Below are 144,179 nucleotides of genomic sequence, written 5' to 3' on the forward strand. Positions count from 1 at the left end.
TCAGTACATCCCAGTAGGTTTCAAGTGATAAAGACAAAGTTAATGCTTTTCACGTTTGTCTAATCTATGTCGATATGTCGAAGATGCAAGGCCCTGTTGTGCAGTACGCTTCGATATAGTTACATCTAGGAGGCACTAGGCGAGCTCGCCTATTGTACCTCCTTGGTTATATTTGGGGGATTAGACGTTATACAAATCAAGCAAGTACATTGTACTACCAAGCTCGCAGAGATCAGACACAAAAAGACGCCAACTTGAACGACAAAGGCTCCTAAATCCATAATGCAGCCGCGGAATGCTGTAGGTATTGATGTCCTTCGGGACATTTAGCATGCAGCATTCTTTGCCGAACTCAATATTATCACAGTAACGTTCCTTTCTGTATTGTTATTTCTTCCTCTTTAAAAAATGTGACTGTTACCCGGGGCAATTTCTCTTAATGACACATATTATGTATAGTGCATTTATTTTGGTATTTTTTTTTTATCAACAAGGAAAAAGAGCGAAGACTGACCCGTATGGCTGGATGCTATTTGCATCATTGGGGAGCTTGAGGTCAAAGGTCATAGGTCATAAAGGACATCTAAGCTTAATCTCCCAATAACTCAAGAAATGATGATTGGATTTTCACCAAACTTGCATTGTGTGTTTATAATGAAGTAAGAAACAATTTGATTTGGATGTCATGAAGTCAAATGTCAAAGATCAAAGGGGGTCATAAAGGACATGAAATAAGTCTTATCTTCCAATAACTCAACAATTGAGGATCAGATTTTCACAAAATATATTATGTAGGTGTCGCGATACCTCTATGTTTGTGTTGAAGGCACTGCCTACGAGATGGCGATATCTTAATCACGGCTGCTTTGGCGGAGATGTGCTCTCTTAGAGTGCTGTTGTTGCTTTTAGTTTTCATGTTTTTGTGCATTGGATCTATTTTCCCCACTCTTCATACTTCTTAACCGACATGCCCACTTTTCTCCACCTTGCCTTGTAGCATCCCATTTTTTTTCCTGTTGTGCAATGCTCACCGGTCTACTCCATCATTGAAACTCAGGTCTGATGTGCACTTTATATAATATTACGCTGTATTTCTTTCTCATGCACATTATAATCAGCGTTACTGTAATTAATGAATTTATTTTGGATTTCTGTGAGCCCGATGTACAGTAACCGTATAAGTCTTTGAGCTGCTACATTGTTTTGTAGTGAAAAATAAATAATAATAATAATAATATTATTATTATTATTATTATTATTATTATTATTATTATTATTATTATCATTATTATTATCATTACCTCTCAGACCATTCTTTAACTAGGGATATGGACGTCGGTCAAGAATGAAACAAATATCTACGCAAAGATGTAATCACATTCAGCATGATCATAATTATGATACTAGGTTCCACACTTCATTTACTGCGTATAATGAATCAGTACTTTGCTCCAAACCATATATACATATATATGTATATGTATATATATATATATGTATGTATATATATATATATATATGGTTATATATATATATATATATATACAAGACAGTATATATAGTTATAGTATATATATATATATTACAAGAATACATGAAATGTGTTTCTATTTCTCCTTTCTTCTGTTTTTCTTCAGGTTGCGATCATCATCCCGTTTCGAGATAGAAATTTTCACCTACCAATAGTGCTCAAGTACCTCATTCCTATGTTACAGCGACAGCTCCTCGAATTCAGCTTCTTTATCATTGAACAGGTAAGTTCCTTGCTGAAGAAGTCTCATCAACACAAAGGTCTAATATCCCGCTTTTACTGCCCTCATACTCTTTTCCATCATTATCCGTACTTGATACTAGTAACAAAATTACGCAATAATTGATACAGTGCACTTCTGTTACAACGAACACGGTTAAAACGAAATTTCGTTATAACGAAGTAAATCTTCTGGTCCCAAAATTATCACCATTAAAGGTCTATGGTACAAATATTCGCTTATAACGAACACGGTTATAGCGAAATTTCCGTTATAACGAAGTCTTTTTCCGAGCGCCACAGACAAAGAAAAAACAAGAAATGTGCTCCGTTATAACGAAATGCGAATTGCTTTCGAAAATACGTAGCGGAACAAGCATTTACAGCGTCTCTGCATGGAAGTGAAACGCTTCACATCACTGTGTGTGTTTGCTCCTTGTGTCACGCACTGTTTCTGAGGGGAACTGCGTTTATTATTGTAATACAGTTATCCCATCACATTTCACATAGCTTTCCAGTGTATGATGAGTATTCAGCAAACAGAATATGATATGATACGTGGTTTCCTTGTTTTCGTTATATATTGTATTTGTTCGGTTATAACGAAATTTCGTTATAACGAAAGAAAACTGCCGGTCTCGAGCATTTCGTTATAACGGGAGTGCACTGTATTGTCATTCTGAATGACACCAAAACGTTAAAGTATGACGTAATACATGATTAGAGAAAACTTTTCTTACTTTATGACTTCATTTGTTATGATTATAATTGCTATTTTCGTTATCTTAATATATTTAGATTTTGAAGTATGTCATTGAAAATTTAGAAAATACTATGTATAGGTTATAACTTGCGTCCAAAGGAGCATATCTAATCCATCCGACCCGATTTGAAATCGGTTAAGGTCGTAAATACACTTAGCAGCCCCATGGTCTTGTCGAACACATTACTCACATTTCATTTCATTTTCATTTCATGTATTGTTTCTGCATGGTACATTTATCAATCAACAAAGCACTTTAGAAAACATACACGTTGATTCATCATTAATCATGGCTAACTTTACAAAATGAGAGATAAGGATTCATTATGAGAGAAAACAGAGATATAACGCATACGTAATTCACCTAGTGAGACAAGTATTTGTAGAGCCTATCTAAAACATGTTCTTAAGTAATATTTATTTGCACTTCCTACAGTTTTAGTTTGTTTGTTCGTTCGTTTATTGTTTTTTTTTTAATGTTTATTTCTGTATCTGACACGAACAGGGCCCACTAGGAGAACAGCGCTTAGATCAATGAATTTGAATTGAATTGAATCGAATGAAGTGACTATCTACCCTGTATAAATAAAACCAAAATAATAATACTTAGTATGATTATGAGACGACTGAATAATGGTAATTGTAGTGATAAACATGATGATGATGATAATAACATTGAAATGATAATAATAATAATGATAATAATGATAATAATAATAATAATAATAATAATAATAATGATAATAATAATAATAATAATACATCTACACACACACACAACGCATTTATACAACACATTAAAGTTGACCTCACATTTCTGTTCCGTATCTCAAATCACAAGGCCAACCAAGACCTGTTCAATCGAGCCATGCTGATGAATGTCGGGTTCCTGGAAGCGCTGAACTTCACTAACTACGACTGCTTTATATTCCACGATGTCGACCACGTGCCGCTAGATGATCACAACTACTACGGCTGCTCGGGTATGCCGCGGCACTTTTTGTCTGGCGCTGACAGGTGGAAGTACAAGTAAGCATGGAGTGTAACTTGGAAAACCCACTTGTAACTCAATTTAACAATATTTCCCTCGTCTATTTTTGTTAAAAGAGCATCCGAGGAGAGTGCATTGACCGTATTTATATACAATAATCATGTCGGACACACAAGGTGAACAGAGTGTGACCTAGACTAAAAGCAATTTTTTTAATGCCGGTCTGACCAGATAATTCGTGATCTGTGAAAACCGTCGGCGTGATACGTGATAGCCAAGCGCAAAGCAATAATGCGATCTTAGTATGACGAAAAAGTTCGTGTCTCAAATTACGGTTGTGTGAAGCTCTCATTGATTGGTCGATAACGTAGATTTCAAAGCATTCTGTACGGTGAGAACCAATAGTACCTCCTCTTATAAACACACTTGCCAACACAAAGAACTGCTGACACATTACTGTGCAACATATTATGTAATGACGTACAGGATAGATACATTTTTTAGATATTTCACAAATAAACTGTATTGCCCTGCCTTCTACTCCTAAAGCTCGATCATAAGATCTTGAGATGATTAAGTAGTGTGTATGGTCTATTCACTTGAATCTTATTTCAGAAAAAACAACAACAATCATTTATTCTCCATTCAACAAAGCTTTAAATAGCACGAGAAGATATCATTTTCAAACCCTGCATAATTCTCATTCTCGGGATCCTTTTTCACTCTACGGGCTAGTATATAGGCGGGATGTTCTCAAATTCATCTCTCTCTTCTTTTTTGCGGCAAATCAGGTATTTCGTTTGAAAAAGTTTACGTATCAATTGCTTATCACAGTATAATTGTTACCAATTTACAAATGCAGAAATATCCTAATAAACTATGTAGGCCACGTTTATCATCATCATTATCAAGGTCCCATAATGAAATCATCATAATCTTGTATATTGGAATGACTATCTTGCGAAATATTGATAGCTTGCGGGCGACACGACAAACGGTCTGCACTAACGATCTAACATTTTGTATAATAATCACAGATTGCCGTACGACGCGTTCTTCGGGGCTGTTTCGGGTCTGACCAAGGGCCAGATTCGGCAGATTAACGGCTTCCCGAACGTCTACTGGGGCTGGGGAGGCGAGGATGACGAAATCTGGAACCGGATGAAGGACAGTGGTCTGGCGGTCAGTCGGCCAAAGGGACCAGTCGGCCACTTTGACGTCATCAAGCATCATCACAAGAGCGCGCCTTTCTCCAAAGAAAGGTTTGTAGTATTTCCTCCCTCATGTCCAGTCTTTTGTCGTTCGGGGTCGATCACATCATAATAGTATGCAAGTTGAACGTTGTGAAAACTAGATGAAATGCATTTACAGACTTAAGCATCAACGACTTAACTTCATCGGTATGTATGATAACCACTTTATTTCATTTTCCCTGTAATTTAATGGATAAAAGTCATTGCGTCGTATGCATTTATTTCAAATTATTGAGGAATTTGGGTTTTAAAAGAATCGATTCTTCACTTTTATTTGGCACTCCCTCTCAATTCGTTATTTGGAATTGGTGTCAATGTTCCCATTTCTCCAACTCTTAGGCATGGCTTGCTCAGCTCGTTCAAAGGGCGCTACAAGAATGACGGCCTCAACGATATCGTGTATCGGACGCCGAACTACACCTTTAACGAGCTCTACACCAACGTGAGCGTTGACATCAAGCGCATCAAGCCGCACTATCCCATGCCGGCGCCAAAGGGTGTAAAGAAGAGCTCGCAGAAGGAGCTGATGCAGAAAATGGCGGACCTGACTTTGAAGGCTAAACCTGGCAAGGAGAATCCAGCGAAGAAGGGCCGGAGTGGTCCGGCCGTCCGAAAACCGGACTCGCTCGGCAAGTCCGAGGAGTCACCGCAAGGGAACAAGACGCAACCAGAAGCCAAGCAACTGGAAACGAAGGAACAAGAAAAGACAGAAGGGGAGAAGGAGGACAAAACTTGATGATGAACGTGGATGGAGGAGCTTAAACAGCAAGCTGATTCGCAAACAAAGTTGATCGACAACCAATCATTATGTCGTGCATTCGGATTAGAAGGACTTGGAAAGGGACCCGAAAAAAGAGGAAAACGTTGACATCGGAGAAAAATATAACCAATCACTTGAAAGAGCGGCGCTCAACTTGCAGCATACGTTAAAGTTTGCAATCTATAATGGCTTCTGACGTTGAAGGCTGAATCCAAAAACAACAACAGCCAAAAAAACCCAAACGCAGGTATGATTCGGAGAAAAGCAAAAATTTCGAAGTTTGCTTGCGTCGGCTAGTGACACTTCAACTATGACTTCGTTCTCCCAGTTGATCACTTTTTCGTCTTAATATTCCCACGATTATGTCAAAACCTTTTGCTTCTCTTCATGCGTTACATTTTCTATTTAATGTTATGATAAATTTGTTCTTCAATACTCATCGAGACAAATAAAAGAAAAATAAAATGTAATAAAATGAAATGAAATGAAATGAAAATGATATGTTAGGTGCATAATATGGCAAAAATAACAATAAAATTGACACATCAAAGTCACAGTATGTGATTGCATTATATTCCTCTGACAATATTTCCATTATTCTATGAAATGAGCTGCATTGATTTCGTAGCTATGTATAAAAATAATTGTATACTCTAATTGTATTTTATTGAAAATGACGTAAATGAAATGGAATTCAATCAAATTATTTTACAGAAACCAAAAACTTTCGATTTCCACCTGGTTTCCTTTTCTGTGTTAGTACATTTCTATTCAGATAATTCATGTCCACCTAACAGCTATATTGGCATATCGAATACCGCAGATTGCTCTCTGGAGGTCTTTCCAATGCAACTATGATTAACGTTTCCTGATAATCACACCACCAAATCTTTCTTCATGTCGTTCAATGTTGCTCTAAGAAAAAATGAAAAAAGAAACCCTTTTGGCTGATGCATTGCTGTGGATTCGCATCTATTTTCTAAATAATCTTCTTGCGGGGAATTATCCATCAGTCAATCACGTTGGATGAACACCATGATATTGTTATTGTGGTTCAAATCAAACGACCGCCCATGAAGCCATGTTTGGCACAAAAAAGAAGAAGAAAAGAAACCGTGGGCAATACTTAATGGGCGTGAATAAATATCAAATCCAGGGACACAAACACAGTATCCTTGTGCTATAGCCTTATTCACAAAAACACGGTTCTTGACCGTGCAAGCATTTTCGCACTTCCACATTTTGGGTGTCTAGTAGGGCCTATTATAGCTGTAATCGGTCATTCACTTTTAACAACCGTTTTGTGCTTCTGTTTTCCATGTATTTAAGTAACCGTGGGAGTGGGTAGTGTGAGGAGTGTGGCATTCATGACGGATTGCAGATGATGATGATGGTGGTGATGACGATGATGATAAAAAGCATTTATAGCGCCATTTATCTGTAAAGAACATTCAAAGGCGCCTATTATTGCAGTGATATCCCTTCTATTTAGCTCATCGGAGCTAAGCTTATTAACATTTTTCTCTGCATCTATACGCCCACAGATTACCGTATAAGTTTAAAGAGCTTACGGTCTGGGCTGATTCCTCTTGCAGGTGAGAACAACTGTAGAGCTCACCACGCTACCTGCATTTTAGCAAGTTTGGAGCAAATTATCTTGCGTCTTGTTACCCATAGCAATCCAACTGTTAGACCAGCGGCTGTAATTCGTTGTTCCAAGGGGAAGGTACCGTTGTATTCTAGATGTGATTCTTGTATATTACTTTGCTTTAAATAAGGAAGAAATTGGTTCGATGTAAAAATGTCAGAGGTGAAAATGTCAGGGGTAAAAATGTCAGAGATAAAAATTTCAGGGGTGAAAATGTCAGAGGTAAAAATGTCAGAGGTAATAATGTCGAAGGTAAAAATGTAAAGGGTTAAAATGTCAGAGGTCAAAATGTCAGAGGTAAGAATGTCGGAGGTCAAAATGTCGGGGGTTAAAATGTCAGAGGTAAAAATGCCAGAGGTAAGAATGTCAGAGGTAAAAATGTCAGGGGTTGAAATGTCACAGGCAAAAATGCCAGAGGTAAGAATGGTCATTGTTCAGGAAAATTGTCAGGGTGTTAACCACATACTGCCATACACACCGACTGACCCCTGTGCAAAATTACAATTTTGCACGAGGGTTGAAAACAGAGCAAAATCTGAAACCTAACTTTAATAACTTTAATAACCTAACCTAAATCTAATGAAACGGATTTATGCTATCATTTCCTAAAATAACCTCCAACAAAATTGTACACTATTCAGCTATTGCTCATATCAATGTCAGTGTTATCCGATATATAATTTAGTTTTGAACTACTAAGGATCAACAGTGGGAAATGCTTTTTGTAACACCTAGTACATGTTTATATCAGCTGGGCGTGTGGTTTGGAAAATTGATTCCTGGTTTTTTGTTTTTTGTTTTTGTTTTTGTTTTTGTTTTTTTTTTGGGGGGAGGGAGGGTGACACAATGTTGCATGCCCCACTTACAGTAGATAATCCTCCGTTGCTTCGCCCATCATGTCACACACCCACACCCACACACGTACACGTACACTCACATTTTTTAACCTTTGCGCAGGTATACATAAAACGAATTAGTATAACTCAGACTCACGTAAACACGCACAGACACACACATACACACACACATTACATTACATGTATTTTTCAGTATACATCTTTTAAAAATCAATTACTATAAGTATTCATGCTGAACTCCCAATGATGACTGTGCACAGTCAGTGAGCCGCAGAAAGGCTTTTAGGATATTAAATTTCTCTAAATGTCATGAAAATGAGGGTGAAAACCTCCCGCTCACGTCCATGTTTTCTTGTCAATTCGAGGGTGACGATTCCAAATCCGATTGATGCCACTCGCGTAACCTTGAGCATTTTCGGTAAAATGCAGAAATCCAAAATGGCCGCCAGATATCCTAATTCGGCCATGATAAACACAAAAAATGTGCATTATATGACCAATTATTCCGCCAAACTTTGTACATTTCTGTTCCTAGAGTTACTCAATCTGCATTTGCAAGAGAAAGTTCATTTCATATAGGTTCATTTAGTATTTAAAGATCATTTTTTATAGGTTCATTTAGTATTTAAAGATCATTTTTTATTCAAAATGGCCGCCATTCCTATGCTTATGTACTATATGAATGGCAAAACATATACATGGACAGTCATATAGAACAAAATTACTGTATTTGCAGTCCCGTACGTACGCTATCATAAAGTGTTGCATGTACAATACAAATATGTTGGGTGTCACTTACAATATAGAGGGCCTACATGTATATTTGAGCATTTAATATTCATAAACCTTACGATGTTTAACACAATTTCTTATATATTTCACGAGTCATACAGCCCATGAGTTCGACACTAAGCTAACAAGGCCCACGAGACCGACACATTAAGCCCCGTGTTGAGTCTGTCGAACTCGTGGGTTGTTTTTGCCGATTGTCGAACTCATGGGCTTTATTTGCCTAATGTCGAACATATGGGCTGTATGACTCGTGAGCTGTATGACTCATGGACCTGTTTTCAATGTCGAACTCGTAGGCTGTATGACTCGTGGGTGTCGGTCTTGTGGGATGACCCCGTGTGAAGTTGTTATAGCACTGCTTTCAGAATGAGGCAGCACTGTACATATCTCAGAGTCTCCATTGACATCATATTATACGCAAACACATTCACTCCGAAAAAAAAAAAAAAAACTGGTGGTAAAATTCATCTACCGTGTATAATTCATCTGGGTTAACATGAAAAGCTTTCGGCCACTGTTTTCATTTCAGAGATTTGACGACAGGAAGTGAGGTGGTCCCTTTTTTCCAATTTCCCCTGCCTCATGTTCTTTCTCGGATGAGGGGACTGAAAAGTTTGTATAATATCGCTTTTAGAAGAACAGGACAGATAATTAGGAATTTCATTTGTGTCATCATCTAGGATTCAGCCTTTTCATTCAGTAAAGTAGAGTGAATATTACGATGTTGAACATCTCAAGGCAAGTAAGTGTCAAAATGTTCATATCTAATAATTCCTGATCAACGATCTTGACGTTAGCATCAATTCAAGTTTTGGTGGATTTTTCCAAATTCCTAGGGGAAAATTCAGATTGAGGGAGTAAATTTGGATGTTTGCATCAAAAAACAAAACAGCTTTTGTTAGGGACAACCTTCTGATTTATAATCATCACACAAATTGATAAACAGTGTACCTGAGTGACAGAAAAAAAAAGAAGAACATTTGTTTATTTCCATGCACACTTTGCCGTCCATAATTGTGATGGGGTATATGAGTGGCATCCATTTTGAAGTTTTGTATTAAGAAGGATATAATAAGCCTAAAAACAATACATTTTCTGTTTGTTTGCTTGTTTGTTTGCTTGTTTTGCTAGTGGCACTCATCAGATTTGCATTGCACACGCAAAACTTGATAAAAGCGTAGGTATGTGACTGAAAATTCGTCTTCTATTTTTGTGCATGTGTTTTGCCATTCATAAACATGAGTATAGGAGTGGCGGCCATTTTGAATTGAAAATAAGCATAAAATACTAAATGCACCTCTTCAAAAGAAAACAATTCTTGCATGTGTATGTAGAATTACTCAAGGAACAAAAATTTAAACAACTTTGATGGAATAATTGGTCATAAAATGGACATAACTGGGATTATGATGGCCAAATTAGCATATCTGGCGGCCATTTTGGATTTTTGCATTTTGCCGAAAATGCTCAAGGTTACGCGAGTGGCATCAATCGGATTTGGAATCAGCACCCTCGAATTGACAAGAAACCATCAAAAAACATTGTTGTATATATATAAAAAAACAAGGTTAGGTGCACTTTCTATGGAGCCTAGCCTGGAATATTTTAACTGTAAAAAATCTCAATCTGGCAAAGTCTAAAAAGGACACTTCTTAGATTTCCACCTGTTCAACTATATTTTCTCAAATTCAGTTTTCGTATTCACCATTGGCATGCAAGGTCATTTTCGAGAATAATATCAAAATACAATGCAATCATGACAATGTACACAGACATGGTACACTCTTGCAAAACATTTCATTACAAGGTTCAAGTATCACATGGCGCAAACAATGTTCAAGTAGCACTCAATCACGGCCAGCAGACCTTCGCATTATTGAAACTGGAGACAAAGAACAACAAAACTTGTTCTTGCATAACGACAATTTGAAAACAACAATAGAGTCTGGTCCCGGTACTCTGGTACAATGTAGTTCAAACACGAGCTTTTGTGTTGTAACGCAATTGATGTTGAACGGCAAAAGATGTAGGGCCTTCTTTTTGATAAGCTGTATACCTCGTTGTAATTTTCCTAATGAATATACAAGCATGCGCTCCACAAAAAAAAAAAAAAAAAAAAAATTAAAAAAATTAAAAAAAATCACGATTTCACTTTAAAAAGTGATATCAACCTTTAACATGCCTATTGTTGATTTCCTAGTGTATTTGACCTGTTATATTTCACTAACATTCTTAGCTCTGACAGTTTTTGCTTGTAACATTTCACCTCCGACAGTTTTACCTGGCTCCAGAAATCATACTCCTCCATACCCTCGGGCCTCGACAGAAAAAAAGAAGATTCCTATTATGTTCTTGGTGACTGTTGTTGAAACTGTCTTCTTTTTATCTACATGCCACTCACAACAGACTTACCAGACAGGAATAGAGAAGTATAACGAAAAACAAAGATAAACTAAAATCGTAATACGAAAACCAAGCCACAGTGTCCCCCTCAAAAAAAAAAAAAAATGACTCTAACATGTTTGTGGGAAAAAAATATTCTCAATGTCAAATCTTTGAGGTTGAATGCATTATTTATCCGTTTTGTGGTAATTGCGCATCTGAAATATCCTGTTTTAGACTATTGCCGGACCCTAATCATCCCTTTTATGATAATCATACTTCTATTAGATCCGGTTCTGCACTACTTCCCCACGTGGCTTTGCACATTATTGCAGTGACAGATGTGTTTTTTTAGGTCAATAATGCCCTATATTAAAAATCCATCCGACTAGTCAATTTGATAAACCACGCTATTGACGAGTCATCACCTTCTTCCGCCGTTTAAGTACACTATCAGGCATGATAGTATGATATAGTACATCGTACCTCCAAATTCACCATCAAAGAGGTTTACTGGAAGTGGTTGAAAAATGTTCCCGTATAATCCTCCTCAATTGTAAGTGCGACTATCACAATTTTTCTTGTCGGGGATGGACTTTTTCTACCCAGTCATGCAACGATAATAAGTAGGTCCCTGTATCTGACGAATCATTATTTTGAACAATATTCTGCCAGGAATAATGTAATAACGTCTTGTTTTGACATTTTTATTATATGACAATTTTGCTTTTACACGAACAATGGAAAATATTGGGAGGTGATGACATCATCATCAGCTCATTCAATTGCATATTTATGATTACAGATATTTTGAGAAATATTTTGCAGAACCTAGTGAAACTTCATGCCTTCCCTGATTTTTGTCCGATTTTTGATAAAAGTCTCACTGTCGTGCTGATATATATTGTAATCTTTCTTTCAGACTAATTTTCAACTGGTCCGGAAAACCCCTTATGATATGTATAGGGCTCACACCCATAAATATTTCCCCATAGGGATGTGTGTTAAAAATCAAATTTCAAAAAAAAAAAAATCTGTAAAATAGCTGGGAGAAAATAATGAGGTATTTCAGCTTCACTTACCTGGATTAGTTAGATATACCCTTTCATCCATCAAATTCTCAGGGTGGATAATTCAGTTCAAATTCTGTCCAGGGGTCCGCAAAGCCAGACTACGAGTTCTTGTCACTCAAAAAATCACCCATTTTCCGTACACGTACCCAATGAAATATAGTCAACTCAAATTCCACCAGAAAAGCTTTCATCTTCCAACCAAAATGCAATTTGTAGAGGAATTCATACTCAATATCTACAGCTATTCAGTTTTTTGCCAAACTACATCATTGATTTTTAATCAATTTTTTCTTAATTTATTTTGGTATCTTTGGTACGAATTTATGAAGGGACATTCCATTGTATTTACGGGTGTGAGCCCTATACCATGAAAAAAAAAGTTGCGGTAAGAGCGCCATCTCTCGATGCTCATTCGACTTGAAACATGATTTTTTTTTTCTTTTTAAATTTTTATAAGCGGCGCCTCTTTATGATTAACCCTAAACCTACGGGTAGCCAGTGGGCAATAGACAGTCTATAGATAGTCTATTTTAGAAGTCCCGTTGGAACCAAATGATTTGAGTAACATTATTAATCATATCAGATATCTGAGCAATGTAATTTTTACATTCTTTTGATTGCCTCACTTTGACAAGTAAATAAAGTTGGGAGCAGAAGAATCGTTTATTACCTGATGGCGAAAGTTAATGGAATTTTGCAGCTGAAATAGTGGCAATAAACTGGAGAAAATGTGTATCGCAAATTTCTCACGCATAACGCGAGCACGTTTTTTACGTTCACCAACTCTTACTACAAGTGAAAGTCGTATTGCCGTATCTTCCTATCAAAAATCGCATTGTACTGTTCTTAAAGGCCGTGTCACACCTTTCCGGGCAAGCTTTGCGTGCGACTTGCAAAGAACAATTTTGACTACCCGGAGGTCCCCGTAGATGAGCCGCACATGACAGTACCTAGCACGTTTCTCACCCGTAGTCGCCCGGAGTTGCGCACGCAAATCTTTTTACCCGCAACCATTTTTAGGCCCTGTCACACCTTTCCGGCAATAAACTGGAGAAAATGTGTATCGCAAATTTCTCACGCATAACGCGAGCACGTTTTTTACGTTCACCAACTCTTACTACAAGTGAAAGTCGTATTGCCGTATCTTCCTATTAAAAATCGCATTGTACTGTTCTTAAAGGCCGTGTCACACCTTTCCGGACAAGCTTTGCGTGCGACTTGCAAAGAACAATTTTGACTACCCGGAGGTCCCCGTAGATGAGCCGCACATGACAGTACCTAGCACGTATCTCACCCGTAGTCGCCCGGAGTTGCGCACGCAAATCTTTTTACCCGCAACCATTTTTAGGCCCTGTCACACCTTTCCGGCAATAAACTGGAGAAAATGTGTATCGCAAATTTCTCACGCATAACGCGAGCACGTTGTTTACGTTCACCAACTCTTACTACAAGTGAAAGTCGTATTGCCGTATCTTCCTATTAAAAATCGCATTGTACTGTTCTTAAAGGCCGTGTCACACCTTTCCGGGCAAGCTTTGCGTGCGACTTGCAAAGAACAATTTTGACTACCCGGAGGTCCCCGTAGATGAGCCGCACATGACAGTACCTAGCACGTATCTCACCCGTAGTCGCCCGGAGTTGCGCACGCAAATCTTTTTACCCGCAACCATTTTTAGGCCCTGTCACACCTTTCCGGCAATAAACTGGAGAAAATGTGTATCGCAAATTTTACGTTCACCAACTCTTACTACAAGTGAAAGTCGTATTGCCGTATCTTCCTATTAAAAATCGCATTGTACTGTTCTTAAAGGCCGTGTCACACCTTTCCGGGCAAGCTTTGCGTGCGACTTGCAAAGAACAATTTTGACTACCCGGAGGTCCCCGTAGATGAGCCGCACATGACAGTACCTAGCACGTTTCTCACCCGTAGTCGCCCGGAGTTGCGCACGCAAATCTTTTTACCCGCAACCATTTTTAGGCCCTGTCACACCTTTCCGGGCATACTACGCGGGCTTGTTGTGTGTGGGGATTTTCGAGGATACCGGAAATTTCTGAGGACGCACAAGGATTTGGGCGAGTCAGTGCATGTGTCTTACTTGTTGGACGCGTTCTACTTAAATTCTACTCGCGGGTATACTGTATGACCTGTGTACCAGTCGCGTGGGTCCTGACAACTCAGTGAAGGAATTCCTCTGAAGGAATGGCAGAAATCCCACAGAATGTCATTATCTTGGCTGCATACGGGGACTGCGAGGTACCTGCGTGGGAGTTGCCTGGGAGGTGCTGCCGCTACGGACGTCCTACTGGCGTTGTGCGTGGACCTCTCCGGGCATCCCCGCCACTCACCCGGAAAAAGTTTTGGTCATGCTAAAAATTTGGCTGCGGTTCAATGGGACTTGCGTGGGCACCTCCGGGCAACTACAGGAGAGATACGCGCTAGGTACTGTCACGTGCGGACCAACTGCGGAGAGCTCCGGGTAGCAAAGTTGTTTCCCCGCAAGTCAAGCTGCAAAACTTCCCCAGATACAGTATGACAATGCCTTGAGCATACTCAAAACTTGTTCCGAGTGAGTCGTGGGGGTTCGCTCGCAGAGGTACACGCATAACACCAGTAAGAGACCCTTCCCGGCAGCACCTCGCAGGCAACTTCAACGTAGGTACTTCTCAGTACCCGTACGTCGCTCGTAACAGAAAACGGATCGGTTTCAAGGCTCTCACGCAGGTCACACGGAATACACGCAAGTAAAATGTAAGTAGCACGAGTCTAGCAGGTAAGACACAAGTGCGAAACTCACAAACATTCTTGCACGCACGCGGAAAATTCTCCTCCGTGCTGGAAAACCCTCCTCGTAACAAGCCCGTGTAGCTTGCCCGGAAAGGTGTGACACTTGTTTCGCGGCTTGACTTGCGGGGAAACAAATTTGCTACCCGGAGCAGCTATCCGCAGTTGGTCCGCATCTGACAGTACCTAGCGCGCATCTCGCCTGTAGTTGCCCGGAGGTGCGCACGCAAGTCCGATTTAACCGCAGCCAAGTTTTGAGCATGACCAAAACTTTTTCCGGGTGAGTCGCGGGGATACCCGGAGAGGTCCACGCAGAACGCCATTAGGAGGCCCTTTAGCGGCAGCTCTTCGTAGGCAACTTCCACGCAGGTACTTCGCAGTCCCCGTATACTTGCAGCCAAGATAATGACATTCCGTGGGACTTTTGCCATTCCTTCAAGTAATTCCTTCACTGAGTTGTCAGCCCCCACGTGACTGGTACACAGGTCACACAGTATACCCGCAATTAGAATTTAAGTAGAACGCGTCCAGCAAGTAAGATGCATGCACTGACTGGCCAAAATCCTTGTCTGCCCTCAGAAATTGTCTGGTATGCTGGAAAATCCCTACACGCAACAAGCCCGAGTAGCTTGCCCGGAAAGGTGTGACAGGGCCTAAAGATAGTTACGGGTAAAAAGATTTGCGTGTGCACCTCCGGGCGACTATGGGTGAGATACGTGCTAGGTACTGTCATATATGGCTCATCTACGGGGACCTCCGTGTAGTAAAAATGTTCTTTGCAAGTCGCACGCAAGGCTTGCCCGGAAAGGTGTGACACGGCCTTTAGGCAATAGAATTATTGTAGCATATCCCCTCAAGGCCAGTCAATATTGTATTAACGTTCTTTTGCGTTTTTGATTTGACAATCGATATGTCCTGTATTTTACAAGCCGACTTGTCCATGGTAGCTAGAAACCTGATTTCAATGTACAAAGTGATTTAATGGTATTACAGTTTAACCACTTTATCCCCCTATAAAACTAGCACACGAGACAAGTGAATACAAGAGAGAATAAAAAATGGAGTATTGATGACTAACGAAGTGTTCTATACATAAGGTGTAATGAAGGAAGAACAGAAGTTCTGTTGTTCATCATTAGCTGAAGGCTATGTTTGTTATGTATTGTAGGTCCATAGTTTTACAAAAAAAAATCTAATCCAGCACATTGTCTTCCTCTGTCCTTTTAACCCTCCCCCCCCCCCCCCCCCACCACCACCATGCGTGCCCTTAAGTTTAATGAACTCTTCCTGGGTAAAATATTTGAAAGATACGCTTACATTCTTACCCGTCATAACACACACACACATAAATTTCCAGGACATTTTTTTAAACATTACAAATATGATAATCTCATCCGCTCTTGTGAAATAACTTTGTTGCTGCACAGAGTCTCTCTCGGTCGGTGCCGGTACACCTTAAAGAGCGGATGGTATATATAATGTGAACATTGTGCAGACCTCCACGGTATCGTGTGTTCGAATTTTTCTTTTCTTTTCTTTTCTTTTCTTTTTCTCCTTGTTTCTGCGCACGTAGAAAGGTCATCGATTACGAAGTTCCCACTCATCACGCTGTTACCGCGCGATTTCAACTTTGCCATCAGCTCATTTCCCTATTCAGCTTTAAGTCATAAACTGTCCGTGTCTCTCCGTCTAAACATTGCTGCGCGTGAGAGAAAAAAAAAACAAGGTATTCACAATCATTTTATTGCCATATTTTTCTTTGTGCAGCGTTATTTATGCCATCCTGTATGTTCGTCGGAATGCCGCGTTCATCACCACAGAGATATCGGAGAGAATATATCCGTAGGACAAAGATGACTGAAGACGTGAAAAGCAAGGTGCGGTTTGTCTCCCTAGACAAGATTGGAAGTACGAAAAAGACTGTAAGTGAGATAATGAAAAGCCTCTTATGAAATATGAAAGAGCATGTAATTTTAAGAAGGATTCAACGTTTATTTGATGAAAATTGGTTTTCAAATGGCTGAGATATCCAAAAAAGTGCTAATAATAAAAGGCGACATGCCCCAACTTTATTAGTACTCTTTAAATTCTTCCTTTCTTATTTTTGCATCGTCTCAGGGAATATCTACGGGAACTGTACACACCCTTTAAATTCTTCCTTTCTTATTTTTAGTTGAATCCCCCGGTACGAACATACTTGCAAGTAAATAAACGGAGCAACAAATTGGGTACATTATTCGAACCTAATGCCCTACAAAAACAAGAGATATTTTCATTCATGTATCCATATTTGAACAGACTTTCCAGAAGGCCTATTTCCTCCAATGCCATTTTGGGTTGCCTTCCCCTCTTGTGGCGGCCTCCATTGTTCAATAACAAGTTTGGCCTCAAATTGGACAAACAAATTCCACATGTAGGCCGTCCTCATATCGCACGAATGACGGAAGTTGTTATTGACGAGTTTGTGCACGATCGCGCCTTAAAGAAGTGCATGGTTTGATTTTTCGCGAAATCTGGTTTGAAGAACATTATTTTTCTTTTGAAAAATAGAATGAATCATCTGGGAAGTAGAGTAAAGAAACTTGCAGGGATGAGGAGAGGGAGTCTTGTCTTATAAGAAACAAGATTAACCTTGTTTTCGGTGGAGGGAGGGAGGGAGTGATTAATGTTTGTAACTTGTTTGCAAATGTTTTCCTCATCGAATGTGACCACTATTTCTTCTGTTTCCTTCGGTTTCTCTTTGATCGAGGATAGTTATAGACAAGAAGTCATGATCGAGGCTGCTCGAAGCAATGAAAAATTCAAGCATCGCTCCGAGTCACGTAGCGCCTCATAAGCAAATTGATCATTGCAGTGACATGTCGCAATGATATCAAAATAAATACAAGGCTTCATATATGTCATCATAATACTAAAAACTATAGAGGTTCTCGTTCTCCAAATCTCCTCCTCTCTCTCTCTCTCTCTCTCTCTCTCTCTCTCTCTCTCTCTCTCTCTCTCAATATCCTTGTCTCTTCTCCTTCTTTATTATGTTGCATCATTATTGCGCCTGTCTCTTATTTTCTGTTTTTTCTTTTCGTCGTCGATTCTCTGGAGGGATTTTATGTTTGTACCATTTATCTCTTTCTCTCTCCAGCATTCTGCTTGCATCGCCCTTCTCCTCTCATATGCTTTCACAGTTTCTGAATAGTATACCATGCATCAAAACTGAATTGTCTAAACCTACCCCCTTTGCATACCCCCTTTTCATCTGCAGGGCTAAGTAAGGAATTGATAGCTGGTAGAGACGCGGTTTACCAGTATCAGTATAGGCAAATATTTCTGCTCTTCATAAAGAATGTTTCAATGACATGGAAATAGAACAGAGAGACTTCTTCGAACTGTACAAAATGAATGCTTTTTCCTTAAATGCTTCAGTGCCAGGTATGCACTACCGTCAAAACACGTTAATGATGGTTGAGAATGAATATAACTATACTCGAGAGCCAACTGCCTATTGTGTTATTTTTTTCCCCTTGTTTGGAGCACCTCGAATCGAAGACAGTGGTATTTGGGTCCCACAGAAAGAGTAAATGAAGACACCCTCGACCCACGAGACAGAAGAAGACACGGATTATTGGTCGCAAAGAAACGGTTGTTTTCGATGGGTGCAGCGAAACGTGAGCTGCACCCAAGTCGAGGAATCGAACATCAAAGGATTATCAAAAGCGCTTCAACCTCATAAAATTTCGCAGGTTATAATCGTGTCTGGGAAAGGTCATGTGACCGTCAGTATATATATATATATATATATATATATATATATATATATATATATATATATATATATATGTGTGTGTGTGTGTGTGTGTGTGTATACATATCACTAATCATATGTTATTCCTTGCCAAAAAGACAGTTTACTATTTTGTTTTCTCCCAAACTCTGCTCGCTTTCCCAGTACGTTGTGCTCTCTTTTTCACATAGACATCAGAAGTCACATCTTTCCGCTTATTAAATTCTGACAAGAAATGTCATCATTTTACGAAGCCAGACATGGGCCTATAAAATGTCACCTAGTCATTTTCGTGTCTGGAACGGCACACCACCTTCGTCTCGCAACTAAGGCAGAAACCATGAGGGTATACATGTATAGCCTACTAGACGCCATGGAATATGCCGGCTAAAGCCATAACGTCCTTATAACCAGTACAGTCAAAGTGCCCTGTTTTGCACAAGGTCTCAAAACCTGTATGGAACCAGCCCAACGTAACATTTTTTTTTTTCTAACCAAAGCAACATAATTATAAATCTGGGGGGGGGGGGGGTAATGAATAAATATAATCACTCTCATTTGGAGGATACACACCGACATCAGAAGGCATCAACAAACATTCTACTCTTCGAAAACAGCAGTGGGCAAACATGTCGGTTACATTTCGTTATTCCGAAGGTTCGTTATTCCGAAAATGAAGCAGGATTCGTTATTTTGAATGTTCGTCAATCCGAAGTAATAAAAGGCTTGTAATTCTGAAGATTTGTAAGTATAGGTTTTACGCACTTTTCCTCTGCATTTTCGGATTAACAATATCAATGATTTTGCAAACATTAGCATTTTAATGCAAATTAGTTATACTTCCGTCGAGATATTTTCTTATTGCAAATGATTGGCAAGTTGTCCTTCATAGGCATATATACATATATTATTCAGTATATTAAGTAGTGTTGGTTCCAGTCATATATTCGAGTATATAGGGCCTATAATCATGCCCATGATCATGACAATTAATCAGACACTATGAGTGGTGTTTATTTACGCCGACGAAGGGTAATCTGTCAATCAGTTGCTTTGTAGTGAAGGACCTGGTTACACTTCAGATAAAATGCCCCATAAGAACCATGCTTCTATTATCAATCATTCCGGGTGAATTTGAAGCCAGAGGTGATTTCTGTTTTCAAATACACGGGTAAAATCATAATTATGATAAATCTGTACCGTTTCTTGCCATCAGCTCGTACACTTTTAGTTGGTCGTCACAACGTTCATTAATCCCGTCGGTGCAATTTGCGTGATTTTTGTTTTCCAATCATGAGTACAAGTATGATACATCATTCATATATATGTATATATATATATATATATATATATATATATATATATATATATATATATATATATATAATGTATGTATGTATACAACGACTTGCAGGCATCAATTCTCCGTGACATGTTACTTCGATAACAAAAATTGAATTCACTCAAAACAGCTTTCCAAATAAGGTAATTTTCCATTGGACAAAACAAGCATTGCATGGTCATATGTGGTATTCTTGTCAAACAAACAATATGCACTTTCTCAAGGACAAGCGTACACAATTCTTCAAACAATGTCAGAAGTCGGGGTCATTTTGCGTGTTTAAACACGTCAACGCTTTTTTTTTTATCTTTCAAGTATCACCATCTAACAACGTGCGGAACATCTATAAAGCTCTTCCTTTTTGGCTCGTAGATTACTGCGAATTCATCTCGACCATCGACTGCTACGCCAGGCCTTAGCACATGTGATGGGGAACTTTAATGATATAACATAACAAGTTAACAACCTGTATATAACTGAGACTAAAACACTTGGAGAAATGTTGTGGTAATTTCATTTATTCCCATTTACTTCTGATATAATATGATATTGGAAATGGCAATACTGATACTCATATTTGTTAAAACAATTTTTCATAATTTTGCCATCAAAAGAGCAGTAACTTCACTTGCAATGATAACAATTTTTCATATTCAACATTAAAAAGACTCATACTTGTATACATTGCATGGTAACGCCAGAATAAAAGCAAATTCTACAATTTGTCAATGAAAGCCGAAGTTTGTAAACATAATTGAAATGTACTATTTACACTGGGACATTTACAGGTATATCATAATAAGTTAGGCCCATAATGTATAAAGTTCGTTCTTTTACAAACACTCATTTACTTCACCTCAAATAACGTAAATACATAAAAAATATGGATATCATTATACACTGCCACTGTTTACTACACGCGTATGTGTATATAATATATCAATCATTCACGTATAGTAGTTTTACACTTTTTTCTGTTAGTGTGCGCAGGTTTACAAGCACACGTATAATATCTTTCAGGAGACAATTTTAATAATCATGAAATTGGCAATAGTCTGATACGATTGTATAAAAACACGCAAACTGACAAGTGTTTTAGCGGTATAAAATAAGAATGTATTATCCTGCCATTAGACCAGTGTGCGGTATATCTACAGAAGCCCCTGCTATAAGAGGCAAGATGAGCATAACAGCTTAAACTGATACCTCATTCTATCATTCCCGTTTTGGAATGCATTAAGAAAGAGATAGAGAGGTGGAGAGAATATGAGAGAAACAACATTAAAGTGTAATTACAAGTAAGATAATATCAAGACGGACTTAAGCTAACGCACGGTGTGTATGTCGTTGGTCTGTCGACATAGCATAAGTAACTTCTTCCCTGTGCAGCAACCGTAGCCAATCACAATCACGAACACACGACTAAAAAGTTGTCGGTGTGTACATTACAGTACATTAATCGTCGTAGTAAAAGATACGAACAGAGACCGATTTATTAAAACCAGCAACAACGACAATCATTTAAGCTGCACAAACAAAAACCAAAGAACAACAAATTTGTACATACTTGAAGCTCACATTTATATACATGTATGCTTGGCAGCACACAATTAAACTACATGTATAATATTATTTCAGAAAATATGAAATCGCCTTGGGATAACGTCATTACTTGGGATGATTACACATCCACAATAATACAATTTTGCTCTGCAACACCATTTTATACATTACAAAAGGTTATAGAATGCAGCTTTGAATCGAAAACTACTCCGTAAGCTAACTCCAGTGAAAAGAGTGGATTCCAATGATTAGAATTCTGGAAGACAAAATCAAAAAGGAAATATAGACAATAATTATACGATGTATAACGAAATATCGCAACCGTCACCATCAAATTCTTTGAAGTTCAGTAATTTTCGTATCTACCATTGATTTGAACAAATTTTTCAAAGTTGAGTTTATTTGATTTTACTCAACTTGGCAAAGTAAAATTGAAGACAAGAGTCCTATACAGCGATTAATGGATTAATACACTATAAACAATCTTTCAATTCAATTAATGCATGTTCCCACATGGACGCCGATATCAAACACAGTTCGTGAAACTGAGTGCACATCCAAGAACAGTCAAAAGGGACTGTTTGACGATATCACTACGATTCAATCTGTCATCACTTTAATGTCGCATGGACTGGTCCATGTCGTCCGCAATTCCGAACGTGCATAACTGACCAAGAAATATACAATATCCCACGGTTTGAATAAGACAATATGTACGTGGAACTTTATTAACTGCGTTAGATTCCAACATTTTGTCAATACGGTTGAGAATGAAAAAAAAAATGTATTGTGATTTCAGAAATATATTTTTTTTTCTTATTTTTCAAAAAGGTGGCAGACAGTGCATAAATATAAATTTGATTGAATAATTGTTTGTCGTACGGAAGGCAAAACTGTCTTTTTGTACCTACAGTCAGCCTTTCGTGATAATTTCTTGTTTCTTCCCAAAGATTCAAGAGATTGGAGTCACAACTGTCTTTATTTCCTTTGAACCCATGTTCGATGCCGCCACTCTAAGATATTTGAAGCATGTACCAAACTGGATCTGCCTGCAGATAGGAAGACAATTGACTCGTGTCTCATTGCATAATCACCAGCCACTTTCTGAGGAAGATATGTTTTTGTGATGGGAACTACATTTCGCCATCCCTACTTATCAAAGATAGTTGATATACATGACACAGGGATTACTGGAGTGGGCATGCCAGGCCCCTAATCTGATACATGTATTAATAAATAATTATACTTGAAGGTCATTCCATATCAGTTTTATTTGACGGAATTATAGGGAAAAGTTATACAATCAGCTTTCCGGGAGGGTACAGTTTCAAACACTTTCACGTGATAAAGCTCTGATTTACACTTTTGCACATATTCCTGGACGGGATTGGCTTTTGTTTTGTATGCCTTATCATTACGTGAGATTTCATTTCATTTAATAAAAAAACAAGCAAAGTATAGCCACATTATGTCAACATTAAAAACGAATCTTCATACTGCTAAGCAAGTCGGCGGCATCGAACATCAAAGGCACAAATGCACCTGTGGAATTCTTTTGTACATCACTTATTATTATCATTATTATTATTACTTATTTGCTTATCATTTGGCATTTCTACATAAACAAAAAAAAAAGGAAAATGACAACTGTTTGAAGATAACAGCCAATTGGAACTCCATATCATAAACATCCTTGGTTCTTCCTACTGCCAATACTAGTATAAGGTTGTGGGGCGTTATTGAAAGGCATGCACGCTATTCATGTGTGTTTGTGGGCTGTTTGTGTGTGTGGATGTTGTCGTTGTTGAAACGTCCATGTTGAGGGTGTTGCTTGCATCACACTTGTTGTTTGCAACCACATAAATGTGACATCAATACAGGCGCCCGTTGAGTATCGATCACCATACCATCACATAAGAAAACAGCCTCGCCACATGCGTATTGCCTGATTTGTCGAATCAAAATAATGTGATGCTCTCGTTTTATGTGAGCATACCAAACGTATTTATGCATTACAAAGCAACATACGTTTACGTGTTTCCGTTCCCGTTTTGGCAAAACGGTAGCAAACTGGCTTATGCTAATTATACGAGATTGTCAATCTAGGCCAAGATGTGACCAGACGGAAATCAGTTCTGACTGCTTCTCACGGCTGTCAGTCCGTCAAGTGTTCAGGGTAATCAACCTCACTATATACGGTCAGAAAAAGTGCCAACATAAACTTCTTCGCTTGAAAAGCTGCGCTGAGAGGGAAAAGAGCTTGGGATTGGGATTACAAATCCGAAGGTTTACTCATCAGTAGGGTACAAACCACTTCCGCTTCAAAGAGCTGGAGGGGTGTGGAGGCGTGAGGGGAAAGAAAAAAGGTGGGTCACGTTGATATAAGGGCGCCACCAACCATGCGATTGTTATCCGAAATGCCCCACGGAGCAGCCGTTGTTACGGCTAGATGTATGCACCGCCTCCGACACGACCTAACTTCGTCACGGTATCTTAGCATTCTAATTTAACCCTGGAAGTCTGCCTAACGATTGCATGAAGAAGCTATCATTGTGACTACCATAAACTATGGATTTTTTCTCTATCTTTCACCATCATAAGTAACAATGCTGACTTAAAGTAATTGACAACTGTGTGGAAGAATCCGTGTGTTTAAGAAGCCGAGTCTGTGCTTTCTGTCTTTTTTTTAAAATTATCATTAACAATGTTGGCTTTTAAATGGACGTGAGACTCAAACATATAATGGTGTATGTACTGAGAGAATGCAGACATAATACTATTAGCAGAACTCATCAGTGAAATCTGAGGAAAATCGGAAAATGCGTTCAAAAGTTAGGAGCTTTCATAGTTCGGTAAAGCCATCGCTGGATAACACTGACAATTCTAATGATCGATGTCACACGTGGGCAACGATACAAAGAAAATATAAAGGAAATGCTACAGTTTCCTTATTTTAGCATAAAGAAAAAAACACTTGCTTAGCTCTTTTAAAAGGCAGGGAGGATGATATCACTCACAATTATGTTTCATAAAATATTAGTTTGGGGAATTTTATTTTTATTTTCTTTATATTTTTGTCTATGTGCGACATCACAAAATGTAGTCTTCTATCCAGCGATTACGGTACCCAAACTTTAAAATGTCATAAGTAATGTCGATCCACGATGAACTGAGCTTGTTTTACGTGACTTCTTATAAGGAAACATTGAACGCTTATAAGCAGGCACGGGACCCTGTCACGGGACACAACCGAAGCAGTCAGGGCACTCAAAACCAGGGACATCGTGAATATAATCCGACGAGTTTTATCGCAAAACGAACTAACTCCATTCTTGTTACGTTGAGATATTTGTGATTAAAGCTGCTAAAAACATAGAAAATGACAAGAAATACAGGACATTCTTAATCAAAACTTCTGGAATACAATCTTGTTATGTCACAACTGAAGTATTACTGGAAAGGTTTAATTTTGCTCTATCTGATGATGGACTAACATTGAAATGTTTAAAAATTGAGCTTAGTTCATTTTGCAATAAAACTCGTCATCCGTTGATCTTATCCACTTAACTACATCTCCTAACTTTTGAACAGATCATCTGATTTTTTTTTCCCCAAACGCTTACTGATGTGTTCTACTAATAGTTTTGCATTCACGCAATCCATGAATATAATATTTGGATTTCATCCTCCATTAAGTGTTGGCTGTGGAAGAACACGACGGAAGTGTCTCCTTAATGTGATACACACCAATTTACATCTACAGATGCACAACGTTTTTTCAAGAAAAAAAACCCCCAACAACAACCCACTAGAAACTGCTTGAAATAAGTGAGCACGAAACGAACAAAGCGTAAATTCCTGTAGAACGACTGTTAGCACCAAAGGCAATGTTTACATAGTAAATGAGACCAAACGGAACAGGAGAAAAATTCGAGATTACTCATCATTCTATAATGACAGCTGATGAGTATCATCAATGTACATAAGAACCAGAATGGACCCCGTCGGGTTATTTCTGCGTCACAATAGACGGTGTCTGCATTCTTCGCGGTGTATACGCGCCATGTTTGCCAGAAAAAAAAATATATATATACCGTGTGAACATCATCATACATCTGCGCCCATACCAACATATAGTGGAAGACATGCATTAGCGAGTACGGTATGTTGTCACGTTTGAGTAAATGGCTGATATACACGTAATACACAATAAGACTTAAAACTCCTCTTTATCGAAGTACTGTTATTTGGCGTTCATAAGATACTTGCATTCGGCATGTGATAGCTACGGTGTGAGTTCTCTCAACTGTCCATTAAGTACTTTCGACGTCTTCGCCAAATCTATTCATCGTTACGACATCATCTCCAACAAGTCTCAGGCGTCCAGTCTGCTCTCATATAACTGTCGACATCTTAACCGCAGTAGACGTCCATGATATTCTAGGTGGCAGACCTGAGCGGGCCCAGGAACGTAGTAAACAAACGGCGTCTGACACATTGCGTCACTTTCACGACAACGGCACCAGGACACGTCAAATCCTGTGTGTCGGTCCACATAATACACACCATCCCAGTCATACGCAATAATTACATGAAAGATAAAAACACCTACGATAACATCACGCACCCTTTCAAGTAAAAATAGATACACTTTAGGTTTGCGTTCTGCGCATGCTCCCTCATTTCGCGCTGGCGAGAATGGTATGAATGTCTTTTTTTAACTCAAGAACAATCCCTCTCATATTGCGCTCTGTGTGTCACACGGGTTCGTAGGTGGACATTATCAAGCATTCTCTGTGTTCAGCCATAGTCCAGGCATGGAGATACTTAGCTCCATGGTCCTAAAAGCGCTCCATCGTCGTTACCGGATTCGGATCATCTCTCCGAGTCGTCACTTAGGTCGATTATTCGCGGGTCCGTCGTGACGGTAACCCCATTCGACGCCAGGGACAATTCTTCGGCGGCCGTGCCGTAGTGCCCCGGACCATCCGGATCTGCGGCCGGTACCGGCTCCTTCCCACCGACTCCCTTGGCCCTCATCTTGCAATAGCGAACGACCAGTATGACAAGTACCTGATGGGAGTATTTAGAAGGGAGAAAAAGAATATTGACCATTAGCATAACATTGAAAGTGATAATAAAAACAGCGATATACGCGCAGGGGGAAAAGCGTGAAGCTTAAACAAATACAAACTTGTTATTTGAGTAAAGAATAAATCTATACTATGACTAGTTTTACAGCAAAACATTGGAGGCTGTTATCAAGAAAAAGACTTGTGAAAAAAAAGAGCGCACTGCAAAGAAATAGTACATTGACGTATGCCAATCGTTTTCACATTCACAGGCGATATCCAAACCAGAGATAGATTCAGAAGATTTTTAGTCGCAGCAGTGATGCCAGTTGGAGCGAATATGATGAAAGTAGTAACAGCAGCAGAATTTCAGCAGCTGTAATAGTTGTTATATATGTATACACAATGCTGGTAGAAATATTATAAGGGGTTAGAAATGCTGATAGGACAGTGTTGGCATCGTGGATGTAAAAGTTGGGACATTCTTTGAATCTGCAAAAATAACACGTGCAAGCTTTTTTCAGTGGACCATTCTTTTCCATACTTTCTTTTTTGTCAACCTTGCAAATTATTTTTTCATTTTCATATTATTGTTTTTTTCTCGTGATATGTTTGTACATCGTCACTCTTTGTTGAAAATGAAAGAAATTGTAACAAAATGAAGTATGTAGTGATGTTAATTCTTGGTTATTTTACTTAATTGTACATATTTTAGTATAATTATACTTAACACTTCTTCACATACAGGTACTTCTACACACTGCATTATGTATTTCTTACAATATTGATGAAACAATATGTTTGTGTAATTCATGTATGCTTTGTAGCTTACTTTATTTCACTTCTTTTTGTTGGAAATAAATGATGATTGAATTGAATTTGGAAAAAACCCAAATATTTCCGTCTAGACTCTGCCAAAGACCCTCTCACTGTATACAGCATAACTACAAGCAAAACGAGCAGAGCATTGTCACGCAAGTTGGAGTCTAGCCACCGGCGAGAACCAAGTTCCCGCGAGCTGAGGCGACCGGCTCGCTTCGCTCGAGATTGTCGGCGCATACGTCGCAGCATATGATAATCAATTGGGAATTGATCTGACGAGTGCCAAAATTTACGGACAATGTATAAGCACACTATGGCAAAACAAAGACAAAGACACAGTTAACTAATATAAAGATTTGAAAAAAAAGATAACTTATGACAGAGGCGAAGCCGAACATAAGAGCGTAAAGGGAACCTTAAAGTTTTTTTTTCCTCCAAACACATACTGAAGGAGCAGTTTGGATGTCATATGATGCGTTATGCCAAAGTTTTGAACCATTTTTTGTATCGTTTTTTAAAGGGGAGGGTTTTTTTTTTTTTTGGTTTTTTTGGTTGTTGTTTTTTTTCTGTAAAATACCGCGCTCGTTGTAGCCTACTGTCAGGCCTAGTGGCTTAGGTCTATATTCCACACCGCCAGACGTACTCAGACTATAGTGGCTCGTATGTACGGTGGAGAAAGAGGACGTGCAATGGCTAAAGTGGGTGGCATCACCCAGTCGCCACTGTCTTTATCTCACAGTTGTGTGAAACAAAGTGAACCAGCCCAACACCCATCATGTTGACGTACCAAAGATATATTAAATAAATGGGGAGGGGAAGGATTTATCGGAAAAAAAAATTAAACCAGTCAGCTCAGAATCATTAATGGCGGCGAATCCCTCTATAAAATATACCTCGTGGGTTTTGAAACTGGGTACCTGATATCTAGGGGACCACATTTGCTTTGGCGTATATAGTTTCAGAATACACGTAGCCTTTTGGCAAGGCCCTGTCGGTGTAAAGTGGTGAGCGGATAGGGGCGAACGAAGCTAGCTCAGCTGAGTTGGAGAGCGTGCGCTCGGCTGGGTTCGCTTCACTTGCTCGTAATAGCCATCATATAGCAAGAGGGACTCGACAAAAGGCTAGAATACACGCAATATTTTTGAGTGTGAAACAGTAGTTTTTTGGGTTTTTTTTTCTTTTGGGGGAAATTAAATGTAGGACATCTAACGGGAATTGAAGCAAACCCCCATCCTTTGCAAATTTTTGGACCGAATTGATATCAGTTGGTTTAAGTAACGGTCTATAGATGTAAAACACAAATTAAATCTTTCGTGCATTTTATTAAAAAAAAAAACAAATTCAAGTTGTAGTATCCTATGGCGTGCGTGTGGGACCTCTTTCATTCCTAGCCTCTTTGCTAGTCTAGCTTCGAATACGACGCACGGCGTGGAATACAAACTTACGCTACCATGGCCACAGGGCCTTTATTACTAAAACTCTGCATTCGTTCGTTCAGAGTCCCGTATTTTGAGGACGATGTGTCAAGGAGAGTATTTCTTCTTCTGTTGTTGTTGTTTTTTCTCTTTCTCTGACATCCTGGTGGAAATGCGTTGCTATTGGCTACATGAATGGTCAACTACAGAATCCGAAGATCATACAAGGTTGCTTCGTAGGGTACAATCACAGCGATCTAATCTGCGAGAGTTGAAAGTTTGTTCCTTTATTCCGACAACACACACATGCATACACACACATTATACCCACACGCACACAACTTCATACGTCCGCGTTACTTTCTGCAGGAGCTTCGTATACCTTAGTCTGGTTTCCAGACCCTTTGCTAACTGGACTCCGTGGCAACGAAGTCGACGCCTTAAACAATACCAGTTTTCGACGTTGAGGGCGTTAATATCCTGAATAGCGAAATAGTACGAGCAGAGGGTCTGGAAACCAGACTACGTATACCTATGAACTGCACCTCCAATAGCACTTTTCTCGCAGCCGGCGTCTTTTCTTTGTATAAACTATCCTGCTACGCTCTACCCAGGGAGGTGGAACCGTTCTACTTTATATAAGTGTACACTGAAGCGAGTTCATTTGGCCACACTTTATTACATTCATCACATGTTTGTTGTTTTTTTTTTTTCGTTTTTTTTTTTTTTGGGGGGGGGAGGTTTCCTTGCAGCTTACACAAACATATTGTTTCGCAAGCCCTCTGACATGCATTAACGACATTGTGCGTGTTAAATCTAGAAAACTTCATAACACAACAATGATATCATTTGCACATTACATTCTTTGTTCAACTTGTACACCTAGCACCTTATGTTGTGGTCATTGAACTTATCTGCTTTCAACAAGATCGCTTCAAGCGTGTGGAATTACTGATGAATAGAATAAACTCGAATTGAATTGAATGATAAGGAAAAATAAATGTTCGCATATTTTTTTTCTTTTCATTAATACTCTGCATGATTTTACAATGAATATAGGAAATATAAACCAAGAAAACAAATAGATATCTTGACAATTTTCAGGGCGTAAATGATCTCTTAGGTGGTGGTGCTTGTCAACGCTCTTACAATTGTTTGTATCGCATTGCCTGAGGCAGGAATTCGTATAATACCAGAGCACACGGGCAATTTTAGCCTGTATAGGCTACCAGCCGTAATTTAAGCAATTCAATGACAAAATGAATGCATCACGAGAAGTTCATGGCTGTGTTACTTTCTCTAGTTAGCTTCAAGCTGTAGGGGTCCACTCTAATCATCATGGAAATAAACATTTTTTTTTTTCGGTCATACCATGCTCGGAAGAATCTCTCACATGGGGGTTTAGCACTCTGGACTACGATTAAAGGGATGTAACTTACAGTTTCAGTTGAGATGGGACTTCAGATTTTCGAAGGTTTCAGTTGAAATTTTTTTGAGATAATGCACAAACATCTTATGAAATATGAAAGAGCATATAATTCTAAGAGGAATTCAAAATTTATTTGGTAAAAATTGGTTTTGAAATGGCTGAGATATCCAAAATAAAGTGATCCTAATAAAAGGTGGGACCCACCTTTTACTAAGATCACTTTGACTGATTTGATTTGTGTGTGTGTGTGTGTGATATCTCAGCCATTTCAAAACCTATTTTCATGAAATAAACGTTGAATTCCTCTTAAAATGTTGTATGCTCTGTAACATTTCATATAGCGGTTTCTAAATATCTCACAAAAAGTTAATAGCTGAATCCCCACCTCAACCAATACTATACCCTCCCTTTAACTTAATCCTCCCTAAAATGCCTCCTTTCCAAATTGGGCTTTGAAAGAAAGAGATCTAAAGACCCTAGAGGTGAAATCTCAGGGAGAGAAAGAGAAATAAAGAGTTCGCCTCGGGGAAAATGATTTGACATCTGATAACATTCATGCTGCGAGTAAACTCATTTGGGAATTGTGGCGCTTAGGACGTATCTATCTCGTGTAATGAACAATCTATTTATGAATATTATTTTGTTGTAATATCCAATATGCCAAAATATTTCCATTGCGTACAATGAAGCCCATCAATCAAACATTCACTCACTCAGTCAATCAATAATTCTAGATATTCCCTTTGTTGCACTGTTTACAACAACCAATTGTAGTAATACAAACTATTTTTTCCCCGGCCTTTCAAAGACGCATCTCTTCAATACAACTTAATTGCGTCTACTATCAAAAAGAATAAACCACTCGTGCATGGTTCTTATATCGCTGATTTCATTTCTTACGTATTCAGAGAACGAAAACATGAGGTATTTTGAAGGCTCGCTCTTATCTCCCTTTCACACGTTTTGTGTGTGTGTGTGTGTGTGTGTGTGTGTGTGTGTGTGTGTGTGTGTGTGTGTGTGTGTGTGTGTGTGTGTGTGTGTGTGTGTGTGTGTGTGTATGTATGTGTGATTAAATGCGGGTGGCAGTGATAACATTGCGATAACACAAACAGCGTTATTTGGTACCTGGGAGTCGACACGTGTCTAAACAGATCGTCATTTGACACGCGTTATTACATTATTGATTATCGATACGAAAATGTCCCGGCTGATTGTCCTGCAATAGAAAACGCCCTTGGAATTTGTCTTACCTTTATTATTATTATTTTTTTTTTTGTAGACCAACTGGCGTTTTTGCTTCTCTCTCTCTCTCTCTCTCCTTTTCTTGTCAATTTGTCTGTCTTTCAGTCTGTTTTGTCTACCTCTGTCTGTCTGTCTGTCTGTCTGTCTATCTGCTGAAGTCTGACTTTCTCTCATCCCCCTCCCGAACGTCCGCCGCGGGACTTGCTGTACAGCGACAGGACTGTGTATAGTTATTATGGTTCTATGAATATGATTCTACAGTTATGGGAAGGTGGGAAGGGTTGGGAGGGTGTGGGTTAACCATAAGAATTTAGTGACCAATGGTAACAGTGAGAGAAAATGACAAAGTTTCTGCGGCTCCGTGTTCGTTCCCATCGCAGCATTAATATCCTCACAGCATGAGCACTATTCTTCGCGAGTACCCTACTAGAGGTATAAGACGAGCCCATAGTACTTCCTTGGTGCATCTAGAGTAGGCCCTACTAGTCCGCTGATGCCCTTTAATCGAACACGTGGGCCAGCGGGTTCTGCACGTAAGAGGTTAACCCCGGCGCCAGCAGATGCCCATGGAGGTGCAGCTCCATGAGATAATATACCCAACTGAACGCATCGCATGGTGCAAAGGGACAAATTACGTAAGTGTATGCGAACGACTGCATTCAACGAGGCAGCTAATAGGGCTCGAACCCATGACCTGATGAGTCCAGTCCAAAGCAGTCTCTACTACATCACACTGTTTCCACCCACGTAATCAGTCAGACCAACGTGGCCGACCGGCAGAGGGCAGACGGAAGGGCTCAAAGAGGGAGGCATTTCTCGCGGAAAGGTCTGCTGCAGACAAGGGCATTGACAGGAAATTCCACCGGGAAGGAAAAGTTGCAAAGGACAGTGGGTAGGTCATTCAGTGGGAGAAATTGCTATTGCCCTCCTCTTTCCCTGTATGTCTCTATGTATGTAATATGTAGGAACCTATGTATTTATGTATGTATGTATGTATGTATGTGCGTGAATTTTGTGCACCAATGTGTACCAATTTATGTAGGTCTATGTGCGTGTGTGTGTGTGTGTGTGTGTGTGTGTGTGTGTGTGTGTGTGTGTGTTGTGTGTGTGTGTGCATGTAGGCCTTTGTATGTATGTATGTATATATCATATACAAACAGTGAAAAAATATGAAACAAAAACTTACAAAATTATCATCTAGACCCCTATCAGAAAGTCATCGCAGGGTATGAACAGAGGCAGACAGAGATTTAACTTGCAAAAGCAAAGTGTTGCTTTTGCAGAAAAGAGAACATTACTACTTCTTCATTTGTATCACTGCTACTAGTACTACTACAGGGTATTTTCCATTATGGGAAAATACGGAATCCTACTTTTGAGTTGTAATTAACAGCTTTCTGCAAACCAAGTGCGCTGGAAACAGACTGGTGTGGCATGCTTGACGGGCTCTTCCCTTCTAGATGGTAAAAAATCCTTGATGTTCGGTAATCCGGCCTGTCAAAATAAGCACGCTGTAGTCTAATGTGTGGTTTTCCCCGTAAGTACCGTAATAAGCCAGGTCGTACTTAGCTCATGTGCACATGTACTCAGTATACGATTGTTCAAATTAGGACATTCTTCCGTCGAGATGTTTTCATTGCAACTGATTGACAAATTGCCCAACATCGACTCGATGTTGGGCAATTTGTCAATCATTTGCAATGTATACGATGGACCTTCCCTTTTTAGGCACCTCACTCGTCAACGCATGACACCTAATGTCCTTGCCCGACGTAACGATATGGAACTCGTGTTCAAACAAAGAATGAACCTGCGTAGACCACGTGACAAGAATGGCCCGTCAGTTTCTACTTGGGGAAGCACCCATTGTTTTGCATTGAGTGTATTTTACAGTCTTCTTCTATAGATTAGGCCTATCACTAAATAGGGCAACCAGGTAGATCCTGGTGCTGGCAAGCACCATAAATACAGATTATATATATATAATCATAACACCACGGATGGGTATCTCAGTGAATTTAAAAACCCACTGGCATACGCTTGTTATCTCGACTGAACCTTTTTTTTTCTGCTCATTCGCAAAGTGGAATTGCGAACTGGCTTATTATAGGCAGCACCTTACGATTCCTGTAGTGACGTAAAGTTGGAGAAAGGCTCTCCATCACCGAGGATGCTGGCTTCCAACTGACCTCACGAATCATGACTTTAAGTCCCTTATCAGTGATTACATTCCAACGGTAATGACGTAAAAATTTGAAACATCATTTCATTATCGCAACTCACTCTACAAAAAGTAAAACGTTACATGAACCCCAAATGTACCTATGTTATATTTGTACCTACTTGTACTTCTATACTCCTCATTCCTCATCTATACTTGTAGTCAAAAACAGACCAAGTGCATTACTCCTACGTGATTGATTGACCAATTACATTCATTGCATTTGAATGAACAAGATAGAAATGATCTCGCACCAGTCATCCAACGTGAGTCAAATTCCTCGGAATTCACCGTTTGCCGTTAGATCGTCAGGGGGTATGATAGAGGTTGAACCCCTATCCTCAAACTTACACAAAATCATCGCAAACAAACGCACACATTCCCACAGACAAAGAAAGCAAACCACAATGAGAGAAACATACCATTTTATTGTGAATCAACATTCTTCCCCCCCCCCCCCGTTCTCTCTCCCATCGGAGGATGAAATGACACGTGACGCTGTCGATGTCAATGGTGAGCATACAATGTATTTTTTTTTTCTCTCTCTCTCCCGGACGAGTGTTAACAAGTGTCCTCCGCACTATTGTGATTCTGATACGGCTATTACTTGACTGACCCGCTTTTCCTTAGAAAAATATTTTACAAGCTTTATAGCCTTCTGGTTACCGCACATTCTCTATTATCTGGATAATATGACAGCGTGGTGGATGACGACCAATCAGACCACTTATCAGAAAGGCACTTCCGAGTACACTCGTGGTCGGGCTAGAACTATTAGAATATTACTATCCATGGCAGCTTCATGTCTTTTGACAATCAACCGTGTTGATCATTAAACAGGAATTCCAGTCCATTTATAAGTCAGTCCGATACGTAATAGTCAAGTCTAACGAGTATAACAGTGAACATTTGATCAAAATCGGATAAAAATCAAGGAAGTTATGACATTGTGAAGTTTTGCTAATTTGTGCAGAACAGTTCTCGGAAAGTCAATATGAATATGCAAATGAATGAGCTGATGATGTCATCACCTCACTATTTTCCACTGATTGTGTACAAGAAAATGGTGAAAATTCAATGTTTCTGTTAACATGATGTAATTCCTAGTTGAATAAATTCAGAATAATGATCAGTTATGGACAAATCAGGACTTGAGACTGGGGTAACATTGCATTTGAATGAAAACCTAGAAATTCAAAAATTTTTAGGCGCAAACTATATGGCAAGCTGTGAGGAGATGACATCATCACTTCACTATTTGCTTATAAAAGAATATTCATATTGACTGTCCAAGAACTATTTCACGAAAAATCAGCGAAATTTCAAAATGTCACATAGACTTTTTAAACCCAATTTCGATCAATTTTTTATTGCTGTGCTAAGAAAATTTTACTCCTTCTTTTCAAACTAATTCTTATCTGCACTAGGATTCCCCTTTACGCTAGCTGGTGAAACACTCCTCAGCCCACGGCATCTTTGGACCACAACTTCTGAAATGTCATTGGCACTGTAAGCAGACAGATCACCAGTGGCATAGTATAATAACAGAGCTAAAACTAGGGTTGCCCAATGGATATGTCCCCCCCCCCTCCCCACACACACACACCTACACTTACAAAGGAATTCATCGAAATATTTTTTTTTCAAAAGTAGGCCTAGTGAAATATTCCAAAGTTCAGTCTATATAGTATAACAATGACAAGATTAGACACTGTTGCTTTTCATTCCACATTTTGACTCCAGCGTGCTTCACTCAGAGATTCTTCTCACTACCGCTCATTGTAAGCTCTTTAGCTCATTAATTTGTGTGGTAATAAATAACGAAGGTGAAATACTATGTGAAACATGAACAGAGCGAAGTCGTACGATGATCCATCCATACATACCAACATGACAAGGGATCATTAGCAAGATTGAACGTAATAACAATCATTTGTGCTTTTTTTCTATAGGGTTGTCACCCGCAAAGAACAGAATCACTGTGAGCGTAAGAAATCAATGTCGCGCCATTCAATGGTCGCCATGGCTACGCGCCACAAAACTCCCCCGGCAGAAAAGGACAGACGACCAGTGTGCATATTCTGCTGGAAGAGGAATATGCCTGATGAATTGGAAGAGACCGGGAATCTATAGAATTTCGGAACATTAATGGGCCTGCATTCAAAATTGAGTCTTCCCTAATTTCAAAGAGGGTCCAAAGTAACCTCCTCAGATTCTCATCGGAGTAGTTAGGAAGCCATCCTGTACAATTGGCCTCAATGAGAGTCGGAACGATAACCCAAAATAACTGTATTTCAAACCTAACCCTTTGACCCACAGCTCGTCGCAGTGCTCAATAGCGTTTTGGCAACATCATTGACTTATTCTAGTCTTGGGAATCTGGACGCACCCATAGTTCACTTCTACTCCACTCGTAAGTAGGCCTATTCAAGCCATGCAGGCCGGCATTTTCCGGCCTAAGCAAGCTAAATCAAACCACACAATAACATTGAACTTCCTTTTGACGGATGTCCATTCTTTCTACGCCCGTGGAAAGAGAAGACCACGTGGATATAGGGCCTTGCACCCGGTACATGCAGTGCCGTATACGGCACTGGGTACATGCAGGTGTCTTGGCAGGGCTTGAAGCCTGAACCTTGTTACTGAAGGAGTAATGCCCAATCTAGCACAGCGCAAGTTACGCCATAACCTTTCGTCAAGGCCCTCTTGCTGTATACTGGCGAACGAAGCGAACCCGGCCGAGCGCGACTCTACTCGGCGCTCTTTAGAGCACATATTATGCAAACCTCAAATACGCCTATAGCTTGAACTACAAAGTTCATTAACCCTATCTGCCAAAAGATTTTTAAAAAATCCTTCAAATATCCACAAAAAATTCCCGGATCACTACCAAAATTTAATCGTCTATTCCTTGTGTCACTATCAACTTTTCCTGCAAGTTTCATTCAAATCCGTTCACAATTTGTTGAGTTATTTTGTAAACAGACAAACCAACGCCGACTTCCTTGACGGAGGCAATACGCGTGAAATCGGCGTACCTTGGACATGTGCGTATTGAATGCGCGTTTTTTTATTGGACGTCCAATGGCGTACGCAATCTGGCAATTGTATTTACGCAGAAGAAATTTGCATAAACCGTGGCTTAAATTTCAACCACCTTTGTGAATTCGGGCCAATAAATTTTGAAACTTTTACAGTGAGAATGCTGAATTAAAAAGACGCAAACCTGATTGCGACCAAAATTTCGATTTTCTTTTTTTTTTTCCGATGAGAACGGGCACTATAAAGGTTCCTATCCTCCCTCATCAGCCGCATCAAGGTGAATCTAATTCAAGTCAGTAAGGTCATTTTTCTCCTACTCCAGTGAAGAATCAGAAGTCTCTCATAAAAGGGTCACACCGCTTAGCATTACAGCCGTTAAAGGTCACGTTTACCCAAGTATATGTGTGGACAGTGAGTGGAGTGAACGCAGCTTTTGTCAGGAGAACGCAGTTAAGGGAAATCGGACAATCCGTTCAAAAGTTATGAAATGTTAATATTTCAGTGCCACCATCGATGGATGAGAGGACAACAACAGTTTAGAGTGACATCACTAGAGGACACGTTAATTACATAAGGTAGCAGAAATAATATAAAAATAAAAAGAATTCCGCAAATTTCATTCTTCTATGAAAGTAGGTCCTACATATTGCATTCCCTCGACTTGATACGGACACATTTTAAGGATAATATTGCTCCCTCTGCTTTCTGAAAGAAGTAAGTCACCTGCTCTTTCATTTTTGCTAGAAATATGAAAATATGTTGAATTCTGTGAAGATTTTCTTTATAACGTTGTACTCGATGATATCACACACAGTGATGTTGGAATCTTTTCGCCTAGCGATGGCTGGACTGAATCTTAAAAGCTTTTGAACGGATTGTCAGATATCGTCAAATTTTTACTGACGTGTTCTACGAGTATTGCTGCATTCACTCAATCCACTGAAATATCTGGGTGACTTTGCCCTTTAACAACGATCGTAAGATGGATGTCGAGTGGAGCTAGTTGACTTTGACCTCTACCCAGCTTGACTGTTTAGATCGTTGTTGTTCTTTGGTCTTTATTTTCTCAGACATGACCTCTCTCAAAATCGAGCTGAAGACCCGACTGTCTCGTTGCTATGTTTTTTCTCTGTCTGATCTTCCATAATCCGTTGTCTAGGCAACTGTGTCACAATGTTTCTGGTAAACTGGGGCCCCACTTGAAACGCAGTCCTTCGAGACAGTATAAAAACTATACAAAACCTACTATACATCAAAAGTATTTGAAAAATCACCAACGCGGCTACTGAACTATCAATAGGAAACAGCATTTCATCACAGCAAACATGACGTAATTCTCCTAAATACAATTTCATTTTTTTTATCCACATGGTTTTGATATTGATTCTATAATCAACGATTTCAAAGTGTTATTTCCAAAATATGATAAAATCTCTCCTCTCGGGTAGGTTTGTTGGAAAACAACAGCAACAGCCCCAGGGAGGGAAACAAAGTACATATTCATCAAAGCAAACACATAACGTTTTCAAAACGTTTTTACAACGTTTTATTTTTTGTTTGTTTTTTACTTTCCGTACGTCTTTGTCTAAAACGGATGTTTTCATACGTTACATATAACGTTAAAGTTTGGACTTAGCATTTACCGCAAACCACAGGTTGTTGTTTTTCTTTCTTTTCTTTTTTTGAAAACGATTCTATAGCGGCAATGGACGTTACAAATGAAATGTCTTTTACAAAACGTTTGTAACCGTTATCGGACGTTGCAAAACTAAACGTCCGATGCCTAACGGTTCTGTTGAATATTCGTGCATATTTATGAATATTCAAGTAAGAAAATCTAAAATTTTGAAAACTAGTAGATATACAATCAGCAAAAAAAGAAAGCAAACACTTATTCCAGTGCATATTTTTCATAGAAAATTTTGATAAAAAGTTTTGTGTCATTATCATATTAAAGGTTATCCATTTGGCTGTCGACCTGGTAGGTGAATACAAAGAGAAATTTTACGTAGGAGTGAACACATTCGTTTTGGTCTTCCAAGGCACAAAAATGAAAATTGCAAAATTTTACATGTAGTGATTCATTTCGCAAATGCCCTTCAAGATAGCAATGGTAACAAAAGACAAATTCAACACAATGAGAAAGATGAATGAATAGCAAAAAGCAAGTTTTTGTTTCTTTGTATCTCTTTATATCCTCAAACAAGAACTTGATAGTGGGAAACTAAAGAAGGAAAATAAGAATTTTTTGTCAGGTTAAAATCAAATGTAAAAGAGAGTAAGATGCAACAGTGGTAAAATGGACCTTTTTATTTCATTCTTTTAATTAAGGGATTTAAGAATTAATGAGACAAATTCAAGAACCAGTTATCTTTTCCATGTTGTAAATTCGAAATAACATTTCAAATTTCTACCATTTTTGTGAACATTGTCTCTTTTCTAATGTCATCTGAATTTGGATTTGACAGAAGGTTCCTATTTTCTCCATTTTTTTTTTTGGCCTTTTTCATCTTTGGGGGCTGCAAAGATATTATAGAGATCAATGGGTAAATTTCCATAATTTGTGTTTCCTATCGTGTTGGATTTGTCTTTTGTTCTGATTGTTGTATGGAAGAGCACATACGCAAGAATGAGAAATGGTCCATTTGTGCAATTTTTACTTTTGTGCCTTGAAAGAGAAAAAACGAATGTGTTCACTCATGCATAAAGCTTCCATTTTTACTGACCTACCAAGTTGATAGCCAATGAAATTGCCTTAACATTGCATATGAAAATTAACATTTAGCCTAATATGAGAAGTATGAGCTTGAAAAAGTGTTCACTTTCTTTCTTTCTTTTTGCTGAGTGTAGATAAAAGACATTGAAATCTTAAGTATTCATGGTGGGTTCAAGCTATTTGACTGCGTTAAATTTGTATTTATTATATATATCAGTTATTAACAATTTCAAATTGTGTTATGATGAGGTATTTTCATATTTTAATGGGCCTAACTAAGGTATGTAAGATTTAATTTTAGTAACCATGTCTTCACACATGAAAGAATGTGATACAGATACATCAACTAGTATAGGATGTAGTAGGTATATAGGTAGTACAGTAGTAGGACATCAGGAACAGGGAATTTCAGGATAGGATTTATAGGATTATCTGATTATAGGCTCAGAAAACATTAATCCCAGATTGTGCCCGTATAATCTCATAACTAAATAGTATGCCGAATACAATCCTTATTTTCACCCATTACGTTATAAGGGTCGTAAAGGTTTTTCAAAGGGTTCTTTGAACGTTCTTTAAACGTTCATAGGAAATTGTAGACATTCCTGAAAAGTTCTAAGACGTTTTTTGGAAGTTTTCGAAAAGTTCTTTAAACGTTTGTTGTACACATTAGACGTTCTTAATTTTTTTCTGGACGTTCTAGACGGATATTAAAGGTTCTCTTTACGTTCTGTAATGAGTCATAAGACTTTTTAGACATTTTTAAACACTTTTTGAACGCTCTAGACGGTTTTCAGAGGTTTCCTTGACGTCTGCGGAACGTCCACAGAACGTATATTCTAGTAATATGTCTTGTAACGTGTCATGTTCTTAAAAGGTTTTCTGACGTCTATTTCAAAAGGTTATTAGCAGGTCCTAATAAACTTTGGAAAGTCTTCTTTAATTTTTTTCAACGTCCATTTGAAACGTTTTAAATACGTTAAAAACTTCACAAAAATGGCATTCTGAAAAAGTTTTGACAAAACGTTCAAATAACAAACTTTTATATATTTGCTTAAAGCAATATCGTAACATGTATTTGTGACAACTTTTGGCTCCCTTAATGTTTAAGTCTCGGTGTTTGCTCCGGATGTGTGGAGAAAGGCAAACCAAATAACATCCATTTTTTTTTTCGACGACGAACTGCGCGCTTTTCGGGCTTTTTTTGTTGTTGTTGTTCTTTGTTTGTTTGTCTGTATGTTTGGTGATTCCAAAATCCAAATAACATAAGCTATAAAAAAAATGTCAACATTTTCGCATGATCAAAAGGTAGAGTATTCTCGCTAATGCTGAATTATTCGAATCATATTTTATACATCTATTTTTTTTTAGACCAAAATCATCATCTGGTAACTCTGACGTAACATCACACAAAGCTATCAACAGCTACAGATGACGATCGATATCAATCCGCTAATGCTATTGATTGGTGAGACTGCAAAATATATATTTAAAAAAAGATTGTCTTGACGAGAATCTAATGAACAAAGGCCGTTCCCTGTGGTAACAGCACTGCCGAATGCACGTTCCATATAACTGAATCAATTTCGTACGAATTACTGCATATCTCGTAACCACAAAAACTTATCTGTTTCTAACAGACTGTATAGTTGATTACATTATATCATGTGATATGATATGATATGATATGATTTGATATTACTTTCATCATTACAAGTTAGAAAGTATGCAGGCGAGCATCTTTAACTTGTTTCGGCTATAATCGATCTTCAAAAGTTTCCCTTCACTGCTCCCTTTGCCTTCTGTTAACAAAACGTTACAGTCGTATTCTTTCCCATCATATTACCTGGCGTACAAATGCGACATGTATTTGGCAACACATTGCATACAATACGGGGTAGGGAGGGGAGAGACTCGTATCCATGTACACGCACATGGAGATGGTAACACGCAATTGCGCACACACATATATCGATACATATTTGATCATAATATGCACTTGGAAACACTGACAGACATTAAAAAAAGGACAATGTACCTTCGTCACATATTTCAATACAAGATACTCAGTAGTGGCAAGCACAAACACGCTTACAGCAACATTAGCTCATCGGGAAAATAGCATCTGCTGTTAAACTTTGGCCCGACCCTTGCAACAAAAAATGAACAATGCTTAGCATTTTGTGATGGTTTGTCATGTTACACGCAATGTTCAGCGATTCGCGACAACACTCCAACAGCTGCCACGCAGGCGTGCATTCATTTGTTCAAAATCATATGCCGAGGACACTCGCAGAAGCCGAGACAGACATAACATAAAAAAGTACAACACCTCTTCTAGCACAAAACATACACTCACAAACACATGCGCAGGCACACACACATACACTCTGACACACACATTTCTTCTTATTATTATTCTCATTATCATTATTATCACTACTATTATCAAAATTATTATTATTATTGTTATTAGTATTGTCATAATTATCATTGTTATTATTATTATCATTATCATCATCATTATTATTGTCATAATAATCATTATTATTATTATCGTTATTATCATTATTATTATAGTTTTTACAGAAATCTTGCAATATTCGGGGTTTTTTTCTGTTCAAAAGTAACTGTGCTCCGGTCTTGAATCCTTATAATATTATCATTATATCTGACTGATCATTAGTCTGAAGTTTTTCAGCCAGGATTAACAATATTGTTTAACACTTCTACATGCAGCAGAAGAATAATAGATTGATAAATAGTGGGTAAAAACTTATATAGCGTTTAATACTGACGTTTCCAGGCGCACTTACTGATTGGATATTATGTTTTGCATATGTGAAAATTGGTACATTTGGGTACATGAACACTCAAGTAGAAAGATTTAAATGCACTTGACGGGAGATATTATGTTGTCAGTACATATACACGTATATATATATATATATATATATATATATATGAATATATATATATATATATATATATATTTGTTGTTGTTGTTTTTTGTTGTTGCGTATATGTGAATATTCTGTATACGTGTTTATTTGAACATTCAAGTGGAATGTTTCATGTGCACTCGTCAGGAGATATTCTTTTTCGTTACATTTCGTTACATTTTCGTTACATTCATTTTGTTCATGCACACATTCGAGCGGAATGTACAGCAGCGAATGAAATTAAAATAAAACAAAACTTTGGGATAAAATCCGCTCTGTCACGTTTCACTACATCCATTATACGAGAATTTAGGGTGAAAAGGATTCCTTTGAGTGGTTAGGTGCTTACAGTCGGCAAGCACGGCCCACAAACTCCTTCAAGGCACTCCATCGTGCCACACGACCCCACACCATCGTGGCAAAGACACAATCGCTGCAAGAGGGTTAGAGGAGATCAGAAACCCCCCAAGCCCCAACATCATCCCATGTCAATAAGGAGATGTCATCGGTATTTTCATACAAGGGATCTGAGATGATCTTCTTAAGCATGCTGTCAGAGGCTTTCCTAGATTACAGGCCTACTCGTTAACACCATGGTTTTTTTTATCAGTCTTGGCTGATTTTTGACAAAGGGGGCGAAGACACTTTCAGCGGATTCATTCAATGCACCCCCGCAATACCACTCGTTGAGGGTGGCGTCACAACACTGCCTCGACATCCCAAAGGAGGGTATAAGCACCCAAGAAGGCCTATAGATCTGCTTGACTGAATGTTACACAATGAATCATGAATTCAGCTGGATTGGGCTTTTTTTTCCCTCTCTTAATTCGGTATTTTCTCCTTTCTTTCGGACAAGATCACTCCCGTATTGTCTGCGTGGCGTCAACTACCCCTCAGGAATGTCGGAGGATGGGGCGGGTCCTCCATCCTTATAGCCTACAAGTGTAGGCATATCTCGTATGGAAGTTCAGAGTAACACAGTCCCATATCATGGATTACACGGGGTAATCATGGCTCGCCTTGAACAGTTCAAAAAAAATCGATCGTCTGATCATAGTTCATCTCCCATAATCACACTCCTCCTATTCATGGAACAATGGACGTTTTAACATACCACATTTAGGCTTAGAGGGCATCACATACAGCTTGAAACCATTTTATGGAGCGTTAAAGAGCGTACTATTCTAAGTGGAATTCTAAGTTTATTTGACGAAAATTGGTTTTAAAATAGCTGAGATATCCAAAAACAGAGTAAAACGAAGCAATCCTAGTAAAATGTGGATCCCATCTTTTATCAGGATTGCTTTGTTTTGGATATCTCAGCCACTTCAAAACTAATTTTCATCAAACAAACCTTGAATTGCTCTGAGAAATCATATGCTCTTTCACTTCTTATTATCTAAAAAAAAGAGAAGATAATAATCATCGAAAAACGTTGGAAATCCGAAGCTCCATCTCAACTGAAACTGTACCCATCCCTTTGATAGAATGCACTGACCACCGGGAATGTGTGTGAGGGCGAATGGCTGTGTGTGCGTGTGTGGAGGGGGGGGGGGGATAGGAAATTCGAACTTGCTTCACAGCACTCCCATAGAGATGGTCGAAGGATTAAAGGTGTAACAGGAAATAGGGCATGCATCCAATCGATACAACACTGGGATATTTAAGCGTTTGTCACCTTCTATTAAACGTGGTGAAATATCTCGATACCGGTAGTATTCAATGCCTTGCAGCAAACTATTTGCCGTGTACCCTTTTCGTCACTTTATAAGCAGAACCCTGAATGATGTGAATAACAAATACCTTCTGTTAAACGTGGTGAAATATCTCGATACCGGTAGTATTCAATGCCTTGCTGCAAACTATTTGCCGTGTACTCTTTTCGTCACTTTATAAGCAGAATCCTTGAAGTGAATAACAAACAAACATCAAAATGGCCGTTCTTGGTATCCAATTAATGACTGTCAGTAGACCATGGAAAGAGGAAGAATTTTAAATCCATCCTTTCAATATATACGTCACCTACGTTTCGCAATGTACATTTGTAGCTAGATCCAGTACACCAAAGTTACAATAATATATTGTAAGTATGTAAAATGGTGAAAATGCAAACCCTCCACTAATGGCTATACGTACTAATCCAAACTAATGCACTAATGGCCATTACGTACATTACAAATATTGATAATGTCCATACATTGAAGGAAAAAATCAAATTAATCGAATTTAACTAACTTCACTGGAAGACAGCAGTGACGTTGAGATTATATTTGTCTCATTTACTTTTACTGCATATTCATTTTATTAATGGAGATCCAATGAACATACAGTGAACCGCAACAAAGAATTGACAGCTTATAATTATAAGCGGAAGACTCCGGGAAGCTATGTCAACACAAACGCACATCTATTTCATTCATTTCAAGCTGAGGTGGCATATATTGATGTCGATACCTCATACAATCAGCATTCGTTATGGTCAGTCACGTGGTATTTAGCTGGCCCGGGCTAGTCGTTTGGTTGATCACAATTCGCTTACGCTGCGGACTACCTGTTTGCGTGCACAATGCAATCCCATAACGGAAATGGAACACCAGCCATACTGACGACATTTATATCGAAATGACAGCGCCGTCAAAGGAAATATCTGTTGCACTTAACGCTGGACTCCACACATCATCTTCCGGAATGTACTCATAACCGATTTGGCACCAAGGGGTGAGGGGTTTGTTCACCTTACCCATCTCTACTCCACTAGAGTGCTCTTCCTCACGGATGCCGCGGGCGCCAGCCGGGGTTTAAATTCCTACCCATCCATTTTAACCCATTGGTGACGGGAAGCGAGTGTACTTTGTAAGAAGGCTTAAAGGACCACCGTTTAAATGGGACAACTGGTTAAAGAGAAGCCACACACTACCCTCAGGTTGACTCTGGTATATAAGCAAACCTCAGTCAGATCTAAGTTATTGAGAAAGTTGCAGAATTATTCATTTCCACATGTTTTCGTAAAATAGTAAATGATGGGGCAAAGTATACACCAGGTGAAGACATAACCACCTAACAAGTTTCATACTTACTCCCACGCATAATAGCTACACTTTTATCTTGGACTGACTATTCAAGGCCAGAAAACTTCCGCAAAAAACAAATCTTCACAAACAATGTGCATTTCTATTGTCTGTTTGTTTGTTTGTTTCTTTGTTTCTTTTTTTGCATTTTCCACTCCAAAAATCATCAACACAATGAAACACCACTGAAATGACAAACAGCTTTACCGTGCGACTGAAAATGTGGTAATAACGTGCCGATGGCGACGATTAAAGGGTAGGTTTGGGAATAATTCTTGACAAAAAATAGACCTATATATATTTTTTAATGTTCAAAGCTATGGGAGAACTGTCAGTTGCTGATGAACGCTCTCACCTCGGTTTTTATTTTGAACATGCGTTTGTGTCCGATATCACAGTTTATTGATGAATCATTTGAGAATTGGAAAAAATATCCTTATATAGCCTTTAAAAATGCCCGTCATCTTCTGGCGTGTAGCGTCGCATTTTCACAAGCATCCTGCTCATCAATTGTCTCCAGAGAAGTATCGGGTCAGATAAGAATACAGCTTGCATGGGTCACTTTCGTAGCAAAGCAACATACCGATAAATTTTGTGTTGTTGGGTTTTGTAATCATATATGTATATATATATATATATATATATATATATATATATATATATATATATATATATATATATATATATATATATATATATATATATATAAACACAGTGCTTATATAGCGCATATCACTACCGTGGTGTCTCTATGCGCTTTAAGGAGAGGGATGAAGTAGAAAGAAGAAATGCAGTGTACAATATGTGTACCATAAATGCAGAACCAAACTCATTCATAATACTTTTTGAACAGAAATGTCTTGAGAGCAGTTTTAAACTTTAACACTGTGGGAGCTTCTTTTATATAACACGGAACAGCGTTCCACAGTGTGGGAGCAGCATGGGCAAAAGATCGATCACCATAAAACTTTGTTGTGATAATAGGACATTGGAGAAAATTTTTCTGAGTTGATCTTAAATCTTACATATATATATATATATATATATTCCAATTTCAATTGAATATCTTGGTATCGATATAAAGAATAACAAGGAACTTTTTCAAACCCGGTGTCAAATTACACACGTGAAAGAAAGAAAGAAAATAAACAAACAAAAAATGTGATACAATGAGCTGAACGAAGGAGACGTTTATAAAACTCTAAAGTTCTGTGAAACTTCAACACACAGCCTAAGGAATCTTGAAGGGAAAGTCCGGACCAGTGAAACGTAAGCTTTGTCAGCTGTTTGTTAAGTAAGAGTAAAATGCCATAATCACAAAAGATTGCTTTTTTTCTCAAGAGCGGATACAATTTGAGAAATCACGAAAAATTATGAAGTTTCGCTGATTTTTTTTTTACAAAACACTTCTTGAACGGTCAGTAAGCGAATAGAGAAATGAGCGAGTTGATAATGCTATGCCCTATACAACTTAGCTTTACACGAAATCTTGAATTTCCTTTTTTTTTCACAATTATGACCCGTTTAATATAATGATAATTATATATGACTGATAATTATTTTGAAGTTATTCATCGAGGAATAATATCATGTTATACACTCTTACAGCAGAAAAAATGAATTTACGTCAGCTTTTTGTACACTGTTAATAGAGAATTGCGAAGATGTAGCCTATATCATCAGCTCACTCCTTTGCATGCTCATATCAACTGTTCGAGAACTGTTTCGCAAAAATAAAATGGCGAAAGTAAAAGGTTCATCACGATTTTGATGAAATCTTCACTGCCGTGCAGACTAACTTTTAACTGCATGCTTTGGAATTTCCCTTCGACGGGGTCACATTGCCGATGCTGCTGTTACTTCATAAAATAATTAACATCATTCAGTCTGTATCAAATTTCTCATAGTCGTGCAAGATAGCATGCCCATCAAATGAGATGTCTTCTTTTTGCATGTATCATAACATAGAGGAGATTTTTTGTTACATTTTTGAACCAAAAGCATTTGTTTGTTGTTTTGTTTTGATATCATGTATAGGGTTGATAAGTAAATGAATGAACGAACGAATTCATTCAACCACTCAAAACGTATAAATAACGTATAAATAAGGTATAAATACGAAGGATTTGATCCTCAGTTGTAAGGTCAAAATAGAAAATTCACATATCTTTTGCTTGAACAACTGTTGGGATAAGACGTGAATGTGATTTGTATCACTTTTTCGAACACAATGAAAAAAAAAAAGAGTCACGAAACGCCCCCCCCCCAAAAAAAAAGAGAATGTTTCTTATTTGTCTAATTTCTAAAGTATTTCTACTCCTGCTTGAAAATTTTGTCTGGAAAATAGAATGTGGGTCATCTTTCTCCTTTTAATACGGATCAAGAGACTAACAAAATGAAATTGTAAATTCAGTGCCCTTGGCCCTCGCATCTGTTTACCGCCAAATCTTCCACAGCTCCTTTTCTCTCTCCTGTACACATTTCTTTCCTTTTTTTTTATATTTCACAGTGCAAAGGACTTTAAAGAATCAAAACATCTGTTTCTGTTCATTTTTCCACAAATTTCGCAGCCCAAAGGACCTTACGAATAACGGAGGATCACGGAAGCTAGTCTCAGAAAAATTCTTTTACTTCACCGCCACGTCATGTGGGGGCGGGTGTGACGACACGGCATGTTACAGTCCCACAATCGAATGCTTTTCACGAGAGATACATTGTTTTCTACTTCCTCGTTCGCTCATGGTGTCGAGTGCAAAATGGCTTGCAGTTTGTCTGCAACGTAATGCACGTGTATCGCTGAATGTGTTTGAGAAAGCACATTCGTTTGCATCATGGTTTACCGTTCTCTGCAGAAGTGTTCTCGAGAATGTGAAATGCGTTCTCTTTCTCTTCACACACACACACACACACACACACACACACACACACACACACACACACACACACACACACACACACACACACACACACACACACACACATCTGTTTGCTAGAGAGGTAAAAGATACGTCAAGTTCAAGTACTGAGTACAGTATCGGAGAACCAAAATGCAGTATAGCAACAGCGAGAACGCGACAAGTGATGTCATTTACAAAAGCACAGATCTGTTTCTTTTAATTTCCTTTTCCTTCAGAGTCATCACAAATGTATAAATTTATGCACACACACACACACACACACATAAAGACGAGTATGTATGAAGAGTTTGCTTCCAAAAGGCGCTAAATCCATTGAAAATGATGGATTTAGCGCCTTTTGGAAGCAAGCTCTTCATATATATATATATAGATAGATACATAGATATATAATATCAAAGACGAGTAGGCCTAAGTGTCAGAACAGCCAATGATTGTCCATCAACTAGAAGTCGTCCCAACTGAAAATTGCAAAATGGCGCCTCGCTCAATGTTACTCCGAAGTTCTTTGTGGTGGAATCGTCAACCCTGTATTTCCGCGTTAACTTGGCTCCGCATATTGTTACGTGACCGCTACTCGTATGCATTACCTCTTTTATAATAAAAAAACCCCACTGCATTCCTAGTAATTTTCTACTCCAGTCTATTGTCAAATAGAAATGATCATGTCAAGACGTTGAGTGGGTCTGTTTGTTTGTTTGTTTGTTTCTTTTGCTGGCACGCCATTCTTTTAATTTTCCAACAAGTGACTTTTAACCGCAACCAGCGGTCTGATCTTCCATTCTTCTTGTCGCTGGTAGAATGGTTGTTGGTCTTTATGTCTGTTTCGCCCACGTTATGCTGCTTTTATTGCACCTGTTTCTATCCAAAAACAACTTGGTCTCCGTTGTTTTTTTTTAAGCCGTCAAGGCACTTTCATTCTAATTGCTACTTACCACGACCACGGCAATAGTCAGAAGAAGTGGCCAGACTGTCCGGTGTATTGGGGTCTGGCGCTGGGCCTCGTTTTTAATATCTGTTGGTACAAGAGAAGACAATGGAGAAAGGAATAAGAAGGGTATGAGAAGTGGAGAATTAGTTATCTGGAACAGACAAACATTGTTTGTGCAATATTACCGTTTGACTACACTCGTAAAGTCAACAAAGAAGCTGATGTGGTGGTCCTAACACCCATGTGACCGGAAATAGATACTATAAAAGCCAGCAGTAAATTCAGGCCGTCTATATGGATTACCTTACAAAGCAACAATGTATAAATCACAAGGAAGAATAAAGTTCGTCTTACTTCAGTTAAAATGCACTCATACATGCATCCTTTCGACCTGCTAATGCCCTAAATTATTTTTTTCATACAGCGTTGAAAAAATTACGCGTAGCTTCAAAAATGAATTTGGCAAGTATAGTCTTCTCTACTCTTCCCTTTAGAAAATGTTGATTTGCAATGTCAAAATTCGCATGCACGCATGACGACAATGTATGTTTGGTGTGCTAGGTAATAGGAGGTTTATATACCCTTACCCTCTCACCAAGGTTATTGCATTCACGAAAACGAACTTTGAAAATAGTTGCGTTCCATATTCATTGTCACACAGCGTAAACAGATGGGGAAAAAACAACAATGCCAATCAACGAAATAACGAAAAAATAGACCGCAATCCTGCTTTTGACGTAAACATCTCCAGTCGTGCGTTTCATTAATCGGGTGTATTGTTTTTATTATACACTTTCTCAGCAATTATTAAGCAGCTTGAAGAAAGAGCTTGCATGGTCCCAGGTGGTGTACGAGCTCAAGACGATCGTGAATAGAAAGACTAACGGTTCAGAAAAGCTCCAATAATCAGAAAAGTCAGTATTTATTGTATGTACACTGTACTTCAGTTCGAGTACATTGCCATTCCTTTGTAACGATATTGTACAAAGTTTGTGTTTATCTACATATATAAATGCTTTGTGTTATTGGAATTGAAATGAATGAAATGACATGCAATTCGAAAATATAGCGTAATCGTTCAAATCAGATCATGAAGAGAAGCAAAAGAAAAATATCAAAAGAAACTGGAGACTTTGGCATATATTTATGACGAGCTTTCAACTAAAAGGTGCTAAATCCATTGAAAAACGATGGATTTTAATAGCGCCTATATATAATTCATTATTATTATCATTTCGTACCAGCTGACAAAGATTGAATCGTTCACACATGTTTGCAGCAGTGTTATGTTAACTGAGGTCCACACATGGCTTGAGGTTTGGGATATGTGACATTGAATTGAACAAGTGGCATTCGCTTCTGATACCCATGAACTCTGGGCCACTAGCCTTGAACATGCGATTATGCTGAGGAGGCTACTTTGGACAGGTGACCAGCAGACCTTGTGGGCGATTCATGGCTGTATCGACAGTTATGACAATAGTATCGACACAAATATAACAACAATAGTAAAACGTTCAAAAACGTTTATTATAAAGTTGTAGGTGAATTTGGCGTCAACAAGAATGTTTTGTAGGATGTGTATCGTCATAAATGTTACTAAGATTTAAAAAAAAAATCTTCCCAATAACATCACTTAATCTTTTCTCGTAATCTTAGTTTCTGATTGAGCAGACATCTGCACTTCACGGACAATGCGACTACGATGGCAAAATATCGTGTACGTCAACAGACATCGGATAGCGAACGCGCGCTGACATTCGCATGTGCAGTGTAAGTTTATGTTGCGCTTGTTTCAGTCCTTAGACTAGATTTAAACCGAATGGATCTGATTTCAAAGTCTTGACGAGCAATTTCAAAGCAGGTGCAGGAGACCGCCACCATTACCCTACTGGAAAGAGAACAGTGCCCACAGTGTGTTCACAGTGTGTTCACATAGTCGTCTACATGAAACCGCTCGAATGTAACAGTGTGAAGATGATTTCACACTGTGGTACGGTTTTCACAGTGTTCACATAGTACTGCTTTGTGTCACACTGTGAAATGATGACTCACATTGTGTTCACAATGTTAAAACGCTCGAATTTTAAAGTGTGGAGAGATTTCACACTGTGTTCACACTGTGTTTATCACACTGTGGGACACTGTGTTCTTTCCACCAGGGTAACATGAGGAGGAAAAAAAGTAACTGAGGAGCTCGAGGAACGTGTGAAGCTTTTTGTTGATAAAACAAGAATTGGAAGGTGTACAACTCTAGGATTATATAAGGTTCTTGAATGGAAGTTCCTCCCTTTTGCCCATAACGTAATCTGTCGAGAATTTTTCCTATATGCATCCCACCAAAGTTGCCTGGGAAAGTTTCTCATGTGGATTGTAAAATAAGTTTAATGCGATTTTCTTGCTTCTCCACTCAGCAAAGAAGGAGTTGTTAAAACAGCAGAGGTCAAACGCTATTCGAAACCACTGAAGTGCATCAATCGGGTGTAATGCAATACATAACATTGTGCATCACCATTTATTTTACAAACTCAAGCAGGCTCACTATGCTCACAGCTGCGTCGCGATTCCTCCCTCTTTTCAACAGTGCACAAATCGCCCCAAACAACTTCAGTCGACAATGCATCGGCTCACCGTACGAAAGCGTATTAAAGGAGACCTCCGGATGATTTTCAGATTTTTACATTTGAACAACAATAAATTAGTGATTAGGATAAGGAATAATAGTGTTTTCAAAATTTATAACAAATTGCAATGAACAAGGATGATGACATGCAGCCTCACCATAAGAATGCATGACTTGGGGCTCAAGGAAGCAGAACAAAAGAAGAAGGCATGCATACAGACTCTACACAGGCGAACTTAGAAAGCGGTATTAGAATTACACTGCTACATTTCTGAAATATGTGATTCGTCTATGTCATCAACACTGTTCAGTGTAATTTGTTTTAGATCTTTTAGAGTATTGGTTTCTCTGCTCAAGGACGACAATAAATTCCACAAATCTATACATGGAGCTGTCGATTTATGTACTACATGATGTGAAATTATGAAAATCGTGTCGAATGCCCCATTAAGACGTTCTTCCCATTTGCATGCAAAGACAGCGTAGCAGCACAGAAAAAAAAAAGGCAAAAAGAAAAAAGGTGGGTCAAAAAGACGCCACGAGCACACTAACGAAGAAGCGCGTGGGTCGAGAGAACAAAAACATAAAAACTAAATACAAAGAAAGAGAGAAAACAACAGCGGCAAAGATATAAATCTCGCGTACCATCAACTTCATTTATGTGACGAGGGATAAAACGCGATGCATTCACCAATGCAGAACTCTTGTGGCAACTGCGTATCGTTCTCATTATAGTCGCCACATATCTTACATTCTATTGAAGGGGTTTTTTCCCATCGACTATTATTATGATACAATGACTACAGTAGAAATGTTTCTATAACATTAACTGGTCTGTTAAAGTGTGTGTGTGTGTGGGGGGGGGGGGGTAGGGTTCAGAAAAACGCTCAGACAGTATTGTCCCCTATGCCGGTCAGTATTACAAAATATATTACAAAATTATTCAGGTTGGCTTTATGGTCTTGTAGATAAGACCAAACTTAAGAAGAACAATTCAAGAAAGTTTTCCTGTGCTGCAGTAGGCAAAAGGGATTTGCATTCATCACCGAGACATCGGGTTTCATGGAGGTTTATTGTTTATTGTTCCGCGAAAGATCATTGCAGTATTTTGGGGGTAAGCACTTCAATTGTTACACGTACACGGAGGAGTCTTGGACGAGAACTCTTTTACTCGTCCCTACTACCCCGGCTGCCTGACAAATTCTTAATTTGATTGCTAAGAATGACTAGAAGGGCGGTCCCTGCATGGTGGTGATATCTATACGATCGTCTAAAGATGGTTGTAAGGTGGCTAAAGAACAGCAAATGGCCTGATAATGCATGTAATGAGACCAGATCACAAGCCGTTCGACACCAACACATGCAGGGGACAATGGAAGTAGCCATCCCTACGGTAATTATGCCATTCAATCTTATACTTTGTCAGTTTATCTTTGGATATCTCAGCCATATCAAAACCGATTTTCTTCAAATAATCTATGAATTCCTCTTAGAATTGTATGCTCCTTCATATTTCATAAGAAGTTTCTTTTTGTTATCTCGCAAAATGTTAAAATCTGAATTCCCCCATCTCAACCAAAACTATACCGTTCCCTTTATATTCCACAGAGAGATGTTCTTTAATTGTGCGAGGGATATCAAAGGGAGTCATCCTACGAGCCCAATACCCACGAGTCATACAGCCCATGAGCTCGACACTAGGCAAATGAGGCCAATGAGTTCGACAGTAGGCAAATACGGCTAATGATAGGGAAGCAAGGCCCACGAGTCCGACACGAGGTAAAAAAAAAGACCCGTAAGTCCGACACCAGTCAAACAAGGCCCATGAGTTTGATGCTATGCAAAAAAAAGCCCACGGGACCGACACTTGGAGCATTAAGCCTCGTGATGTAATGAGTGTCGAACTCGTGGGCCGCGTTTGCCCAGTGTCGGACTCAGAATCTTTTCGGCCTGGTGTCGGACTAGTGGGCCTTGTTTGCATAGTGTCAGACTCGTGGGCCTTCTATGCCTATAGTGTCAAGCTCGTGGGCCGATCGAAGGGTCAACTGTGAGCTGGACGTTGGTCATTGCGGGAATAAAAGCTAAAGCAGCAGATTCAAGTGAGTGAGTGAGTGATTTTTAACTGGAACATCCAGCTCATTTTTGCGATATCGTTATCTACCTGATCTAACACTCTTTGTGGCCTTCAGCGTCTGGAAGCTGCCTAAAAAGGGGCGCTGATCGGTTTTCAAACAAAGGAGGTGTGCAACGTGTGCAACAACAGTATGAGATCTGAGCTAAGATTTGGCATGCTTTTCTTGTCCCGATTCTGAATGTTGTCTTGGGAGGACAATAGTGAAGGCCTTGAGATGAAGTCGAATGCCAATGCGTGCCCAACACACCTTTATCGTCACAATCATGTGTTTTGTGATATAGCCCATATACGAGTTGTTCTCGATTACCGACTACGCAGAATTTCATCCATAGACGATTGTTTGAAGAGAAAAGGACTGGCATATATCCCCTCCCCCCCCCCCCCCTCCATCTCAATTGAAGAGTCCCGGGGGCTTGACTGACATTCATTTGAGTGCTAACATAACTTTGACCTTCATGAAGCCTGCCTCTAGGGTATGTCATTAACTCCATTGTCACTTCCTATTCAGGGGCAGCCACCAGCACAAACAATGTATCCACGAACTTTGCTCTTTCGCCTGATTCTCTTCTGAAAATCATGCGAATAATGATAATAATAAGATCGTAAAACGCGTGATACCATAGGATAGTCTCCATGCGCGCACACATGGAAACAAAATCATCCATACATTTCTACATTCACAAAACATAATTAGCAATTATCAAAAAAGTGGGTTTTCAACCGATCTAATGTGTATATGAAAATAAACTGCACGGATGTGGATTAATTTGAATCAATGATTGCTCTTCAGTCACTGGCGTTTATCTACAATCCTGGAAGAAGAAAATATGATGCTCGACAGTTTCAGTGTTTTTGGCCTTTAGGGCTCCTCCGTGAAACCGGCATGACGACCTCTTGAGTTCCCTGTACCCCTACAGCGATTACTGTCAGGATTTAAGAGCTGGTAATGACAGGGTATGAAGGTCCATATTTTGACTGACGAAAACGTTTGTTGCCTTCCTTTGTATTCATGTCCCATCAGGTTTACCCGTATATAGGGAGGCATATTATTTAATCAATCATCGTAGCTATATCATCGATGACATGGCAGAGACAGAGGCTAATGTTTAAAAAAAGCATTCTACTGAGCTCTAAAACCAGTTAGCGAGAAAGGAGGTTTGTTTTTTACCCTCTGATAGAGCGATTCTTTACCAAAGGACGCTCTGCAAGTCAAGTATATACTTTATCTTTTTCGGCATGTCAAGACTAAGCAATATAATGGAGCACAGGTTATGTCAAAGGATGAGGATCTAAAGAAAGGAAAACGATTGCGGGCTACATTTAACTCATTTATCTTTGCCTGGAAAAAAAGTTAACATGGGTTTGCTGCCACACTGCGCATTCCATGCTCAAAGGGATGTGGTATAAAACATGGTAAATAACCAACCCCTCCGTTAATTGACTTAGTGCGCTAGTCCGGAGCGTTGCCTCTGCCAGTTATAATGAACGAAATGAATTGTCCCTTTGTGCTGGCCTTTCCATGAACTATCATTACTGGGAACACCTATTGCGTGCACTTGTGAATCATAGGCCTAGGGGGTAAATTGGACCAGGAATCATTCTTGAGCTCCAGACATCACAGTCAATAGCCTAGTCTGCCAAAAGAGCGTGAAACCAGAAAGCATTGCCTCCCATGTTTGTGAAGCCAGGCATGTTAAAGCGGCCGCTCGAAGATGGTCCGCTACTAACAATGAAGGCAGTGAATCACGTCACGTCACGTCAAAGAACAGTCCAGTGACAGATTAAAGGTACTGTTTACCATTGGGAGCAGTGATTTAATTTTTTTTTTGGAGATATCACTTTTGATGCATATGTGTAGGTGAGTTGTATCACAAAATATCCTAAAATATAACAATTTCGCAATAAGGCCTAAGATATAAGGAGATATCACTATTTTTCTCAATGAACCATAACTGTAGACGGTTCAGTCTAAGAGCATTTTTATTATAACTATTGTTCACATCTTTTATATTCAACAATACTTGACAGGGACTTTCCTGATTCAAATCTTTACATTGGTTGTTTCTATCCCGAACTCACATTTTTCAAGTATTTTAAAGGCACATAAGCAAGGTTTTTATTTCATTTGCAAATGGTAAATAAAGGAAACCAAAACCCAAAGAGCAATGTGGATTGAGTGAAAGCAGCAACATTAGTAGAACACATCAGTGAAAGTTTGAAGAAAACGGACAATAGATGCAAATGATTTTCCTCAAACTTTCACTGATGTGTTCTAACAATATTGCTGCTTTCATTCAATCCACATTGCTCTTTGGGGTTTTGGTTTCCTTTAAGCATGTTAAGCAAAGTTCGGCGACGATATTTTAAGTCCTTAATGTCAGCCAAATGTTCTTGCGTAAAACAATGATTTATCAAGGTCAATGGTCGAGTCTGCCTGTCTCTGCTCAGTAATATCATGTGTGTCGAACACAGTTTTCTCGGCTTTGCACGGTACCCTTGACTTTTAGTTGGGATCGTGATGTTAGAACTCATTTTAAGTGCGGCATAATTGTAATTTCAAGGAAGTTTTTTTTTGTGTGTGTTAATTTTATCAACGAACAAAGTAGGTACCTACAAGTATTAATCCAACGCCACGTGACGAAGACGGTTACTTCAAGATGTCCCTTACGTCTCGTTTAGGCCATTCACTGTTATTCAAAAGTGTGAAAATATTGGGTTTATCATTTTTCAGATATCTCCAAATTTGCACCAAGTCCCGTTTTTGTCCCTCAAAGATAGGAACATCCCAGCAGAAAATCATGATGATAGATGTGGTATGATGAAGTACTTTAGATTGTGTATGGTTCGTGTTTTTTCCACAATGCTTGTCTGTGCGATCCTCATCCCTTTCTCTCTCTCCTCCTCCTCCTCTATCACACACACACACACGCACACACACACACACACACACACTCTCTCTCTCTCTCTCTTCCTGGCAGTCTTCACATAGGGTCAACATGAGATCGGACATCCGGTATTCAAGCCGTGAAGCCATTTTTTTATAAAGAGCTAATTCGACGTGAAACCCATGTACTGAGTATTACAACCTGCTCGACTGGCCGGATAATAATGGCATTACCCCATCCGATTTCCTCTCCTTTATCCTGTATGGTCCATTCCACTGCGTTCTCACGGAACCATTGAAGTCAAGGGCGTTGAAGACGTGCCATTGGCTTTGAGCCTTTTTTTTTTTTTTTGTTCATCGCATAACGCGAGGGTCCTGGATCGATTGAGCTATTTCCTCTCCGTCCATTTAATCCACCATTTTCTCCTCCCCCTAGGGGCGACTTCCTGCAGTTAAACCACGGATATTTCTTGTATCTTTTCCTTCTTTCTTTTTGTTTAATCACAAATAGCCATGTTGAATGGCACCACGCGGTTTGCTGAAGTTGAAGAATTTATTGAGGCCGCCTGTATGACAGGCGAATAAAACGTAAAAGAAAAATGATATCATATATCATACGTCAAACTTTTAACATTTTTTGCCAAATGGCACCAAGTGTATCTTTTATATACACGTGCTCAAAGGATTTGAAAGGCAGTCAGGGAGTTCGGGTTCCACCTGAATGCTAATCCCTTCTGAATGAAAGAGTGATTTAGATATTAAAAAAACACAACACAGGAGTATAGACTAACCTCTGAATCGGTTGTGCTGACTGCCTTATTTTCCCCTTGGAGTGTGACTGACATCAATCTAAACTCCGTCGTCGTGTATATGAATTAGTGCATTATACTTGTCTCCTTATTTCTATCTGCAAACCGAGATTGGCAAACACGCATTTGTTCTCATTTTGATCGAATCGAGTAAGGATTTGACATAACGACCTCCAGTTGTGTATGAAATCAAGCCATGCGAGAAATAAATTCTCATTGCAAAACAAAACTTTTAGGTTTTTGGCCAAAATGTTGGCCAGATATTCATCAAGTGATGTGTTTCCAATGGCTTGTGACCACAGACCAAGCACAGACCAGTAAGTCTCACAAGTTTGAGTCAAATGAACAAAAAAAAAAAAAAAACTGACACAATCAAAGTCATCTTCAATGCTATCTACGATAGACACAGCGATGTCTCGAAAGCCCAACGACTTAACAAAAATGCGCTCTTTTATTTGTTCCTGAATGACGGCCTATCATTACAAAAAAAAATCTACCGCTTTTCGTGTGTGAAAGGTAAATATTTGACTTTAACATGCTTAAAGGTTACAGGGGATCGACTACACGAAATAACAAGAGACCCGGGGGTCTCTTGGAAGTTCACTTTCCATGCATTCTTGCAGACTCTTACATGAGAACATTGGAAACTTGTGGTGGGGGTAGCTTTGAGTTCTGGAGGCATGGTCTCCATTTGCATATTCCATCACACTGGTAAAAACACCTGCCAAGCATGGTACCCTGTTGAACAAATTGAGATCTTAACCCTGGCATGCTACCTGTAAAGTTTGGCGAATTTTCATCGAGGGGGTTTCAATGAGTATGAACATGCACAATTTACATCACCATTTGGATCCATCCCACAAAATGAGGGCAGGGGGCACCCCTGATTCTCCCATGAACAAACTTGAAACAACAGTCATCAATATACTGACTCATCGTACTAACTCAGCTCAATCACTTCTGGCTTACGCCCCACACCCCCCCCCCCCCCAGGGGGGCATAGTGCTCATTTGATGGAATTGAGATTCTATCCCCCTAAGGATGCTACCTGCCAAGTTTGGTAAAAATTTGTGATGGGGTTTTGAAGAGAAAGATGAAAATTTACAATTTAGGTCCAAATTTAGGCCCCCCTGGGCCTCCCCAGGTGAGGCATGGTGCCCATTTGATAGGAATGAGATTCTTTTCCCCTAGGGATGCTACCTGCAATGTTTGATGAAAATTCATACTGACATTTTGAAGAAAAAGATGAAAATGTACAAATTGGGCCCAATCGACCCCTCCCCTGGGTCCCAAGGGGGGGGGGGGGGTGGGCACCCCTGATTCCGCCATGAACAAACTTGAATGTACAGTCATCAGTGTACCAACTCATAGTATTAACTTAGCTCTATCACATCTGGTTCTAGAGAAGAAGGTTTTTTAAGATTCCTTAATTTTGGGGGGTTTGGGCCCCTCTGGGGGCCCCCAGGTGGGGTATGATGCCCACTTGAACAAATTCAGATCCTTTTCCCCTAAGGATGCTACCTGTCAAGTTTGGTGAAAATCGGTCATAGGGTTCTCAAGAAGAAGATGAAAATGTAAAAAGTTTACGCACGACGCACGACGGACGACGCAGGACGGACGACGGACGACGGACGCCAGACGAAGAACGATCGCAATAGCTCACTTGAGCCTTTGGCTCAGGTGAGAAAAAAAAAAACCACACCTACACTGCGACCAAGAGTACATGCGTTAAAATCAGACGACACCCATACCAGGGAGGTGGAAAGATTCTTCCACCTCCCTGCCCATACAGTCTAAATTTGCGACTTGCGTTGATTTCCAGATAAACAATGGAGCTACGACTTTTGTGACTTCACGCTTTTACGATCAAAACAGACGGAAAACAAACAATCAAACGAACAAGCACAAAAATGAATAAACAAACAAACCCATATAGCCTCAACAAATTCGTCTTTGCTAAGAAATTTGGCCCCTCTAAAAGATGACAAGTTAGCCCTGACAGACGTGCAGTGGTCTCAGAGGAGATATTGCCCCCGTTTAGCGAGAGCCTTAGGGAAGAAAGAGATGGACGTAAATAACTAAGAGACAAATGTGTAACTGCATGTGCGAGTACCGACAGCACTTGCAGTCGATGATTTGAAAAAGAAAAACATCAACTAAAAACGTCATTAATCCGCTTTCAATCACTCTGGTTTCATCGGACTCCTGTCATCGTCGCAAAGTAACAATCACATTACACCATGACCCGACGTCCATGGAAGAATCGACAAGTTTGCGCCAGTCAAACAAGACGAATCTGACATTTAATGGCGCCGACAAAGACTATTCTCCTCACAGCCTATTATGTCTATATCGATGCTTTAAAAACAACAACAACAACAACAACAATAAATCTGTCTGATGCGACACTGATTTTATGGCAATGTCCTTTGAAAATTGGGGCAGTCTTATAATCACCTACTCCGAGCCGCCGATGTCGATTATAAGTGACAATTGTTACACGAAAAGAAAATCTGAAATAGAATATTCACAAAAATAAACAAGATTGATATGTATGGAAATCGTAATTTTGTGATTATTCAAAGTTGTATCTTTTTTTTTCAATATCAATTTCAGAATTGCCAACAGCAGTGGGTCAGAAAAAAACAAGTCTATACGTCTCAATGATGCAAATAGAAAAGTACAATGCTCAACCAGAAAGAACAAAGGGAGGAGATTAAATTTGTGAATATGTGAAGGTAGCGAACGATGAGCTCCCCCCACCCCCCTGTGAAGAATGTTTTATCCACGCTGTAATCATTCCACGGATCGCTTTCTGCACCGAAACAACTCTTTTCCATTGGATCCCACTTCTGCTCAATGCCATTTAATTTCATGCTCTGTTTTCTACATTTATAGCTTACTGGTTTCTCATCCCCTGGTATCCATATTTGGTCAGATCTACCCCGTCTGCCCTGTTTTTAGCATCAGTCGAAATTGTCCCATCATTAACATGTTCTGTTTTCCGCATTTAGTCAATGGCAGCGCATCCTTCGATTTCTGCATGCGGTTTATATGGTATCCCACCCTCCTATACCAAGCGTTTATTACATTTTCATGCACTTCTCTGCTTTACGGTAAATTTTCGTATCCACCTTTTTCGCCCCGGCTCATTTTCTGATTTCCACAATTTAGAGAATGCTATTTCATTCTCTGTTTTTATAACATTATGTAAGGTAGATATGTTTACATCCTCCATGCTTTCAACATCAGTTGAAACTACTCCCACCCCTTTTCACACAATCTTTATGGACCTACTACACTTTGAGTTCTGTCGAATGAAGACTCACTTGTGTCGACATCAAAGAATAGAACGATGCCATATAATAATGATGATAATGATAATAATGATAATAATAATAATGATAATAATAGTAATGATAATAATAATAATGATAATAACAATAATAATAGTAATAGTAATAATAATAATAATACTTACTATTATTATTACTATTATTATTTTACTATTATCATTATTATTATTATTATTATCAGCATTATTATTATTATTATTATTATTTTTACTATTATCATTATTATTATTATTATTATTATTATTATCATTATTATTATTATTATTATTATTATTATTATTATTATTATTATTATCATTATTATTATTACTATTGTTATTATTATCATTATTATTATACTGTCTCATTTACCCAGGGTAGCCTCTTCAGGGTTGCCACTGCTGTTTTAAACAGAGGGCTCTGCCATCATTATTACCCCAGCGTTGCCAGGTGCCCATTTATACACCTGGGTTGAGAGTGACAAGATGGGTAAAAACGTCTTGTCCAAGGACGTACATAATGTAAATGTAAGCACTGGGCGGGATTCGAACTCGGGTCCTCGATCGGGAGTCGAGAGTCTTATCCACTATGCCAGAGCGCCCCCACTATTTTCATAAAATATGAAAAAGGGACACCATAGCATGAGGCCATGGCATACGATGAAACTAGTTTATCCCTGAGACCCTCAATCGCTTTTCAGAGCCGGATAATGAACTGTCATGATCGCGTCTCACACCCCAACTCCACCGCCCTGGCCGTGCATATGGCGCTGTCACTCGAAGTCTTGGGGATGCGCAGCCTACTTCTCCACAGGACCCCCTTTGAGAGACGTAATTACGCGACTGTATTATCTCGTGCCACTGAACAGCTTCGTACTGAAGAGAAAACTCGTCCCTAATCACGTTTTTGTAAAGCGTTCTTGCAATGTGCTAAGAGTTGCTGTGTATTGTAAAAGGAGTGTCATGCCATGCCGATAGCTACATACGAACAAGCGTCATCCCGACATGACAAAGCTGTATCACAAATTCAGCGGCCTTTATTAAAAATCAAACAGGCCTAACCTACGCAACTCTCGATACGCTGACATCTAAAGAGTAGGCCAGCGGACAGCTGGTAACAAGGGCATTAGGCTTATAGCTCCATGCATCTCGGTAACGTACTTTAGAAACTCACAGCGTTTTGACATGCGAGAGTGCAGAATCGAGCAAAACTTTACTGGAAAAGATTTAAACACCGCCACTGGCCAAGATTGAGCTTTTAACTTTTTGCGGAATACTAAGAAACCACTTAGACTAACGAAATCCAAAGTTTATTCGATGAAAATCACTTCTGAAATGGCTGAGATATCCAGAAACAAAGTAAAACAAAGCGATCCTAATGAAAGGTGGGTCCTACCTTTTATTATTATCGCTTTGTTTTTTAATATCTTAGCCATTTCAAAACCAATTTTCATCAAATAAACGTTGAATTCCTCTTGGAATTAGATGCTCTTTCATATCATCATAAGAGGTTGCTCATTATGTCACACACACAAAAAAAACAACAACACTACGTTCGAAACCTGAAGCAAGGTATAATATCAACCAAAGCTATATCATCCCTTGAAGGAGAAACGTGACTCAGGTTTGCCGTAAGACAAACAAACGAACAAACAAATCATTTCGCACGTTTAAGGACGTTCACGAACAAGTCTACTTTGCCACCGGGAAAAGACTATACTTCTAGCCAGAAGTGCTCACATGGAAAGTGAAGCAGCATGAACTGAACTTCTGGCATGGGTTTCAGGGACCCCACTGGGGTCATCAAGTCACAGCGACCCCGAGCTCTCACGGACCAGTTGTTGAGGTAAATTTTTCACAAGGAGGGGAAGCGCTTTAAAAACAAAACAATAACAACAACAACAACAACAACAACAACAACAACAACAACAACAAAGACAAAGATAGAAAAAATCACAGGAAGCTATAGGTATGCAATTAATTTGAACTTGCACTTTGTGTGATATTTGTGAATTTTGTGTGGCTGACCAGTCCTTCATTGATCAGTGGTAACGAATAAAAACGAGGACAGAGAGTCGTGGTCACCACTATCAAGGTTGTCAAAGTCACAGACGAGAGTCATCTACAAAAGTCATCGGCACGTGACTGGGAACCAGAAGCATAACAATTCAGGCGAGATACATATTAGTATAATTTATATTCGACAGCAGATAATCATCTATTATGGATTAGCAAAGTTCTCCGTGGACGCTTGCTTTTAACATCATTACTCAGCCCACAGCACGCACGGGTGTTTAGTGGTCCCGCCTCACATCCAACTGGACCCCATGGAAGACCAGCTTAGCGTAGTTGATGGGCTATCCAGCCATCTTCTCAGATGAAAAATGAAAAAAAGCAAAAAAAAAAAAAAAACAGACAAACAGGCCAATTTGACTGTGTGCGCCCTGAATAGACCAATTCGGTTTGGGTACTGTTTTTGTATGGTAATTTCTAAAACTGTGGGGCTTCAAGTATACCCAACAAAAGATAATTTATGCACTGACATAGCAATGCACTTGGCTCATTGCATAACCCATTGAAAGTGTTGTTGATCTTCTTAACCCCCCCCCCCCCCCTTATGGCCGCCATAAGTTACAGTGCTCTGAAGTCAGATAAATCTATACCCAAGTTTATTACGTGCTCCTTCCATCCGTCACTCAGTTTCAAACGTTGTGCAGACAGAACTTATTGTAGTCTGCATATTGCGTGCGCTATACATCATGTTTTGTGGTCATTTTATTTTTAATTGTTGGACATTAAAACGCGAATGTTCTCCCCAAGTAGAAACACAACAAATGGTGTACTATCAAGACATTACGTTTATCCCATCGGTACATCACAAAAATGCATCAATGAATGCAGGTTTGCCATGTAACTGATTGCGAAGGTAGGGCCTTAATAGTGTAGTCATAAGAGTGCCTTCCAGTGGATTGGTTGCATCGGCACCATGTTATTTTTACAATCTCTACTAAAACGATGCATTATTATAATCATTCCTTGTAAGAGATAGTTATTGCCCTGGCAATTGAGTCTCATGCGCTTCTATCTCACAGATGCAAATATTTCGGTGCACGGTGAACATTAAACCATTGGGTACCACGGTCATGGGGACATGAAAGAGAAGGTGGTGATGGCGGGACCAAACGTCGTCCCCATGGCAACGGGCACGGATGAGGGAGGACCTCTAGTCGTGCATGTCTGTTTATACTCACGTGGCGAAACTTTGCCGAAAGGATTGTTGGTAGTGTGCCTTCTCGACGTCTTCTCTTGCTCTGCTTCTGTTGTCGTTTCTGCTTTCGCCGTTGGAGTCATCGTTGTTGTCGACTTGGAAGTCGTAGTGGGCACTGCAGTGGTAGAGGGGATATGAGAACATATATATATCGATATTTGGAAGGTTGCAGTGCATTATAGCAGGTATCTATGGAGTCCACACGTTGTCTTACTCGAAAATGCCCTGAAGAAATGATAAGCTACGACAAACTACGGAATCGCACACTTTGAATTCTAAAGAGCCAGCATTAACAAAACTTACCGAGTCAATCATGAAAGGTGGTATGATTATGTCCACATGACTAAACAGCATTGTGTTGGCAGTTCTTTTTGTTTTCATCAAAATAAACTTGAAACAAAATGCAAAAAATGCAAAGCATACATTGCACATTTTTTCTTTTATCATTTTGCAAGAAATGGGACCTCGTTTCACTGCCAGATACATGCAATTAAACTCGGTCTATTTACTGAAGGTTATTCCAGTTCTGGAAATGACAAGCCTCAAAACGGTGAAATGGTCCTCATAAAATTTTTGGAATGGCGACGTGACTGACATCAAGTGAAACGGTTTATTTGCCCATGACTTTTATAATTGCGGTGAGGAAGCGACTTGTTGCAACTCACCGCGGCGCCTCGTTTAATGTTTACTTTATGGATACTCCTTTACCCGAGGTTCTGAAAAGTTTGAAGAGATCGCCATCTCACTTGTATTAGTCCGAAAACGAAGGCGTAGTATAGGCAACTGCATGGCAACCAGTGTTGGTTCTAATCTTTATAGCACACAGCAGGTACTGCGTAATTATTCAAATTCATGAAATTCTTAATTCCGTCGAGATGTTTCCATTGCAACTGACTGACAAATTGCCCTACATCGACGTAAATAAGCACTGATTTCAACCAACAACCAGCAATCAACACTTGCTGTCGGCGGAAGCTCGGTGGTCTAGTGGAGATGACGCCTGTCCGGAGATTAGGAGGTCGTATAGGTTCGAATCCTGCTCGAGTATGTACGCCCATGATTTTTCATAATGGCCACTACTAAAAAACTCTGATCCATTCAGTGCTTATTTACGTCGATGTAGGGCAATTTGTCAATCAGTTGCAATGAAAACATCTCGACGGAAGAATTTCGTGAATTTGAAGAATGATGACGTTGATAAATGTAGTTCAGAAGGAGGAAAGAAGAAAACAAGAGTGACACCAGAACAGTATATCTTAAAAAAAGCTATAAGACGGAAGAGGAAAACAGGGGCAATAGGTAATAAAAACAAATGAGATTAACTCGAAGATGAAGGGGGCGGGGAAATTCTTTTACCCACTCCAGAACAACAGAAGGTAACCTTCTTCTGGCCGCACCCATCTCATCACAAAGCGTTCTTCTAATAGGAGCAAAAAAATGTTCAGGAGTTGACCCGGCGCGCACTCTAAATGGCTTAAGCAAACATGGTTCATAGCGGTAATCCGTTTTCATTTCTTCAGGTGACAACTCATTTTGTGTGTGTGTGTGTGTGTGTGTGTGTGTGTGTGTGTGTGTGTGTGTGTGTGTGTGTGTGTGTGTGTGTGTGTGTGTGTGTGTGTGTGTGGAAGTGTATACGGTTGATTAATATTGCATAAGCGAGTTATACAGCAGCTTGTTTCGACAATGTTATTCAGTCTTGATGCAAAATTCCAACCTTGACGGGTAAAGCAATGATCACGTTTATCGCACTTCCTATTCAAACAGGATCTCACTGATGACTTTTCCCATTTTTGTTTGTTTCTCACATAGCTTTCGGGGGAATAAAATCAATGGTAAACTCATGCGGGTATGTGGCGTATCGACGTGTCACCTACAGCTAGTTTTAATGTACTTTGTGCAGTGGATCTGCGTGTATGTTTCATATCAAACGGAACTAGATGTTTTACTATCAAACACTGATGATAATATCGACTGTATCCTATTACTCCTAAAAATAAACGCCCTTAACACTTTCAGCTTCACTAATGACAAAACTATGAAGGATATAGGCCTATAATGTAAAAATCAAGGTCAAACGTTAAGCAGTAGTATTTCTTTGTCATGGACATTTCGATCACAGGACTGGAGGAAAGTATAGTGTACTCACGCCATGTTGTCACGGCGACTGTCGTGTGCGTTTCAGGAGTTGTAGTCACCGGAAGCACGAGTAGAGTTTTCTTGATGTGAGGTCCACACTCTCCATCGGAGAGATCCGGCCAGCAGCAGCCGTAGTCACCGCCTTCCTCCACTGTCAGCTCCAGGATGGTCAGGGTGCAGTTGACGGAGCCGCTCCACGGGTACGGACCCCCTCGCACGTGTCTGGCGTCTGATGCGGCCAAGATTGCCGAGTTCAGGGTAAACTCCACCCGGCCGCAGACGCTGCTTATGTCCGTCGTCGCATAGGTGAAGACCTGGCAGTCCAGGGTTATGTTGGAGCCTTCCATGACGGTCCATGCTCCCTTATTCCCGATCTCGGTGCCTAAAGTCGAGATGAAAAAGAAAAATCCAACATCGTCACTTACTGACAATCTAGAGTGAAATGGACAGGGCCCAACACCTGTACTATAACCATGTAGTATATCGCACAGAAGAACAAGAAAAAGAAGAGATTATACACACATATATTAGCCAAATTAAATCAAAGACGAATTGAAAAAATTAATCAGTGAAATAACTTAGCTCGGTAATCTATAAGAGTTGCGATACGTTGGGAAAAAATAGCAGAAAAGGAGACACTTTCTCTCTGTTTACCGAATAAAGTAGGTCTACATTGTACACTTCCTGGGAGAGCAGAAGAAGGGGGGGGGATGAATTATTAAAAGTCCAGGTACATCTTGTATGTAGTTCATAGTAACGGACTTCAGGGGAAACATTAGAAATGTAGCTTCAAAGGTTGAATGAGAGGAGATTGGGATTGATTTGGAGAATTATTGTGTAAAATATGATTTGATCATATTTTTTTTCCGCATTTCCAAACCAGTATAGGACACTAAATGAGGGAAAAACAACTTCATTTCATGTTATTTGATCGAATAGGTCCCGAACTAGGTTCGGCGAATATGGTACTGCGTCCTGAAAACACATGAAGCTTCAAAATTACGTTATGTAGGACCTATTTCTTAATACATGTCTGCTTTTAGAGAAAGATTTTGCCCTTTATCTATTTCTTGTCAGCTTATGCGTACGTGATGCGGCATTTCCCATCAAATAACTTCAGATAATCAAGTTGTTATCTTCATAAAACTTCTGAACAGTGATAATTAGTATGATGATGGACCGGAAGTGATGTGAAGCAAAGCTTCCACGCAAAAAAAAAAAAAAAAAGCGTCTAGATAGCATTAAGAAGTTGCTACCCTACATACCCTGGGCAGATTTACTACCTTTCAAATACAAACTCACTGTTTTTCATGCAGCAGGGCAGCATGGCCCTTGTTTGACCCTTGCGTGTTTGAATCGAGGCTCCCGAGTCCCATGTAGAAAAAAAAAGTACATGATAGGGTGTTTGTGGCTTTGTGAATGTGCTGAATGTAATGAGAACCACGTGATGTGAGAAGTTATTTTCTAGTCACTATGACGGGTTTTTATGTCCTCCCATATTGTTCAAACTAACTTGTCGTGCTTTCTATCTGCTCGTTAGATGATTTTTTTACCCCGGAATTCCTGGTACATGTAGATTAATTTCCTTTCGCATACGAAATCAGCTGTTTTGCAACGTATCATGGTTGCATGCCAGATACATTTTTCGTGCTTTTGTTTCAGTTACAAAACGCTCGAGGGAGGAGATACCGGAAATAAAGAGTTATAGAACAAATGACTTTCATAACTCCTTGACAACATGAGCTTTCCCGGCTATATAAACATTAGGCCTACCTGACAAAATCCTCCATCGAATTTAATCTGGCATTTTTCCTTTTTTTTTTTTTTTTTTTTTTTTTTGGTCTCTCTGTTTCTGTCTCTGTTTGTTTGTCTTTCTGTCTCACAGTCTGTCTTTCTCTCTTCTTGCTCGATGCCAAGGTTGGCTTCCTTTTTTTTTTTTTTTTTTTTTTTTTGGGGGGGGGGGGTAAAAAACTGAAAGCGGTATGCCGGCTTTGAATCATAAAACAATGTTTCCTTCGTGATTATACAAGTGCATCAGTTGAAATTAGTCGCTCGTGGTGTAGTCATGGTAGTAGAAACCCCTGAAGAGCTGCACAGCGCCATGTACGATAGTCCCCACGGTGGAGTACATATACCCGTGTCTAACCTCATACTTATAGTGTCGACGTTATATGACTTCTGAAACGAAAACCATTACAAAAACGAGTTGGGACTCAATCGGTTTTTTTTTATTTATTTATTATTATTCTGCATCATTCACGGTACATGAGCCACATTATGCGTCAGATTAGTACTACACGGCTGAACTTCACGGGTGAACGACGACTCCACAGTGTGAAGTCCTGGAACCAATTTGCCCTTTCGGTGGGGATTTTATAGCCCTATTCGTGGTGTGCCCGGTACGAAAGGATAACTGTGTTTGACAATGAATTCACACAGTTTTCAAATATCAACGAGTACGGGACCTTGAAAGAAATACTGTCTAGTTTATGCGATTCCGTCATAACAAATGAGGCGACGTCAGCACGCATTTTACCGCACCTCGATCCTCTATGCCATACAAATTACAATACATTAAATTCCCACGTGAGACATTTTTGCGACAGAAATGAGAGCTGAAATTTGACAAATGAAGAGTTTGATCGGAAAATGGGCTAAGAGACGTTTTTATTTATTTTTTTAATAAGTCCATCATCAGACAGAGCAAAATGAAACCTTTCACATGGAGTATTCTTGAAGTTATGATTAAAAAAAAATCCCATATATTCTTATTATTTTCGTTTTATTTTTTTTTCTGCAGTTTTATTCACAAACGTCTTTACCTATTAAAGGGATGGTATAATACGGGTTGAAGTTGAAGTTGAAGCCTTTAACTTTTGCGAGATACTATAAGAAACCACTTTATGAAATAATTAGGATACAATTCTGAGAGGAATTCACAGTTTATTTGATGAAAATCGGTTTTTAGATTATCTGAGATATCCAAAAACAAAGTAAAACCAGGTGATTCTAATAAAAGATGAATCCCACCTTTTATTAGGATCGCTTTGTTTTGGATATCTCAGCTGTTCCAAAGCAAATCTTTATCATATTATAAACTTTGAATTCCTCTATGAATTGTGTGCTCTTTCATATTTCCTAAGAGGTTTCTCATTAACTCACAAAAACAAAAGTTGGAAACCTAAAGCCCCATCTCAAACATTGGTGTCAACCACAACTATGATCATTATCCCTTTAAACATGAATGGAGTTCACTTTTTGCGGTCAAACTCTTCAAATGTTTTTGCAAAAAGAAAAAATCTATCTTCGGACATTATTTCCTAAGTTGGCTCTTCACTTCCAAAAGAAGGGCGCGAGTAAGGATCCTGTCAAGTGCTCGCGTCCTTGGACGACACGCTTTTACCCACGGATGTCTCTCTCTCGACTTATGAATGCACACAAACATGGATATTGGACAATACTGGTGACATACTGTAACAATGGCAAAAGGCTTCCCTGGGTAAATTAAACCATTATTGTCATTACGTTATTCTATAGACTGGCGGACCATAGGTGGGGGACCGGGTGGACGATGTAAAATGTTGGCAGGAAATTCATTACCGTTTCTGTGAGGTGAATAGTTCGGTTTGAAAATATCTGTGAAAAAAAAAATAACGACTTCACGCACAAACAGTTATTCTGTAACTGGGATACCACTTCACAGCCACAATAACAGAACAGTTTGAACTATCCACGCTGCATAACAAGCCTCGCCTTATACATAAGAATAGGCCTATGTGTTGGGGAAGTGAACGTTTAACATATTTATGTATTCCACTCACCCAATCCGCACAACGTGAACGTTAGACGCGAATGAAAAAAAAAATTGCTTGATATGAGCAACCCGATTGATATCAATTTACAATATTTCCAAACGACATTGAACGACATGAGGAGTATGTAGGCCACTCGAGCACTCGCAGGTACGGGCACTCATACATTTCGGGCACTCATACATTACATACTCATACATACACACTCACACAATCACACAGATTTATGGTGTTTTTTGTTTTACTTCTTGTTTGGCGATATCTACACTTTCTTTATTGAGAAAAGAGAGAGAAGAGGGGGGGGGGATAGGGAGAGGGAGAGGACGGGGATGGAATCATATCGAAAATTCCCAAGAACGTCACAAGAAGGACATCACTTGATCGCAAAATACGAGGTATGAGACGGTGTCAAAATTTAGATAAATCCACTCAACGCTGAGGGGATGAAGTACTCGTTCAAGTACTCGGAATTTCCTCATTATTCCGTGCGAACGGGCACGGGAATCTGAAGCAGTATGAAGCATTTGCGCAACACATGGCGACAAACCAACCAATTGGGAGCATGTTAAAGGAATAGTATAGTTTTGGTTATGTGGGGGGCTTCATGTTTCCAACGTTTTGTGTGAGATAATGAAAAACCTCTTATGATACACGAAACACCATAAAACTATTCTGAGAGATATTCAACACATTCAAAGTTTGTCTGGTGAAAATTGGTTTTGAAATGGCTGAGAAAGCCCAAAACAAAGAGGTCCTAGTTAAAGGTGGGACCCAACTTTTATTAGGACCACCTTATTTTACTTTCATTTCTTATGCATATATATATATATATATATATATATATGCACATAGGTGAATATTCGATAAAATCGGATGGAAATCAGGGAAGTTACGAATTTGTTGAGTTTCGCTAAATTTTGCTAAACAGTTTTCGAACAGTTGTAATTCAAATGACTGAGCTGATTATATCATTATCTCACAATTTTCCATTGATCGTGTACAACAATACACTTCCGAAAATTCATCTTTTCAGCTACAGAAGTATAAAGATGCTGTTAATCCTGGCTGAATACCTTCAAAATAATGATCAGTCAAACATATTAGAGTTTGAGAGGTCTATGGGGGCATAATTGCGCATGAACAAAAAAGTAAAATTGGAAATTTCAAGATTTTCTTGACGAACTATATGGCAAGTTGTGAGGTGACGACTTCAACTAAATTCATTTACATATTAATATTGACTGGTTAAGAAGTGTTTTGTAGAAATAAGCAAGACTTCACAATTTCACGCCTTCCTAACGTTTTATCCGATAGATTAAAAAAAAAAGATTGTAGGGCCTACTTATAAAGTGTAAGTCACTCTTCCTTTTCAGACTAACCTTTACCCGTCGTAAATTCCCCTTTATAGTCTCAAGTCCTAAAATATCTGACTGATCACTATTTTGAACTTATTCAGCAAGCAACAACATTATAATGTTTTACACTTTTAAAGCAGAACTGAACTTCGCCTTTTGTTTTCACTATCTATGGGAAACTGTGAGGTGATAACATCATCTGTTCATTCATACGGATATTCATGTCAACTGTTCGAGAACTGGTGTGCAAGAATGAGCAAATCCTTGAAATTTTATATCTTCCTTACCGTCAATCTGATTAGTATGAAGTTTTGCACTATTGTGCTTGCTATATTTTACTTTTTCTTTTTGGACGAACTTTAAACTGGTCCGGAATTTTCTTTTACTGGTTTCTGCCGACACCTCTGTGCCGGATTTACAATTATAAAGATAGTATCAGCACACAACACTTTTTAAGTCTCTGTTTGTATCTATACGGTAGCCTCAATATTGAGTTCATATTTACAATGATAACTATTAACGATGACACAATAATAATCATCATCATTACCCTAGCAGTGATTACTGGTCTACATAAGAGGTATCGTGGGAAACGCATCTTTATATATAAGGAAGTGTTATAATGTATACTGCTTGAACAAGCGCAGGATGACACAATTTGTCAAGTTGTGTCGATGAATCGAGCATACGTATGGACGACTTGACTGCCGTGTTGACTTATCGAGACCTTTGAGTTTACTAGACATTTGTTTGTTGTTGTTTTTTTGTCGTTCAGCGAAGAAAGATTCTGATTGTATCAATACCAACTGTGTACATTGTGATGCCATGGTACGCGTGCATGTATGTATGACATTGAATTACAAATTACGAAAACGAATGTTTGTTCCAATGTAGACATACCCATTTTTTTTTTTTTTTTTTTTTGTCGATATGATCCAGTTCCCAGCTTATATCAGTGGGAGGTCATTAACGACCAAGGTCATAGTGTGCTTCATATCAGATGTTGCGGCTTTCCCCCACAGAGGAGGCTATTGAGCGAAGACTTTGCTTAAAGGAACATTCCAGACGATTTTCATAATTTCACATCATGTAGTACATAAATCGACAACTCCATGCATAGATTTGCGGAATTTATTGTGGTTCTTGAGCAGAGAAAATATACTTTGAAAAACCTTAAACAAATTACACTGAACAAGGATAATGACATAGGAGGCTCACATATTTCAGAAATGTAGTGCCTAATTCCATTACAATACCGCTTGCTTGCGAGTTCACCCGTGTATAATCTATGCATGCCTTCTTCTTTGTTCTGCTTCCTTGAGCCCCAACTCATGCATTCTTATGGTGACTCTGTCTTGTCATCATCCTTGTTCATTGCAATTTGCTCTAAATTTTGAAAATATTCTTATTCTTCATCCCAATTATCACAAATTCTGAAACTCTGTCCTCAGTATAACTAATTTATGATTGTTCAAAATGTAAACATCTGAAAATCATCCGGAGGTCTCCTTTAACCCTCGCCTGAATATCCTATCCGTAATGTGTGTGAAATTTGCGTACGTCTGACTCATTTTTTTTTCCCTTGGCACAATTAGGGTTAATGATATTTAGAAGTATGACGACCATCATTCCACTGACCTTCATTTCACATCATTACACCATTAGTGTTGGAAGGCACACCGCTGTTCGTTGTTGTTGTTGTTCTTGTTCTTGTTCTTGTTCTTGTTCTTGTTGTTTGAGTGTGTGTGTAAACGAGCAGACAACAAACAGTTGTAGCAACGACTTACATTGACAAGCGACATGTGGCGGGAATGACAATGGGAGATTTTTCTCTCTTGTTACCTCTTTGTCCAATGTAGACAATGTTCATCAAAGTACAGTGATGGGTGTGTGTGCAATCGATCAACTCAGGGATTCTTGGTTTAGAAGACGATGTGAACGAGTAGAGGGCAGGCAAAGGGCAACTTCTTTTATGCGCTATTATCAGTTTGGTTACTGGTATTTTAAGTGTAATCCACGGTGAGGGTTTAGGGTTGACGATTCAGCAAGACTGTCATATTCGCCGCAAGTGCCCGTCATGCTGCTCGGTGTGAAGGGGGAGCGCGCGGCTTGCGTGTTGCGGTTCTCTCCGACAAGTTCCTAAGCAAATCACGCAAAGGATATGCTCGTTTACATTCAAAATGAAATCCCTGGAAGTAGCCTTTGAATAGTTTACGTATGCGTAATTACAATCTCAATAAGGTGCGTCCACATAGCGGCGAAATTACAGCTATGCACTGTTGACGCACCTGCAAGTTAAGTGTCATTTACTTACAAATTACGTATGGTAGGTTTTTCATTATTGGCTCCTGTACAATTATCATTTTGAAGCTCTTTTTTTAAATCATATGTAGAATCTAATAAATACGTATATGTAGGTTTTATGTATAATGCAGGCCCTACACAATTTGCATTACGTACATGTACCCTCTCGTGTTAGTCATCACAGCGATTTAGCTCTTTTTTTCTTTTTCTTTTTGAGCGATGACTACAAGTAATCTTATTCGGATATTGAAAGTGCAGCATCATAAGTCTGCATGGATAAATTTTTGCGGGGTCGCGGAACTTTTTTTCATTGAACTCAATTTTTCATATTTCATTTTCTTCAGGTGTCTGTGTTTTTCAGAGAATTTGGACCAATTTCAATTCTTCGTTTATTAAACATATCACTTCGCAAACACTTCATCAAAGCCGATGAATGATAAAATGAAACATTAAATTTTCCATTTCGCGCCCTCAAAAAAAAAAAAAAACACCCCATTAATTCTTAGTACATGTACCAATTCCAGGCATACTTAATGATCGCTCTGTTGAAATTCAGGCAGTCATTCGTTTAAAAAATGAATGAAATACAAAATTGATGGTTATAACATAAATTTTCATCAATTTGTTGTATCATTTCCTTGGAATGATAACACAAAATGCATGAGTCAGCACCGCTGTTGGTGTATTGATTGTCTCATTGCCTATATACATGTCGGAGTAGTTCTCTTGTCAAGAACTGATGTACATTCATCAGACGATCACTTCAGAAAAACTAGCCAGTCATCTGATCTGATAGGGCACAACCGCTCTGATGAACTGTATCAGGCGACGCAGGGGTGCGCCATCATCTCTCACACACCAACCCAAAGGCATCTCAGTTTTATCACTTTCCTTGAGGTTCTTCATTACTTCCGTGGCGGCTGCTTCTCTAGCCACGCGGATCATGCCCTTTTGTCTTTGAAGAGAAATCGTACAGTATGCAAGTGCCCGCAGAGGTATAATGCGTCATTCCTCTGAAGATCTTACTAGGTTGACGGGTCTTCACCCATTTAGGCCTATATACATCCATCAAAAAATATCACATGGCAGCTGTAGAAAGCTGTTTCTTTTCTTCTTGACGTTATTGTCGCAGAAAAACAAAGTTTTGTGTGTGCTTTTAGGTTGTGTAATCTTGGATATGAAGCAGGTGTCACCTAACGTGCCTGACAATACGTCACCACACCTGAAGCCACGTGATCTGCAAGCGACACAGAGGCCAAAGGAGCCTGTCTTGGCAGTCGGTCACACGATACATGCAGTTATGAATTGTAGAATGTGATTGTTATGCCTGTCAAAAATCATCAAGCGCAAAACAGAAAAATAAAAGCAGTCAAACATAGTGACACATATAAAGACAATTTATTCCGCGGCACGCTAGGTGCTGCCCGTCTTTCGTGTAAAGCATTCGTTACTCAGACGCCAGCTGGTCCAGTCTCACATGTTGGATAGGATGTCAAGATCACCTGTTGCTTCGAACTTGCACAACGATCGTAGGTGCTCTATACCATGACTCATGATGAAGAATGGAACAAACCCAAAAACCGATCGCGTGAGAAATGACGTCCTCAAGAGGGCACCCGACCCTTAATGAGCCGATCCGATCAAAGAGGTCATTAGGAGCTGGTGGCAAGGAACAGTTGTTCATCGGTATAGGAATCCTACATGGTATAAGAGGGCATTCGAGCAGACTGACCGTCACCGGCGTGTGTGGTCATCGATAGTGAATAAGTTCCTGGCCTACAACACCTTTTGTAAGACAAACGACACCGTTCTGCGCGCAAGGTCCACACTTGTTTCCTGTTAACCCTATCATTACCATAAGTGATCAGTTTGCACACGATACGAAGGTCATTTTGATAGGGTGGTCCTTCGAGGCCGAAGAAAAGGCTCAGTACGGACACAAGGTCCCGCGTCAGCTTCGATGATGTTCCAATAAAGCCCATCGTTAGGGAAGCTGCACACCCGAAGCCTGTCAAATATCACTATCCGTGTTTGCCGGATCTTCGTTTTTATATTCTCCAGAATCTATCAGCCACGACACCTAGACAGTTCCTACACCATTTCGTGGTTTACTGTGGACTGGAGGATTTCTACGTTACCAATGTTGCACGCCTTCGGATGCCAGAACTCGTCCACAGAGCTACCAAGTCTCACGCATTCTGCATGAGACTCAAGCATTCTGCATGAGACTCAAGTATTTAGGGGCCATCTCACGATCGCACGCATGGCACCCAAATTTTTTCTCACCCATCGGGCGAAGTCTGCGACTTGGGCCTATACATGATAATGAGCATAGCTCAAAAGATTAAAGTGATAGTTGCAAATGGAGGTATATTTCCCTTTTGTCTTTCAAAATAAGTAAAAAATAGGGAGTCATTTAAGTATGCACCTGATCGCACCATTAAGAGCTAAAAATTGAAAAAGCTCCCTACCGTGGGAGGCCACGGGGGGGGGGGGGGGGTAGTGGGACCCCCTCCCACACCCTCGCTCGCGCGCACATTAGCATGCCGAGATGCCAAGTCATGAAAATCTCACTCATAATTTTTTTTTGAACTTGGCATCCCTGCGTCCAGACATGGTCTACCTTACCAAGGGCCCCTCGCACATTGTTTAAATCCTTTGTGTGTGAAATGGCGTCAAGTCCTCTAGTCACGGGCTCTGATTTCGAGGTTCGTAGCAAGCCCCGAGGTGTGGTGTGGTAATTAAAATACAGAACCTGAATTCAAGTCATGTGCTATACGTTTACCCTTACACTGTTATGTAGTCATGGTAGACGAAACAAAACAAAAATCATAATTATGTTAACAATATATAAATATATATATATATATATATATATATATATATATATATATATATATATATACATATATAAATACCAGGCCCATGGTCCTACTCTGGACACATGACAGGTAATGACGTACTTATAAATGCTAACAGTGAACAAGTTACGACTTTATTACCAACGACATCCTGTATCGATTTAACTGCGTATAAGTTACCAGCAATTCTGGGGTGACGATATAATGGCAGGCTTTTCTGTGGAAGGAGTGCTTACCCTAAATCGTTGATGCTCAATATTACAAATGTTCATTGTTCAGAACTAGCAAAATTCTTACACCTGGGGGCTCCTTAATCTATCATATTTAAATCAGGGTTCGTTCATCCCAACATATGTTACATCAATCTTCATAATAATATCTCTTCTTACGAACTACATTTTTTTCTCTCTTTCTATTTTCAAATAATCAAATCTTTGGAATAATAGACCGTAGGAATAACAAGCCTTCGGAACAACGAACTTTTGAAATAACAATCCTTCTAAATAACGAGCTATTACCTTATTTTCGCTTCTTTTGAGAAAGAAAAATAGTGGAGCCGAAATAACAAACCTGCTAAGCTCTGCCGGATGAAGTTAACACACCTAGAAAGAGGGGTCTTTAAGTGTTGAAGTATTACAACCACATGGTCAAAAGTTAAAGTACAATCACTCCCCTCCTCTCTCCTTCTTTCTCTCTCTGGTCAGAGATGCCAAGTTCAAAAAACTTCTATGAGTGAGATTTTTATGACTCGGCATCTCGGCGCTCGCGCGCATGCGCGCGCGAACGAGGGGGATGTCCCCCTCCCATGGTAGGGAGCTTTTTTAAATTATGTGTGTATTAGCTCTTAATGATGCGATCTGGTGCATACTTAAGTGACTACTTTTTTACTAATTTTGAAAGGCAAAAGGGAAATATACCTTCAATTGCAACTGCCACTTTAATCCTTTGAGCTATATGGTCCTTATTTTTGGCCCAAATTGCAGACTTCACCAAATGCGTGAGAAAAATGGGTGCCATGCGTGAGATCGTGAGACAGATTAGATGCTTGAGTCTCACGCAGAATGCGTGAGACTTGGTAGCTCAGTCTGGTACGAACGCCGAAAAGCGCCCGCCGGGTTATACCTGACAGGCAGTATGCTTGTGCTTGCAACAATCGTCTGAGCATGAAACTCCATGGTATGAGTAAACCTGATCCGTACTATTTTCCCATGCGCACAATACCCTAAGGGATTCAGATTCTTCTCCATACGCATAGAACTTACTGACAAGGGGCGCCATTTTTCAACATGTCACCAGAATTTGGACTCTTGGTGAATAAAAAAAAAATCGTGAAAACTCCACTCCTTAAAGTTGACACCAAGCCAGCACAACAGCGAAATTCATACCAAGAGCAAACAAAACAGAAGCAAGTTCTAGAATTTTTCATATCTTTCCAACCCGTGGATGCCGGTCGAGAACCTGCAATGAAATTGCGAGACTTGATAGTACAATGACAATAAAATCATCCCGTGTACGTGTTGTATTTTACACATTAATCACTATAACTTTGCGTATAACGTGGATTATAAAACTGAAGTGATTATCTTCGCATCGAATTTGTCGAGACTTGTACTGATTTAGTATATATAAATTAGTCATAGAGAGTACTTTAAAGATCCTGTTATTTTGGACCAGAACTATTTTTCACGTAATAACCCTCCATGTACAAACCAATGACACAGTCTTTTGATGATGACATATATTGCCTCACCTTACGTCTGTCTTTTCTGGTAACAGTGAAATGCATTTTAAAAGGCGTGGAACTCTCATTATAACATGGTATTTGTCAAAAAGAATAATATATAAAATAATATGCTCAAACATATGCGTTTGAAAATAGGATCCTGAACACGAAGGATTTGAGATACACATTATAAATTTTACTTCAATATAAAAAAAAAAGATATAGGAAAGGAAGACATTATGAAAAAGGAGCTGCCACTTCATTTGGATTTTAATAAAAGAGCTAAAGCGCTGAATTCATTTCAACGATTTTTTTTTCTTTTTCATACGCTTACTTGCAGAACATTGAAAGCAAACAGTGATAAGTTCCCTCAAGTAGAGCCTCCTTCTCCAAGATCTCAGCCACTGAAGGCTGCTACCAGGAAGTGACTGCATTTTGCACTCCAAATTGTCACAAAATGCCTGGGTCCTGTTTCATAAAGCTGTTCGTAAAGTTACGCACGACTTTACGAACGACTTACATATGGCAAGTCAACTGGGTTTCGTAATCATTGTTAATATCAATAGCTAAAGTTGAAATTTGCAGATGATAATGATTATTCTTACATTTTAACACACGTTTTTAGTTGAAACTGTATTTCTGCCCCAATGTTAGGATGAAATATTGACATACCGTCGTACTTTGTTAAAACGTAGGAGGAAAATGGGCACACATAATTATTAGCACTTCATATTGCAGTCGTTCGTAAAGTCATGCTTAAATTTACGAACAGCTTTATCAAATAATGCTCTGGTTCCCTAAACAACTGACGCGACTATTGCACTGATATTTCTTCCATAGCAGCGACCATTAGAAAATTTAAATAAAGTTAATGTACATTTTTAAAAGCAATGGCTCCACAGAGTGCCAGCAGGTGACAATTGAGTTTTCCCGTTTGATGATAAGTCAAGATCCAAGTTCTTCTGAATGGATATGCTTACCCTATACAGGGAGCATGTCCATGTGAATGAAGGTAGTTGGATTAAAAGAAGAAGAAGAGCGCAGCAGACATGTAAAAATTAATACGGAAATCGTTTGGGAAAGTTATGGCACTTTCTGTCTCAGTGACTCACTTTAACATGGCATCCTTTTTGGAACCGCAAAACGTCGGTGGTGTAGGGTGACACCTAATGACACCGCATGCCTTAAAACCACGGTATGATTGTCCTCGTAAAATGTCACATCCACTTTATCGGAATCTTTGCAAAAATCTGGCCATTCCATATTTTTGCCTTGAACTTTGTTTGAGATTGAAAGACGGCATTTGGGCACATCCTTCAGGAGGGACAGAAATTCAGTTAAAGGATGGATTGCACTTTACGGGATATTTCCAACTTCCTGCAAGGAGTAAGTTTTCACAGCTTCACAAGCCAAGACTACTAGATTGAGGTGATCGTAGTTATAGGCTCTGTTACCATTGATCACATTACGAGGCGTTAGGGGTCTATTCCTACTCAGTGATAGCCTGCTTGTCCTGTATTGGATGAATAATATAGAAATTACTAGTCTTCGGGTTTTCGCTTTTATACGTACAATGTTATGAATTCGCTTTGCATTCTTTTAAAGCACACAGTCATAGAGAAAACTACAATGTGGCTATCAAGACGACAATCAATAGGTCAGAAGACATTAAAAAAAAATTGATTGTTTTCATATCATTTTAGCCATACAAAAGCATGTAAGCGCTCACGAAAGACAATTTCTAGAGCCTGATTACGTCCAATCCGTCAGGAAGGTCGCCCGTTTCGTATGACGTCACACACTGACTTTGCGAAGTCTGCTCTGTCTATACGTGTCAACGGAGATTCTACCTGGTTTAATATGAGCTAGAGGAGGAACGCAGAGAAGACAACACCGGAGTTTAGTAAAAAGAAGTCAATGATAACATTTGCCACTAGAGTAGTGACAAAGATCGCTAATTATTTAGCTGCCTGTAGAATTCGAAACCAGTTTCGTTGTAGAAGAGTATTGTTTATGTTCGAAAAAAAAACCCAAAAAACAAGGGGAGATTACTTGACTTAGGTGATGCGAAAGGGACTTAAATGAACCTTGTGACAAAGAGACAATTTCCTTGTCGGACTTTCTGCACCGCAGGCAGCTGAAGCAAAAAAAAAAAAAAAAAAAAGAAAAAGAAAAAAAAGTATACCCTCAAGGTCAGGTTGATTCTTCAGAAAACGGCTATGTTTTTCTTGTGTTGTCACACAGTATAGGGAACAAATGTTTCGAGACCTTTGCACAGACATTTCCTGAGATATACAGTCTACTAAAAATAGATGGGGACCGATAAAGAAGCTTTTCTTATTCAACGAGTCTGGAGATATTAAGAGTCGTACGTGGAGCAAGTGAAGTGAAAAACTCCGTGATCCCCAAAGCTGAAGTAACCGACTGATTCCGACTCCCTCATTCCTCGTCCTTGGTATAGCAGCAGTGCTATGCCAGACCATCCCTACATTATTGCACGTACATACAGAGTATTCGATTTTGCGTGTCTTTGTATCGCGAATATAATACGAAAAAGAGCAACAGTCGAGGAAAAAATCCCTACAAACAGATTTGACAGTTGCACAATATGGTGTCTTCACACCCATACTTTAACACAATTTCTGCTGCTCATCTTTTTTTTTTTCTTAGTTCTGTATGTGTCGGAACATGTCTGATACGGAAAAAAAAAGTAATTGCAAAAACAGGTGTCATCATTGTATTTAGATACGCACCCATTATGCCGCGGATCGTGACAAGAAGAATAAAACTATGGATTGCATGGTCTTTATGTATAGAGATGTAAAGACGTAATATTGCAGTACCTTTCTTTTTATACCTATAGTGGTATCGACAAAAATCTGTTTTATAAACCCTTTTACCAATCCGCGACTACTGTACTTTCTAGGGGCGCCTTTGTCAACTGCGAAACCAATTGTTTCCTATCTAGGTCAGGCACAATGAGGAGTGTTATGGAACGTGTAATGTGAAGAGATACACTCTTTTTGACGGGTGTAAAGTGAATTTCTTTCGTTAACATACACGAGAAAGGCCACTCGCGCAACTCCCACCAGTCTCTGGATACCAAAGAGGGAAAAGTAGAATCGACAACATTCATAGACAAAATCATGAGGGTATAGACTTAAGGGCTTTTTACACTTGTAAATTTTTGCTTAGCCCCGGACCAACGGTGGGCTAAGGGGGGGGGGGGGGGGGGGGGGGCTTAGCCCCACCGTTGGTACGGGACTATCCTTAGCCCATTGTCTGTTTACACTCGTTTTTGCCAAAGTGGGCTAGCCCCACCGATAGTACGGTACTATCTGGCCCTGCAAAATAGCAGGGGTTAGCACCACAATTGCGGTGCCAAGCAAGTGAGTGTAAACAGAACGAAAAAATAATCCTGGGCTAAGCGACGGAGACGAAGTCCGACCTTCACTGACCAATCAGAAACGAGGTAATCAAGTGCTGCCGGTGCGTGCGTGTACGTGTACAGTACACAGCGTAATTATGAATATTCATGTGATTTGGAAAGTCCGGGGCTAAGAAATACAAGTGTAAAAAGGTCAGTTTTCTCCTTAGCCCCGGACAAGAGATAGTACGGGACTAATTGGCGAGTGTAAAAAGCTGAAAAAATTGGTACGGGACTAACGATAGTCCTGGGTCAGAGAAAGTCCGGGGTTAAGAAACACAAGTGTAAAAAGCCCTTTATAAAATTTTGGAGGAATTTTTCCGTCCATCAGATAATCACGACGGATCTTTTATGATAGCATGCGCTGAGTCTTGGGGTTGTCATGTACTGCACAGAAATACATCAAGATTTTCATGTGATGACAACACAACCAGAAAGTAATGCAAGGTGTTATATATACATATAGAATATACGTTTATGTATGTATGGACATATATATATATATATATATATATATATATATATATGATATTTATATATATATATATATGATATTATATATATATATATATATATATATATATATATACATATATATAGTCAAAACTGCCACCCAAGGGAGACGGAAAAAAACTGGCCGTTATGATTAAAATCACGTGGCAGTTTTTACAAACAGGCACTTTTATATGACTTATCGGGAGGGGGGCGTGTTTTAGTGGCGGTATACGTCAGGTGGCCGCTATATACAGGTGGCCGCTTAGGCAGGTTTGACTATATGTACAGAAATCCAATCCATTGTTGCAGCTTTCGCTTGCATCTTGGTTGGATTTCATGTACAAGCAACTAAGATGATACGATTTCCGTTTTTCTCGCCATGGGTGGCATACATGCAAAGGACAATTTGCTATCAGACGGAGAATGCGCGAAACGATTTTATGTGTCAAGTGCCTATCTGTAGCAGGGTCGTGGAGAAACTGTCTTCTCCGAGACGTGCTACATATTGACATTTCCGTCTATGCCACGATCAATAAGCTGTTTACACGTTACCGACAAGTGTCAGTCACGTGTCTTAGAGAAGATTTAAGAAAAACGCCTGCAGGGATTGTTGATGGATAAACTTGTTTCCATGAAGAGTATTTTATTAATCAAATTAGCTGCTGAAATGCCGAAGAGGCAAAACAAAACACGGGACAGTGCCCTCTGTCTCCTTTCATACTCAAATTGCTTTTTGACCCTAAATTTTGTTCATTGATTGTGATGTACCCGTAGATAATGAATGAAATGATCTATTCCCAATGATGACGATAATAATAGTAATAAGGTCTTCTTTATCCAGGGTAGCCTTTTCAGTGTTGCCACTGCTCTACCAGAGGGCCCTGTCATTATCATTATTACCCTAGCGTTACCAGGTACCCATTTATAAATACAACTGTCGAGAGGGACATTGTGGGCAAAAACATCTTGTCCAAAGACGGAAGCACTGGGCGGGGATCGAATCCGGGTCCTCCGACTGGGAATCGGGAGTCTTATCCACCATGCCACAGCGCCCCCACTGATCCTCTGGAATCGAGTGCTGGGGCACCTTTCCCCTGGAATTATTCGGAATTCGTGACATTTTGAAGGCAGATGGCCACCAGGCTCAAGTCGAAGTGTGATCGACACAACTGACGTTAGTCCTCTCATCATGGTCCAAATCCACAGCCATACAATCAACAGTCACGTCGGACAATCAAATGACGGACAATGACGACATGACAATGAGCTGGATCGTAGGCCTATATTGTTTGGAAGGTTCAAAGACTATCATGGTCGCCCTCGGAAAAGCGATCCAAGAGGCTATATTCTTGAAGATTTGATCCAAAGAATGTATACGAAATTCCTACGTGTAGATATTTAAAGCAAGGGATGAGAAATCAATGCTCTGCTCACACGATCCAAAATGAGGAAACCACGACCCGGACAACTGAGGCTCGATGATGTTGATGATGAGCTCGACGGCCAAGAGCAGTATAGTCGACGACTCTGCCTTAGAATCCACAGGTTCGCCAAAGGGGCAAATGGAAGCATCACCAATGAAGGCGTCAGGGATTAACTAGACGCTGACGTCGAACCAACTGTCATCGACCGCAGCCAGCGTTTGGCCCAACGCCATCAACATGGACCATCCATCGCTCGCTTCGCAACGTACAACGCGAGACAAAGAGTGTTCATAGTTTCTCCACCTCCCTGGCCAAAGCTAGAAGATTCAAGAGATTCAAGAGATGGAGTCACAGCAATCTTATTCCCTTCGAACCGCCACTTCTCAAAATTACTTGAAGTACGTGCCAAACCAAATCTGCCTCACTGATAGGAACACAACTGATTCATGTCTCATTCCTTAATGACCAGTCCCTCTCCACAGCGAGATGTGTCTTTGTGATGGTGATTTCTTTTCGCCACCCCTATTCAAAAAAGATGAGCGGCACATAACAGTAAGGACATAAAAGGGATGCACAAACAGAAATTGGGATAAGATTGATGGAATAAAAATCAAATCAACTCGTCTGGACATGTTCGGACACTAATCTGACATAAAGCATTTATCAAGAACTATACATCTCAGAGTCATTTGTCGAAATTAATCGGATAAGTGATAAAATTGGCTTTCCAGGCGGGCATACTTTAAAGCATTTTCACAAAATCCATACAAAATATACTGGGAAATCGGGCGATTTTCAGCATGCATAACGTATGTGTGGAAATCACTAATCTCATTTGGAGAACAAGATCAGTGGTGGAAGAAATGAGCTGCTTGGCGGACATCTGCGCTCTCAGAGTGCTTCTCTAGTTTCTAATGTATAGAAATGAAAAAGCCATGCTGATGGGATCGCAACGGAGATTATCCTGTCTCCGCAGCGTATCCTTTTCTTCATTCAAATCGGTGAGCCGCAGTTTGTCTCAGAATGTATACAGTAAAATACCTTGGCGTCATTCTTGATACAGTCATTTGTCCTGAGCTCACTGAGCAGCTTACATGTGTTAAGACGGCCACCGATCCATTGATTTGATTACAGCGACCACACTATTATGGTACAGCCCCGTTTTGATTATTGCAATACAATGTAGATCACTTCAAATTCTACCACTTCAAATTCTATCTAGGTTGTTCAAAGCAGGGTAGAGTGTCCAAACATTGTACAAGAAAATGGCATGCAAAGTCGAAAATTACTGTACGAAACCCGACTTTTGTCAACATCACTCTCATCATTATTCAAAACTCCAGGGCCCTGTTTTGTTTGAGTTATGATTGCTTAGATAGTTGATTTTGATTGTAAGTCTATGGCATCCTGTGTGGTAAGGAAATTTATGATAGATTCTATCTTTTGATAAAACGGGGCCCAGGTCAATCTGGGTAAATTGAGACCCGTGCAGAGCAAATCTAGTCATTCATTGATATAATTATTTGTATTCTTCTCGTATAAAATTACATGTAACCTGATCTTTATGCGATATTGCTAAAATTCATCAGCTTTTTTTTTCTTTTTTGCTGCTGCTGCTGCTGTGACCTCTTTTGATCTCACGTTAACCTCCAGTGTTCTTTTATTGTGCCAATATGTTTTTTCTCATGTCGTGAAGATATTATGAATTATTTTGTATCGTTTATCATGTGTTGTTTATGCGGTAACGGACTCACTGAAAACAGCCCTGGGGCAGTGGGGCTGATAATGTTTCTTAAACTGTATTGAAAGTATTAATGAATTGAAAATATTCCTAAACAAGCTGTCGCCAATTATCAACACGGCGCATTCCCGCCTCCCCCCCCCCCCCTCCAACCAACAAGTATAGTGAGGGGTTTTTAGCGAATTGCCTTCTATTCTTGCTTGCTTTCTCGTCATGAATGAAGTGTCCGAGCGAGCTTAACACGTCTCCTCATGCTAAAGAAAAGACGCTTGAATTAGTTTGAAGAAAACGTCCTGCAGCAGGCAAGTTTCCACAAAGTGTTAGGATTGTATGTGCGTGGTCATAAAACACAGGTAAACAATAGGCCAACGTTCAAGTGCATTCTACAACTCACAAGACCAAGTGTAGACCAAGCCACCGCGGTGACTGACCTATCGCTGCACTTTTTGTGACATTTTCTTAATTATGCATTATGTATGTCTCTTTTTTTTTTGGGGGGGGGGGGGGGGAGGGACGTAACCACCATGAAAATGCGTTTGTGTATCTCTTGTACGTGTTGAAGTGAGTTAAGAAATACTGTTTCTAGCTTCAGGGCTAATAAAATGCCCATTAACTACGTGCCACTTCCACCCTTAGTAGAATGCAAGTTTTGATTCTCAAGGCGCAATATTTACACAAGAAAAGAAATTCCTTTTCATGGGTATGAATGATTAATGTGTGAATGCCTTACCAGGTATGGAAAAAACAAATAAGCAGTTCGTGAAGCTGACACTGTTTTCGTGACATCATGGACGCTTATCAAGCAGGATCCGAGGTGATAAAGTGTGATAGAACCTATGATTTCTTAGACCGCAGCGTCCTAATAAACTTGACATTATCCTGCCAGACTCATTACTGATGCTATAGGATCCAACTTGTTACTATCTCATCCTGCGATGGGACGACCCTGGGCCCAACCATATTCTATTGCTGAGTTTTTTTTTTCTCTCTCTCTCTCTCTCTTTCTTAAACTTTATTCCTAGGGACCGATATGATTTTTTTTTTTTTTTTTTTTTTTACAATGACGAAAACTGTCCCTGCCATGGTGGTAAAGCGGTTATATGGGTTAAGGATTCATTAGTCCCTCAGTTTGGGGCTCTCTTTTTCAAAACAGTGCGGCGGGGCTATTATACAACGGAAGTGACCAGATTGTGATTTTAAATAACAAACCCATGAGATGTAGCGCATATCACAACATTCTATTCATAATGCAAAAGCAACATCAACCTGATTTTTTTTTTTACAGGCGTTGGTATCACGCTCGTGGGAGCAAGGTATATTCGTCACAGGGGGAGCAAATTTGTATGTTATTGATTTAAAGAGGGAAAGAAGGGGGAGATAAAAAAGGCACATATATACACACATGCAGACAGGCCTACCGACAGAGGAGGAGAGAAAGAGAGAGGGAGGTATAATATTTCCTTCCATCGAAGTTCGTCTAAAGTTGCTCGAAAGGAAACATAGCATATTCTATTATTTGTCCTTTATTCTTTCATATTCATCTATTCAAATGTGATGATGATGATAACTAACGGGCCTATTATATCAACGGTAGATAGTGAACTTCAGGCGCTGCAAAATATGCCAGAACTCATTGAAAGACTCTGAGAATATTCACAAAAACTCATCGAGAAATCCCATTAATGAGCTAGTAAGGTCAAAATTGTTTTAGAAAAAATAATCGGCCTTGAATATGATACTATATCGATTTTACTAACGCGGAAATTAATTGGGAAATGATAATATCTGCTTTCAATCACTTTCACAAGATACTCCTCTGATCTACACTTCAGAGCACATATTTCTGGACGGGATCGATGTCTGTTATATATGTTTTAACATTTGGGAAAATTTCATTTCATTTAATCAGTAAACAGGCATTAAAGGATACCAAAACCCAAAGAGAAACGTGAAACACACACACACACACACACACACACAAACATCGAAAGATATGGTACAAACAAACAGCGGCCGCATGAAATTCTTGTTAGACTTGGACTGTCAATTAATAAAATCTACTTTAATATCATCCGAATGTAAAAGGTTCCTTTTCGAACAAAAGAAGAATAATTTTCTTTACATGCAAAAAAAAAAAAAAAAGAAATATAGTTTTCCTTATCGTAAAACATTCATATCGGTACCGGGGAAGATAGTCACTATATTAAGAAAAAAAATGACAATATTACATGGTATATATAGAGAGAGTATCAGCAAATGAGATTCTAGCTTGAGTTATGAGGTTTGCGGGGGCTTATGTCAAGTTTAGGACTCTTTGGTCCTTGAAATATATTGATGTTAACACCTTTGGGTCTTACTTAATGAGTCCAAGGTATTGAAGCATTGTCAGTACCACGTAACTATATGATTTTTTTTTTGAAATTCACTCATAATCATTTACATGTGCATCATATTAGGTGTTACAAAAAGCATTTCCCACTGTTGATGCTTAATAGTTCGAAAACTATAAATCTGTCATTAATATGAGTAATACCTGAATAGTGTACAATTTGGTTGGAAGATATTTGAATATGAAAATCTACATCAGTTTCATGAAATCCATGATTAATTTCAAAGTTAGGTTCCAGATTTTGGTCAAATTTTAACCCTCTGTACAAAACCTAAACTTTATACAGGAACTAATGGTGTGTATGTGAGTGTGTACTTACAATGACCTGAACAATGGACATGGATACCACCTGTTCAGAGCTCTACTCCAAGGCACATGAATGCTTTATTAATTATTCATGATGGATTGCCCTGGGCACTGCTAGTCTGAATTCATGGCAAAGGGTGAAATGCATGCACATGAAAAAAAATAAACACATGTTTCCATGCGCTTACATACACCACATTTCAGAATGAATAAAGACTAGCTGTGTAAGTGGAATTCCTCATGAATAATGGAGCATTCAAATCCTGGTCATTGTCCAGGACCATTGTCTGGGTGTCAACTACACACTCCTATGCACACCAACTGACTTCTGGGCAAAGTTTTGTACAGAGGGTTGAAAATAGTGCTAAATCTGAAACCTAACTGAAAAATCAATGTTTAATTTAATGAAACTGAATCATGCTTTCATTTTAAAAATTAATTGCCTCCAACAAAATTGTACACTATTCAGCTATTGCTCATATCAATGTCAGTGTTATCTGATATATAGTTTTTGAAACATTAAGGATCAAAAGTGGGAAATGTTTTTTGTAACACCTAGTACATGTGCCAAGTAATTTATTCATTCCTTCGGGAAATATCACGCTTTGAGAATCAGAGCTTTCATTGCGCTATGGCTGGAAGTATAGAATGTAGTTAGTTGATGGGCGTTTTCATGAACCATAGACATAATAACAGCGTCATTGCATTCACATCAACACATACATGAGATGCACAAACATATTTTACGATGCTCCTTTTATGCCCCTCTCTACTCCCCCCCCCCCAAAAAAAAACCCCAAATAACACAAAAACAAAGATACAAATAGACACAAAATATAACACAGTTATGACATCGAGATATCCGTCAAGAAAGAGATACAAAAGTGCAACGACATGTCAGTACGTGGTGTGTCTTGATCTGACGGATTGCAGAATGCACCCTGATCAACACCGACAGTCAAACCTGCCTTAGCGGTCCCCTGTCTAGTGGCAACGACAATTCAAAAATCCCCTGGGAGAAAAGCCATGTTAAAGACCCTACAATCCTATAGAATTGTAAACCTGCGATTAAGGGCTTACTCGCCAAGACGCCTATGCATTCTTCTTGAAATTTGCTTTTGTCAACCTCACCATTACCAACCGGGCGTGTGATTTTGCAAAGTTTCGTTGCAGTGTGAATGGACACTTAAAATTTCGCGAAATTTCCCGGTGAAAGAGGCCCTGTAGCGTTTAGGTGACTAAAAAGCGATAAGATGAAACTTGCTACAACACTTCGTTCATCAAAGATATATATATATATATATATATATATATATATATATATATATATAGTCACAGAGAGAGAGAGAGAGAGAGAGAGAAAGAATAGAAAGCGACACCGAAGACTCCTTGCTATATTTGCTCTGGAGGAGGAGGCAAGGAGGCAGGAAGGCGGGGATAGCGAAATGCTGATATTTGCCTCGGTACCTCACTCAGGAGGATACATGGATAAGCAAGCATCTCGATCGGCCAGTATCAAGAAGAGAATGACATAAGAAGGTACGACCGTGTCCTTGGAAAGTCATCCTTCATTTCAATATACATGACCAGGAACTGATTTTTATCTAAAATTCCTACGTATATATATATATATATATATATTTGTTGGTTTTTTTTTTTGGCTTTAGCTGAAGCAATAACTACTATTACATCCAACCTAAAGGAAACAAGTTCAACAAACCTAACAATAACAGTTAGACAGATCACTGGCTCATCGCAGAGAGAACGAAATTACAAATTCTATCATTTCCGACATTTTCACGAAACAGCGACGGAAACCATTCTAGATTTAACATGAAATAAAGCGATGCTATTCAAAATGTAGTGATGATCAGTTTGTTCATTGAATTTGCTGTTTGTACATGCATTTGACTCACTGTGAGCATAACATGGTACAGCTTCACTCTGGCGACAAAGCGTTGATCACCGTGACTGATACGGTCACGGAAGAGTTCTGCCTCAAAATGTAGGCCTGTATAGGTAAGGACTAAACCCGAATTCATTGATTCCTGCCATCGCTGTTTCGGTCATTACACATTTTAATGCTGCCATTAAAAGCCCCAAGAAGCCGGCGCGATTGGGTTGTAGCACACGTTATTGAGTCAAGCGTCGAACAAAAGGCATGCCCTCGACATTTCATTGCCCTGTCTCCAGTTCTCCAAAACCGCACCCACTCTCATTAATGTTTGATCCTCGGTGGAATCTTGCCGTTGTCCCTCGAGAACAAAAAGACAGCACTACCATTGTACCAATCACACTTGCACGCACCCGGACACGCCACCACACATAGCGATCAATATCCTCCTCATAATGGAGAGCTGTATGTCGTTATTATCAACCAAACCTTCGCACAGCCTGAAAATCCTGCTACGATAGTAATCCTCCAATTTCCATTTTCGAAGGAAAAGTGATTGAAAATGCATCCGTTAAGACTCTGTAGTTCTGAATGTGTATTTTCAAATCATTTGCATCACCTTAATCGCAAAATGTATAATTCAACTTTGAAATGATTATGATGGGATATCTAATCAGTAGACAGGGAATTGATGGGGCTCAACATTTCCTCCACCCCCCCCCCCCCACCTCTCTCTTTCTCTCCTTTCCCCCTCTACCTTCTTTACTATTTCGCGGTAGATGTTGTCGCTCTGGCAAAGGAGTGTGCTTGACGAGTAAGAACCTATGGCCAACAGTGACGTCACTAAAGCGCCAGTTTTAGTCGGACGTCGACCCTGACTGGGCCATGATGACACACTAGGTACGGGTAATTTTCGTTTAATATTCCCTCCTTTCTTACGTCACCTCCATCACTGTCACTTTATCTATCCACATCCCCCACCATCCCCATTCTATTGCCAGCCCCACGCTGTTGGATACTTTCAAACGTGAACCATGGAGCTATATACGAAAGATCAGCTCCATGCATGGGTCTTGCCGCAGAAAATGATACTTAAACGGATGTTTGACAGTTTATATGTACCTCGGGAAAAATAGATCATAATTATGTAATTTGCGGAGCAAAACGCTGCGGAAGCGGAATTAACCTCATATACCACTTTGAGGAGAATAAATTGTACTCAAAATACATCGCGCAACTTTTAAATGCACGCCTGTGGTACGGTACTATTATAATACACACGGGGGGAGGGGTAGTGGTTAGAGGGTTTAACCCCCTTCCTCCACGCTCTCGAATCATTGCTTTGTTTTCTTTGTTTTGTCTTGTCTAATGTTCATTTGTTTGTTTGCTTGTTTATTCGTTTGTCATATTGAGTTCTTCCTTCTGTTGTTGTTCGTTTGTTTGTGTTTGTTTGTTTGTTTTTCTTTGCTTGAGGAGCGGCATTAAAAAATGTAAGAAATGTCTTCTTTTTTTTTCTTTTTTTTTTTTGGGGGGGGGGAGGGGTTATGACCCAAACTGCACATCTCCCCCCCCCCCCAGCACACACCAAAAGCACAGACACATACACACGCGCATGCACAAATTGCAAGTTGTCTGATACTGAGAGCAGGGAGGTGCTCACCTCCCCGTACCGAGTTCGCATCTCGCGACCTCGATTGTTCATCATGCTTGAGCGACTATGACGTATTGTCTGCCTGTTAATTCGATATATACTCATGTGTTTTTGCACGTGGACCAGAAAATTGCAATATTATGAACATGATTTTCGAAGGGCAGTTACGATGTAACTCATCGTCCATGATAACGAAAGTTCGTTCCTTGCAGTCTACTAATAAGAAATTCTCATTTTTTTTTCTCTTTCCCGTGACGAAAGAAACTTGAGGAATTTCACTTCAGGGTCTTTTGTCAACACTCATAAATATTAGAAGTCCCTATATAATATCATGTCATTTTGGTTCACTATAGAACAACGCTTCTAAACATTTTACAGCCCAAGGGCCACTTTAGCTCGTGCAATATGTTTGGAGGCCCAGTTAGATTGAATATCATGATATTATATATATATATATATATATATATATATATATATATATATATATATATATGTATATGTATATACATATACATATATATATATATATATATATATATATATATATATATGTATATGTATATACATATACATATATATATATATATATATATATATATATATATATATTCTTTCTTTTTTTCTTTTCTTTTTTTGGCCGACATTGCAAGAGCTTCGCGACCCGCCAGTGGGGCCGCGGACAATCGGTTGAAAAGCACAGCCTTATAGAATACCACTGTCGATACTCTCTGGGTGAATGTCTGACTATACCCCTATTGAATTGCCCTGAACTGTTTACTCAGGTTTCGCTTATTTCGAAATACAAAGAAAATGGATATAATCATGTCTCTTTGAAGAAAGTTCTCCCAAAGACGACAGGTGGCAGCAGAAAAGAATGCAGCAATTTAATGGGGATGGCGTGGCACAGCAGGATTCGAAATACGACCTCTCCCAAACAGATCGATGTGATCAATAGACGCTGTCGAATAGTGCCGTTTTAACCAACTGAATGGCGCTGGTGTGGTAATCGTTCGTTCTATACGCCAGCCGTATAACCCATTCTTCTCTCTATCATCGATTTTGTCGCATTGATAGACGGAATTGCAATCTGAATGGTTTGGTCAGGTGCTTTTATTTTGGGGTTCATTTCGTTGAACATTCATGGCGGAGTCGGGCCAATGAGGTGCTAACTCGACATTCCAGGCATTGACCACTCATGGCCACCACCACGTGACGGTGTTGCGTAAAACCACAGCCGTTTTCAAATGCCACTAGATACACGTCCGATCAAAGAAGATTTGAAATGTCCCTTGGTTCTATGCAGCTACCTTTCACCTTCATCCCTTGGAAGTTTCAAAGGTACTTGCTTGGCCCGATACTTGACACAAACCTACTTGACTACAGTGCAGAGAAGTACTTGATTTTACAAAAAGACTTTAACACTCCACAATCAATCACTAGGCTGCACTTAAGCCCAACACCCAACAAGCTGAATAGGCTATTAAGTTGGGTACGCATACTTGAGACTATGAACCTGACCTTTGACATGTCAACATGCTGTCAGCAATTATAAGTTCAGCACATACTCCAATCTGTATTTAAAATGTAAGAACTAATAGGTCAACTTCGGGGAGCTTTAACTTCCCTGAAATCCTCCAGAATCGGCAAGTGCCGCAAGAAAGACGCAAGGAGACGATCCTCACCGCTGACCTCAACAATGGAAAAAAAAATAACAAAATGGTCAAACGTCCGAAAATTTTGTATACGTTCTAATAATTGCTGTCCGCCTAGTCCTACTAAATCGCTGGCCAAAATGGATGTGATATACAATTATCTAAGGTAGGAATGTTTCTGCCACAAAACCCGAAGCTTCAACCGCAAACTTGGGTAAACTCTTTTATAGCTATTCTGACAATAGTATAGATGTGGAGGTGACCATGTGCTTGGGAGAAGAGTTCTCTCTTTAACCCTCTTCGGGTAATTGCGTTGGTCTCCCTTGCCATCCCTCTTTAGGGAAGATATAAGGCCGTCTGATAGGAAGTACCTATTATATACAATAGCTTTTATATCTGTTACTTCTCATCTTAAACTGGACAATTATTGCAGAAGTGTTCTGCCATCTTTGTCATATTCATGTATGACTTTGGAGGAGAGATTCTCTAGGAAGAAGTAAAGCCCGCTGGATTATGAATTTGCATTGGCCTGTCTCTTATGTTGATCGTCCGAGAATATCATCAGTGTAACACCGACATTACGCCATCGAACAACACCACTAAAACAAAGGTGTTACATGAGTAAAATCAATATTTCCATGAGCTAGCTTACCACACAATCAATCGATCAGGCACGCTGGTTAGACACTTATCACCCTAAGAAGACATAAGATGCTTGGGAAGATTGTGATAGTGTGCCTGTATACACAGGAATGCCTTTACATCTATCACGAAGCACCTGCAAAGTAGAACACTGGATGGCTGTATCATTATCGTAAATCATAAATCCTATTAAACCTCTTTACAATTATTAGAATGCTTCTTCTTCTTCTTCTTTTTCCCAACGCCCCGGCGTTCAGTTTGTGAAACAAGTTGTACATTATTTTGCGTACCATGGGCAATAGCGATGCCAGTTCTCCAGATAAACAATAAGCAAGTGATTGTGAGACAGAGGAAAGGGAGAAATGATGGCGAAACAGAGATCGGGGGGTGATGTAAAAGGGGTGTTAGGAAGGGGCGAGAGGAAAAAGATATGGCATAAGGAGTGCGCTCTACAAATTACACAGTGTGCCCTGGGAGGTGGCCCACCTCCCTGCTGTACCTCTCCGCTCTGCGACTATCAAACATGCCATGATTTTCACGGGTATACTATGAGGTCTAACCAAATGTAATGCATATTTTGGAGGGGGTGCATAGCGAGCTTGTTTTCCCTCTAGAAAAAACACTCAGTACAGACAATAATGACACAGATTATTTTTCGTTCTTGTTTTGTTTTATCGTAATTTATTTGTGTTTTGTTTTATCATAATTTATTTACTGTGGTGGTCGTTGTTCTTCCATTAAGGTAGTGTTAGGGAAAGCGAACCTGAAGAGAGAGAGAGAGAGAGAGCCCCGTCAATATCTTGAGTTGCGAAGCTGCGACAATAACTCACAATAGCTGACCCCATGGGCATTACACCTGACATCAACTGACCCCGTGATCTAGAAATTGAGTAAACCGTGAAGCCACAGGGCAAAGGAATACCATGTCCCGTGCGTGCCATGCACAGTTCTGTCCCCTCCCCTCCCCCCCCCCCCCCAAAAAAAAGTGTCTGCAAGTGTCAGCTGACGGAACGAGAATGAGTAAAGCAATATTCATATTTATGGCTTTACTTACAGTATATAGATCGGATAAGGAGTGGGGGAACAGCCAGACGAAGCAAGGGACAAGGTCACCGAAATGTGAACAACGATCATTCCTGGAACATAATCTAAATGAATCTTGCGATTCATCGCTTTTGCTCGAAAAGCAGTCGATAAAACCATGAAACAATAGTAGCTCCATGACTGAAAACCACCCAGGAAGCAATGATCGGGGGCTGGCTTCCAGCAAATCTGTGCTCAGCTAGATTATGATAACGACGACGATTAAAGACGAGGAAAGAGAGGAATCTGTTATGCCTATGTTTGATTAAATGTATTTCCTACGATTATGTTGTCGCACACTTTCCATATGTTACTTACCATATAAAATTTAAATTCTTGCCGATTTAAAAATGATTGTTAATTTCGTCTAATACGGCTCGCGTTATGTGGTCCTTTACCTTCGTTTGAATAGTCCAGCTGTTAAAAATAAGAGCTCTTAAGAACATCATGAAATGAACACATATGCAGATCTGTCGTTTTAATAGAGTTAGATACAAATTTTACAGAAGTATTTTACTCAGCACTTCCATGAACTGTATTCATGCGGCGAGAAACTCTTCAAGGTATTCACAATCTACTATCAACAACGTCAAACATTCTCTACATTTTGCCATCATCTTCGATGAGAACGAAGATTTGACTGTTGGTTGAAAATCGATGACACCTGCCCTGTAATCATAAATCATAACTCCTGAATGAAAAATGACAGATTCTCACTCGCCTTAAAGCCGCGAAAATATTACACTCCTCTCACATGCTCTCATATTTTTTGTTGTGTATATTTGTTGAAGATACAAACAGGTCATCAAATTCCTCAGTGTATTTGGAGATTTTATCTAATTAACATAGCAGAGGCGCTCTTAAAACCATCTGAACAAGTCCTTGCGGTTGGTTATGGTGGTCGTGAAATTCTGATGGTCCCTCCTGAATTCAATGCTCGGATGTTTTTGGATTGCAGTCAGGCAGTAACACTACAAACAGCAAGAGCAATGAGGAAGGAAGGATTTTAACTGTGGTGTCAGCGACAGCGTGGGAGAGTAACGGTCAATTATAGACATGAGAAATTATTCACAAGGCATAGATACGCCCGGCAAGTTGCTGTCGCTGTTCTGTTTTTGCTTGTAATCACAGTTCACTCGCGAAGATTATAGGGTATCGATTAAAAGAAAAGAACATGGAAACGGCACACTCGTCTCTCATCGTCAGTTATCTTCACTAAACCACGCGCCACCAAACTAGCTGGCAATGCAGCTTTCTCCTCTACTGCTTCCAGGATGTGGAAGAAACATCCGTATTAAGCGTCTTATAAATATATTATATTATTATTATTATTATCATTATTATTATTATTATTACTACTACTACTACTATAATTATCATTATTATCATTATAAGCTCTCTCCTCTTTTGAGATCATCACCAACACCGATTTTGAATTTGAAGACCTTCTTCTTCTGACATCTGATCTCTATATTTGCACTGGACTTGTACTGTCACTGCCTGGTAATAATTTGTACATATTTTATCTCCTGTGGCGACCAGGGATGACATCTCATAACGCTTTGTATCCAGCGGAAAAGGTGCTCTGAAAGTATCAATATAATTATTATGATTATTGTTATTAATATTATTATTATTATTATTATTATTATTATCATTATTATCATTATTATTATTATCATCAACGTTTTAGCTCCATCATATTCGGTATCAAATATAACCAGTACACACACGTGCTTTTTCTCATTTCTCTTTGTTCCAAGAATTACAGTAGATTCCTTGCTGCATGTCCTTCGATAACGATTGCGTGGTTCGCGGAAGACGACTTATGAAGCAAACGGCCTCGGTGAATGTTTGGATGGACTATTGACGTACGGAAGATCATGTTGAAGCCATCAACATCCGCAATGCGATGTGACCAGGCGGATCAATGGTAGGATATGTAGGCCTAACAGGAGCTGGAAAGAGTACCCTGCCTGGTATATGTATACATTGTGAGTACGGCTGTCATAACCGGACCACACTGGTAAAAGCTCTGAAGACAAGCATGACCAGGACCATTTTTCGCACATCACAAATTGGTTATGTGCGCGCGTATACGTGTGTACAGTACAGGGTTAAGAGAGGCAACTACAGAGAGCCGATGGGAGGGTTTGTTGGGCCGATATATAAATTAAAGGCATTATTTACCATTTTTAGATGAAACAAAAACCCGGATTTAGTGCCAAAATACTTCTAAAATGTGAATTAGGTATAGAAACAACCAATGTAAAAATCTGAATCAGTATGATTAATGTTAAGTATCGTTAAAAAACAATGTTTCACGACTAAACCGTCAACAGTTATAGTTTAGTGTGTGTGACGGCTCTACGGTGTTGCATCTTTAAACGCGTTAAATAGTGAATTAATTACTCACGCGTTCAAGCTGATGTAACCATCTTTCGTACAGGAGTCTGAAAAGTTCAAATTAAATTGTGCCAAGTCGGAATTAAGTAGATTGAAAAGAACTATTCAATCTACACTGTTCATTCAGGCTTGCTTCTGTGGCAAATCATAGCATTAAGTGATGTGCATCCTATAGAGAGAGAGAGAGAAAAAAAAAAGCTAAAATCTGTTGTTGATTCAACCTTTGAAATACTTGAGCGATTATTGTAGATTTCGGAGAGAGATAAGATTGTCAGGCGGTTCATCATTCCTCTGACTGCGCGTTCGGTTAGATGCAAACAATATTTGTCAAGAGAACCCTGACTGAAAGTATAAAGTCCTTCAAATACATACAATTACACATACATACACGTATACACACACGTACACACACACACACACACGCACACACACACATAGTGTATACATATTATATAAATTCATGTGTATAATGTAATACTTTTTGTTTGAAAATGAAATTTGTAGCATTCAGTTCAAAAGAAAGAGAATTCTAATTCCTACAATACAATACAAAAATGACAAAAAAAAAATCGATAAGAAATAAGGTAGATATGACATTAATAGAAATTTCACTTCTTCTTTTATTTTCCGTCAAACATTTCTTGACCAGTCCTTATGAATATTCAAATCGGCAAATTGACGATGTCATGCTCTCATGATTTCTTATTAATTTCATTTACAGAAATGACCAAAAAAAAAAAAAAAAACCCTCATATTTCGGCTGTATAGATAGATATCAAAACTGGTCTTAAAACAACCCAAAATGAAAAACAGACAAACAAACAAACAAATATTAAGTCTGATATATCTTGGCATGGGAACATGCTTTTACTCGTATTGCTAAAATGACAATTTTCCCAAATTTCATGCAGTTTCTATCATAAAATACATGAAAAATTGTGAGGGTATGGCATCGTCAACTCGCTCCATTGATTACTTTAAGTGCTGGTCAAGAAACGTTTTCCGAAAAAATGTGAAATTTCGAAATGTCCTATCTCCCGTATTTCATATCCGAATTAAGTCAATTTTATATCATTCTTTCGGGAATATTTTTTCTCTTTCTTTTCGAGTTTATTCATTTTTCATTTTTCATTTTTTTTGGGGGGGGGGGGTTGATTTCCTCTTTAAAGCGTAAGTCTTGTTTCCTGCTCCTTCCCCTTCTTTCCCTTTACTTCCTTGGAATAAACAAATCCAAATACAGGGAAGTGGCGTCAAGGAGTATTGAGGGACGCCACGAGAGGCGTTTCTTGGGGTTGCATGCACCAGCACCAGGGAGGTGAGACTGCACCTCCCTGCGTGCACTCAGCAGCGGCCACGTGTAGCAAGTTGAATGTATACCTGTGTGTGTCTCCTCTCTCTCGCGCGCTCACATTGAAGCGGGAATAATGACAAGATAAAGCGGATTACTGCCCGCATCAAAAAGAAAGGTCCCGTACTAAGCGTGGGGGCCTTTATTGATATAGGTAGGCGTTGTGCGTATGATCTACATCGCCGTCGTACAATCTTTGCGGAACATCATCCGGATTACAGAGAGAATTCAGAAGGTAAGGCGTATAATACTACTATTATGTGATTTTATTGTGAAGACACGTGATAAAACGCGTGCACAGGTGTGGAGATTAAACAAGAAGAAAAAGAAAAAGAGGATAAAGCCAACTCAATGACAAAATGTTCATCCCCAATTTTAGATAGGTATGCGTGGATGACATACTAGTAGTCCTTGGGTAAGGGGAGGTAATTGCTCGACGAACATGATCGATACCATGCTGAATAATTAGGAGTTTGTTATATAAAAATAACAAGGAAATTAAACAATCACGACAGAATCTTGATCGTTGATGCACAAATGACCCCAGCTCATCAAACACATACAGACACACAGACAGACAGGCACACACACACACACACACAAACACAAACGAACAAACAAACACAAACACAAACATAGCGAAATAAAACAGGAAACTAGCCAAATACATCAGCCTTCACAACATTTTTATGGGGTTTTGTTGTGCTGATGTTGTAATGTTGTTGTTTTATAATTCTCTTTCGATTGTTTAAACATGAAGTGCTAAATGGACTCAGTTCTTTTGCTTCCCTTTCCTTAGTGTTTTTTTTAATAGCATCACAGTCTCGTTAGATTGATATTAAATTAGTGGTTTTGCATAATGAAGTATACTGATGATAGTGGGAAAATCACTCTGGGTGAAAATATAATCTCAGCACTTTATACGTATCTCAAACTACAAACTTCCAATTGCAGTCAAATCACTGTAGGTTTCAATTCAGAACACTTCATATTTCACACCCTGCACCTCCACCTTTGTATTCTTATCAAATGGTTAACTGAAAAACACACATACGAACACACACATGCACGCACACACAATATGGTGGACAACACATGCAAGTGGCAAAGGTAAGAAGCATTAAATGTTCCCTGACATCCAATTCTGGTCAAGTATCCATTCGGGATAACAAACATCTATTTTCATTTTCGCAAAGGACTATACTTTTAGTGGGTATACCTCTCATATTTTGCTGAACATGCTGATTATGGCAAGCAGGTTTGTTTCAAACGCATGATAATTGGCAATTGATCTCCTGTATGGGCATCTCTCTCGGATACCTTGTTATTTTGTGCTCAGTTAAAAGATGGAATACGTTTTTTATTGCATTGAATTGAAATGAATTGAAATTGAGGTCACAGTTTTATAAAATCATTGTGCGGTAATATTGCTGGTCAATACGAGGAGCGCTACAACTCAATATTAATCCTTTTCAAAGAGAAAAAAAGAAAACAGAGAACTTTCACACTGGGACGGTCAATTAAACACTTCAGTGCAAGTTGCTTCAAATCTACTATATTATTGGGATACATGTGCACTCTGGATTTCAACTGTATCAAGTAAATTTAGGATGCATTTGAAAATATATCGAACTATTCATACGGTCGGCCCAGGGGTGTTCCACCTCCTTAGTCAAGCGTAAAGATAACATATTCGTAAAGCGGAATGGGAGGGGGAAACCCGATTGCGGATTAGAGGTGCACTAGGTCGCTTCGAACTCTTTGACTCCTATTGGTCGATTATTGAATACTTCAACGAGTTTTTTAGAAGCATGGCATATTTTGCAGTAACACACACCACACAATTAGACAAACTAGTAACTCTGATGACAATGTCTTGGTACAACGGGTGTTATGTTAATTTAAAAAAAAATCGCAAGATGGACTGCTTCGTTATACACATTAAATAACTGCAACATCCTATGGCAATTTATGAAAACGGTCACGGAGATTGGCCGAATTTGAGCTTTAACCTTAATCAGGCCGGGCTTTTTTGGCTATGCTAACCCCCCCCCCCCCCCCCCGATCTCGACCATCGGTTGTGTTATCGCGACGAAATTTGGCATGCGTGACACCCACGTCATAATCTACAAGATTGTGTCATAAGATTTTTTGAAACAATCAATTTCTAATTTTAATTAATTAATCATGCAAATTAAGCTCAAGATCATATTTTAGCCTATCTTAAAAGCATTGAGAGTCTACATTTTGGTCTGTAAATCTGTTTTAGCATATTCAACAGTTGTACATCACAAGAACTTCCAAAACTCACTTCAATTCTCGCGTTACGGAACTATAGCGCGAAATGTTGAGGGGGAGGGGCGGATTCTGCCCCCCCCCCCCCCCCCCCCGTCAGAGTTAAATAACTTTACACTGCACCACACAGTTTCAACAGTTTTAAAAATGACTGACGAAAATTCTCCCTTAAGTTCACATCATGTCTCTTCCGTCCTGCCGAAAAGAACAAATTAAACGGTCTGTTGGGTCAAGTAAAGAAGACCCGGAAGTTGTTCTGGTAATGTAATTACTGAAATCAGGTGTTTTTTAGATTTGGCTTCACACTGTGATTCTCTTCAAGGCAAAACGTAACAAAAGTGACGTATCTACGAGATGATAATTATACGCATATAATGCCAACCATCGATGAACGTAGACGAGCTTTATCACGTATCAGCTGAAGATAACTAACCACCGCGCGTCGCCCCACACAGGACGCGCCACGACCGCCAGCATCATGCACATCACACGCAAACCCAGAGCTATTAAAATCAACGTCATTCCACCGGAATCTCCATTCTCGCTCTTCCGCATGAAATACCATCCTCATTACACGAACTCGTGTACCAATCATCTTCCGCGTCGCTGGGGTTCTCAAAGCATTTTTCCGTGAGAGGCCACCCTAATATTTCTATAACGTAGGCAAGGTCGTCGGCAGAAAATCAGAAGCGATCGACACTTGACCTCACAGGTTTTCACACCAGCCGAACGTAACACAACTTAAAGCCACCATTTCAAGCTGCCCATTGCCTAGATACAATAGTATTAAATCAAACTAAAATACATAATTAGCCATTTGCAGATGAAACCAAAAAATCAGCTTTAGTGCTTCAAAATAGTTCTAAAATGTGAGTTAGGGATAGAAACAACGAATGTAAAATTTTGAATCGGTATGATTAATGTTAAAGGGGATGGCTAGTAACTGATCAGTGGGAATCAGTGGGAATGCTGGGGATGGTTGTTCCAATCCTTGTGGGATTCATTTAAGAGAACATTATATATCTATTGTTGTGTGAAAATTATTTGCTTCAGAATTGTCTCATATTCAAGTAATGTGCAGTTTAATGTTTCCAGGTTAGCTGCCGGCATAGTGAACGTTAACGATCGCCCCGTCACTGTACAAACAAACAGCGAAAGCGTTTCTGCGTGACACTGATAAGGAAAGAAATAAAGTCTGAATTTCAAACTTTAACGACAGCGTTAAAACAGAACAATCATGATTTATTATCACTTTGTCAGCATATGACTTTAATGGATCAAAAACCTACAAGAAAACATACAAAACTACATATACGAAACGACGAAAAAAAGTTGCCGTTTTACCACGTCCCCCTAACGGCGGTACAGGGCAGGAAGCTAGGCAATGTTTCTGTTTATCTGGCCCGCAAATGACACTTGTCAGTGCTCACTTTACCAGAATTACGCGTCCTCTACAGCGAGTTAAAACGCACGTGTGTTTCTGATTAGCGAGTGAATCACTACATCAGGGCATAATCCGGCGCATACAAGGCCATTAACACAAAAGCGTAGGCCTACGTGTTTGATTTAAATCGACGCCGAATCCAAATTATCAGTCTGTCACTCTCTCGTAAAGTGAATTAAATGCCAGTTACCACACATTCGTCTATCTTTATGACGATTTATTCTTTCCCACGGAAAACAAAACAAGAGAGAAAATACGGGAGAGAAATGTAATGTCAAATTATTTTTTCTCCTGTCTGAACAGAATGCCAAATTTAATTTCCACTATAACCATCATGTTTATTATCATCTGGGTCAGCTCTCTTAGCCTCCTTTCTACGAACAAAAAACAAGGAAAGAATACAATATTCGTCTGCTTGTCGGACAGGCAAAAGACAAAATGGCATGATTTATGTAACACAGAGCTAGACAACTTCTCTGTATTTTCAAGGTTGTAGATATCATTAAGCCTTCAGGCGAACTTCTCCCATCCGGAGAGGTCCCACCTTCCTGGCCCACCTTTGCTTCTCGTGCCGTCAATCGGTTGTATTAATTATAATGTCTTCGCCTTACATACGGAGCCAGTGGAATACGCGCCGACTATGCTGACGTGATTGGGAATGGATTTTTTTCTCAGAAGGTGACGAGTTTTAGAAATGCGACTTTACAGCGTTAAATATATATATATATATATATATATATATATATATATAGATGAATAATAAAAAAAGTACATGGTCCGTAAAGACACAGCGAAAATTTACATTTGACCAGCAAGCGGATCGACTTACCCAAACTTTCGGCAGAGAGAACTGGGTATATAACCGCGACTGTGGCGAGAAATACCCTCACGGATGAAGCGCAGAGGTAATCCATGCTGTCAGACAAGGTTCTCAAACTTGGGTCAGCGAAGTAAAGATCACTACTGTCAGATAATCAAATATAACTTATCGAGGGAGGATCCGAAAAATTATAGATACACTCCAATAGACCGTTTCTGAAGTTTTTTTTTTTTTTAATGTCCCCTCCTTGAATGAAGAAGGGAGAGTCAAGCGAATGGAAATCTGGGAAGGTTTCTCAAAAGACCATAAAACCCACTTCAATGTGAACGGCGGAGAGAGAAAAATTGACTACCACTCGACGACTCCCAGCCCCCCGCCGAAAACCGGTGTAGCGTAAAGTCCATGTAACACTCCGTGCCGCTTATCCTTCTCTGCGCCGTTCCAATCACAGTATCTGTGTGCTCCCTTCCGAGACGTATTCTCCAAACAGCAGGAAGCCGAGATAATCCTCAGAATGTCAGTGATGCACTCCTTTCTTTTCTCCAAGAAGCTCGAAGGTATCACTTCAGGCTTGTCGCTGGCACTCTCTGACAGCTGTTACACTTTTCAACGACGTCTATGCAGCAGCAAAGTATATGACGAGTCTGCCTGTCCGGTGGCACTGCACTGACTGGTAGTAGGGTAAGCCACACAGTGCTAGATATTTGCCCTCCAGTGATGGATGGCGACCCCGTGTATGTTCCGCGGGGGTTAGATGGAGCAATGGAAGATTCTTCAGACGTCGGCAAAACTTCGGCGCACCGCGGCTCTTGGATGAATTGCCGACTCTTACCGTCGGCTCCTCTGTCTGGAATGAGTGCGATTGAGCCAAGCACGGCGTCAATGCTGAAATAGAAACTTTTTTCCGACCTCGTATTAAAGTTTCTGAACTCCTAGGCGCATGGATTTGATTGGACGAAGCGCGGCTGCTGTTGTTAGTGGTAGTGGTTTCTTTTTTCGTTTTCTTTCTCCTTGTTGTTGTTGTTGTCTGTGTGTGCTCCCGATATATTTCCCTTCTGTAATCCTGTTTTTACTACACGCTAAGAGACGTACGCACGCTGAGTTTCACAGCGAGGTTGTTCTGGCCTCGGCGGTAGAAACCATCTGCAGTGATCCGTGCGCGAGATGCCGAACCTTATTATTGGTCCAGCAAATAGTCTACACCCGGATTTATCGCAGACTTTGATTAAACTCATGGTTGGATGATGTACCATTCGTACTGAATCTTTTTTTTTTCTTAGTTTTCTTTTTTTTTATCTAACTTGCTTCTCATTTCTTTTTCCTTTCGATTCTTTTCCTCAGCGTCCAACCAAACTTGCTGGATAAGGTGCCCTAGATGATGTATTTATACTGGAATTCCTATAACTCCTTCGCCCTTTCCTTCTTTAGTTCAAGGTTCGACTCGATACGATAATTCGATACACTACTTTTCAAAGAAATCAAAAGTACTTCTTTACAAGGTAATGTTTCGGTCAAGACAACAAAATTTCAATCCAATGATAAAACTTTGCTCCGATCTAAATAGGACATTCATGCATCACACTACTTTTTCTGTCACTCAAGAGAGGCTTTGACCGTTGTAAAACCATGGAGCTGTGGCTCCATGATAAAACAAAGTAAAAGACTTCCATGAGCAGGCGAAACGGAACTTCGGAGACAGTCCTCCTATATATTATGTTTGGATAAATTGTGAGCCGCTTCTTGCATGAAGTGTTGACATTTCCGTTTTTGCATACACCAGCCGTTGAAAGCAAATCCAAGAGTAGGAAGGCGTGTTTTATTACACGTGCGCATATGACTTTCTCAAAAGCGTGCGATTGGATACAGTATATGGTCATACGGGCAGAGTTGTCCGCTCATGTGTGTCTCCTGACGCTGAAGTATGAATGCCTGCGCACAGGCGAGGGGGAACTCGTTGGTAGGCATGGTAGGTGGCGCTCTACACAATACCGCAGACTGCTTTTCGGCTTAATCTTGTAGTGATCCACGATAATGAATCGCAGCCAGTAATAGTTATACGTATTATACTATGCGACACTCACACATGGAAAAGAAGAAGAAAAAGAGAGAATAATAATTTCTCGAAGAAAGAGAGAGGAGGGAGGATAAAACAATTCAAATCCGTTTTGACCCTCTTAATTTTGACCAAGATATGATATCATGTTGATATCATTCAAAATTCTCCACCAGTAAAGCAAATTCATATCCATTTGGCATTTTTAGATAATATAATGATTTGATATTGAACAGTACAGTTGAATTGCCGTTTTAGATTACTTCCCCGTCCCCTCTTTACCTTTGGTACTTGATGTTATACAATTCCCATTTCACTGATCAAGAAACACCACAAGCAGGAAAAAACGGGAAAGAAGCTAATGTCAGTCATCAGAAAAAGACAGTTTTGACATTAATATCAACTTTGATACAGTCAATCGTACATAGGATTCAAAAATAGTGCAATAGGTCCATTTCAAACATCATAACAAAGTACCTCTAGAAACTACAAATTTCCACATTTTGAAAGCTTTCTTGAACTTGAAATTCTGACAGGAAGTATGATCTGTGTGTGTGTGTGTGTGTGTGTGTGTGTGTGTGTGGGTATGTGTGTGTCCTCCCGAAGTGCAACTTAAACTTTCAAATCAAACTTTTTAGGAGTTTGAACAATTAGTCATGATTCCCGATTGTTCGGGGAAATACTAGTACGTGTATCTCTCTCTTTTTTTTAAAGGCATTTTTGTCTCCGACTTTATCAGGGCAACGCGGAGTTCCTCCTTATCTTGTGAAGAAAATTTACTGGCTTCAAGGCAGGCGAAAAAAAAATGTAGGCTTAATGACGAGCTTTTTTTTGTCACTGTTGTCACTATCATTTAGCTATGTCCGCGTCTGACGAATGACTGTTTTCCGGATTCAAAATTGAACGTGAGGAAGTTCATCCTTACATTCACAAGTTTTCATTTTCGATTCCCCCCCCCCCCCGAAATCTTGAACTTGTTGTAATGGCGTCAGTCAGCCTTACTTCCACTCCCTTCTGGTATCGAATTATAAGTAATTATAGAAAACCGGATTAACAGGGGGAAACGGTATCATAATAAATATGGTTTGCATCAATATTGACCTCCAATGCGCACTTTGTCGCAGACGAGAGACGTAGTTGACGGAGTTGCTGACGTTCGATTCCTCCTCTGCCTCCGATAACGACCATGGATGGCACCAGGGATCATCTTCGTCCACCAGGATGACGATGATGATGATGATGATGATGATGGTAATGATAATGCTATAAATAATACCAATAAGCAAATGTACTTGTACAAATGCATTTGTGCTAATAGTACAAATGAAAAAAAAATTCTGATAATTGTTAGAAATACTAAAAACAATGATAAACAATAAATATGATGATGATAATAAGTAATGATAATAGTGCGAATAATGATGATAAATGTTTCTTATTAAGTGATTTAACAGCAAGCTGATCAGAGAGCTGTTACAAGAAAGCAGTTAACGTACAATACCAATGTTAATTGTGACGGGCACATTTGTCTTTGAGTTTCTTTTTGAAAGTATCACATAGATGGCGTTGTTGTGGTAGAGTGTTCCAGATAACTGATCCAGCCTGTGAGATTGTGCGTTCGACTGCCTTGGGATTTGAAGTAATGTTTTGTCGTTTTGCGAAAGAATATCTGGAGACTGTCAGGCTGTAGGGGTGGTTGTGAGTGGGATATATAGGTACTGTGGAAGAGCACTCATTATTATGCATATGTCACCTGTTTGTAGACCAAAAGGGCTAGTTCTTCACACCAAGTTAGGCGAGCCGCTCGATTTTGGACTTTCGGGAGTCATTTTAAGTCGCTAGCATCCATATTTACCAGAGGAAAATGTCCAAAATGCAGCCTGCCCAGAACAAAATTGGGATTTCAAGCTATGACACGAGCTTAATTGACACTGAATATATCTAGTTCCACCGGAATTCGAGGACTCATACTCACAGTGCTCAATTGATTACGGTATCCCACCTTGAACAGTTAAACAGAAGGGGCTCATTAATTTTTGGGACAACTCACGAAGCCTTTGTCTGCTTCCTTTATGACAGAAACTGCTTTCAAAAGCATCAAAAGCGAGATATCTTGATAAACTGATACTTCCTAATGATAATCAATTCCGTATTTCGCTGTAAACTTTATGTGTATATTTTTCAGCTTTGTCTCACTGGTTCACAGGATGAATCATCTAAAGCGGATGTGACAGATATATATTCCAAAATAAACTTGATTTTTAAGTTCTCATAAAGTATGTTCATCATCTTAACCTGTCTGTGAATGCCCATACTACTCTGAAGTTCGTGACCTCGAGCAAATTCTTGTTGACGAAGATCCGGACATGACAACTCATGTTAGCCGAGTGCGCCTCAACGGCAGCCGAGGATCTACGCAAGATTGGAAAAGATTAAACACTTTCCGATGGAGCAACCACAGAAGAGTCAGTGCCTTCTGTTGTCTTCAGACGCTGAAAGTGCTAAAAAGGACAGAACTGAAATCAGTCGGCTTAAGGAAGAGGTTTCTAGGGTTCCTGGGGTTCATGGGGCTTTCGGCTTCCTTGAGAGCCCACACACTTTCATCAGCTGCAGAACTTGTCACACGCGAGAGGAAATAAGAACACATTACTCCAATCCTGCGTAGTCCCAATCCACTGGCTATCGCGACGAAAATTGATACTTGATATTCAGTTAACCCTCTGGCTTTCAAGACGGTTCACTAACCCATGCATGGAGTTAACCCTCTGTGTGCTTCGAGTGCCGACTGACGCACAGAAAACACTATAACCTTGTACACACAGTCCAAAGTCAAAGGCACCGAAAGGGTTTAGTAAAGTGGTACACCCGGTTTCCGTATGAGCAATGGCTTAAGCTCTTTACATGCAATCGTAAACGTGTTCGTGCATTATTAGTCAGAGCTACTATGACGCATGGTGGACATAAAAGGAGAAAAAAGGTTTTCTCTTAAATGGCGCCATGGCGACGTTCCTCAATACCTTGCTCATTGATCTCATGAAACTTGACATACACTGGTAATTGAATTAAGCGAGTCCACACGCACTTAAATTCATTCGCTCTGGCGACAATTGCCTCGACCGAAATAAGAATCAACGTCCTTTCGTAATCGGCAAAGCATCTAAGACATGCTTGCGTCAAATATTTATATATTGCACGCCGATATATTTATGCATTTCACTTCCTTGTAAATATATGAAAAATATCCAACAGTTTAGAACGACAATATTGTATTTTTCTCTCTAAAAATAGTTTATTTCTTAACGCACTCTAAGTTATCTTCCGATTAACTACCCATATTTCATTTTGGGAAAAATAAATCCCTTGTTATTTTCGCCCAAATGACTCTTTAGAATGTCAAAACCGAGTTTTCGAAGAATCGTACCTTCGGAGTGCAAAAATGATCAAAATCGGATGAGAAATGAAAATTCATCACATTGTCTTAGTCATTTCACGTACAGAAATGACAAAAATCTCATATTTCAGCTGTATGAATACAGAACTTGTCTTAAAACCACCCAAAATAAATAAGAGCAAAATGTTAACTGTGATATATTTTGATATGGGATTATGCTTTTACCTACATTTTGTAGATAAAAATATACTTTCTTCCGAATTTCATATATAACATACATGAAAAATTGTGAGGGCATGACATCATCAACTCACTCATTTGAATATTCATAAGGACTGGGCAAGAAATATTTTCCGAAAAAGTCAGATTTCAAAATGTCATATCTCCTTTATTTCTTATCTGATTTTTGCCATTTTTCCAACTTTCTGTAGGGATTTGTTCTCATTCTTTCAAAGTTTATCTATATTTGGGATGGATTTCCTGTTTAAGGGATTCTAAATGGTTGATGAGTGGGTCTCTGCTTAGGAAAATATGTGATGGCGGTTGACTTTGGTTGTTTAATAGAAAGAGTAAAACGTTGCTGAAAGGCAAACGAGGAGACCTTTACTTAACCTTCTATGAGGTCATTGTTGTCACATTTTCTCTTTAGTTATGGTAGATGCAGCAATGTTGTCACCCTAAAATTTATTTTTCTTTTACTTCATATTCATCATTGACATCATGACCATAGCCCCCCCCCCCCCCTATCCGACATGTACAATGGTGAAAACATTCTTTATGAGTATGAAATAAAGGTGCACAACCTTGACCTTGGCCCCACGGAGGTCATACATTGTTCTCGATCATGTGACTGTTTTACCCAAATTGATGACGCGTTTTGGCCCGGCTGTGTGGTGCAGTGTTCTGTCAACACTTTGCTCCACCCGCTGGACAGAAGAGAGAAAGCATTCCTGAGCGAAACTTTCCGATGAAAGACGACACATCAGGATGGTTCCTGGAGATTTGAATCGCTCTTCGGGGAAGGATCGTGCTCCTTATCCGTTTTTTAGAGACATATGTGCGAACTTGTTGTTGTCGTTGTGTCTGTATTTGCTCGTTTCTTTATCTGCTTCTTTCTGCCTCACACGCAAGCAAATGTGTTTTTTTTTCTTCTACGTATCAATTGCGGTATTGAAATTTAGTAAACTGTCCTATCACTCAGTTAGCAGTTTGATCTACGGGATTTTTTTTGTCCATTCAGTACTGGAAGTTACGCAGATGCAGCGACTGTATTCACAACAGAAGCTGTGGTAATGCAGATCAAGGGGGTTCAAGAGATGGAGTCACAACAGTCTTTTTTTCCCACTTGAGCACATGTTAGATGCCGCCACCTAAAAAAAAAAAAAAAAAAAAAAAAAAAAAAAAAAATGTGCCGTACTGGACCTGCCAGTTGATTCATGTTTCATTGCGTAATGATCAGCCACTCTCAAAGCAAGATATGTCTTTATGATGGGAAATATACCTAACTTTATGTTAGTCCAAAACGAATCTTCGGATCGCTCAGAAGGATGACGGCATTATAAAAGGCAATAAAATGAGCCGTCATTCTATGATGCGTCTTATTCATTTGTATAGGACTACAAGACAAATTTCCACAAGTGTTCTTCTTTGAAAGTAAACTAGAAAGTCTCAGGAACGTCTGTTCAGTGCATGGTGTGAGCACGGAGTTACAAGAGACTTGGTGTACGTTTATGATACTAATGCTAGAGGGCAATTAATTTTGGAGGACGTTGGCACAAACAGTATAATGCTGTCTCTCCAACAGGAAGTTTGATTCCATGTAGCATATTACACCTAGAAAATATAAGTCAGGCACTGGAATTCACAGCAACTGACAGCGTTCATGATCAGAGGTGAAAATCAAGGGTTGTGCTTTTTCACATTGCGGAATTCCAGTGTTAGTTTTTAAGCTCGGGAGTTATGCCAGAAAACTTTGCTATATTTTAGTATTTTCGTCCGTTAAGAACATCCTCTGTTCTCTGTAACGCTTCGATACACATTGAACAACAAACAACTTCACAAAGTATTGCTTTAATATAACGACGAAACATGATTTTAGGCTGTTTAATTAAGATTGTTACTGTGACAAAGAATTCCGTTTGCCAATTATGAACCTCAACCATGAGAATATGTATTTACAACATCCATCGGTGTTTCAGAATCAGACCGTAAATCATGCTGGTTCCATGACATTTGCTCCTGCTGCGACAGTTGCTCCCATGAAATACCTGCGTGCCCAGGCAAACTTAAACACTCTGCCCACAAACATAGCCCTAAGCCTAATACTAATCCTCACACCAAACGAAACGTAAAACCCTATCACAACAATAACCCTAACCCTAAGTCCTTGACAAAAATAAGACCGGAGCAATTGTCGCAGAAGCAAATGTCGTGTCACCATCTTGCACTTGTCACCGAATCAACTAAACTGTCTCGGCGAGTATGCGCAGAGCAAAACTGTTTGCCCTCGGTCTGTCTGTGTTTTTATTTACAAAGGTAGAAAAAAAAACAGAATCTTCGTTTCGAGACTCATTGAGACAGCAAAGGACACTAAACACATCAAATACACAAAATATCGGAAGACGTGCAAATACACGTCTAGTAGGGAGTCAGCCTGGAGCTTGATCCGATTTTAGACCCTCCAGTCATCGCTTGGGGGAAACCCCGAACGTGAGACAAACCAGTCATATTTGATTCGTGGAAGAAAGGGGTCGGTCGACCCGGTATGAAATTGAGAAAATGCTAAGGGGAAACGGATCACAGCTGACATAATAATGTGACTGATCGCTATAGGTCCATATGAATTCTGCTTAAGTTAATCTTTTGCCCACACAGGTCTTGGAAGAAGTCCTGGATGGCATCCAAGTTCGCGATGCCACAAGGGACCCTCAATAAAAATACGAGGATCCTGGATATCGCGTTACATTCCAAAGAACCATTAGTAGACCCAAACGTCATGACCTTTACCCATTCAAATTTTTTTTTCTCCTCTCCCATCCCCACCCGTCATTCGACCCTTCCGGCGTTTGGTCGCTTTCGTGCTCACGTCCAAAATCGATTTATAGTGATTCCACTTTGGCCTTAACATTCAAAAGAAGAAAAATGAGGTCAATAGGTGAGGGTAATAAGTAATCAATTTGATCAAACCCCATTTTCTTAGTTCTGATCGTGACACTCCCCTTTAAAGGGGAAATCCAGTCCAAATATAAAGTTAGTCTTATAAAAAAGAGTAAGATTTTACGTGTTCAACGGTAAAAATTTTGACTGAAATCATATGATAAATAAGAATCTTATGAAATTTTGAAGTTTTGATATTTTCTTCAAACCAATTCATGTACAATGGGTATGAATATGCAAATGAGCGAGCTAACCATGTCATACCCTCGCAATTTTCCATTGTTCATGTACAAAAAAAAAATGCCCAAAATTAAATGTTTCTGTCATTGAAGTCTGAAACATGACGTTATTCCTGGCTAAATAACTTCAGAATAGTGATCAGTTAGATATATGAGGATTTGAGCCTCGGGCATAATTGCGTGTGAATGACAAACTTGAAATTTCAAAATTTTATGTACAAACTATGTGATAAGTTGTGAGGGAACGACATGCTCAATTTTCCATTTGCATATTCATATTGACTGTTCAAGAACTGTTTACCCCCGAAATAGCGAAACTTCAAAATGTCATAACTTCCTTATTTTTCATCCGATTTCGATCAAATATATACCGTTGAACTCGATATATTCTATTCTTTCTTAAATTTGGACTGGATTTCCCCTTTAAGGTTCAAATTTTGAGAGACGCTGTTGAAAATCTTTTTGAGAACTCCCATCTGCACAAATGGGTTCTCTGTAAAGAATTCAAATCCGTTGCATATTAAAAGAGATGCGAATTTTGGATTCTTTAGATTCCAAAATTATTTGAAAATATTCACTGAAGAGTAGATTTACTTGTAGTATTATGTTCTTGCAATACGAAGTACATGATAATTCACAACAATCATGGGTAGATCATTACTTCAGTGGTTCGCTAATGTGAATGTTTGGGTTCGGATATGACGCAGCGCATTGATAATGATGCACTTCATAAACTTCACAAAGTTTACCTGCAACCATTGAAACTTCTCAGATTCTTGATATTGAAACACCATTCGCCTATATGATTATACATGCGACCACTATACCATAGATGAGGAGGGGGAGGAATAGATGCTCGAGAAAATATACAAAGCAAACAGACGAAGAGAAAGGGTTCAGGATGGGGTGTAGGGTAGCGAAAGGGAAGTGAAAACGAAGTGCTGGCTTTACTTTACGTAAAGCGCGTGTTCAAACTATCGGAACTCGAACCGGCCCCTTTTCCCCAAACAATTTGTTCTATCTTGCCGTACTGCTCTGCTGCCGAGTGGTACATTGTATTTGCAGGAATTTCGTCTGATACAGAAAACGGCTCCATGAGAGGTCAGTGGCCTCTCTGGCGGATTTGCCGCAGCCTGAGTTTCACCTCTAACCCATCCGTAACCATACATTCGATTTGCCCTTAAATACAGCAATCGGGAAAGCAGCCATCCGTTTCAACAGCACGCACAGATATATTTTCTTCTAAAGCTAAAGACCCTAGGTTCATGAACTCGAAAAGTCATCGATGGAAACCAAAAGTCAAGAAGTTCTTTAACGCTGACAAAGTATTGGCATATGACGTTCGCAAAAACAGCTATCACCTTGGGTAAATACTCAGAGCTTTTATGGCAGAAGGGTATCTCGTAAAGAAAAACGAGTGCTATTTCTTAAAAACCTAAAGCCATCAACATGTGCTATCTTTAGAGAGCCATAATCTATTAATCAACTGTATGATCTGATGATGTGTACTACCTCGGCAAAATGAAAGTCCAGAAACTTTGCACTCGAAGACCAAAATGGCATTCTTTTCTTTTTCGAGGTGTAAAAGAAATCCCTTCCGCCTTCTATTGATTGAGTTATTTAAAGGGAAGATAAACCCCAAGAGCAATGTGGATTGAGTGAAAGCAGCAGCATTAGTAGAACACATCAGTGAAAGTTTGAGGAAAATCGGACAATCGATGCAAAAGTTATGAATTTTTAAAGTTTTGATGTTGGAACCGCTGGATGAGGAGACTACTAGAGGTTATGACGTATGAGTGGACAACAATACCAAGAAAATATAAAGAAAATTCTGCAAAAATCAATTTTTCATGAAAATTACAAATTCCATCAACTTGATATTGACATATGTTAAGGGTAGCAATTATTTCCCCTGCTTTCTGAAAGCGGTTGGTCCATTGCTCTTTTATAATTCTAGAAAAGTGAATTTTTGTTGAATTTCCTTTATATTTTCTTTGTATTGTTGTCCACTCATACGTCATATCCTCTAGTAGTCTCCTCATCCAGCGGTTCCAACACCAAAACTTTAAAAATTCATAACTTTTGCATCGATTGTCCGATTTTCCTCAAACTTTCACTGATGTGTTCTACTAATGTTGCTGCTTTCACTCAATCCACATTGTTCTTTGGGTTTACCTTCCCTTTAAGAATGAGGATGGCGTGAAACAAAGGAACTGAAACTTTGTCATTTGGCTTTCAACGATGTTCAATAAAGATCAAGGATAAATCAATAACCGTCAAAAGTCGTACGGATGGGAAAGAATGCGAGGAATCATGCACCTCGCCCTGCGAGAGAAGTAATTACAGTGGTCATCCCACGAACCATACAACCACGAGTCATACGGTCCACAAATTTGACATTGAGAAAAAAAATAGGTCCATGAGTCAAAGCAAACGAGCTGGACTCTAGCCAAAAGGTCCAAGAGTCCGACAGTAGGCAAACAAGGCCCATGAATCCGACACAAGGCAAGACTGACACTGCGTATGTTAGCCCTTTGATGTAATGAGTTTCGGACTCGTGGGCCTTTTTTGCCGTTTACGTGTCGGACTCGTGGGCCTTGTTTGCCCAGTGTCGGAATCATGGACCTTATTTGCCTAGTGCCGAGCTCATGGGCTGTATTACTTGTGGGCTGTATGACTCGTGGGTGCCTTACTCGTGAAGTGCACTCATGTTATAAACCCTCGTCAGAAGTCCTTTCGGTCAAGCATATAAGCTCGAACAATGTGATTACGGATCACGGAGCCATGAAATCAGGCGTTTGGAGAGGTTGTCCTGCAACTTACCCCTGAAATAGTCTCAGGTTAGGTATTTGCTGATGACAGAATTACAATCGACTTACTCTTGCAAATTATTATCTGCATCCGATTACTTCTTGTGGCTTTAATATGTCATGATGAAACACCACTAAAAGTAGGCCCTACTAGCAATCCAGGCCCGACGACATCAAAGCTAGTGATAAATCTACAGAATATAATACAGGTCTGATGGATGGTCTGTGATATATTATCCTCTTCGTCCCTACAAAAAGTCAAGACGCTAATTCCTGTAAGGAGCTTAATTTTACAAGGAGTTCGTTCAACCCACCCAGCAGAAAAGGTTTGACCAGACAGGGTGGTAGATAGGGCCTCCATGATCATCCCCAGGTGGTATGTGGTTCCAAATTGTGGTATCAGTAGAATTTTACAGGCCACTTTTTATCATTATTTGTCAGTAGAATTTTACAGGCCATTTTTCATCATTATTTGTTGGAACAAATGTAAAACAGTCTACGTACGCTAAGACTACAACACGCACCACTGGCACTGGCGCCTGTAGCAGTGCTAGTGGTGCCTGTAGTAGTCTTTGCGCGCGCAGACTTTTTTTCGAAGAATAAGGTCTTGTCGCAACTATAGTGGCCTGTAAAATTTTATTGATACCACAATTTGGAATCACATACTACCTATGGGTGTTCCAGAGGGTCCAACCGACCACCCCATGCAGTCAAACCTTTTCTGCGGGGTGGGTTGAACGAAGTCATTTTTTCTGGGTCCCTGCGCCTTGACTATAAAACCATCCTCCCCGAAATATTGAAGCCACAAGACACGGATGGCCTCTTGCCTTCCTGGCTTATGGACATACTCGGTTTAAAACACTGTAACATAATGATATGGGAGGCTTCCAAAGTAAGAAGAAAAGATGATTCATTAGATTATGTAGTCAGTCAGGTGCATTGCTATGTCAGTGTATAAATCAACTACTATTAGACATCCTGAAGCCTACCCCTCCCCTCCCCATTATGAAATAGACAATACCATTAAAAAAAAGCAGTGCTCAAACTGAAGAGTTTATAAGGTTATACCGCCTGTATTACACACTGCGAATGCACCCCTAGAGTAAGACACGCAAGGAAGGTGGGACATAAACAACAAGCATGGGGGTGGGGGGACCACACTACGACAAGGTCTGAAAACAATGGAAGAAATGCTCCAGCCACAGCGAATCATTACGCATCGTTGGTGTGCTCGTGGCTTACACACACACACACACACACACCACATACACACACACACACACACAATTATGTATATGATCATATGGAAGAGGTGTTGTGTGTCGTGATTTTTATTCGTAATATGAAGCAACTGTTAATATACAAATGATGCACAGGAAAGAGTGGTCCACTAACGCCACGAAATAATCCTGTGCATCATTTGTTTTATAAAATGGGTCGAAAACTAACAGCATTTTTCACGTACCTTTGTGGGTCAATACCAGTCAGCTACATGTAGCACTCGCTCGAGAGAGTCAAGCACGTCGCACTCGGAAATCCCGCACATATAAGTACTCTACGTATAACAGTACTGTATACGTACGCCACATAATGTTATAATGCACACAAGAAAGGCCGGCCGGCGGCAGCCCGAACTTGAAAGTTTGAAAGTTTGAAAGTTTATTTACTCACAACCCAAACTCTGGGTATCGGAGTCCAATAAAAAACATATAGCACATTATAATATCAATAAATAATAATTGCAAATAACTCTGAAAAGTGTACAAAACAACTATAACAAACAAAATAAGAATGAAATGCGATTGATGAAAAGAAAAAAAAATGTACAGAAATATACAATATATACACGATTTATGGTAAAAAAACAAACAAAACAAAACAAAGAAAGGGAAATATGACGAGAGAGAGAAGGGATATGGAGGTGAAGAGGGAGAGTGAGAAGGACACAAGACTGGTGAATTAACAAAGGATATACGGGTGACTTTTGGTTGAGGAAAAAAAAGAAAAAAGAAAAACAGAAAAAGAAAAACGCAAAGACATACGGAAATGAATCCATACGCTAAGTGAACAAGAATGAAGGAAATATGGAGACGGGAACGAGAAGAAGAAGTAGAGAGGGGAAGAAAAAAGGAGGAGAGAATGAAAAGACAAATAAGTTACATATCAATTGTAAAGAAGGCACAGCCTGTAAAAAAGGCATGTAAAGTATTTGCAAAAAGGATAAAAAATACTAATAATCTAAACATGTGTAATTATATAATTAAAAAACTTGGATAAATTGGAAAGGACTGTTTTCTTTTGACGATTAAATAATTGATCCATCTTCGTAGTGTTGGGGTATTTCCAGTAATATTTTTTTAAGTATTTCTTTCGTTGTTCATTAAAGAGTCTACACTGAAAAATGTAGTGGAATTCATCACCAATTTTCTCTTCATTACAATGGGTACAAAATCTTTCGTTTCTTGGAATCTGATTGTATCTTCCAGAAACAATTGGCAGTTTATGATTTGCGCAACGGAATTTACATAAAATTTTTGCCTGTGAATCATGAAGGTGTCGAAAATACTTCTCAAAATGAAGATCCTGTTTAAAGATTCGATAATTTAAACATTGAGAATTTTTTTCTACATTACTATGCCACTCTTGTTTATAAATATCATTTAATCTGGCACTAACTAAACTTTTAAAGCCAGCTAAAGTGAGATGTGATGCTTGGCTGTTCCAAATTGCAGTTAGACCTAAGTTGTTAAATATTTCTTTTATCAAATTACCCATGTCATCGAATTTTCTTGCCTCGCCGATAAAACATATTGAAAATTATACAAAACATGCGCTATCTTTGACATATTACTGTTAACAAGTTTAAACCAAAACATTAACATCCGAAGGGTCACTGTTTTTTGTAATCTATCTTTACCTATTTCTCCGTAAACCATACAATTCGGAGTTCGCTTATGCAATCCAAGAAGTTCCTTACAATATCTACAAAAGAAAGTTTCAATCTGGGCGAGGTCTTCAAAACCCCAAATTTCACTGCCGTAAACCAAAATAGGCATGATCAAATATTCAAAAAGCTCTAGTTTTACGTCGATTGGAAGGAGGAGAGGTAAAATTTTACTTTTCATGGAATACAACGCTCTTTTGGCTTGGGTTACTTGTTTGTTTATAGCTTTCTTAAAATCATTATTATAATTGAACGTCGTTCCTAAGTAAACATAATCATCGCAGACACAAATTTTGTCATCTCCAAAAAGAAAGGTAGGAGCTGTTCTAACTTGCCCACGGGAAAAAATAACTATCTTAGTCTTTGCAGTATTAACGGTCAGATGCCACAATTGGCAATAATCAAATAAAGCATCAAGAGCTAACTGGAGTTCCTCAGCATTTTCAGCCCACACAATCGTATCATCTGCATATAGTAATGTGAATAAATCAACAAACATATTCACTTCTTCGGTAGAACACGTTTCATTGATACCTGACGAAAGAAAATCCAGGCCAGGGTATCTCTGAGACAGAAATGACGAAAAATCGTTAAAATACAACGAAAATGATATTGGTGATAAATTCTCGCCTTGTTTTACACCTATGTTACTCTTTAAAAAATCTGATTTAGAATTGTTATAAAAAACGCAGGATTTTGACTTTCTATAGATATCCTTAACGACCCGGAGTAATGTACCATTAATTCCATGGTCAAACACAGTGAAGATCTATCAACCAAATCGAATGCTTTTTTGTAATCAACAAAAGCTGTATACACCCTTTTCCTTATCTGTAAATAAAAATCAAGAATAGCATGTAATGAAAATACATGTCCATAGTTGAATATCCGCATCTAAAACCAGCTTGTTCCTCTCCTAACAGGCATTGTGATTCTACAAACAATGTTACTCTATCATTTAATACTGCCGTGAATAGCTTCCCAACACAGCTCAATAATGTAATACCTCTGTAGTTGTCAACACAATCTCGTGAGCCCTTCCCTTTTTACAGTGGTTTTATCAAACCGTTTACCCAATCTGTTGGGACAATGCCACTGTCGAATATAAGATTAAACAATTTGGTTATCAACTTGACCAAATTTTTTGAACTATTCTTCAGAAGTTCATTCAAAATCAAATCAAGGCCTGGTGCCTTGTTATTCTTAAGTCGTTTCATTTGATTGACAACTTCCGATATTCCAATCTCTCTGTCTAATTCTTCATTTGACATTTCATTAAGCAGTGCTTCAATACCAGCATCATAAGATCGTACGTTACCACTACCCAAACTTTTAAAATGATCATAAAAATCATGCGATGATAGTTCTTGAGATGTTTCACAGTATCTATTCTTCCTATTAATCAGTTTCCAATAATCTTTCGGATTTGAACTTTTTAAATTCCTTAACGCTGAATTTAATTGCCAGGTATGATTTTGCTTCTTTAAACGGATAACATTTTTGTACAGTTTACTTTTACGTTTCATTTCACTCTCACTATGATCAGTTTTAGTTCGACGGAAGACATTTCTTGCTCGTATGAAATCTTTTCTTGCATCAGAACATTCTTTATCAAACCAAGACTTTGCGTGAAATTTGTTTCGGCGTGCCTTGAAATTCTTTGCTTTAGACTCAATAACCATATTACACGCATCTGCAGCATCTATATAGATATTACGTAGATTACCAGCGATCTTATCAATTTCACTTTGAAAGATGTTTCCTTTAGCAAGTGTCTCTATGTAATCTATTGATGCAATTATTTATGCATCATCAAAATTTTGAACGAACATATTTCTTTTCTTATCCTCCCATTTGATCTTGATTGACTTTTCATCATTACAATTACCTACGTCTGTTCTAAAAACATTATAATTTTCAGTAGATCTTTCTACAGCATGAGCAAATTTATTTACAATTTCGAGTGAAATCGGACAGTGTTTGTCTGATAGAAATTTATGAAAAGTACCGATGGAAAAATTTTCAATTTTTGTGAACACTTCGGGAGATGTCAAAGCATAATCAACAGTACTGGCACTGCCACATGTTAAACGACCAATACCGAAATCATCACCGAATCTGCCATTCACTATATGTATATCCATATTTTTGCAAAGATTTAATAATCTATGACCGTTATTATTAACATGACGATCATTGTTGAACCTTTTAGTACAAATACCAAGCAATTCAAGTTCAGATTGAGAATCAATTATATTTTCGGATATGAATGACAAACCAATTTCATTTTGAATCTCATCTTCCACTGTAAGAAAATCACCAAGTATCCCTGTTCTGGCATTGAAGTCTCCTACCAACAAAAACGGGAGATCGTATTTAGCCCGCATAGTGGTACAATCATTCAAAATTATGTCAAAAAATATCGTCAGTATAGTACTTTGACCCTTCATGCGGAACATACACTGAGCCAATCAAAATAGAGAATCCAGAAAAGTCAAGTTTAATCCACAAAATAGAATCAGACTGAGTCTGATTCAAAATTTCATAACAGCCCTTGAATCTCTCAGAAACAATTATTGCTAGCCCATGAGTCCCGCTGAGGGGGATAGAGACGTTTCTTTTCTGGGCCGTCACATATTGATACCCAGGAAAATACTCAGAATAATTCAAATCGGTTTTAGTTTCACTGAGACAAATGATATCATGCTTTTTGACAAAATCTTGTAGGAAGCCATAATCACATTTCTCAGAAATACCGCAAACATTTAGCCCTGCAATCTTCAGCCTTGAAATCGATGAGCAATGATATTTACGGTCATCGGAGCAGGCATGTGCCGCGAGTTCCTAGATGTCAAGGTAAACCCCCAACTTCTTGATGCGGTCCTCGTCCCATCCGATGTCATGGAGATTGTCCAGCGAATCTAGAACTCTATGCTCTGCCTCCCATCGGACTTACTAATGTAATGGATCTTTCCATCTATTGTCCAGACGCGTAGTATGCCTGTGTCCTGCCTCATCTCTTGGACGACTTTGCTCCTGAGACGGGTGAGGTCGTCGTTGATGTAAACATGTTTCAGATCCTCTCTCTTTCTTAGACCTTTCTTGGCTCGCATGAAGGTTGCCTTTGCCTCACGCCTGGTGAAACGAGCAATGACGGTGCGCGCTTTCTTCCTTTGGTGGTCATCCGCCGGTGTTGAGCCCAATCGATGGCAGATGCTCAAATCTGCGGCCTTGATGTCTACTCCCATTTGCTTCGCTAGGTCTAGCACCACTCCTGTCGTATTTTCACCCTGTTCCTCCTTCAGACCGTAGATTTTCACGTTCTCCTTCCTTGTGTATTGTTCGAGTCGTTCTACTTCGAAATGACCGATTTTAACAGACCTTTTCATTCTGCCACTAGCCCTTCCTTCCTCATTCTGTTCCTTCCAAGTCTTCTGTTCCTGAAGCAAGATCTTCATTGCAGCGGTAACAGCGGAAGATACGGCTTGGACAATGATAGGCTGGATAGCAACTATAACCTTGGCGACTATGTTGGCTATCAGCGCATCATCAATTCCAGTCACTGTAGGGCTCGTGGTGTCTCCTCCCTTGGTGTTGGTAGACCTAGATCCTCCACCTGATGCACTACGTCCTTGACTTCCGGAGTCCAACTAGAAGTTGTTTACAGGATTGACAGCGCGTATAGTAGCGCGCGACGCACTTGTAACAACTGATTGAGTGCGCACTGGTGCTGCAGTGCAATGGTACTGAACAACGCCCACGTGACTCATTTCAGCGCTTCCTGTTGGCTACATTCTTGAACCCATTTCATAATTAGATTTATCTGTTTATACTGAATACTGATAACCATATGTGCAGTCTCCAGATATAAAAATCGAGAATTTGTTTTTTGTGTTTGTTTGTTTGTTTGTCTGTCTGTCTGTCTGTCTGTCTGTCTGTGTTATTTGCGATATTTTTTTTTTGGTGGTTTTTTTAATTTTTTTTTTTTATTAGAGGCACGCTTATTGCAGTCGGTTTGTTAATTGAAGGTGCCATGTAGTAAGCGATAGGCTGCCACTCGAGAGAAATACTACAATGTATTCTTACCCATATAGAGAGAACATAACTTCACGCACATTGTTTATCATTGAATACGAAGATGATGTTTTTACACACAAGTCTTTCTTAGTTAGCATCTGCGTCGACAATCATCGTATCATGACGTGAAGAACATTGGCATAAGGACTCCGAAGCGTATGCCAACGGAGTGAAACGAGCTCTTTAGGTTCTTCCTCACACCTTCCCACATACTTCGGCGATGAAGCTAGCACAGGTATTAGTGTCATGGTGCGACATCGCATTTATTGTATCTACTGGTGGGTGTCCACGAGTTTATTGCAAGATGCATCTATTTGATTACCCAAATTGAAAGAAAACCTGCTAGGAGGGGCCTCCACATAATTCGTAATCCCAAGTTCTTTTATGCACGCGCACACAAACACACAAACATTTAAAGACAAAAAGGAAAGAGAAAAAAACAACTCTTTTGAAAACACTCGGATGAGAGAGGGGCAGGGGAGCGGTGGAGGTGAAATGGACGCCATACCGAAGTTTTCATTCATTCTTTTTTTTTTAATGCAAGGCGGGATATCAATGAAAGCTCTGCAATTCAAAACAGTTGAAACCTTTAACATGTTATTGGGAATATTAAGAGACTTTAATAGAGCAGCACATCAGAATTGTGGTAAAGCCCTTTGGACCCTTTTGCCCATACCATCACAGATGTCTGGTGACAATGTGACAATGACGTCACTTGCCACAATCTATCCATTTCTGCAGCTCCGAAATCATCAAAATCAACTTTACTGCAACGTTTTGCCTCAGGGTATGCCTATATGTTGAGACAAGGAGGTGAGACGAAATGTTTATAGAAGGTGACGATTAGAAAATGTTTATACTATGCAGAGGTGATATGTTGACATGTGTACTTTAAATTATCATGTTTTAGCTTTTCCAACAACAAGGGGTTCCTTGCTCATTTCTTTGTTTTTACAAATTATATGTTATTGATATCATTATTATTGTTATTATTATCATTATCATTATTATCATTATTATTATTATCATTATTATCATTATCATTACTATTATCATTATTATTATTATTATCATCATCATCATCATCATCATCATCATTATCATTATCATTATCATTATCACCGTTGTTATATACCTGGCGATCCTGTGGTAATGTTGTTAACACTATTGAGAGGCTACCCGAGTCAATGAGACCAGGGGGGCGTTTCATCAACAAGTTCGTCGGAGGTTTTCACCGACAAATTTACTAACAGCCAATCAGACGCACGGATTTCAGTAGCTTTTTACAGTTGTCAGTGTAAATCACTGGCAAAAAGTTTCATGAAACGGTCCCCGGAACTACATTATCTACCTGTTCATCATCATCATCATACAGTTCAGACAAAGTTCCAGGTATTGTTCGGTAGGGCGTGTGTTTTTGTGTTTTTGTGTTTGTGTGTATGTGTGTGTGTGTGTGTGTGTGTGTGTGCGTGTACGTGTATGTGTTGACTAATGGTTGTAGTACAGTAATCCCCTCCCTCTCGTTCCTCGGCCCAAGAGAGATGTGGTTATCATTATATGATGAGTGAATAAAGTGCGCAATGTTGCGATGATAGGGAATTGTACATTGTTCGTCAGAACTGAAGCTAGCACAATGCTCTATCCATCGATCGCAGACAATTATAAAGCAATCAACGCGCAAGGTCTCCAGCCGAAACATACTCTGTACCTGCCTTACTATGACTATAAAATCTACTGAAGTCTGAATTATCCGTTGCCATAGAAACATCTTCCATAAATGTGACGAGTGGTAAACCCAACGCTCATCTTTGGGGGCGTCGCGGCAATGCCTGTGATGTAGAAAAGAGAACTGTGACTAGGATCATCATCAGAGCCCACATTAGAGCACTGGTCTTCGACAGTGTGCATGAAAGTGGGATGTTTTTTTATTTTTCCTTGGAAGAGTCGATTTCCCAAAAACAAGAAGAGGTCATTGCTGTTTTATGTCTAGATTATATCGCCTTATATTCCTATGTCATTATATCTGTCTATAGACCATCAGTATTTTACCACTCAACCTCGTTCACTGAGTTGATACATGTGACTTACAATACGTCGCTACATTCCTCCTTATTATGTGTGAACACCACCTTTTTGTCTCTTTTTCCCTCTAGAAATATTTACATACACAGTATTTACGAGCACAAAAAAGACACGCCAACAGATTTGTATGACTGAATCATAATCTTTTCTTAAAAGCCCGACATTCCCTCCCCCCCCCAAAAAAAAAAAAATAAAAAAAAAATAAAGAAGAAATATCTAATATCACAGAACCATGCCAAAAGATTAGAATAGTCTGCATTGTCAAGCATTATTGTCATAAAATCGTACCCACACATATCTGGAAAGAGAGAGAAAACTACTGGAAAACTACTGTAAAATAGTGTGTATAAAAATGACTCGCTTTTGTTTTGTTTTGTTTTATATTATGGATCCATTTCTTTTGAACGGTGTTTCTAATCAAAAGACACCCATGCACCCACTCACGTAACCAAACAACTGAATGAAAAAAAGAAAAATATTTGTTAGATCTAGGATTAGTTTGGCAGGCAAATTATTTGAATGTTCGTTTTTTATGAAATAATGTTCAACTTTTTTTCAAATTCGTGTAAAAACAGACAAAATCTAGTGTTGTGTTCAAGGGAATAGGCATCGCGACCTCATTTTATTCACATTGGTGCCTTTGAATAGTACAGTCTCCCTAGCAAAATAGGTAGAACTTAAATTGTTGCTGTTTCGTTTGACACTTACTGTGTCCATTCCACTCAAATTGGACGTTATCGATTAATCACCTTCGCGTTTTACAAATTTTCATTTTCAAATCATTAAAATGTATGTTTATTCTGCAGTTCTCTCAAATGGTGAAAATAAAGTTGAATCAAAGTGAATTTAAGTGCTTAACATAGAAGAAAGTCAAAGTGAACTTGGAATATTGCATATAGGGACTGGAATCACTAACATGATGAAATTCAAGAAAACAGCCATATTTATCGCGAAATTCGGAGATTGTTCTGATTCTGAATGAAATCGAATTCGGCGTGGAAAGTTGGGTAGACTAACCGTCTTTAAAGTGAAACGATGTCTACAGCAATCGACAGCTATACTTTTTGAAAGATATCTTTGTTCACGTTTTGTGTCATTGAGAGCAAGGAAAATTGTCCAACGAATAACTTGATATTGCGTGTGTCTGTGTGTCTTTGTCTGTTACTGTGTATGTATGTGTGCGTGTGTGTGTGTGTGTGTGTGTGTGTGTGTGTGTGTGTGTGTGTGTGTGTGTGTGTGTGTGTGATCAGTTCGGTGTGTAGTTGACTATTTCTTGACCTCGTTCAATTTGTCCGTCATTAGTCAGTCAATTATCTCACAGGTCCCTTTACAAATCCAAACAAATCCATTTACTTTTTTTCAATCAGCAAAATTCTTGGCAACCTTGGTGCTCTAGACAAACTCGGTGTTTACAAAGGCACTACGTGCGGTCGACAGTCTGTAAAACCTTGAAGTTAGTTTGGATTAAAAACCACATCAAACAAACAAACAAACAGACAGAAAGTTTCATCAACTTCGGAGCTGTAAAATTGGAGAAAGTATGGGATCATGATGCTTCACATGTTGGCACCATAATATGGTGCCAACATGTGAAACATATTATAGAGATATTAGTACTGAGCAGCCATATATACATGTATTATGCAAATTAGATGGGAGTCACACCAAAATTTACTAATCTCCAATTGATTTGCACACAGATCTCCACTACCTTTCCATGCAATCTTTGTGAAAAACGAACGACTTCGTACGCTGATCATCACTTCAGCTGAAAGACATACGGCTGTATGTAGGGATGTAATCTGGTATTCATTGGAAACACATGAGATAAGAAGAGTCCACAGATTATTTTAATTTTGATTTAATTGTCATGTTGATGAAACTGTTACTATTCTTTAATATAGTCCGGTCTAACTGTAAACGCAACTTAAACATGAATATATCGCACTCCTGAGCTTTGTATTTTTGCTCTTTAGATCAAAGGAGACCAAAATAGAAGAGAGAGAAAGGGAGAATAAAGTGCAAAAAAGGGTCAGACAGAAGGTCACGAGACCAAGGTCTTTTCTGACGTTCTGTACGTGCTGCTGTTGACGTATATAAAACATTTTCAAGCATATTTTGAGTATTACGACCGTAAAAGGGGGCATACGTTATTATTGTATCGTGACAAGTATACTGTACAGTTGTTTTATTATATTTTGCAACGTCAAAGACGCAACGTTTACCTTTGGGAGCAGTGATTAAAAAAAAAAATGTTCAAGATATCACTTTTAATGCATATGTGTAGGTCAGTTGTGTCACAAAACATCCCACCATGCATTTTTTTTTGGCAGTAAAACCTAAAATATAAGGAGATATCACTATTTTTCTTATCAAACCATACATGCCATAACTGAAGACAGCTTAGTCTGGAAACATTTTTATTATAACTATTGTTCACACTTTGTATATTTAACAATACTTTTAAAATCGATTAAATTGTTTCAAATGCTTACATTGGTTGTTTCTATCACTGACACATAATAATTATTTTAGAACTATTTTGAAGCACTAATGCGGGGTTTTTGTTTCAACTGCAAATGGTAAGTTATGCCTTGTGCAGTTACTGTACCATGATTACAAAGAGACCTTTTTGCTTTCTCAGGAAGGTCGCAAGTCCCCTTTAATACCAAACAAGTATAATTTAGAATCGATCGAATCGGGGAGGCGAGACGCCACCTCCCTGATCGAATGAAACAACTTTCAACAGGCTCGATCAGACACGAGGTTTATCCGAAGGTTAGATCTGTAGTAGGACCATAATACGCCTTAATCACTGTCCACAAGTATGTGGGTGTGTGCGAGCGTGCGAGCGCGCGCATGCGTGTATTATTTAAAAAGAAGTATGTGCGTGTGTGTGTGTGTGTGTGTTTGCTCCCGGGTTTGCCTTTGTAATCTGGGCATTGACTATTATCTATATACCGGTCACCAGAAGAAGCAAGCCGACATGCTTTTGCATTTTGCATATAACCTTTCTTAGAACGAGGGCAAATGCGATCGATTTCTATGCGATGTATTAAACCCACCTTTGTCTGATGGCACAATAAGAATTTCTGAATTAGGAGGAGCATATAGGCAGCATAATGGTTCTCCCTTCTCCCTTTTTGAATGAGAAGAAAGAAAAATCGAAACCGATCGGTAGTCCCTTGATAGCAATAGGACGAAACGACACAATGAGACTTTCTGTACTACTTAAAAATAGCAGTCAAAATTTCAACCAAAACCTCTGACGGAATCAATTATCATAGGTATCATGTTATCTGTTATGACACACTTCAGATCAGACGGACTCCCACGTAATGACAATTGTCATAGTTAAAACAATTTATCATGTGAAGTATTTTTCTTAATCATTACGTGCTTCAACAAAGTAAAGACATGAATTCAACGATTGCAGAGTACAGATGGCAAACTATAATAAAAATTTCTGATGATCATACCTTGGAATAAATTCACTGAATTAATTACAATCATGGCTTTTGTACAAAGCAAGCTTACATGATGAGGTAGCTCAGTCCATTGCCAAATAACAGTGAAATATGTGGACTAGTAAAAAAATCCTTTTTATAAGTGATCTGGAATCCTTGACTGCTGACCTTTCACCATAATTATGTGTGTGTAATATCCCTCGAAGAGTCCAAGAAATGCTTGATGAGTTCTTTCAGAGTTCGCAACCTGTAATCATCCAATTTGGTTTTTATTTTATTCAGTATGGCTTATTTGATTTGATAATGCTGTAATGCTAACAATACTGAAAAAACCCCACATGCGCACTCACATAATTGTGTAAAAAAACCACACAGGCAAATGAAAGTGCACAATGCCAACTAACACCCACACAAACACACCCACCCCCACACACAGACATGCATACACACACAATAAAACAAACAAAGGTGGATCCCTCTTTGTGAATATCAAAGACTTGTGGGATAACATAGGCCTAGTCGAAAGCATTCTCATTGATTCATTCAATTGATTCATTCTATTTCAGAACTTTGTTACATACTTCTTGAAAAATCTTTAACTGAAAAAAAATCCAATACCATCACTCTACACAACAAAACTAATACAAGGAACTAATTGACAATTTGACCTACATCGACGTAAATAAGCACTGAATTGATCAGTGTTTTAGTAGTAGCCATGATAAAAAATCATGGGCGTACATACTCGAGCGGGATTCGAACCTACGACCTCCTGATCACCGGACAGGCGTCATCTCCACTAGACCACCGAGCTTTCGCCCGACAGCAAGTGTTAGTTCTAATCCTTATAGCATGCAGCGGGTACTGCTTTGTTATTCAAATTCATGTAGTTCTTCCGTCGAGATGTTTTCATGGAACTGATTGACAAATTGCCCTACATCGACGTAAATAAGCACATTCAGTGCTTATTTACGTCGATGTAGGGCAATTTGTCAATTCGCTGATATTCGACGACACTGATTGCTTGACATGATAGAGACATTTTTACTTCCTGTTCATGGATTGACTGTAACCAATGTTCGAAGTCATTGTTTGAGTCCCCGCACATTCAGTGCTTATTTACGTCGATGTAGGGCAATTTGTCAATCAGTTCCATGAAAACATCTCGACGGAAGAACTACATGAATTTGAAAAACTAATACAACTTTAAGTATTACAAGCAATTTTCAAGCATCTTTCTCTTTAATCATATTCATTTCTCTTTTTTCCGTGAATTCGCTGATATTCGACGACACTGATTGCTTGACATGATAGAGACATTTTTACTTCCTGTTCATGGATTGACTGTAACCAATGTTCGAAGTCATTGTTTGAGTCCCCGCGATGGAACTGCCATGTGTTGTTATATCTGCAGTGCACCGTGCGTGAAAGATTAGCACCGATAAGGTATCTTTATATTTAGTTCTAAAAAATGACGATTTTTTTTGTTGTTGTTAAGGATTAAAAGAAAATCAAATAACACGAAAAACAGCACACAATTCACTGCTTAACTCTTCCAAAGAAAGAGAATATTCTGACTTTTCAATTGTATTGCGAATGTCGTGTGGGTGATATCTTCTTTTTTTTTAGCTTTCAGACTAACTCTATTGAATATAAATTGTTTCACGTATCAAGCACATCAGACACATTAATCAACGTCCATAACACTGTATTGATTCTCGCTGAGATGTCTTGATTACGCCAGGAAATTGGAACCTTGTCATCATGCATGGGCAGACTGTACAGCAGTATAAGGAGGTGAAAGAATATTGGTATGTGTCGGGGCGCTGAAAAGAGTACATGCGAGACCTTGATGTGTAATACCACTTTTAGCCGGAGTAAATCGTGCGTATTGGAATTTGTTTTTGAAGACAGGAAACGGAAGACGACAAGACATGCAACATAATAAATCGTGACAAGAATGAAAAAAAAAAGAACCTAAAGAAACTACACACGTGAAATAAGATTGGTTCATGTCTGCTTTTTTTTTCTTCGTCTGCGTGTGAAAATGTGTTGTACAGGAGCTATCGAGCGTGCACAGATTCAGTGTTTGAAGAGGTGTGGGAGTATTTATGATTTCGTCTTCTTTTTTCCCACGTGCTTTAGTATTAAGCAGTTATGCTTGGACTCCTGAAACTTAAAGTTCAAACGGATCATAGCAGGAAGTTAGATGATGTAGAAATGTACGCGACTTTATATTTGGAATATCTAACTTCAGCAGAAAGAAGGAAGAATGAGGGCATATGTCCAAAGTGTGCAGGGTCTCTGCGTGTGTATTTTGTTTGCTTGTTTAAAGGGATGGTATAGTTTTGAATGAGATGGGGGTTCAGGTTTCTAACTCTTTTGTGAGATAAATGGGAAACCTCTTAGGAAATATTAAATAGCATGCAATTCTAAGAGGAATTCAAAATTTATTTGATGAAAATCCGATTAAAATGGTCTGATAACCAAAAACAATGAAATTTAATGAAATGTCATTTTACAGATCAGCAGTTGCGATCTTAACAAATTTAATTTGTAGAAGGAGACAAAGGGGAGAAACTCGCAACCGAAACTTCACCCCCTCTGAATAATATCTTTCTTCCAACAGTGAAATCCTATATCAAAAGGCTGGACCCACCTTTTATTGGGACAAATTTGTTTTGCTTTGTTTTTTAATATTTCGGCCATTTCAAAATCGATTTTCAGCACACAAACTTTGAATACCTCGTAGAATCTTATGCTCTTCAGTATTTCAAAAGTGGTTTCTAATCATCTCACAAAAGGTTAAAATCTAAATTCCCCCACCTAAACCAAAACTATACTATCCCTTTAAGATAGTATGTTTCTCTCAAATAAGATTTCTGGAATTCCTTGTTTGTCCTGGAGTGAGAATAGACAAAACAGGAGAAGTGGACATTGAAAAAAAAATCGGAGTAAAATCTGTGTGAATACAAGAAAGCAATCATCCATATCTGAAAATATGCAGACTAAAATAGCAAGAGGAAGAATGATATACGAGCATAAAATGATTACTTTTTCGAAATCAAGATGACGAACAGATGTTCATGTCGTTGATCATAGATTATCAAGGTAATACCAACTTGGTGTTCTGTAATTACGTCTGTGATGTAAGTTTCCTAAACTTACTTGAGCACATCAGCAATCTTCCACTACTTTTTTTTTTTTTTGGTATTTGGATAGCTACTCATGAAAATGTCAATACTCTTTCGCTTTGTCATAGGCAGCGTTACCAACTATCAGCAACTCATCACTTACCTATTAGCCGCTCATGAATCTTCCAGGCTTTGAACATTTGCAGCGTCGGCTTGTTAGTTTGTTTCTTGGTAATAGTCATATTACAGAGGAGAATTAATACTGCAGTCAGCATACTCGGTGGTCATTATCCTAAAAAGCACATTGAACACCACTACCTCCACTTTCCGAAGGTTATTGAACGCAACTCTTGGTCACGTCGGCGAGAGCTTCTATTTCATAATCGGATTACCCCTTCCGCGTTTACTTACAAATGTCCCATCTCGTTTAGATCCTCTGATTGGGAAATTAATTGCCTCTGTTATAGAAGTTTCTCATCTTCTTAGAGTCATGTGGTATTTGGGATGAATAGCATTGTGTGCAATTGGCATCATTCCGTAAGGTCTCACCATCAGCAGTCTGCACATTAGGTCTCAACGAAATTGTCAGAATATATTATACATGTGTGTGCTCATGTATATATATATATATATATATATATATATATATATATATATAGGGGGTGCTGGTGTGTGTGTGTGTGTGTGTGTGTGTGTTGAATGTGTTTTTTGACAGCATCTGTATTTTGAAAGGTGTTAAACATGGGCTTAAACTGTCGTTGGGTAGTGTGTATTTTCCCATCACTAGGGACAAGCTTATTATTAAAGAACAAATATATTTTCTTGATAATTTAGGTGATTGTATCTCACAGTTGGTTTCCTCTGATGATTTACTTTTTACAGGTGATTCTAACGTGACTATGAATGAAATTTTAGAGTATTCAAAACAAAATTTATGAGAGCACAACATTCGTGAATCATTTAAATGTATGTTTTTTGATATTAATTGATCGATATTTGGAGGGAAAGAAACCCAACTACAAGACAATTCACATTTAACAACTGTTTAAACAGAAAGGTCTTTAGTCCAAAACAGTTTTGATTATTGGATTACATCAAGCAAACTTGAGACCTTGGCAGATAATTGTGATATTATCACTTCAATCACATCAATCACATCAATACTATACCTGCATGTCATTATGATTATTTGAGATATTAAGAAAAATGGCTATGATGACTGGAAATCTTATTGGAAATCTGATAATAGCCTCTGTTTTGATAGATTGATTGTTAAAGAAATAGTTAATAATATAAGAATGGTTAAAAAAGAGCAAGGTATTTTCTCGATTATTTACAAAATAAAATAAGGTTTAATAATTACGGAAGGTAAACTAAAGTAAAGGAAAATGAATTTGTAAAATTGGAAAAAAAATCCAGGATTTGAAATGTCAGAAAATTGTTATCATTCAGAAGAAATGAATAGAATGAAAGCTCTGTTTAAACAGTTACATTTGCTTTTTATTTTAATTTGTATGGGATCACTATGCAATTCCTTATTTTCAGCAATAATTATCATCAAACATTACAGTATATACATATCGGGTACTATTACACATCATGGATATTTCATAACATGATTACATTCGTTATAAATTTCTATTATTTTACAGAACGGTTTGCCAAAAGTAAGCAAAGAGTTTGCTTTTTTTGGTAAGCGATGATACATAAAACAATAATTCAACATGATTCTGGTGGGAAATACGAATAAGGGAAGAGGGGGAATTAGTGGGACTAGAGACAAGGGAGGTGAAGATAAAGGGGGAATATTTTGAACAAATGATTATTATCATGTTAAAAGGTAAGAATGACGAAAAACAATGATATAATACGGGACAAAGGGAAATAATGTATGTTATTAAATTATTTCATGTGGATTCATATTCTTCAAAGAAAGTGTCAGATAATGATACTGCGTAGGATTGTTTCTGCGCCGAAATCCCTAAATTAAGTGAAGAAAGTATAATTTCATGTCAGTGTAAAATAACATGGGAAGAATTTTTCAGTGATTTCAAGACTTTGACATTCCATAAGTCACCTGGTAACACTGTTTTTTTTAAATATAAAATCTTACATGACCTTTTGACCACGTATTGGGGGTGTCATAGTTGAGGTTTTCAATGAGGTGTTTCATAAAGGAAATATGAGTAAGAGATTTTCAGAGGTAAGACATCTACTACGATTTATCTAAAGCGAGTCATATATCTTATTATTGTCCCTTTGTGGAAATTTGCAGAGGTTAAAAGAATTTCTTTTGAATTTTTATGGAAAGGAAAAGACCATATTATAAACGGACCATTGTGTATGAAAATTACGATGAAGTGTGATCAAAATCAACTGAGTGGGTAAAAAGGCTTCTTTGTAGGGATAGGAATATGACCTGGATAAAAGAATGTCACTATTATTTCTAAATCCGTCGGCAGGAATCTGATATTTCATTGTAATTGTGAAACAAGCAGTTTTTAAAAGGAAAGTACCTGCTGTTTATACAGAACTTTTGTAAGCGTTGCAAGATTTGGGAAGATCACGAAATTCGGAAGATTTAGATATGAATCAAATAATATTTCACAATAAATTCTTTTTATTTGATGGGTAGACAATATATGGAAAATCTTTATCGACTAAATCATTAAATGCTTTGATTAAAAAAGAATAGTATACGACGAATCGTAAATCTAAAAAAAGGTAGGGTCATGAACTGAGAAAATTAGATATGTTTGGAGGGTTTGTGATATGATTTTGAATAGCTGAAGATAGAGTTGGTAGTGGGTATCTACCACACCTTGTCAGGTCAATGACCATATTTAGATGAAATTACCGGAGTACGGAAAAGCAGCTATAAGTTTTGTGACATATCTTCGAGAAAGATTTTCGAGTAGGCTATACTTAGTAATTGATATACAATAGCCATATGATTTGGAAGTAGACAGGAGATTGGATTGATTTTTCTTTTTCACCAAAATTAATCGAATGATATTTCCCAAGACCAGTTACAACTCTCTTACCAAAAATAGGGAACTTCAGTTTAAATTTCTTTATAGAGCACTTAAACAAAAGTCTATGAAATCTGGGTTTCCTACAGATAATTCTTATTCCTTTTGCAATCAAAGCTTTGAGATATATTCGCTTTTATTTGGATATATTGTATTAATGTGCAGGAATTGTTGCCAAATTATTGTCCACATATTGACTTTAGCGGAACTGGAAAATGTGCACAGGGAAGTTATTTCTACAGTTATATTACGGAATTCGTTAAAGAGTATCAATTAAAGGATGTAATGCAATAAGTACTATATAAATGATTAAATTTGTCTCATATTTAGCTAGATCAGAAGGGGAGCTATTAAAGGTAACAAATTTTGATAATGTAAAAGAATATTTTGAAGAAGAAAATGAAGTAGCGGTTAAAAGAGAAACACTCCAAAGGCATTTGTAAAAGTAGAAATACTATAAAGTGATGATAATTATAATGTTTTGGTGTATGAAGAGGGTTTTTGTATTTTCTTCAGTTGTATTTGCGAGTCAGTCATGGTTGTGTCGTTGTTTTTATACTTTTTATCCTTCCATCAATTTCACATCACTGCCACGATGTATTGTATTAAAAAAAAAATACAATTACACGTTTAGGCCAGATTTACTCAAATGTGAAAAAAAAAACAACAACCAGAAACCCGAGCGCTGGAAACAGGGACGGGTTGGGTTTGGGGTGTTTGTGTGTGTGTGTGAGTATGTGTATGATGCATGAATACATTCACTTATAAATGTGAGAGCACTTTAAGAGAAGCTGTTGTTGTGTTTTCTTTCTTTTTTTACTTGTTTGGGAGGTGTTAAAGCGGAATATAATGATTTTCATTCAAATCATCTATGCTACGACGTGCTGATTAAAGTTATTTCATATCAGTAGAAATATCAGTAACGGAAATGAGTCATTATGTAAAAGTGTATTTGCTGAGCTTTTTTTTTTCCATAGAATGATGTAGTTTTTCGAGCACTATGTGATTTGTATCTATGGACTCTAATTTCATAATAAAGTTTAAGGCATAATTTACCATTTGCAGATGAACCGCAGTATAAGTGCTTAAAACTAGTTCTAAAATGTGGGTTAGGGATAGAAACAACCAATGTAAAAATTTTGAACCAGTATAATCGATGTTAAGTACATTGTTGAATATACAAAATGTGAATAATAGTTGATGTTTCCAGTTTCAACCGTCTACAGTTCTGGTTCAATGAGAAAAATAGTGATATCTCATTATATTTTAGGCTTTATTGCAAAAGAATTATATGGTAGGATGTTTTGTGACACAACTGACTTATGCATATGCATTTAAAAAAAAATATCTTGCACATGTTTTAAATCACTGCTCCCAAAGGTAAACAGACCCTTTCACATGATAATGCTTGTAAATTTCGTCGTATGATAACTTTAAGATTTGAATGAATTCTCAATCAATATTAAAGACAAAACAACATCAACAATAACAACAACAACTTCAGATGCTACGTCGACACCTAGAGCACTGAAATGGACAACAAGTAGCCCCTAAAACTTCACGACAAAAGAAAAAATGATGTCTTTTTTTTTCTGTCAAAGCAATATGTGACGTTAATGGCTGCAATTGTGTGTAAACCAATTTCCATACCAGTTGAACTTGATCTTTTCCTAGCCAGTCATTTTCAGGCACCGATTCCTTGATAGCATACCTCGTCGAAGACTCCCGTTTTGTCAAGGAGAATGAGACCTCGTCTGAGCTCATTGAACCCAATGTCACGGCAGACGTCTGACAATGCGATTCATGTCTTCCACCTGCTGGTGAAATCTATGTGTGTCCTGCATTCAGAGGAAAGGGGAACCCTGCAGAGGATAAATACGCCGAGTAACCTCTGCGGGCGCGACACACATATATTGTGACATAAGTATTTTTTTCAATGGTATTTGTTCTGTTTCGCGGAAGAAATGAGGCAGAGGGACTCCCGTTTGTCCCTCCCTCCCCTCTTGTCGGATCATCTACGCTCTTGGATGTTACGGCATCTTTCGGGTACTCTGCTGTTAAACGTGTCGGCACCTGTTGCCGAGCCGATAGAGTTTCTCTTTCCTCCTGGGCTGGACCCCTGCGGGCGTTCTGTGATGAGCCTGACCTCGGAGGTTACGCGAACGAAGTTTTTGGCAGAGACACACAGACATCGACACAGAAAAGAACCAAACCACAGCAAAACAAACAGAACGAAAAAAAAAAGAGAGAGCGGGAGAGAGAGAGACCCTAATTTTATATTCTCCTGATACTGAAATGGCAGAAGAAATACGATTCAACCGAGTGAATGAACAGGAATTGTTCGTATTGAAGGCTTATTAGCATAATGTTAGTAAATGGGCGGCGATCAGGGCACTATATTTTTCCGCCCAATGCTGCCCGTTTTCCAAAGGATTAAGTAGTATCTCTGTCGAGGACATGACTTTGTGCCTGACAGAATGATTTACAGTGCTATATAGAGCACATCGCATAGCAGAAGATGAAATAGCAAGTTTTGACCAGTCAAAAATAAAGTATGATATCATGGACAATGAAAAGGACGAAAATGTTTTAAGTCATCTGTAACACTATTCATCTGTCAAATCATGACAAATTAAACAGCCACATCAGTGATGAGCTGGGAGAAAGACACAGTAGCTATTGCTTGTCTTGAACTTCAAGTTTGAAGTATGGGCCCACTCTGCAATCAGTGGTCCGAATTCACGAAGGTGGTACAAATGAAACCATGGTTTAAACCATGGACAAAAACCATGGAACGCCAAGTGTCGCACGGAATATTCGTTACGAAATGGGTCATTTCGTCGACAAAATGACCGTTTCGTTAACGATCTTATAATTCCGTGGACGAAATGTTCATTTAGTTACAAAATTTTGTCATTTCGTTACAAAATGATCATTTCATCGACGAAATGACTGATTTCGTGATGAAATATTCCATGCGACACTTGGCGCTCCATGGTTTTTTGTCCATGGTTTAAACCATGGTTTCATTTGTACCACCTTTGTGAATTCGGGCCCCTTGGGTATAAATCAATGTCATCGCATATCTTTCCGACGAAGAAAATTCATTCCCCTGTGCCAATCCAGAAGAATCAAAGTTTGATGTTTAAATGTCAGTCTCTTTATTTGTTGGTCTTTAATTGTTCGTGCAGAACAGAGATATCAAGCACACAGCTTCACCATGGCTTGACCAGGGCAGGTATATTAGCGGTTTTAATGGGATGTCACATGTCAGATGAACATTTCGCTGTTAAAAGGGCATTCCAGACGATTTTTATAATTTCACGTCATGTGGGACAAAAACCAACAACTCCATAATTATATAGACTTGTGGAATTCATTATGGCCCTTGAGCAGAGAAATCATTAATCTGAAAATCTTTAACAAATTACACTGAACAGTGTTGATGACAATCATAGGAGCCTCACATATTTCAGAAAAGTAGCAGTGTAATCCCATTACAATACCGCTTGATTAACAAGTTCACCTGTGTCTATAGAATTTATGCATGCCTTATTGTTTCGTTCTGCTTCCATGAGCCCAAACTCATGCATTATTGTGGTGTGGCTGCCATGTCACCATCCTTGTTTATTGCAATTTGTTATAAATTTTGAAAGCATTATCATTCCTCATCCCAGTCACCATAAATTCTGCAACTCTATACTCAGTATAATTTGTTTATAGTTGTTCAAAATGTAAAAGTCTGAAAATCTTCCGGAGGTCCCCTTTCAAGCTGTCATTAGCCTAACTCTGTTCATTCACTCATGATAGACTTTGCTCGATATGTCTCTTGTCTGTTATCTGTAGATCGCCGTTTTCAACTGGCCCGAATTCACGAAGGTGGTACAAATGAAACCATGGTTTAAACCATGGACAAAAACCATGGAGCGCCAAGCAGTTGCCAAGAGTCGCACGGAATATTTCGTTACGAAATTGGTCATTTCGTCAGCAAAATGACCGTTTCGCTTAAAAAAAAAATATCATTTCGTGGACGAAATTTTAGTTAGTTACAAAATGTTGTCATTTCGTTACAAAATAATCATTTCATCGACGAAATTACTGATTTCGTAACGAAATATTCCATGCGACATGATTTTTGTCGCTCCATGATTTTTGTCCTTGGTTTAAACCATGGTTTCATTTGTACCACCTTCGTGAATTCGGGCCATTATCTTCTCATGGGACGTGAGCTCTCAATTGTAAGGACCGTTACTCTGGTTCTGATGGTCGTATATGTGTCAACCGTCCCATACTGACGTCTTCTTCCATCCTAGAAGTCTTCCTAAAGTCGGATTCAAATGTATCAAATGTCACCAATAACTTCGACCAAAAGAAACAGATCTCTGTTAATACGGTTTAAAAACGTAAATCTCCTATGACCCTACACACCCTGTCAGAAATATGAAAACGATATCATCATGGGAAAGCAATGAAATGTGTGGGACATTTATGATAGAATTTATAAAGCTATGTGATTGGTGATAAGACTGTAAATGATAATTGTAGTGGAGAAGCCGAACAGTGGATTGCAATGGAAATGTGGGTTTATTGTGTCTCCGGCTGTGAAACTGTGAAAATCAACTTTTTTTTCTAAAAAACGTGAAAGGAACGATTATGACAAAGTTATCTAAGCAGAAGAAAGGGAGAAGGAAGACCAAGATGTTGGGAGGGAAGTAGATGGAAAAGACCAGAGACAGGAATTAAGCAATAGAGATAGTAAGAAACATTATATTGTATAGTTAGTGGTTAGAGAGAACAAAGAGAAAATAAAAGGTCAGGACGGCTTACACAGATGATTGATTGAACTGAGCATGGATCGTTATCGCCAGCCATTTTTTTTTTTAAAGCAACGGGTAACCTCACAACGTAAAACACAGATGATAGGACGAAAAGCAGAGGTGACCCCGAAGCATATGTTTCACTCAATCACCTAACATGAAGTTTTAATGAACCTCTCTGAGGAATATTTTGATTTTGAGACCTTGACATACAACACGCGTCATGCTTTTCACGAGTTCGTAGAATGACAAGGAAAGAAGGATGCCATGTAACATTCCTATACAAACATATAAATAGAAAGGGAAAAAAAAGGATTCCTATACGGATTTCATCCGACGATCTTGACTTTCTCAGCAAGCAGGAACGATTCTAGAGAACGTGATACTGATGTAAGTGGTATTTTCTAAATCAGATTCTAATAGATGTTTCTTTCAAGAGAAGATATAAACATTACCTTAAAAATACGAGGACGTCATCTTCTGGCAAAGGGACCGCTCTTCACTAAAGCCCTTGGTACACGTAGTAGCTTCTTGCAAAAAAACGGGGACAAGAGTATCTCTTAGTGATGGATCACATTCACTCAGCATAAACAACGTTCTTTTGAAATACCGACAGGAAGATATGATGCAGAGCTTTTTTTTCTTTCTTTCTTTCTTTCAAGCATGTTTTTGTGAAACAGTCTGCTGCGGTTGCTCACGCTTCATGGTTTTTAATGCAGATGAATTCTCTCTTTTTCCTCTCTCTCTCTCTCGTCTCTCTCTCTCCCTCTCTCTCTCGCTCTGTGTGTGCGTGTGTGTGTGTGTGTGTGTGTGTGTGTGTGTGTGTGTGTGTGTGTGTGTATGTATGTATCTCTGTCTGGGGGCCAACTTCCCCTATTATCTACGATCCCTGTCTAGAAAGGAAAAGAAGCGATACGAAAACACACACAGTCTCTCACGCGGCTCTTTCTTGACCTAACAGACGACGCGGTTAATATAGTTTTGGTTGAGACCTTATTTCAAGTTTCTAACATTTTTGGGTGAGATAATGAGAAACTTCTCATGAACTATGAAAGAACATATAATTCCAGGAGGAAATCAATATCTATTTGATGAAAATTGGTTTTGAAATGGCTGAGATACCCAAACAGAGTAATCCTGGTAAAAGGTGGGACCCACCTTTTATCACGATCACTTTGTTTTACTATGTTTTTGGACATTTCAGCCATTCAAAAACCGATTTTCATCAAGTAAACTTTGAATTCCTCTAGAATGGTATACTCTGTACGATTTCACAAGTGTTTTCTTGATATCTCGCAAAAAGTTAAAGTCCAATCCTCACCTCCACCAATACTAACCATCCCCTTAAAGTCAAAACATAGTTCTCGGGCACCTGCAAGACCTGTCGATTTTTGCATTAATATGTACTTTAACATAGTATAAAAAATGTGTTAGTAACGTCATGATAACACGATTACCGTAATGTAATGACAAAAATGCGAAATATTCATCAAAACGGTCCGGATTCGGTCTCAGAGTTTACATCCGATCGTGTTTGGTACGTGATGCTTAACATTCGATTACATTTACAATTTGGACGCGATTCAATCATCACATACTCGGAGCATTCTATAAACCCACCATACTGAACGGGGGAGGGTGCTTCAAGAATAAAAAATCTGTGCACGGACTTTTATTATCTCATACCTTTGGACTCAACGTACCACAAAACAACTCGATATCCTGGCAATGGCAATCGCCCCAGCCAGACAAGTTTCTTGGTAGAGCTTCCGACATATTGTAAGCAAATTTCAAATGTAGAAGTAGAAGGTGAATTTTGAGTCCTGCAGAGTATCATGTTTTACCTTTAAGCAATGTCATAGGCCCCACCAATTATGTTTCTGACATGTGTACCTGCTGGCTTCTCACGAAAATGATGAGGTGAACTAAAATATTGGACGTCTTACTCTTTTCATACAGGAGCGACGCTTAAGACCGTGGCCTAAATCAGATCATAGAATCAGATGAACCGTTCGGCATCAATGAAAATAGATTGCGGCAATGCACAAAATGTCGTCAGTGAGACTGAATTCCTCTGCGTGCGAAATACACCACAATTGGACGCTGGAAATAGTATGGAGCCATCATCCATCCTGCGGTGATACACAATAGAAGCATTCAAAAATATATTTGGCTCCAGAACGGGCACACACCGCCGGGAATTTTAGCATGGAAAGAGAATCCCTGACATGCCTGAAGAGCTAGCCCAAGGGCAAAAATGAAACTTGATGTCTTACTTGGAAAGGAGACATGAATTTCTTTCAATCTTTCGTGTACTTACGCGGTTTTTCTATATTTCAAGGAAATATTGTCAGATATGACGTCCTCAGAAGGAACAAACATTCCCTTCCGAATCCAGTATGCTATTGACTTAAAGGACGAGTCCACCTTCATATACATGTGGATTGAGTGAATGCAGCAATATTAGTAGAACACATCAGTGAAAGTTTGAGGAAAATCGGACTATCCGTTCAAAAGTTTTGAATTTTTATAGTATCTGCACAGTCACTGCTGGATGAGAAGACTACTACTGTGTATGATGTCACATGCGTACAACGATATACGGAAAATATAATATAAGAGAATTTCACAAAATGTTACTTTTGAAAAAAGTACACATTTCCTCGACCCGTCACTGACGTATGTTAAGGGTGATATCATTCCCCTTGCCTTCTGAAAGAGAGAAATCAAGTGTTCTTTTACTACCCGAGAAAAGTGAAATATCTTGAATTTTCTTTATGTTTTCTTTATATCATTGTACACATGTGAAATCACAAGCTCTAGTAGTCTTCTCATCCAGCAGTGACTAATGATGTTCTTTTGATATTGCTGCATTTACTCAATCCACATGTCTATGAAGGTGAACTTGTCCTTTAAGTGAGACAATTATCATTGCTACAACAACAGTTGATGTAATATGTTTTCTTACACAGGTGTTTTGCATATGTAATCAATTTAAATGCAATTCAATGTAGACATTCAACAGTACTCATTTACCTAGTATGGTGAAGTAATTGTAACTATTATCAATGAGAGACTAACCAACATCGTTTTATCTATTTCTTCTTCTTTTTTCTGGAAACTCTCAAAACTTTAGAATCCCATATCTCATTGAATATCCCAATATGATAGATAAACCAACCGTGAAATCCATCTGTCAAAGATGGTAGTTAAACTTTTTATTTGCTTTAAATGTATAACAAAGCAATATGGAAATATATATACATATACCGGTGTTTCAATTCACTTAAGATACATCAAATATAAATGATATCAATGCACAATATTGTATCAACATGTAAACAGCTTGTATATTAGTCATCAAACTTATGAAGGTTTATCTCTATGGCATGTCTCTTATCTGAAGATTGTCCTATTATCATAAAAGAGGGTGTCTGTCGTGCTGTGAAAATCTACATCAGATGTATGTGAATTAGATGTTAAAGCGATATCTTTGCATACATGATGACACGACGAAGTTCCCTCATTTCTGGTTCTTTTTTGTTGCTTTTTTTCATACAAACTATTTTTTTTTCTTCAAATGAACAGGGGTATGTTTTGACAAACCAAGGACACGAAATTTACACTGCGCAAGCAGACATCCAGCATATGAGTCTTCAGTAGGCCTTCACACACACACACACACACACACACACACACTTTTTTTTGTTTCTCAACAATCTTTATTTGATTTCTATGATTTCACATTACAAAAACATTCATCATGTATAAACAAACAAAATAATACAATCAGCAATGTCTGATCAATCAAAAAAATATAAATGAAAAGAAAAAATACATAATAACAAAAACAGTCAGTACACACACACACACACACACACACGGACACACACAAACACACGTACACATATTCACATAAACAACAATATTAGCCCAAAAATCCAGCGGAATATCTTTTAAAAGATGATAAATAAACTATTTCATTTCAAGGAACACTTGAAGCCTTCACCATGATGCAAACAGTATCTGCGTAAATTCAAGAGAATACGTTTCGCATTATTTGAGGACAGACTAGTTGATGAATTATTTAATGCAGATTATTTGATGCATTTGATGCATTGAAAGGTGAGTTCACTTTTCAATATCTTTCAATTCGTCAAGGAAGGTGTTATAAAAAGAAATGACCTGTGCATATTAAGCCCTAGTGTTTGATTCTGTGTTCTGGCGGACCTTTTTTTTTTTTCTTCGTGAGTGTTTTTTTCAGCAGAACAAAGCTGACAATACACATGGGAGAGAGATTTTGTTGTTGCATGAATTCGTATAATTTGAAGGTAAGTTCACTGTTCACTTCAGTATATTTGATTGACCAAGTTGCGGTACGGTGTTTCCGAGTCAGCTTTCGAGGACACAATAGCCATGTAAAACCTCAGTAATGTTTGGTGTACGGATGGCTTGCCACACGATTGCCGGCGGTAGTTGACTAACGGTAATCTTTAGAGGCTATTCTTTCGACGAAACTGTCGACCCAGTTTCTTCGGCTCCCCCTCTGTCTGATCATTGTGATAAATCGTGACTTTTTGAAAAATATATTTTCGCTGGATTGCTTGCCCGTTTGGAATCTAGTGATGTTTCATCTGCACGCCCCTTGTTGCCTGGTGCAGTAGAGACCTATAACATACGTACAGCATGATTTACGGAGAGTATATACTGGTATCTTCTGATTACGACTTGACTACGATGAGCTGAGCCACATTGCCAACGATTTAATCCCGATTTAATCTGTCTGGTTCACCAAGTTCTCTGCGACTCCAAATATATTCCAATCTTTCTTCCGCTGTCCTGCTCTGATGCTCAGACTGCATAAGACAGGAAGTCGTTGAGCTTGTCAGCCGTCTGAATCCCGTTACCTCTGCGAACGTTTGTGGGCATATGAGTTCAATGCACGCAGCCTTCATTCAGTTTCCACGACGGAGATAAATTAACCGTGAAGCCTGTACAGTTACCCATGCACTTGTAAAGCCCGAGATTATCGAATGCAGTCTACGTTTGTGGCTTGGCAAGTCAGTGACCGTTCAAGCAGGTTAGTATACGCCAGCACATGCATCTTTATCAACAATGAGCTCAGATTCGATTCAACAAAAATCAGTTCAATTCGAAGTTACATTCATTTC

General features: G+C 38.9%; 2 protein-coding genes across 2 annotated transcripts in view; one reads left to right on the forward strand and one right to left on the reverse strand.

Annotated features, from left to right (window-relative positions):
- Nucleotides 1-5,493, forward strand: part of LOC139736654 (beta-1,4-galactosyltransferase 5-like) — a 13,747-nt gene extending 8,254 nt beyond the window's left edge. The window contains exons 5-8 of the mRNA XM_071647403.1: nucleotides 1,638-1,754; nucleotides 3,355-3,542; nucleotides 4,542-4,766; nucleotides 5,097-5,493. Coding sequence (XP_071503504.1) covers nucleotides 1,638-1,754; nucleotides 3,355-3,542; nucleotides 4,542-4,766; nucleotides 5,097-5,493 — 927 coding nt within the window. The remainder of the gene's footprint in view (nucleotides 1-1,637; nucleotides 1,755-3,354; nucleotides 3,543-4,541; nucleotides 4,767-5,096) is intronic.
- A 20,413-nt stretch (nucleotides 5,494-25,906) lies between these two features.
- LOC139736665 (uncharacterized) lies at nucleotides 25,907-104,799 on the reverse strand. Its single transcript, XM_071647416.1, has 5 exons — nucleotides 103,816-104,799; nucleotides 66,745-67,116; nucleotides 64,582-64,713; nucleotides 49,551-49,630; nucleotides 25,907-26,804 (listed from the first exon to the last, which is right to left on the reverse strand). Exons 1-5 carry the CDS (start codon nucleotides 103,898-103,900, stop codon nucleotides 26,607-26,609), a joined length of 867 nt encoding a protein of 288 aa, XP_071503517.1. The 5' UTR covers nucleotides 103,901-104,799; the 3' UTR covers nucleotides 25,907-26,606.
- Between the last annotated feature and the right edge of the window lie 39,380 nt (nucleotides 104,800-144,179).

The sequence above is a fragment of the Diadema antillarum genome, unplaced genomic scaffold (assembly GCF_040938485.1).
Source record: "Diadema antillarum isolate AM-2024a unplaced genomic scaffold, OU_Dant_1.0 seq00000660_RagTag, whole genome shotgun sequence".
In the NCBI taxonomy this organism is placed as follows: domain Eukaryota; kingdom Metazoa; phylum Echinodermata; class Echinoidea; order Diadematoida; family Diadematidae; genus Diadema; species Diadema antillarum.

Bases quoted from the DNA above. Each gene is read 5' to 3' on its own strand.
- LOC139736665 (XM_071647416.1), bottom strand. From the start codon at position 103,900: ATGGATTACCTCTGCGCTTCATCCGTGAGGGTATTTCTCGCCACAGTC. The intron at 67,117-103,815 runs GTAAGTCGATCC...TCTCGACTTTAG, and splicing joins TCTCTCTGCCGAAAGTTTGG to GCACCGAGATCGGGAATAAG. The intron at 26,805-49,550 runs GTAAGTAGCAAT...TACTCCCATCAG, and splicing joins TGACTATTGCCGTGGTCGTG to GTACTTGTCATACTGGTCGT.